The sequence below is a fragment of the Diabrotica virgifera genome, chromosome 5, assembly GCF_917563875.1.
Source record: "Diabrotica virgifera virgifera chromosome 5, PGI_DIABVI_V3a".
NCBI lineage: Eukaryota > Metazoa > Arthropoda > Insecta > Coleoptera > Chrysomelidae > Diabrotica > Diabrotica virgifera.
Window position 1 is genome coordinate 49,453,004 of NC_065447.1, and position 137,317 is coordinate 49,590,320.

The 137,317-nt window shown below is 33.5% G+C and overlaps 3 protein-coding genes across 3 annotated transcripts; 1 reads left to right on the forward strand and 2 right to left on the reverse strand.

Moving 5' to 3' along the window:
- Positions 1–31,773: 31,773 nt before the first annotated feature.
- On the reverse strand, positions 31,774–45,185 carry LOC114341488 (serine protease HTRA2, mitochondrial). The gene is made up of 4 exons (XM_028292294.2): positions 44,742–45,185; positions 42,715–43,023; positions 39,392–39,743; positions 31,774–32,002 (listed from the first exon to the last, which is right to left on the reverse strand). Exons 1-4 carry the CDS (start codon positions 45,133–45,135, stop codon positions 31,831–31,833), a joined length of 1,227 nt encoding a protein of 408 aa, XP_028148095.1. The 5' UTR covers positions 45,136–45,185; the 3' UTR covers positions 31,774–31,830.
- Positions 45,186–58,518: 13,333 nt separating this feature from the next.
- Positions 58,519–77,187, forward strand: LOC114341473 (uncharacterized). The gene is made up of 2 exons (XM_050652483.1): positions 58,519–59,716; positions 76,385–77,187. The coding sequence occupies exons 1-2, from the start codon at positions 58,648–58,650 to the stop codon at positions 77,089–77,091; spliced, it is 1,776 nt and encodes a 591-aa protein (XP_050508440.1). The 5' UTR covers positions 58,519–58,647; the 3' UTR covers positions 77,092–77,187.
- Positions 77,188–86,624: 9,437 nt separating this feature from the next.
- Positions 86,625–121,647, reverse strand: LOC114341463 (mitochondrial proton/calcium exchanger protein). Its single transcript, XM_028292268.2, has 7 exons — positions 121,406–121,647; positions 120,547–121,305; positions 117,965–118,214; positions 101,871–102,100; positions 92,543–92,896; positions 90,153–90,493; positions 86,625–87,189 (listed from the first exon to the last, which is right to left on the reverse strand). The coding sequence occupies exons 1-7, from the start codon at positions 121,461–121,463 to the stop codon at positions 86,890–86,892; spliced, it is 2,292 nt and encodes a 763-aa protein (XP_028148069.2). The 5' UTR covers positions 121,464–121,647; the 3' UTR covers positions 86,625–86,889.
- Positions 121,648–137,317: the final 15,670 nt, after the last annotated feature.

Consider the following 137,317-nt stretch of genomic DNA (forward strand, 5'->3'; position numbering starts at 1 on the left):
AGAAATCGGTAAATATAAAAAGTATCGAAAACTTCCACTTTTCACCCTCCGTAAGTCTGGAACCATTGATTTTATAACAATTATGTATAGAACCTTTTTTGTTTTAAATTTTATGTAGAACATTTTTCTACCGAACATCCCTTACGCTAAAGCAAGGTTTTAGAAATACTGACGAAAAACGTAAAAAAAACTACTAATTTACCGACTTCTCCCCCATGTCCCCCCCCCCAAACCGGACGCTCAAAATGGTGTAACTTTTTACTGAACAATATGTGGACCATATAGAACAATTTGGTGTTGAAGGAAAACTTTTACTTTGGATGTCTGGGTTAGGCCTTTTTTTGGACCAATTATACTATACTACCTCCGTAACTTTGGAACCGTTCATCTCCCCCCCAAACCCGACGCTCAAAATGGTGTGACTTTTTTCTGAACATTATGTGGACCATATAGAACAATTTGGTGTTGGAGGATAACTTTCACTTTGGATGTCTGGGTTTGGGTCTAACTATACCATACTATTAGTAAGCCTTGAAAATAGCCATTTTCGCATTTTTCAAATTTTTAATCGCATAGAACTCGAGAACAATCAATTTTATAAAAAAATGACAAGAGACCTGTTTTGCTCAGAATTACCCAATTTATCTAAAAAAATATTGTCCGAGATGGAAAAACTATTTTTGTGAATTTGTTTTAAAAAAAATTGTTTAAACAATTTTTCGACCAAGGCACCGCTCGGCACCCTGTGGATATGTTATAAGGACCTCTTTTTGAGTAAGTTTGTGCAAAAAAATAAAATCGAAATAATTTCGCTAGCGGGGGCGACGATACTGCCCAGTCTAATTATCTAACTATGATTTTTAGGAAAAACAACATTTGGGACCACTCAAGCCTCTCTACTCCAAATAGATCATTATTGAATTATAAACTTTAGACAGTACTGGCTGAATCTCGTTATGTCAAGTTAAATCATATTAAATCAAAATAAATGGTTTTAAATCATTTAAATATTTGGGAGTAATTATTGTGAATGGCAAAATAAGAGGAGTGAAGAAGTAACGGAGCAAATACTAGCAGGCACAAAACATACTGGAGATATCATGAGCTAACGAAGGACAAGAACTTATCCAGAAATACAAAACTGAAAATATACGAGTTGCAATCAGACTAGTAGTTACATACGCAGCTAGCTGAGACAACGTGCCTCTCAGATAAAGACAAACAAAATTAAAAATATTCGAAAAGAAAGTTTTCAGAAGAATTATGTGCTTGATCAGAATGCAAAAAGGAGAAATGAAAGAATAATGAACCATGAACTAAGAGACATAATCAAGGGAGAAGATATATTTAGATTTATTAAAGCGCAGATAGTGATAAATATGGCTGGGACACATAGAGATAATGAAAAACGAACTATTGATTAAGAATGTCGCCAGATGGAAGCCAGAAACCGAAAGACCAAGGGGAAGATCCAGAGAGAGATAGGATGATTAAAGGATGAATCAGGGATAATATATCAATATCCTGAAAGTGAGAAACTGGAGGTAACTTTGCACATATCTAAATGAGTGAAAAAACACACAAAAGGAATGTGGCGTGATTCACCTTAATCAGAATCAGTAGCTGAAATAGGCCAGGGTAATAAGCCAAAAATATACCCTGTTCGTGACACTCGAACAGCCAACTATTTCCTGCGTAGGATCTGGCGGCCATTTTTATTTATAAACAATTTAATGTCAAAAAACGGCATTTTTTTCCTTTTTTTTCAAATCAATGGAAAACAGTGGACCTTGTGGTTAACTTTAGTACAAACATCTTCGAGAGCATAGAAAAAGCTTTAAAATGACGTATTGCAAAGGTTGATATACTTATTTATTGTTAATATAATTGAGAAAAAAGGTCTAAATTCCAAAAAAAATTATTTCGCAATAACTATTGTAAAAATTAGTGCACAGCTTTGAAAGTTTTGTCAAATGAGGGTTCTTTGGTGCGTAATATGTGACAATAATTTCGAAGCGATTCATTCAATTGTTTAAATTTGATTTAAATTGTTTTTCCAAGAGAACTTTTTTTGCAATAACATAAGTCAGAAAAACAGAATGTTAGAACCATTCAGCAGGTATCAAATGAAAGATCATAAGCTAAACTTATGGTTATGGGCGGTACAAAATTTTTTTACACATTCTAAAAGATGGCCTTTTTACACGAAAAAAAATAAGTTAGCCTAGGTCAATTAGGGCCAAAGTTAGCAACATTTTTTTTTTAAATTCATAGCTAATCTGTTTATAATAAATAAGGATAGAAAATAGCGCTCTTTCGCTTTCAAAGACACGAAGTATTCATAAAAAATTTTGGTTTTATTTGCTCTTCAAGGGAGTTGTCACTAAACCTTCAAAAATGAAGTACAAACGCGACCCGCTTGCAACCGACGAAGTAGAAGCATAAAACCTAAAATTGGAATATCAACTTCAAAATCCTACAGTTTTTGTATCTTGAGTACCAACCAATGGATTTTAATGTTTTTTTTAATTTGTATGTGCTTGTAGCGTACTTTACAAATATGGAGTCAGTTGATTCGTAAATTATAATAAACAATTTAATTTGTTTAAACAAAAAAAAAACATTTTATTTAATTTTTACCGTGTTTTAGGTGCACAATTATAAACGTAAAACACTGTACTTATTTGAAAATAAAAAAAAAATAAATTGAAATGTATGTTTTTATAATAATTTCATAACGTTTCACATATATTTTTAATTTAAGGCATGTTTTTTTTTATTTAGCTAATGCCTCGACAACTAATGGACATTGGCATGGTAGGTACGGTGAATTTCTGCAGTTAGGTACATAGTGTCATGTGTAGTGTGTGTGTTGAGTAAGTGTCTTGTTACTTTGCAAAGTCGACGTCATTATCTTTGCAAAGAGACGCTAATTGTATCCGAACGTCTGCGGTCCCTCCGGTGAGTAGCGATTCCGCAAGAACAGAAACTATTTTCATTTATTAATTTATAATAAACAAAAAATTTCTGACCCTGCCTGGTGAGATTCGAGCTCACGACCATTCGGACCGTTTAATCCAAAGGTAGGCGCTCTTACCACTGAGCAACAGAGGAGGTTTTAAGGCATGTTAATGATTTGTTAAATAGTCAATCAAAAGATTCAAATTACTGCAAATCTAAACAAATTTATAGACTAAAAGCATTGATTATAAATATTCCTGTAGTTATTAATCAATGCTAAAAGTCGCACTTTTATTAAAATGTTTCTTTTTTATATAGTAATTTATACTGAGTGAGTCTGTAATTTGGAATAAATTTAATAGCTCTAATACTAATTCTTTTTTTAAATTCTCAGACCTATCGATTAGAATTTCAAAACGAAATTTTTTGCATACAATAATAATATACAGGGTGAGGCAAATAAAGGGCCTATTAGAAATATCTCGAGAACTAAAGGCAACAGAATCATGAAAATTGGAATAAAGGGGTTTTGAAGGATGATCTATTAAATGAAAATATTTTCATCTCTTTGCAACTTCCGGTTATACCGGAAGTTGCTTATAACTTCGTTTTTTTTAATGGGACACCCTGTATATTTTAACATTTTTGGATTCTCTTCGATGTGTTCTTTCTTAAAATATAAGGTTTTGTAATATTATACAGGGTATTTTAAAAAATAATTACGTTTTTTTATTAATTTCGTAGCAAAATTAACACCCTGTAGAATTGTAGTAGTTTGACATCTAAAACTCTACTTACGTTCAAATGATTTTTAATATACTCTAGTATTGTTAAGAATCATTAGTATAGATAAATTTTTTATTTTAGTATACAGGGTTGGTCGAAACTCGGAATGAGTATTTTCTGAGTTTTCTTAAATGGAACACCCTGTATTTTAGTATTGTAATGAAATGATATTTTATGGTACTTTTTATTTCTTAAGCATTCCCTATACCTAACTGCTTTAATTTGTGCTTAATCGTTAATCGCACCAACAATCTTAACTAAGTAGGTATTTCGATAGCTAAACCATTATTGGTAATTTTAAGGGCCAGTCTGGATTAATATGTATTTATTTCTGAAAAATTATTTGGGATTGAGTATTTTCACGGCCAACCTAATAGAATTTTACGTATTTTTTTGTTGCAATTAATGTTTAGCTTGAATCACAAATAACTCACAAATTAAAGCAGTTAGGTATAGGGAATGCTTAAGAAATAAAAAAGTACTATAAAATATCATTTCACTACAGTACAAAAATACAGGGTGTTCCATTTAGGAAAACTCAGAAAATACTCATTCCGAGTTTCGACCAACCCTGTATACTAAAATTAAAAATTTAGCTATACTAATGATTCTTAACAATAGTAGAGTATATTAAAAATCACTTGAACGTAAGTAGAGTTTTAGATGTCAAACGACTACAATTCTACAGGGTGTGAATGTTGCTACGGAATTAATAAAAAAACGTAATTATCTTTTAAAATACCCTGTATAATATTACAAAACCTTATATTTTAAAAAAGAAGACATCGAACAGAATCGAAAAATGTAAAAATATACAGGGTGTCCCATTTAAAAAAACGAAGTTATAAGCAACTTCCGGTATAACCGGAAGTTGCAAAGAGATGAAAATATTTTCGTTTAATAGATCATCCTTCAAAACCCCTTTATTCCAATTTTCATAATTCTGTTGCCTTTAGTTCTCGAGATATTTCTAATAGGCCAGTTATCTGCCTCACCCTATATAGAGGGTGTCCCAATTTAGAGATGTCCCATGTCGTCATGGTTGATTTTCTTAAATGGCAACACTGTCATTTTGATAGCTACTTTATTAGGGTGTGTAAAGTTATACATAACTGCAAAATATTAATTTTTTATTTCCTACCATTTGCAATATAATAAAAAATAACAAAATTATGTCTGTAATTTGGAATAAATTTCAATAATTCAAATAGTAATTGTTTTTTGAAAAATGTTCAGAACTCTCCATTAGTATTTCAAGTCGAAATTTTTTACATACAATAATAATGTATACAGGGTGTCCCAAATAAGAGATATCACGTCATCGTTAATTTTCTTCAATGGCAACACTGTTATTTTGATAGCTGTTTTGATAGAGTGTGTAAAGTTATACATAACTGCAATATATCAATTTTTATACCCTACCATTTACAAGATAATAAAACGTAATTTTAAATCTCTAGATTGGGACACCCTGTATACATTATTATTGTATGTAAAAAAATTCGATTTGAAATACTAACCGACAGGTCTGAGCATTTTTCAAAAAAAAAACAATTAGTATTTTAACTATTAAATTAATTCCGAATTACAGACATAACATACACGCCCTATCTAAATAGCTATCAAAATAACAGTGTTGCTATTTAAGAAAATCAACGATGAAGTCATATCTTTAAATTGGGACACCCTGTATACATTATTATTGTATGTAAAAAATTTAAATTTGAAATAATAATTTATTCCAAATTACAGACTCACTCTGTATATATATTTATAACAATTTTTTATCAATTATTACATACATAACATTATAGTTATGCACCTAAAACACGGTAAAATTTTTTTAAAACAGATTAAATTGTTTATTACATAATTTATGAACCAACTGACTCCATATTTGTAAAGTACGCTAAAAGTACGTACAAATTAAAAAAAAACATTAAAATCCGTGGGTTGGTTCCCAAGATACAAAAAACTGTAGGATTTTGAAGTTGATATTTCAATTTTAGGTCGCACGGATTTTATGCTTCTACTTCGTTGGTTGCAAGCGGATCACGTTTGTACTTCATTTTTGAAGCTTGATTGACGACTCCCTTGAAGAGAAAATGAAACCAAAGTTTTTTTTAATACTTCGTGTCTTTGAAAGCGAAAGAGCGCTATTTTCGATCCTTATTTATTATAAAGAAATTAGATATGAATTTTTAAAAAAATGTTGCTAACTTTGGCCCTAATTTATATAGCAGGGATGGCCAAACTGTGGCTCGCGAGCCACATGTGGCTCTTTGAAGGATTATTTGTGGCTCTCAATAAATATACCTGAATAAAAAATGTATACCATTTTTATTCAGTTGCAATGCGAAGCCAAAACTGTCTTAATTTTCACTTAGTTCAGAGAGCGCAAACCAGCCCTCTAATCGACGATTTCGCCTTTTATTAGAGGCTCATCAGAGAGACATATGCTGCTATCTCTGACCTAAGTTAAAATCTTCAGCCAGCTAGTCCCCGCATTGCAACTAATGTGATGCTAGTAGGTGCCTAGCGGCAACTGCTAAATAAAAGTCTTCAATAACAGTTTTCAACCTAATAAAATATTTAAAAATATAATATCAAATTGAAAACTTATTGGACCATTTTCCTGGTAACACCTCTATGGCTTCTAAAAATTGCAAGCCAGATGGATGCTGCAAAGTACCTGAATTATGTTTAATTTTTGTTTCAAAATGTCTTAAATTACTCACAAAAAATATAAAAGACTAAGTGTAACATCAGGATGTAAACAAGGCTATCACCGTTGCTATTCAATTTAGTCTTTGAATATGTAATAAGTAAAATATCATCTGAGCTGACAGGGAATTTACGAATTGAGGATCAAAGCTATTTGCTGGTGATCTAGATGCAGTTGATCATTCTACAAGAGACGTGAGAGAGATATTTTCAGAACAAACAGGCAGTCTGGGCCTTCGGATAAATGAAGAGAAGACGAAATACATGTTAATAACCAGAAATCCAAGACCAAGAGTTAGGCAGAATATGACTATTTTTTTATAGTAATGACCACAACTTCGAAGTAGTTAAAGAATTTAAATATCTAGAGGCGGTAATCACAGATGACAACCACATATAAAAAGAGGTCTGAGCATAAAGAGCTTCGTGGAATAAAGCATTATACTCCTTATCATCATTATTAAGATCTCATATAAAAGCTAAGATAAGATGGACAGGTCATGCGGTAAGATCAGAGGAAGACAGAGTGTTAAAGACAGTGTTTTTTGAAAGACAGTAGATCAGTAGGCCGTCCCAGAAAAAGATGAAAGGATGATGAAGAATCGAAGTATCCTGAATTAGTAAAGCTGCTTGTAGAATTATTTGCATATTTGAAACACCGATGTGAACCATTGTATTTCAAATAATAAAGGCAGTTTTTGTTTTTATTCGATTCAGAGTTAGACCACTATCTCCATATAGCTATTTCAGCATCCCATGCATCTTCAGTGAAGCTATGCAGTCACAACTCTGAAGCGAATATTAACAACCCTGCCTATTTAAGGGAAACCATCACGATACAATGATTCCACCTTTTGAGACGCAATCTAGCGACATCTCTCGCAAAACGAGGAAAACAACGAAAAGCCCTAGATACAAAGTTTACTACTTTTTAAAGTAGTACTCTTCATTTTATTTCACTTTAAAATTCGTGAAATCGAAACACGGAGAGAAAAATGTAATATCTTTTTTACACTTTTTAAATAAACTTGTTTAATTGCGGCTCGCAAAAAGTTTCAAATTTTGAAAAATGGCTCGGACTATCAAGGAGCTTGGCCACCCCTGTTATATAGTCTAACTTATTTTTTCGTGTAAAAACGCCATATTTTAGAATCTGCAAAAAAAAATTGTACCAGCCATAACAAGAAAGTTATTCAAATTGTTTATAAGGAAAAATTGACGAGACTTTTGCATAATTATTTATTACTAATAAGTACATTTTTTATTAACTTTTTTTAAACATGTTTGGAAGTTTAGCTTATGTTCTTTCATTTGACACCTGCAGAATGGTTCTAACATTCTGTTTTTCTGACTTATTTTACTGCAAAAACAGCTCTCTGGAATAAACAATTTGAATAAAATATAAACAATTGAATGGTTCGCTTCGAAATTTTTGTCCCCTATTACGCACCAAAGAACCCTCATTTGATAAAAATTTCAAAGCTGTACACTAATTTTTACAATAGTTATTGAAAAATTAATTTTTTTGCAATTAAGACCTTTTTTCTCAATTATATTAACAATAAATACGTATGTCAACCTTTGTGATACGTCAATTTAAAGCTTTTTTTATGCTCTCTAAGATGTTTGTTCTAAAATAACCTTAAGGTCCACTGTTTTCCCTTGATTTGAAAAAAATTGGAAAAAAAGGCCGTTTTTGACACTACATTGTTTATAAATAAAAATGGCCGCCAGATCCTACGGAGGAAATAGTTACTCATAGGTATTACCTGTTCTCATAGGTATTACCTGTCGAAAAAAGGTTTCACTACCCTGGCTGCTCGAGTGTCATGGAAAAAACCTTATTACCCTGGACCAGCGGTCGGCAAAGTGCGGCTCCGGAGCCGCATGTGGCTCTTTGCCTCCTTAGGTGCCGCTCTGGCACAAATATCTACGGAAAGCACAATAATATTTTCCTTAAAAAAAATTGATAGGAAAAACATTATATCTTATTCTGATAAATTAGCTTTTATCAACTTACAAACATTAGCATTTGTCTAAATCCTCTTAATGCTACAACAACCGAGATGAAATTTTCTCCTTTTGAAATTGGCATTAATAACTTTAAAATACAATTTCTGGATTTGAAGAACAAGAAGGTATGGAGCTCTAAATGCGAACATCTTTGTGTTACATTGGAAATATTGGAAAAGAAAAAATATTCACAACACAAGAAGTGGTCTGCTTTGAATGACCTGGAGAAAGAAGACATGATCATTTTCAACACTTGAAATAATATTCCTGATTCTTATGATCAGCTTAAAAAGCTCACGTTTGCTGTTCTTTCCCTTTTCGGTTCTACATATCAACATTTAAAAAAAATGGATTTTGCACCAAAAATTTTGTAAAAAACACAGTGTTGTATGAAATAAAACCAAAAAAAAACGAAAGAAAATAGAAGTTTATACGATGATTAGAAACGAAGATATATATCGCCAAAAAACGAAAAAAGACATTTAAATTTTTTGGGGGTTATGGATGGGACTAGGAGTTTAAACATATTTTGGTCAAATACTTTTTGATGTAGAACATGTGGTTCTTTTATTTTTGGAATATCGTTGGAAGCATTTTTCACTATCTTCACCGACTGACTAGACGCTTTAGTTTTATTTAGCGTAATAAAAGTTTGCTGAAGAAGCAGATTTGGCTCCCATTTTTTTTTAATTGTTGTAATGTTCGTATTTGGCTCTTTGGCTAAAAAGTTTGCCGACCACTGCCCTGGACTATAAGTAAGAGCAGCAATAATCTAGATTTAGATCTAGTCTTTTTATGTCTAAAGGTGGGAAACTATCAATATAATGTAAATTTATTCATTCCTATTGATAATTTCGCACCTCTAACAGTTTCGTCTCTTTTTATTTTACGGTTATTAGCACACTATTCACTGTATATATAAGGTGTCCCAAAAGTAGTGGAACGGTCGAATATTTCGCGAACTAAACATCGGATCGAAAAACTGAAAAATACGTATTCAATCATTTTCAAAAATCTATCCAATGACACCAAACACCAACCCCCACTACACCCCTTGGAGGTGGGGTGGGGGTAACTTTAAAATCTCAAATGGAAACCCCTAGTTTTTCTTGCAGATTTGGATTCGTTACGTAAAAGTAAGGAACTTTTATTCAAGACATTTTTTCGGACTGTGGATAGATGGCGCTATAATTGGAAAAAACCATTTATCCTGATACCATAGGTAAATTATAGAAACTGTCTAATATCTCGAGAAATACACTTCCAAATGAGAAACTGAAAAAGAGGTTTTTAATATTTTTCGAAAACCTATCGATAAACGTCAACATGACCCTCCAACCCACCCCCTGGAGGTGGGGTGGGGATAAATTTAAAATCTTAAATAGCAACCTCTACTTTTTATTGCAGATTCAATTTCGTCATGAAAAACTAAGCAACATTTATTCGAAACATTTTTTAAAATTGCTGATAGATGGCGCTAATAAATCGTATTTTTCCAATTAAAGCGCCATCTATCAACAATTCTAAAAAATGTTTCGAATAAATGTTGCTTAAGTTTTCATGACAAATCGGAATCTGTAATAAAAAGTGGGGGTTGCTATTTAAGATTTTAAAATTACCCCCCACTCCACCTCCAGTGGGGTCATTTTTGGTGTTTATCGATAGGTTTTCAAAAAATATTAAAAACCCCTTTTTAAGTTTCTCATTTGGAATTGTATTTCTCGAGATATTAGACCGTTTCTATAATTTACCTATGGTATCAGGATAAATCGTTTTTCCCAATTATAGCGCCATCTTTGCTTACTTTTACGTAACGAATCCCGATCTGCAAGAAAAACTAGGGGTTTCTATTTAAGATTTTAAAGTTACCCCCCACCCCACCTCCAGGGGGTGTAGTGGGGGTTGGTGTTTAATGTCATTGGATAGATTTTTGAAAATTATTGAACACATATTTTTCAGTTTTTCGATCCGATGTTTAGTTCGCGAAATATTTGACCGTTCCACTACTTTTGGGACACTCTGTATTATGTTCCCAACATTTATTTTTCTATCTGTCATTTTGGTAAAGAAAGTTAAAGGTTGTGGCGAAAAAGAAGAAATTCATTTATAAAACTTACCTTTGTCAAAAACGTATGATCTAAAATTATCACATTAAAAAAGGACAAATTATTCGGCTTTGTGCAAGTAAGTATTATCAATAGCATCTTTTTATTTCTTTGGTTCCAATACATCCAGGGGCATTGATAAAACATATCATTGATTGTAGAAGACTACAATATTAAAAACATATTGTAAAATGTTTAAACCATATATTCATTTTAAAATGGTATATAATATACGAGGTATAACAAAAAGATCATGACCATGGTATGAGGAATGAACGGAGATATGGCTTGTTGCAGCTGATTCTTCAGAGCAAGTTATTTGGAAATACCAGGGAGAAGAAGAATAACTCCGCCTGTGGTGACAAATGGGTGAATCGAGTAGCTCAGGAGTCACCACTGCCGGTTCTAAGCCCGGATAAAGGAGGAAGGTTGAACAGTGGGCTGACAACCCACTCCCGGAAAAAAACACACTGTTACGAAACCTGAACATTTGCCTCGGAATACAGGACGGAACTTTCGGAAACGACTCAAGCTACGAAACATGGACTATGCATTTGGAAACTGGAATGTGAGGACGCTAAATAGACCAGGAGCTCAAACCGCACTTCTGCAAGAACTAAAAAGATGTAAGCTCATGATTACTGCTCTTCAGGAGACAAGATGGCTGGGGAAAGGTGTCAGGGACACTAAGACGCACACAATTCTATATAGTGGGAAGGAACAAGGAAGCAAAGAATGTGGAGTCGCATTTGTGGTGGATAATGATTTTAAGTCAAAAATCATCGACTTCCAGGCAGTCAGTGAAAGGATATGTAAGTTGAGAATTCGCACCCACTTCTTCAACCTAACAATGATAAGCATTCACTGTCCAACAGAAGATCAAGAGCAACATACAAAGGAAAGCTTTTACCAACAGCTGGAGATAGTATATGATAATGCGCCAAAAAATGACATCAAGATTATAATGGGTGATATGAATGCTAAAATAGGCAAGGAACCGCAGTTCTATGGCACAATAGGAAAACACTCTCTGCACAATGAAACAAGCGAGAATGGGGAGTTTTTGATAAACTTTGCCACCAGTAAAAACATGGTTATAAGTTCCACATGCTTCCCATATAAAGGCATACACAAAATGACATGGATTTCACCAGGTGGAACCACAACCAATTAAATTGACCATGTGCTGATAGACAAAAGGGCAGCCAGTAGTATCTCCGATGTGAGAACACGACGAGGAGCATGCTGTGGATCAGACCTTCTTTTAGTACAAACCAAATTTAGATGCAGAGTTAACAGGAAAAGAAACGAAAGACAACAAAGAACAAACAAACTGGACCTGGAAAAACTGAAGATTCAGGAATGTAAAGAGAAGTTCGAACAAGAAGTCGCAAATGAGTTAAGGACGCTAGAACTGCACTCCATAGAAGGCAAATGGACTAATATCAAAACAGCAGTACTGACAGCAGCAGCGTCCACCCTGGGAAACAGGAAAAGGGAGAGAAGAGCAGCATGGTTTGATGACGAGTGCAGACAAGAAATAGAGGAAAGAAATGAAGCACACAAAATGTACATAACAAGAAGAACACGGGAAAGACGAACATTATTTGAAGTCGCAAGACGGAAAGCGGACAAGACATGTAGAAATAAAAAGAGAGCCTATGAAAATGGACAAATAGAAAAAATGGAAGAAAATTTCAAAAACAACGAAATTAGAGGGGCTTACGAATACCTAAAAAAGATAAAAAGTGGGTATAAACCTCAAACAAGTCTATGTAAAGATGAAAGTGGGCAAATAATCAGTGACCAACAGAAAGTCACAGAAACCTGGAAGCATTATTTCCAGACACTACTTGGAACTCAAGTAGATATGGAAGATGAAATGGGTATGATCTACGTAGAAGAGAATGGAGTAGAAGCTCCAACCATAGAGGAAGTTTTCGAAGCCATTAAGGCCCAGAAAAACAATAAAGCTCCGGGAGTTGATGAAATACCAGCAGAACTATATAAGGTAGGTGGCGATCACCTAGCAAGTCACATCCACGCGCTCATCAAAGACGTATGGCAAGAAGAGAAAATACCCGACGACTGGAAGAAAAGTATAGTATGCCCGATCTATAAAAAAGGAGACAAACTCCAGTGCAAAAACTACCGTGGAATCTCTCTACTATGTACAGCATATAAAGTCCTCACGTATATTATAAACCAGCGGCTCCAACCACTAGCAGAAAATATTATTGGAGAGTATCAGACGGGCTTCCGACGGGGAAGATCGACACTGGATCAAATATTCACAGTGAAACAGATCTTGAGCAAAGCATGGGAACACGATGTTGATGTTCACAACGTGTTTGTAGACTTCAAACAGGCATACGACTCAGTCAAAAGGAACAAACTATACTATATATTGGCTGAATTGGCAATACCACACAAGTTAATAAGACTCATTAAAGCCACAATGGATGAAACTCAGGTATGTGTACGAATACAAAACCACCGGACAGACTTTTTAACATTTCGCAGGGACTAAAACAGGGAGATGGGCTGGCCCCAACATTGTTTAACCTGGCACTGGAGTATGCGGTTAGGCAAATGCAAACTGGACGAGGAAATCTACTGAGCAACCGAACGGTTCAACTGGCCGCTTATGCTGATGATATTAATATTATGAGTAGAACATCAACAGGAGCACAGGAAACATATGCAGAGTTAAAAACACAAACAAAAATACTAGGTCTGGAAATTAGCACAGAAAAAACAAAAATAATGACTCAGACGAGAAGAAATATAGTCCCAGAAAACATTATACATGAAGATGACATTGAAACGGTTGAAAAGTTTACATACCTGGGAGTAGAAATATATGCCGACGGATCAGAAGATGGAGAAATACGGAAGAGAATAACGCAGGCAAACAGAGCTTATTTTGCCCTCTCCCATATATTTCGGTCTAAAAGTGTCCACCGAAATACAAAGATGAGAATCTATAAAACCTTAATTCGACCAATAACATGCTATGGCAGTGAAGCCTGGGTGCTGAAAGAAACATCCAAAAACAAACTCGACACATTCGAAAGGAAAGTACTTAGGAGAATACTAGGACCTGTGAGGGAAAACGGAATCTTCAGAAGTCGATACAACAACGAGCTTTATCAACTGTATAAGGAAACGCCCCTGTCAAACTTCATTAGATTACAAAGATTGCAATGGTCCGGACATGTGATAAGAATGGGAGAGGATAGGTTACCAAAACGAGCACTGAATGCTAGAATGCAAGGAAAGAGACCGGTTGGGAAGCCACGAAAGCGCTGGGAAGACACAGTAAACAGCGACGCACAAGCCCTTTTAGGAGTCCGTGTATGGAGAAAAGCAGCCACAGACAGGCAAGGGTGGAGGCAAAAAATAAAGGAGGCCAAGGCTCAATTTGGGCTGTAGTGCCGTAGAAGAAGAAGAAGAAGAAGGGAGAAGAAGAATATTTTTTATTTCAAAACCTGAGAAAGTGGTTTAATACATCGAAAGCCGGAGTATTCAGAATAGCAGCAAGCAAAGTTAGGATAGCCATGATAATCGCCAACATTCGGAACGGATAGACACCGTAAGGAGAAGAACAAAAAAGTAGGTCATTTTAAACACATATTCACTTCCACTGAACCTAGCTTAATATGTGTAATTGTTTTTATGATAAACAACTACTTAACATTATAATCTGGTCAGTACTCATCAATAACTAATTTTTTCTACTTCTTTTTAAGTTTCAAATAGCTACTTCCTCTCAATATCTGTGTTGTAAGAAGCTGAATGGTCTTAAAACTTTCCACAAATGTTTCTCAGAACAATGTTATCGTTTGAAGTTACTAAACTAATCCTGTATTTAATCATCATCATCATCACTGGCTCGACAACCCTTTCTGGGTCTTCGCTTGTTCCAGGATTCTTCTCCATTCTGATCTTCTTCGTGCTTTATTCTCCAGTTTTTTTATTTTTAAGGTTACTGTATCATTTTCTATTTGTTCTAAATATCTCAGCTTCGGTCTTCCTCTTGTTCTTTTTCCTACTGGCATCTGTTTGGATATTTTGTTTGGTATTTCGCCTTCTTCCATCCTTTCTACATGTCCCACTTTCTACATGTCCCATCCAACGCAGCCGTCCTATTTTAATGAATGTTATGATATCCGGATCCTGGTATATTTTGTATAGTTCAAAGTTGTACCTTCTTCGCCAAATTCGGTTATCTTTTGTGCCCTTATATATGTGTCGAAAGATTTTTCTTTCAAAGGTGGCTAGCAATGTTTCCTCTCTTTTAGTGAGTGTCCAGGTTTCTGAGCCGTATGTGAGTACCGGTCTTATTAAGGTTTTGTATATTTGGCATTTTGTTTTTCTTGCGACGTTATCTGATCTTAGTTGCCGAATTAAGCCATGGTAACTTTTATTGGCAATAAATATTCGCCTCTTCACTTCCTCGCTACGTTATTATCAGACGTGACTAGGAATCCCAAGTATCTAAAGTTTTTTACCCCCTCAATGTTGTATTCTCCTATTGTTATATTTTGTGGCTGCCTTATTTCTGCGTTATTACTTACCTGCATATATTTTGTTTTGTTCTGGTTGATTTTAAGGCCACTATTTTGTGCAGCTCGTTCTATTTGATTGAATGCCTCTATCATTTCTCTTCTTGATCTTGCGATTATGTCAACATCATCTGCAAATGCTAGTATTTGCACGCTTTTATTAATGATTGTTCCTCGAGTATTGACTGTTGTGTCCCTCATTATTTTCTCGAGTACGATGTTGAACAAGATGCATGATAGAGCGTCTCCCTGGCGTAGTCCATTTTTCACATCTATTGTTTCCGTTAGTTCGTTTTGTATCCGGATTTTACTTTCTACTTTTAGAGATTCTTTTATCGGTTCTATTAGTTGTGTTGGTACATTAAATTCTTTCAGTGCTTTTATTAAGAATTCTCGGTTTATATTGTCATATGCGCTTTCGAAGTCTATGAAGAGATGATGTGTGTCGATGTTATGTTCACTTGTTTTTTCGAGGATCTGTCGCGGAACAAATATCTGGTCTAATCCTGTATTTAATAGTCCAGACAAATAAGATTTTTCTCGTGACACATCCCTCTCCAGGCCGAAACCAAATTTTTTGAGTAGTATGGGCAACCTATAAAATGCAGTCACTGAAGGTTTTCACCTCCGATTTCGTTGAACCTTCATCGATTTTCATGAAAATTGGTGAGTAATTAGAAAATACATCAAGGAACAAAGGTGATATGATGCCAACTTGCGTTTTACCCTGGGGGTGGTAGCCACCCCTTCTAAGGAGTGAAAATTATTTTATTAAAAATAATACCATAAGTCCATAGAGGGACAAATTATAAGCAAAATTTGTTATGTAAAGTTATTATAATAATTCAACACTTTTTGAGTTATTAAAGACCAAAAGTAATTGACCAAGTATCGTATTCTTCTTCCGATTCTTTATTGGTCCTTCCTCTCCACTGATCTTCTATTTTCACACCTCCATATATTGCTCTTTGCATTTTCTCTCCCATCTTTCTAAAAGGTCTGTTTCTGACTTTTTCAGCACCCATGTTCCGCATGCGTAGGTATGTTACAGGTTTATTCTACATACTTTTCCTGATTATTCCTTCTAATGTCATATTGAATGCAGTTGTTGATAGTGAGTCTCCTTGTCGTAATCCTTCCTTGGTTTCAAACTTTTTTCCCTTTCCATACTATTTCGTTTGTTGTGTTTTCCATCGTCATCTTTACCATCCTGACAATTTTACTTGGTTCCTGTAAAATATAATATTTTTAGTCTTGCGACAGCGCTCATTTTTCTCCTAGTCCTTTGCGCATTCAAAATTTTGTCTCATGAGTGGATTGCAAAATTGAAACCGTCAAAATTTGAGAGTGGATTAACTGATTCTTTATCATTGAACTGTAGGTAACTCTACATTTTATGATGTTATATACAGGGTGTTTCATTAAGAATGTCCAATCTCTGAGTTGTAGATTCTATATACCTCAAAAAATGAAAATTTAACTCAAATCACTTAAAAAAATGTGGCTCGTTACTGAGTTACAGGATGTTTTATTTATAAATTTAAAAACTATTTTTGTTCAGTTTTTTAAAACTATTCGAGATATGCTTTTCATACTTAGCAGAAAGTGTAGGTACGATACAGCCTATAAAATTATGTTAAATAAACGTTTCTAGCTATTACCAGAGGCGTACGACATGGGACAGTGAATGGTTGACCCTTTCCAAATTCTACGCAACTGGCGGAATTGCCATTTTAGCGCAATTTTTCGATTCTACAATACTTTCTATGTAAATAACATACCTACTCTTCACTCGTAACGATAAAGTCATTAGTTTTTGATAGGGGTCGCCAACTTCTTGAAAATTTCAAGATCTTGTCTTGATATTGTCTTGATTTCAAGACAAGATCAAGACAAGAAGTAATTTTCGATTTCAAGATAAGACAAGAAATTGTATGTCAATACCAAGATTTCTTGTCAAGAAAACGAGAAATCTTGAAATATCTTGCCTAAATAATGAAAACTCTAAAACGTATTTATTTGTGAAAAAGATAACATTATTTTGATATAATATAAACATATTATTTTAATTCGTTGAACATTTTTTTTTGCTAAAACCATTTACAAAAATGTAAATTAAAAACAATAATTACTAATACTTAAATACCTCATCCTGTTGAAAATAAAATTGCAAACTTGATTTTATGTCAAATAACAAATTTAACACATTTTTAAATCGGAATTGATAAGCCGTGAATTAGGGCAAATAACACTTCTCATGGAGTCAACGCCTAGCCGATTTCTTGGCTTTGTTATTGAAGCTGCGCTTGAAAATAGGCTTTCCGCAGATACAGAGGTTGCTGGCGTTCTGAGAAAATCCTTGGCCGTTTTCGATAATAACGGGTAGATATTTTCGTGTCTTCTTCAACAATCAAGTATATTCTCAGAATCTTTAGACCTAGGCTCATTTATTTATTTTCAGTCTCATTCTTCCAACATTGTAAGTTATTATTTTATCATTATCAGCTTTTTTTAAAAAGGTAAGTAACATCTAAATCAAATTCGTTATCTCCTTTTTTCAGACTAAGTGGTATTGGACTTCTGTATTGGATTCTGTATTGGTCTGGTATTGGATTCTTTAGATCATTCTGGGATTTATTAAAGTAGTTATCTTTAAATATTTCTTCACATTTTTGTACTGCTTCTGATTGTATAAGCTTTCCCAAGATGAAGAGCAACATGCCACTACTTTATGCCGAGGATCAAAAATAAGAACTATACAGTATATCCAATTAGTTTTGTTATGTTTCATCGGTTGCGCCTCTATTAATTTTATTATCAAATTCATGAGCCCAATATTTCCAGTTTGTCTAAAAGTAAGCTTACTCCAATTACCACCAATGGGAGTGTGCAATATTTTCCCCTTGCGAAACATACAAAATGCTTATTTTAAGCATGCAACTACACATCAATTTTGCGTTCGTCAGGAAACAAATGCAGATCGGGTACTCCCCCAAGTGGCAGTGGAGGCCGTGTTACCACGCAACGCAATAAAAAGGTCGCCGGTGAATCACCGGACCGGGTTATCAAGAAATTTCAAGATCTTGAAATTTCTTGAGTCAAGACAAGATATAAGATGTCAAGAAAACGTCAAGACAAGATTTTTTAAGATTTCTTGATTTTTTCTCAAGACAAGACAAGAAGTTGTTGTCAAGACAAGAATTCTTGTCTTGTCGACCCCTAGTTTTTGAGGTATTTGGAGTTAAACATGTAATGACATAGATATTTTGATTAATGTATTGTGCCGCTTAAATTTAAAGAGTATATTATTCATTCTTGACAACAAAAAATTGAAAATCAAAAGAATTGATGTCCTTACCTCGCTTCTTTCTGATATTAGGATACTTCATGATCAATAAAACTGAAAAATAGAAAAATGATACTGAAAATGATCTTTAACAAAATACAATATTATAAAAAAGTGTTTTGTATACACTATTAAGAGTGAAGTTGCATCGTGATAAAAATTAAAGGCGAAGAGTAAACTCAGGCATCTAATTATATGCATAAGACACAACTTTTACAAAATTTGTGCTAACTATTTTATTATTACTATTATTAGTGTTAACGGTTTTTAATTTAATGTGGTCTTTTTTAAATATGTGCACTAACTAAGGCATTTGTTTCTTTGCTTGCAAAAGTAAGCATTTTTCTAAAAATTACCAATTACCAAAAAGTATTTATTTCGATGAGGTACGTCTAAAAAATTGATGTAGAAGCGAATTGGTTATTTATAAGTCACATCAATTTTTTATTTTTTAGACGTACCTCATCGAAATAAATACTTTTCCCCTCTTGGTAATTTTTCGAAAAATGCTTACTTTTTGACCTATGTGCATCTTTTTTTTCTTCAAACAAATTCCTTAGTTAGTGCACAAATTTTGTTAATAACAGTTGTCGGTACACTGGGAAAAATTAAGAGAAAAATACATTTGAACTTAGAAAAATATATCGAATTGAGTAAAAATGGTTTGGTGTATTAGAAATTAAAAAAAAAATCGATATTTTCCGTTTATAAGTGTCTTTTTATGGGCAAACCGCTCGCCTATTGAGAAAATCAAGAGAGTAATTAATAGACGGGGCTGTACCGTCGAGCGTCGCCCCCGTTAGCGAAATTATTCCGATTCGATTTTTTTGCACAAACTTACTCAAAAAGAGGTCCTTACAAATAACAAATAGTAATATCTAACAAATCCACAGGGTGTCGGGAGGTGCCGTGGTCGAAAATTTTACAATTTTTTTTAAACAAATTCACAAAAATCGTTTTTTTACTTCGAAGAAAATTTTTTTTTGAGGTTATATTTCTTTAGGCGCGATTGAGAGTAAAATTTCATAATACTGCGCGCATGCGCACACAGACAGTATGGCGTTTAGTTGCTGAATCTTTCAAGTTATGTCTAAATATATCAGTGCAAGAAAAGGTGTGAAAAGAATATATTAGTGTTTTTAGTAAATATATTTATTATAATTTTTGTGTCTTTGGATTTGTCTTCCTCAGGAGTAAGATGAGTATTATTAAAACATTTTATTGTATATTTATTATACTTCACCTTCCAGTCTGTTTGTTACCGTGAATTGTCATTAGGTACGTCCGAACTGATACAGACACAGTCCTCGTAGCGTATTTGGTATACGCTCTGAGCTTCGCTGGTATCGCTCCTAGCGGATTACTAATGCAACTTTCACCGGTAATTTTTAAATTTATTATTTAATTGTTATCGCTTAATATTTACGACGCAAAAAAGTAATTCAATTGTAATCGATTTTTTAAAGATTTTGCTAATCATTTTAACGTTCTATTAATGAAATATTAATTTCTTACTTCGGATACTTTCACAATTATCGTCTAGATGGCGCTTAGATTAATTTATAATTACATATTATTATTACGAAGTATTAAAAAACTTAAATTCAGTATTTAAAACGTAAGTATATTTAAGGTAAAAATATACACCACAGCTTTGACCAACTAATATTATTTCATTTCCTATTATTGTTTTTAATTTCAATGTTTTAAATTTATCACTTTGACATTTATGTCAAATTTCCAGTAAAAGCTTACAGACTTGTCACTACTGGCTCTCGCGAATTTTTAATTATCCCCTCTACCTACGAGCTCATAGCGTATAGCATTCGGCCAGAGATCGAGAGGTCTTGAGTTCGAGTCCGGAGCAATCCTATACTTTTTTTTATTTTTTTGAAAGTGGTAAGCACAAAATTAGTTTGGTGTTTAAAAAAATTAAAACAAACTGTTTAAAGCAGCGTTTCCCAAATGGTGGGTCGCGACCCGGTACCGGGCCACGAAAGCAAAATGCCGGGTCGTCTCGCCGTTTCACATGAAAATCTTCTTTTAGACTGCGAAGTGCGGTGACTATCAAAAGGGAATGTTTAAAAAACTTTAATTGAATTAATTGAATAATTGAAGGAAAAATTTCAATATTCTTAGAACAACATCCACCAACGGTTAGGGATGCAATATTTCGATTTAAAGACAGTTTTCATGATGTCAATCGGTTAACCTTCGGATAACCAAGCGTGGGAAATTGTGACCCCAGCGTATGTTTTTCTTTAATAAATTCAAAAGTATTTTTAATTTTTAACTCATTATTTTTTTATTTGACTTTAATATCATTCTAGATATCCTCATATTTTGAAATAAAAAAAATCAAAATCCCTATATTTTACGAATAAAAAATATATTCTGAAGTTGATGTTTAGTAAAATAGCGTCTATTATGTGTAATTCCAAGTAGTTTTACGCTAATGACGTCGACTTTGCAAAGTAATAAGACACTTACTCAACATACACACTACACATGACACTAATACTCATGTTGTGACTGGCTGACTGACATAAAGTCCATGCCAAAAAAAAATTAAAAAATTTAAAAAAAAAACTTTATTTTTTTGTTAATTATCATTTTTGACCTGGGGTCATTTTCCCCCCCCCTTGGTCATCCGTGTAACAAAAAAAGGTTGGTCATCGGAAGGTTGATTAAGGTAGCCTATATTTGTTATATTTTTGACTTCTTCAACAATTTAAATATGACATTACAAGGTAGCAACGTAGTACAAGAGAAGGTGGAAGCTGCAACAAAAAAATATTTGCTTAATTTGTGGACACGTCGCGCGAAAGCAGAAAATTACAAATCTAACAGAACTTCAAAAAGAGTATAATGTGTATTTATGTTATTTCAGCGGCTTTCAAAGAATACCTGCCAGGACTGCAGGCAAATCTGAAGGAATATTTTCCCCCATCCACAGCAACAAAGCATGGATAAGGAATCCATTTACAGTGGACGTAGAATCCAAGACAGGACTTGCGGATTTAGATATTGAGTCAGTAATTGAACTATCGTGTGATAGGGTTCTCGAAAGATATATTTGACAAAATTCCACTGATATATTTTTAGCTGTCCTGCTGCCAGAAGTACCCAGTTTTAGCAGAAAAAGCGATAAAATTTCTAATTTCTTTCGTTACAACCTGTAAGTGTGAGGCAGGGTTTTCACTGTTCAACACTGGTTTTCCCCAAAAATAAATATAGGAACCGTTTGGAAGTCGAATCGACCTGAGCATAAAATTAACATTTTTTTCTCCAAACGTGAAGTTTTTAGTTAACCAGAAACAACTACATACTTCTCATTAATAAAGTATTTGATTATTAATTTGTTTTGTTACATTTTTGTTGGAGCTAATGATTTTTTATTAATAGGTATATAAAACTATAATAGATATTTAAATATGTTTACATGTATACGTACGCCAGGATATGCCAAAAAATTAGTGGGTCACGAAGGATGACCACAAAAATAACCGGGCCACGGAAAAATAAGTTTGGGGAACGCTGGTTTAAAGTATATTTATTTTTAAGAAATCATATAATAGAAGTATAACTTCTTACGTGCGTACAAAGTACACACACATTCTTGTTTTAACACTTTCAGTCTGGTGGGATATAGAGTAGCATTATGTTGTTTTATACGCCATTAGACTGAAAACTTAGTTTTTTGTTAGCAGTTGCCGCTAGGGCATCTATGCCATTTCGTTCGTTGCAATCCGTGACTGCACGCCGGGGTTTGTTTTGGTTGGATCAGAGAGAGCAGCATATGTGCCTCCTGATGAGAGACCAACAAGTTTCGAAACCGGTAGAGGTGCTTGCTGCACTCTCTGATTGGACTAGAATATGATGCGGCTGTATTTTCGGTTTGCAACGAAATTTTTTTAAATAGTTTTGGATCATTCTGAGCAAAAAAGGTCTCTTGTGATTTTTGTCTAAAATTGATTGTTGTCGAGTTATACGCGATACGCTTATATATTAAGCCTTGAAAATGGCTATTTTCGCATTTTTCAAATTTTAAATCTCGTTTAACTCGACAACCATCAATTTTAGAGAAAAATCACACGAGACCTTTTTTGCTCAGAATGACCCAAATTATTTAAAAAAAATTGTTTGAAGTTAAAAAACTATTTTTGTGAATTTGTTTTAAAAAAATTGTTTAAACAATTTTTCGACCAAGGTGCCGCCTGACACCATGTGAATTTGTTATAAGGACCTCTTTTTGAGTAACTTTGTGCAAAAAAATCTAATCGTAATAATTTCGCTAACGGGGGCGACGATACATCCTGGACTATACCGCTACTATAGCGCTTGATAATTAAAAATAGCTTTGTAATGAAATACATAATGACAAAAATTTCTTCAGGATCTTGAATTTTTGATTTGGTCACTTTTTGACTTTCATAATAATAATTTTTAATCGAGTTATTTCAGTTATGTGAATTTGTTTAAAAAAATTGTTTAAACAATTTTTCGACTACGGCACCGCCTGGCACCCTGTGGATTTGTTATAAGGACCACTTGAGTAAGTTTGTGCAAAAAAAAATCGAATCGGAATAATTTCGCTAACGGGGGCGACGGTACAGCCCGCTCTATAATAAATTGTTCGATATTTTAATCTAATGTGATCGATACTAATGATATGATAAAGCAAGTCAAAGTAGGTACCTACTAATAAAAAATATGGTATGTAAGTATATATCTATTGCAGAAGAACGATTTTATTTATCATTTAAACATTTGTTTTTTGTCTTACCTGGCTCTGTTGGGATTCCAGTGTTCAACACAATAAAGCAATAAAGAATGAACAGTGATAATTATTCTCAATGTATATTTATTAGTTTTTAATAAAGGTAATAAATATTGAAATATTGGATTGTACCTACTTAAACCTGATCCATTAATATTTAATAATAATAGAATGAATTTCTCAGATAATGATGGCAATAAATATATTATAAGAATATTTTTTATAAACAATCTCCAAAATTTTATCTAATGATGTGTTTCTAAAGGAATAACAGTCTTAGATCGTCTCCCTGTTTATTATTAAAAGCAAAAAATGATAATACTTCTTACGGTAGGGGAGCCCAAGCGGGGATTTGAACAATTACTCGAGCGCGTCAGAAAATCACATGGGGAGAAACCTTGTACCCTATAAATGTACCCCTACCATATATGGACTGTTAATACAGGGAAGTTCGTTAAGGGGGTATGAAAAAAAATCTCCTTAAAAAACTCGAAATTGTCAGATTAATATAAGGTAAGTTATTAAGTTAAGACAAAAAGCAAAACAACTGGGTAAGAAATAAAACATAAGTCAAAGAAGAAGGACAACATATAGCCAGACTAAAATGAAGCTTCGCAGGTCATAACGCTAGACAAACGGACAATAGGTGGAATACTACGATACAATAATAGAGACCATGGACAGAAAAGAGAGCAAGAGGACGACCAAAGATGAGATGGGGAGACGACATTAAAAAGATATGAGGAACGCACTGGAAACAGAAAGCACTAAACAGAAGCGAATGGAGGAAACTGGGGGAAGCCTATGTTCAAAATTGGACGAATTAAAGGGCAAAAAAGAAGAATAAGTTGTTAAGTACATGCAGAACAGTGTATATTTCAAAAATCTGACGATTTGAGCGGGGCGTAAGGAAATGAGCGAGTCACAAAGTTTCACAAGAAAAAGCGAATATTTCGCAAAATGAACGTCAGATCGAAAAACTGAAAAATACGTGTTCAATATTTTTAAAAAATCTATCGAATGACATCAAACACTACCACCCACGGAGGTGGGGTGGGGGTTACTTTAAAATCTTAAATAGGAGCCCCCACTTTTTATTCCAGATTTGGATTCCTTACGTAAAAATATGTAGTAACTTTTATTCGAGGCATTTTTTGAATTATGGATAGATATGGCGCTATAATCGCAAAAAACGATTGTTGCGGAAATGAAAAATTGAATTCAAAAATGGAGAACTTAACTTAACTTTTTTTGGTTTTAGGACCTAATCTTCACAACTACATGCTTGAGAAACTACAAAAGCATACTTGCATCCTCTACTATTAGTACTGTTGGGAGCATTAGCTATTAATATCAGAGATGGTGAAATGCTATAGTAATTACTTGTACATTTTTTTTACTTTTTATTTTCATATCTGTAATAGAAATTTTATCAACAAAAAACAAATTAGAACTGAAAAAGTCTAATTAAAAAAAAACTAAAATGGATACAAAAATGTACCTATCCAGGCAACCAAACGACGTTATTATAACGTAGATAACACGTCATAAAAATGATCAATTGACGTGTTTCTATGACGTAATATCGACGTTGAAAATCACGTGTATTTGTCTCATCGATTTGACGTCATAATTGTGACGATTTTAAAACGTCTAAAAGGTGACGACTTTTATACGTCGGTAAAATCACGTCTTTAATACTTTCAAAAAGTGACCTCTTTCAGATGTTTCAAAATAGGTAGTATAAAAAATAGGTAACATGAAACCTATAGGTCTACGTCCCATGTGTCGAATATATACTACCATTTGTTTAAGATCGCTTGTGCATTAGGAGCAATCTAACATTGATTATGCATGATTGTACCAGCCCTCGCATTATAGAATTTTCACTATTTATATAAGTATACCTACTTACTGTGTGAAAACTGAAAAACATACAAACTAATAAATAATTTATTAACAAATTACTCGATAACACATAGTTAGTTCATTAACAGAAAATAAACATAACCTCAAACAGTTGTCAAGAAGAATACTTCATTAAACTAACTCACTGAGCAAAAACGAATACAAATCTCTTAATTAACACGTTTCTTCAACTAAATATCTAAATGAAAAGTCTTATTTTATCAGACAAGACACAAACCACGTAAACAATAAATGAGAAATTTCTTATGAAAATTATTTAACGAAATTGTTTGGAGTAATACAAACAAGCTCCTCCCAATTTTGTGACGTCAGACTTAAACTGTCTGAAACGAAAACGTTTTTTAAACGTAATTTTAACGTCATTAATCTTACGTATTTAAAATCACCTACAAAAGACGTCTATATGACGTAATTTTCAAACACGTGTATATATTCAACCAAAACTGACGTTTCCTCGACGTTATATGACGTCAGCTGGTTGCCTGGGACCTAGTCCGTTAATATAAATATATTTAAAATTTTATATCCCAGAGAGTGGCAGTTCTCGATCTAGTCCAGAAAGCCACTGCGCATCCGTTAGGAAAAATATTCTGATTCGGATTTTTTGCACAGTCTTCTCAAAAAGGACCCCTTTTAACAAATTTGCATGTTGCCAGGTCCAAAAGTGAGTCAAAAAATTTTTATAAGTTTTTGGTTTTTTTTTCCTAAAATTATTTTTTTTTGCATCGAGCAAATTTTTTTTAGGTTTTTTGGATTATTCTAAACAAAAAACGTCTTCAGTGACTTTTCTCTAAAGTTGATAGTTTTTTAAATATAAGCGATTAAAAATTTAACTTGCTATCTTGCGAAATCGGTCATTTTTAACCCCTTAAAAACTATGTGAAAAACTGAAAATTTCAATGTTGCCATGGTAGGTAGATATTATTTGAGTCGTATAATTCCAATATGCGCTAACTCCACTTTTTGCATATTTTGAACTATCTTTGTTTTAAGATAGTTTGTGCGATTTTTTACATGTTATTATGTTCGTTTTGTACCTAAAACCGCCAGATTCCGAATAAATTTGACAGTAAGGTTAAGAATTTTTTCCAAAACCCGCCAGCTCCTTTCATTCTGAAGATTTCAATATGGTGGTATAGTTCCAAACTGTGTGAATATTGTTGTCCGTAATTTTCTTTTATTAATTAAAATATTGGAAGAAATAACTAAACAAGTTGAAAAAGCATGTCCTAATAAAAAAAGAAAAAGGAAATTCCCTTGTAGTTATATCCAAAATTCGCTAATTCCACTCTATCTCCACTGGTTAGTTTCAAAACCTGGTAAATCCAATTTTTATACTTAAATAAATTTTTATCTTTTGTTTTATTAACCAAGTTACGTAAATCAGGTTTATCAACGAATTAGAATTATATTCCCTAATGGAATAATTTCAATTAATTTATACAGGTGCTCTGAAATAAAAAATACAGTTTTTTGCTTTTACTGAAAATTTGTTGCGTGTGGATTTAGCGGAGATTGGAATTATACGACTCATTTATACATCGATTGATGAAATCCCGAAGAGTTTATGGCAATACAATATCGAAAACCCATTTGTTTTTGAATTGCTAATCAAGCGGGCGCGACACTATTTTCAACCGTTGCATGTATATAATGTAATATGCGTAAATCTACAGTGCGCTGGAATAAGTGTTAGCCCCCCCCCTTATTAACTTATTTATTTTCAGCACATGAGCAAAACGCTCAGACAGGTATATTTTTAAAATAATAATAGTATATTATAGCATCAATGTTTCGAACTTTATGCGATCCCTCTTCAGGTGACAGGCACAACTTTGATTTTTTTAAATGGGAAAGTACATCGTGTGACCCCCCATTTAAAAGCTTTTGAAATACTGATTACAAACATATTAATCCTTTTTAAGAGCGTAGGCGCAAAATTTCGTTCGAATTATTTTAAACGGATTTATTTTTTTCGACTCCTGAGAAAATTAATAAGTATTTTTGAAAAATTTAAACGTAGAATGAAATAATACAGTATTATCGAGGGTCGACAGTCCCTGAGAACTTCTATCATTATTTGAATAAGTCACAGGGTTGAAAAAAAGAGATAATTTAGTCTGATTTTTAATTTCAAATATATCATTCAAAAGAAACTTTTTGTTTATTCTCAGGGGCTGTTTAACCCTCAAAAACTATGTGAAAAACTAAAAATTTCAATGTTGCCAAGGTAGGTAGATATTATTTAAACATCTATTGATGAAATACCGAAGAGTTACTTGCAATACAATATCCTTGCAATACAAGCGGGCGCGACACTATTTTCAACCGTTGCATGTATGTAGATGTAATCGGAAAATATTTGAAGTTTAAAAAAATTGTTTAAAAAATGTTTTACCTATTTTTGACTCAGGCAACATGCAAATTTGTTAATAGGGAACATTTTCAAGCAAGATGGTGAAAAAAATTGAATCAGAATATTTTTCCGCACATATATTTACGCATGTTACATAATATTTACAGCATATTACATATGAAAATAGTGTAGCGGCCGCTTCATTAGCAATTAAAAAACAAAGGGGTTTTCGATATTGTATTGCCAAAAACTCTTCGGGCTTCTACCTACCTTGGCAATATTAAATGGTCAGTTTTTCACATAGTTTTTGAGGATTAAAATTGACCGACTTGGCAATTTTTAAATTTTTAATCGCTTATATGTCAAAAACTATCAACTTTAGAGAAATGTCACTAAAGACATTTTCTGTTTGTAGTGATCCAAAAAATATAAAAAAACTTTGTTCGATGCATAAAAAAAATTTAGGATAAAACCTAAAAAAAAAACGTTTAAAAAGTTTTTGATCCACTTTTGGACCTTTCAACATGCAAATTTGTTAAAAGGGGTCGTTTTTGAGTAAGATTGTGCAAAAAATCCGAATCAGAATATTTTTTCTAACGGATGCGCAGTGGCTTTCTGGAGTTATGGGGGCGCACAGCCGTGGCGGCTCGTGGCTTTAGAGACAGGGTCGGCAAGGTTTTTTGTCTCCTCAGATTGGTATACCATCTAATTAAAATGCTTCAATCCTCATATGAGATTTTTGTTTTCAATATCAAAAACGACGTAAAACTACTAATTTTATAATTTCATCCCGCGCGCACTGGCAAGGTACCAGTCCTACATAGCTATTTTATGTGCCTTGCTGCCGTCTGCCGATCATCACCGATCGGCAGATTGAAATTTGCCGGACTTGCCATTCAAGTGAATACGGTGAAATGGTTAATTGGTTGCCTATCGACTAATATTCCGTAGATACATAACATGTAAATCGTCAATCTGGGGTCGGCTTGTCTTCCTTGTCGAAGCGAGTATAAGAATTCACGCCCTCGGATGCATGGCTGCTGGGATCATTTGAAAAGTGTCTTTTTACGCGCAGGGACCACTTCACGCTCGGATTGGTCGAATTCTTTTAAAAACCATGAATAAAATTTAGTCTGTATTATCTCACAGATATTTTTTTTTATTTCACAGAAACGAATATCATCAACTCTGATTAAATTAAATATTTAACAAAAATCTATAAATGTGTGGGTCGGCACTGCCGACCCTGATCGGCCGCCACTGGCACACAGGCCCCCTACATGCGACACTATGTATACGCGTAGTTTTCGATTCTTTCAACCTGAATAAATTGAAAAATGAGCCAAACACCATCTTTTAGGAAGTTTAGAAAAACATCCACCAATTCCATATGTCAAACATCCATTTTGGTCTAAGGGTGTAGGTTTCACGGCCCTCCCCAGTTAGGGTCTGTTTTTCGGGTCGTCCCCAAAACTGCCAAAAATTTCGAAAATTTTAGTCCGACTTGTAGTTCATGACATCCCGATCAAGTATCGAAGATCGATGAGAGTATCGAAGATCGTCAATTCCTTGTAGATTGAATCACTAGAGAATGCTATAATAACGGACTTAGCATCAATATAGCAAAGACTAAGTTACTTAGTTACTTGTGGTTAGTATGTTAGTAAACAAGATATCGGCCCTACGCAACTAATTGTCAGTAATGAACCGATAATAAAAGTTACCATTTTAAATACCTAGGATGTTGGATAAACGAGACACTAAATACGGATGAAGAAATTAAAACTTATAGAAATTGCAAGAGGGGTATTTATGAAACTTAGATCTATTCTGAGCAATTCGCAGCTGAATTTACAAATAAGAATCAAGTTCCTAAAATGTTATGTGTATCCTGTATTACTATATGGATGTGAAACCTGGATCATGAAGGTTTAACATGATGAACAAATTAGAAGCCTTCGAGATGTGGCCATATCGTAGAATGCTCAGAATATCTAGGGTTCAACGGATTTCAAACAGAGAAGTCTTAAACAGAGTAGGAAAAGGCGAAGGTGACTTAATGAACATGATAAAATAGAGAAAACTTGAATATCTGGGGCATATAATGATAGCTAGCATTTTGCTGGTATCAACCAGACATGCGTATACGTCGCAATTGACTTCTCTGCATCCCTGGAATAAGACTTGTATTGAAAACAAAGCCTCTCTCGTACCAACAGCGTTTATGAACCAGTGGCGGCTGGTTAGGATCGGCAGTGCCTACCCACACATTTATGGACACATTATAGATTTTTTTTAAATATGTAATTTAATCAGAGTTGATGATATTCGTTCCTGTGAAATAAGAAAAGAATCTGTGATATAATACAGACTACATTTTATTCATTGTTTTTAAAAGAATTCGATCGATCCCATACGTTAAGTGATCACTGTGCGCTGTGCGTAAGAGACTTTTCAAAAATAATAGCCTATGATTTCCTATAGCCATGCACCCGATTGCGATTGTGTGTTTTCGGCAAGCCGTCCCCAGATTGAAGATTTGCTTGTAATAAGAAGCTATGGAATATTAGCCTATAGGCAACCAATTATACATTTCCCGTATTTATATGAATGGCAGGTACGGCAGAAACCAATCTGCCGAGCGGCGATCTGCAAACGGTAGCAAGGCACGTACCTAAGCGCGCCCGGGATAAAATTATGAAATAGGTAAGTAGGTAGTTTTACGTCGTTTAATGATTGATATTGCAATTTTTTTAAGTTGTTAGGAATTAGGAATTTTAAGGACATATTAAAATTTTTTGATATCAAAAATAAATTGGTAAGGCAAATTTATGACGGCGCTGCCTTGATGTCCGGTGAATTGTATGGTCTCCAGGCAAAAGTTAAAACTATTGCACCAGGCAAAACTATTATTTACTGACTGTTATAAGTCATTGACCTCTTTGACGATTCAAAATTTAAAAGTTACGCCAAAAAATTTTCAAAATATCTATTTAATAGACAAGTTCATTAAAAAGTATCCATCATTCTTTAATCAAATAAAATAAGAAAATGGATTAACACGTTTATATACTGATCCAAATATTTTCGGAAGGTGGGATAAGTTACAAAATATGTATAATTTTATATACTGCAATTCATTAGGTACAACAAACTGTTCCCGAAATTAATAAATTATTGTGCTCAAATGTGGGCAAATTCTGCCTCAAATGAACGGGATTTCTCTTGTCTCAAAAGAGTCAAAACGTATTGTCGAAACACCATGTAACAAGAGAGAATGTCAAACTTGTCTCAAATTTCAAATGTCAATAGAAAAAAACTTTTAAAATCTCTCCAAAGCAATAATAAATTTTACAATGACGTTATAACTAATTTTGCTACTTCGAAACAACATAGACTAAATAGACTTAATTTATAAACAGGTTTAGGTTCTAAATTTATAGGAAAAAAACAAAAAAAAAACAAAAAAAAAATAAAAAAAAATAAAAAAAAACAAAAACCAAAAATCTCCTATGAAATTGAGGCCTTTTAATTAGATGGCATACCTATCTGAGGAGACAAAACCTTGCCGACCCTGTCTTTAAAGCCACGAGCCGCCACTGTTATGAACCAGAACTGGTTGGGCGAAATTTGACTATCACATAGCTTGTAAATTCTGGTATGGATTACCTTTAGGAAGAATTTTAGGAGATGACTCATCAGGCTTATCGTACGGTATTCTTCGCATTTTTTGGCTCCTGGTTTTTTTCGGAAGTGCAATAAACTCAAACTTCAGCAATTCTGTTGGTCTTTCTCCAGAGTTGTATATGTTGTTGAATATCTTTGTGATTATTGCTATTGATTCGTTGATGTGACTGAGGTATTCGATTTTGGCTGTTTTTATGTAACAGCTCTTTTTGTATTCTTAATAAAACGCCCTAATTGTTTTGCAGGTGGCGTCTGTGAAAGTCCACGACTAAACTCCGTACAACAGTACCTATAGGAAAGATGTTACATCGTAGTAACCCGATTTTTATGAGTATTGATAAACCACAAGATTTGAATACCTTAGCCATTTTTTTGAATTGCAGATCTTGCTTTCTCTATCCCACACTTTATTTCTAGGCAAAGTTGTTAATTTTCATTGACGTTCGTACCAAGGTAGGTGTATGTTTTTACTCTTTCTATTTGTTAAACAACAGGATGCATAGAAAAAAATACTAAAAAACTAATATAAAATATAATAAAACTAATACAAAGTATCGTTTAATAACAAATTCTATCTAGCTAAAATCTTCTGGAATAACCGTTAGGTTGATATTTTTTCCACTTCTGTTCACAGATATATTCAGTTCTCTTGATTTACTTTCAGCTAAAATTCCATATACATCATTTGAGTGCTGTATTCTTTTGCCGTCTATATGAGTTACAATATCCCCTGGTCGCAAACCTCCACTAAAAAAAATTATTTTTTAAAATGAATTGTACTAGAATTACCTCATTAAAAAAAACTAAATACTAGAGGTAACCGCCTAAGGATGCTTTGGTGTTATGTTTTCTCTACTCTTCTTTATAGGGTCTGAATAAGTTCGCTGCCTGTGAATTTTGATGTTACAGAATAAACTACAGAAATCTTGAGTACTTAGGACATGTGATGAGAGGGCAAAAATACTCATTATTACTACTTATTACGCAAGGCAAAATCCGAGGAAAGCGAAATGTGGGAAGACGAAGAATATCCTATTTAGAGAGGCAGCCAACAGCGTCCGCAGAGCCATGATGATTTCCAATCTTCGAAAGAAGGTGGAGCTTAAAGAAGAAGAGGTAACCGAAAAATATCATACCGCGTAATTTTTCCATTTCACTTAAACCAGGGGTCGGCAACCTGCGGCTCGCGAGCCTCATGCGGCTCTTTGGATGTGAAGCTGCGGCTCTTTAGATCCACACGCAAATATTATTTAGTTTACAAAAAAAACATTTAAAAGTTTTTTTAATCTATTAACGAGGATTAGACACCGATCCCCTCAGTCACTTGCTTCTTCGTTCTCCACCGAACGATTCATAAGTGCATCTGAAGAACTGTTTCATGATTTCAAAACAAACCAGAAATCTTGAAAAAATTCAAAGATTTGCTACTATCCGCTAAAACAGTACAAGATAGAATAGCTAAAATGTCTTCAAATGTATCACAGTAGCATCATACGCATTCATACGCAGTAGCTTAAACTGTCAATTCCTAATGTTGTATTTTATTTGTTGTATGTTCAATTTGCAATTTGTATAAATTTTGCAATTAATTGTTTTTGTCTTTGGTTTTATATCATATTTACTGTATATTGACGATTTATCCAATTTTAGTAAATTGTAGTTGTTATTTGTTGTTGACATTATTTTTCTTTTGACTGTATGTAAGCTTTGTCCATAAAATTGTAAAAGTTTTCAGTGACAATAAAACATATTTCTATTCTATTCTATTCTATCATATCTGCAGGTGGAAAATATAGAACTTTCTTTTGCCTTATCACTTGCTATAGATGAGTCTTGCGACGTAAAAGACACGGCACGCATAAGTTGCCCTTTTTGTCAGATAATGTCTTCCCAAGGTCCCAAAGAAGAACTTCTGGGATTGCTACCGCTCTCTGGACAAACTAGAGGGGAAGATATAGCGAATGCCGTGCAAAAATGACTTGAAGACAATGAGATCTGACAAACTGATGGAACCAGAAAAAAGACAGGAAAAAATAAAGGGGCAAAAGCGATTCTTCAAAGCAAAATAAATGACTAAAACGCTTTGTACACAAACATTTCCAGCCGAAATAGTTGAGGCCATGAATTTGGTTATCAAGATTATTAATAGCATCTTGTCAAAAGCATTCTACCATCGTCAGTTTAAAAAACTCTTTAACGAAATTGAGACAGTATTTCGACCTCCTTCACAATAAAGTGCGATGGCTTTCCAAAGGTAAGGTGTTAAAACGTTTTGCTTTGTGCTTGAATGAAATAAATACATTCGTAAATGAAAAATGCATTAATCAACCTGAATTAGGTAAAGACAAATGGTTGCAAAAATTTTACTTTATGGTGGATATCACAGTGAAATTAAATGAGCCGAGTCTAAAACTGCAAGGAAAGGGAAACCCAGCCTATGTTTTGGTGGAAGAATTGGTTTGTTTGGAAGAAAAATTAATTTTTTTTTTGCAGAAGTTATTCAGAGCGGTAAATTACTTCATTTTCAATTTCTAAAGCAATATTGCGATAAAACCGGTGCAACTGTTGACAAGAATTACTTCAGCACAGTTACAAAAAAAATTAAAGATGAATTTGCTGGCAGATTTGAACAATTCTAAACCAACAAAACCACTCTAGCATTCATAGTTATTTCTCTGAACACAAATAGTAACGAAATCTACTTTGAGCCATTTGGAATTGATACTGGATCTTCAGAAATGCAATTGACCGATTTCAAAAAGTAAAACTTTGTGGAGTGGAAAATTTACAGAATTGAAAAGCAATTTGGAAGAGTTGGAGGTCCAGAACAGTATGTACGTAACGCAACAAAAGTGGATAGCTTTGAAAGAAATGCCGCGAATTGAGGGACTTACATTCGACGCATGGAATAGTCTTCCAGATTGCTACAGTGAGGTGAAGAAGTTGGCATTTGGAGTGCTAACTATCTTCGGATAGACATATTCTTACGAGCTAGCGTTCTCTTGCATGAATATAATTAAATGTAAATTAAGAAGCCAACTATCAAATGAAAATTTAGAGTCGTGTTTGAAACTTAAAACAACTAAAACCATGCAAAGCCAATGCTCACATTGAGATTATTTGCTCAATTGTTTGTCATTGAAGTACAAGCTAGTGTTGTAAGTGAATATTTAGTTGTTTTAATTTTTTACTTGAATAGATGAAATGTATGAAAATATATATGTATATAAAAAACACTATATACATATGAATAAATAGATTAATTTTTTTTATGAAAGAACTTTATTTATGCGAGTACTAATTATTGTTGACAAAAAAAATTGTGGCTCTGTATGTAAAATTGTAATTTTTGACTCTTCCGACTCAAAAGTTTGCCGACCCCTGACTTAAACTATAATTTTTATAATGGTTTTTATGCATATGGCATAATATTAATAATTCAAGCTTTAATAAACCTGTATTATACTATTATACAGGGTGTTAGTAAGTAAGTGCGAGAAACTTCAGGGAGTAATTCTACATGAAAAAATAATTTTTGTTGCATGTCCGCAAATGCTTCGTTTCCGACATATACGCCAATTAAGTTTGGTGGGTTTTAAGAAGTATTTATTGCGCATTTTTTGACATACAGTACCGAATCGCCGCTCGTGCTGTGCGGATGTATTGCCTTAATCATCAAGCAACGTACGCCACGATAAAAATTTCGAACCGGAATTTTTGTTAAAAACCGATACCTACAATTTAAAAACAATTAATGAAATATTTATTTTCATTTACATTGAAATTTAATGAGTTTTTGAACCCAGTGCTAATTTAAGTGAAATAAAAACATGAATGTGTTACCAGCTAGTAATGGACCTGGAGATTCTTATAGCCAGCCAGTTTCGCAAACCAACATACAGGGTGTAGCAGATACAAATATGCAAGTACAACAATTTATTAATTCTCAACCAATAACTCAAGCAGCATTGAATAATAATAATTCTTGTTTATCTCAACAACATTTTGATGCTTCTCAAGCAAATTACACTCAGCAGGTACCAGTTAATCAACAAAATTACATACATCAGGTACCAATGATCCAAAAATCACAACATATACCATCAACCACTCAGAAATATTATCACAGATTGTCCTCTACAAGTGACGATGAGGAGCTAGAACAACACGCAGCCAACGAGAACGAATGGCAACAAGTAACGAATAAAAAAATAAGTAAGATCAGAAGAAGCAGCTCACAAAACTCCGACATAGATATAAGCAATAGATATAGTCAGCTTCCTGTAGAAGAAACTGTACAAGAGAGTCAAACAGACCAACAAATAGATATCACCGAAGCTAAAACTATAAAACCTCCTCCAATATTTGTGTACGGAGTAACAGATTACCAGAAAATGATACTAAGTTTAAGAGATGCCATTGACGATGAGCACTACGGTACAAAAACACTTGCAGATAATACAATTAAAATAATTAGTGATACTGTTGAGTCTTACAGGCATCTAGTAACGTATATGCGTGAGAAAAAAAATGTACACCACACATACCAACTCAAAGAAGAACGTGCATTCCGAGTAGTGATCAGACACCTTCACCACACTATGGATATAAAAGAAATAGTGAAAGAACTCAATGCAAAAGGCCATCAAGTCAGAAATATCCTCAATACCAAGGACAAAAGAACTAAGGAGCCTCTTAATCTGTTCTTTGTGGATTTAGAGCCTGCGGTAAATAACAAAGACGTATATAAAATACAAAAAATGCAAAATTTAATCATACAGGTAGAACCTCCAAAACCTAATTATGGACCAGCTCAATGCACGCGATGCCAACAATATGGACACACCAAGGGTTACTGTTATAAACCTTTTGTCTGCGTTAAGTGTGGAGGAGCCCATAGTACATCAACCTTTACAAAAACGCGAAATATCAATTTTGATGATTTTTCATGTTTACCTCGCTATATCTTTGGTCGCTATAAATATTTCCTTTTGAAAATTTTATTGTATCATCTTTCGAGTATTTTGATGACTATGAGATTTCTCCAAAATGTTTAAACAAATTAAGAGAGAGGTTGTTAATTTAACATTTTGTCGTCAGATTTCGTTAGTTTCATGTTTACTTAAAAAAGTGGAGTGACAAACTTTTTAGTTTATAATTTTAACCAACACAGCAATAAAATATAATTCATGAAGAAGTTTTCTAGAAAAAATCAAGTCAAAATATGCAATACGAAAAAAGTTATGTGACTTTATAGACGAGCTCTTTCAAAAAAACTCTTTTTTTCTCGAGATACTGACCACGGTATGGTGAATGGTTAATTTTGGTCTTACTTTATGTTTTTGATGGTTCTGAAAACGAAAATAGGGTTTATTTTTAATTTTGGATGGAGGAACATTGTCAAAATCGCAATTTTACCTTAAAAATAAAAAAAAATGAAATCACGTTTTTCTTAAAATTAAAAATTGCATTTTTTATGAAACATTTTATTCTTTGTACTGTGACATAATTCTGTAACCCGACTGTTTTCAGCTCCCGGCCTAACAGACGCCGAAGATATTTACCAAGTAACCATTTTTTATACAATGATTTATGAGGGACCCTAATTTAAAGAAAGATCTTGATCGAGTTGTTTACATACCTTTTTCTAATAATTGTTCTTTTGTTATTGTACTAGTAAATACGATTTTACGTGCTTTAAGTTATTATGTAAATACTCGTTTATTCTGGATAATTCTTTTGTATTCGAGATGATGAAGCATTGTATAAATAAGAGGGATTTTGAAATTAGCAGTTATTTGTGAATTTGAATACGTCGGTGTACTTTGATATGTATCGGGCGCGGTATATTTTTGAATTTGTAATTATGTGGATAAATTATTAGATTTAATGTAATAAATAAATTAGATATCGTAGTTTGTAAAATAAAGGATATAAATTCAGTGTTGTTCATTTGTTTAGAAGTAAGTTATTCAAAATAAAGTCAACTAAAACTAGACATTAGTGCCTAAAAGATCATAGAAAAGTCAGTTTTGTAACAGTACCCCTATATTTTAACATAAACTGGATTAAAAAGCTAAATTTCAAATTTTGTCCCCCAACTTTTGCGATTAAACGTTGAAATTCAGGAATCTGCACCTTTCACTTTAAACAACTTTTATTATAATGAGACAGAAACATTGAAACAGGTACCATTGTCTTCAGAAAGGTAAGAAATATATACTCTAAAAATTTCAGAAAAATATATTAAAATGGAACAGAGTTATTACACGCTAAAATTGTGATTTCATTTTTATTATTTTTAGGTTAAAATTGCGATTTTGCTCATGTTCCCCCGTGTGAAATTCAAAATAAACCTAATTTTCGTTTTCAGCACCGTCAAAAACATTAAGTATGACCAAAATTAGCCATTCTCCACACCGTGGTCATCACACCACACAGTATCTCGAGAAATAAGCATTTTTTGTGGTGTGCCGCTCGTCTATAAAGTCACAGAACTTTTTTTCTATTGCATATTTTTACCTAAAATTTTCCAGAAAACTTCTTCATTAATTATGTTTTATTGCTGTATTGGTTAAAATTATAAGCTAAAAAGTTTGTCACTTAACTTTTTTAAATAAACATGAAACTAACGAAATCTGACGACAAAATGTTTAAAAATTAACAACTCATCTTCTGATTTGTATAAACATTTTGTACAAAGCTCTTTGTTATCTAAACACTTCAAGGATGACACAGTAAAATTTTCATACGGAATTTTTTACAGCGACCAAAGATACAGCGAGGTAAAGTTGAAAAATCATCAAAATTGATTTTTCACATTTTTGCATAAAATTTGATTTTCGAACTTGTTTCACCAATTCTAGATAAAAATAAATTTCATATTCAGATTTAGCCACCTCTAAAACATAAAGAACCACCAAAATTTGTTCATTCGCCTTAAAGTTGATTTTCGTGGTTGTTATAACGTAATTTTAGGGGTTGCTGCCGGTCCCCTAATATAAGTATAAGGCCCGGCGCAAATTGAACCTAAGCGAGACACAATCTGCACTGGCTAACTGCGTAGACAGTTCTGCGCATCCTACTATCAGTGTATTCGCTCGCAGGTCTCGCTTGGGAACGTTTGTCATCGGCGTAAAGATTTCTTGTTTATTTTTACTTGTTTTTGTTTGCGAGATGGACTTATCTGAAATGAATACGGATGATACCTAAGTACAATTTATTATGATAGATAAAAATATTAGCATAGTCAACACCCCGAGTGAAAACTGCATTGTCTTTTGTCATTAAATTCTGATAACTTTTGGTAGACTAAATAAACGGCGATACGAAATTAATAATCAAAGTTATGCCTTTACAAAACACATTATTAGAAAAATAAGGTGAAAAATTATTCATGTTACTTAAATCCGTGATCGATAAAAATATCGTATTACCCTCAAATTCAACTTGTCGGCATATTACATTTTTGTTTATTACATATTACATTTTTATGCTTAAAAATTAAAAACGAAATATGCAGATAGTGTTATTTTTTACGACCGATCAGTAGCGGAGGGATTATGAATTATTATGACCTGCAGTAATTGTAAATGATTGCGATCCTGCAGTAATTGTAAATGATTGTGATCCGAGCAGTAAATTGAGGAATATGAGTTATGACCGAGCAGTAGGGGAGAGATTATTTTAAATATGTAGGTATTATGTGCAGCAATAAAATACTCAGTGTAAGATATCTTTTTATGCACCCGTTTATGATCAAATTCGATGTTTTCGAAAGTCATACCGCTACGACTACTATGGACGTGTAACATATTTTTAAAACGTTACTAGTTACAAGTACGGAAATACCGATTTTACGTTGCCTACTCAATTCAGTACAAGGATCAGATGCATCAGTATTTTGTAATCAGTATTTGTACTCAGTACCACTGAGAACCGTAAAAGTAACTGTTACATGTCCGCACTGATTTTGCCCGTATCTATTCGCCACGTCGATAGCCGTAACGGTTGGGTTAGGTTGTGTTCAATATGCGGCACGCTAGAAAAATAAATGCACGGGTCACCCGTCCCGCCGGCGCAGGTTGTGTCTGGCTTAGGTTCAATTTGCGCCGGGCCTAAATGAAAAAAACCTACTTGTGTGCTGGTGACCCATAAATAACTTTCCATATCAGCACTCCCCTTTCAATATCCCTTGGAATTTGATGGTCTCTTTGTTGCAATTCGTGTATGATCTGAGGAGTAAGCGTTAACATCGTTATTCCCATGTATATCCTCTTGGGCTTATCAATTGACTTTCTAGGACCTTTCGTAGTCTTAAGAAATTCCTTAACATAATCTATAGGTATTGCGAAAGAAATACCTGCCGTTACTTTCATACTGTTAACACCAATTGCTTCTCCATCTAAATTTACTAAGGGGCCTCCTGAATTACCGAATGTAATGGCAGCATCTGTTTGGATGTAATGCATATCTTTTCCAACTAAACCTGTAATAATTTCGTTAAAAGTGAATTATTTATAATCTATATTGGGTTTTGAAAAGATATTGATATCAGTATTTAAAAAAATCGCAAATGGCATGACAACAGGACTAAATATTATAGGCCAGCAAAGAAAAAAAAATACTTTGACACTATAATATCAAAAAAAAAAATTGGTTTATTATGATTGGTATAGTAGATTTAAAGAAAAACGTCTCCTAGTTTTGAAAAATGTCTCCAGTAAAAGTCCCTTAAAAGGTACTAATATAATATGTACATTCTTGTTTATATGTTATTACTTATATGCTTTTTATATTCTAAGTACAGTATGCAGCAAAATAAACAGTACTGAAATCAATATTGAAATATTTATGATTATTTATATATTTGGTGAGTGCATTTAGATTTTCACGTCGGAAAAAATCAAACAAGATAAAACTTTTTGTAATTTCATTAAGAAATGTTTAATAAACAACATATCAAAAGTTCTACTCGAGAAGTGGGTGCTTCATTTTTTATTAAACAAATGAACAGCGAAGTTAGATGTTTTTTTAAATAACTCCGAAAATATAATTTTTAGAAAAAAACTGACTTGACCATTGAAAAATTCAGAAAATTTTACAAAAAAAACCTTATATAAAGATTTTTCTAAAATTAAATCTCTAGCTTCTGTAATTTTTTATTTATAACGCTAAAGTCACCCTTCTCGCACACATTGGCGCACTGTAAACTAGCGTTGGAAGAATTGCACGGTTGAGTGTTTTTAATGTAATTCTTTAACTAATGGATCAAAAGAAATTTTACAAATTGGACATGAAAGAAGATGAAACAAGCTATCTTATGGTTGTAATAAAAAGAAACAAAATGTATGGACATAAGTACGGTGTGGGCGGAAAGTGTCCTGATGGTATTTACATGAATTTTGTTTAAAAATGATTTAAAAATGTGTAACTAATACAATTTTACTTATAAAACTCTCAAATTTGCACAACTTAACTCTCAATTATCTTACCAAACGATGTTTTATTAAAAAAAAATCTCAAAAATTTAATTCAAATGATACGATGTCTCAAAAAATGTAATTTTTGAAAACTTCGTAGTTTTACAGAATTCCCACCACTTTAAGGCGATATTACTCAAGTTTGAATAAATCTAATACAATTTTTTTGCTATTTTTTTAAAGCTTGGGATGTAATCTTTAAAAAACACTAAATTATTTTAGTTTAAAAATGAAATAAACAATTTATTTTTGAGAAAACTAAGAAAGATAACAAAAATGTAATACAAAAACCGAAAATTACCAGCTGAAAAAATGTATATACAGAGTGATCAAAACTTTTTTCTGTAAAACTTACCTAAAATACATTTAATAATAAGCTTCAGCAATAATAAATGCTCAACAAAAAAATTTTTTTAGCTCTTATACAGTATGTCTGCGTAACTTGGAACCTATTGATAACTTTTTTAATATCAGTTTTACGAAAAAAAGTTATTCTTTATAAAATACTCTGCATCGTATATAGCATAAGATGCAACCATCAAATATCAAATTTTGTTATTTTGTACGAGGTATGTCAAAAAATATGAATTTCACTCAATAGTAAAGTACCTTTATATTTCACATTATCGAAAATTTTTATAAAAAAAAGTTGTTTGGAATTAAAAACTATGTTCCAATATGTAATTATATTCTTCTAATCGAAAATTTGTTTTTTTTTTTAATATTCTTTCTAATACATTTTAATTTTTAATATTATTGTGAAAATTATTTGTTTATCTTTTTTTTAAGAATGAAATTCCATATTTGTTTGATTGGATTCTACTTGTTTTTCATTTAAATATCCGCCATTTTGGATCCGCCATTTTGAAATTTAAATTTTTAATCTTTAATTCAGATTCAACAACCTGTTAAAAATAAAGACAATAAATGTTTTAGAAAAATGTTCTTTTTAGAAAATCCGCATTTTGGATCCGCCATTTTATAGTTTATAATGTTAACATTTAAGTTAGGTTTATCAAAGCACTCAAAAATAAATATATGTAGAAATAAATACATTTTGTAAAGAAATTATGATTTTACAACTATTTTTTAAGTTATCCGCCATTTTGGATCTGCCATTTTATAATTTAAATTATCAAAATTTGATTCAGGTTCAGCAACCTCTCAAAAATATCCACATATATGCAAACAAACACGTTTTATAAAAAAAAATCGGATTTTACAACTACTTTTTAAGGATTTTTAGGAAAAAATCCGCCATTTTGAATTTGCAAATTGTAATGTCAGATTCGGGTTCAGCATAATCAAAACTATAATAAAAACATTTTTTATCAAAATAAAATGTTGAATTCACCCATATTCTTAACATTATTTATACAAAACAATTGTTATTGTTTAAACAATTAGCGGCGAAATTTGTGAGTAGAACTTTTTACTTTAACATATTTATAAACTAACAAAAAAAGTTTTAGAAAAATATAACCTTGTTTGATTTTTTCCGAAACATTGTATCTTTTCATTCTAATTGCACTCCCCTATATAGCTTTGCAAAGATTATTCACAATGACATTCCAGATAAAACAGATGTTAAAAATGCCCTCTAGAACGAAGAAATCTTTAATTCTGTCCACAATTCTGGAATATCATACAGTGGATTGGTCTGTCTCCTTCAGCATTCCCCATATGTATGCATCAGATAGTGTTAGTGTATCTGGTTAGTGGCAATCTCTGAAAATAATCTCGCAGCATTCGAAGAGGCTCTCTTTTCCGAATGACCAAAAATAGTACTCCAAGATAAAAAATTTTTCTGCAAAACTGAGAACCATCCTGAAGCAACTAACATTCACATACATTACAACAACGTTCGGCACATGACACATACAAATTTGAAGCATACGCATTTCAGTTCTGTTTATTTTGCTGCATACTGTACTTATTAGTCCTTAAACAGATTGTAAGCATTAATGAAAAACTGACCTAATTCAGCTGATCCCCTTTGAGTGGAACTGACTACACCACTGGTTACAGTATTGCTAAGGGCCAAAGGGCTACCGATAGCTACAACAAATTCTCCAGGTTTCAAATCTGATGAACTTCCCAGTTTCATGACAGGTAGTTTCTTTGCTGGAATCCTCACCGTTGCTAAATCACTTACCAGATCAATGTCTTCCACAACTCCATTGTAAATTGATCCATCTATGAGTTTTACCTCTACTTTAGCATTGGGTTTGTTTGTAACTACATGGGCATTTGTAAGGATTAGGCCATTTTCTTCTATTATAAAACCTAAAAAGTTCAATCAAAAATAAAAATCAACAACAGATTATCTGATAGCTTCATGATGAATAACGAACTACTACAGAGATGCAGCTTATCGTCAACCCAACACTGTTTAAAATCTATATAAATGAGGTCTTGAATAAATGGCGGAAATCGTGTTCTGGCATGGGAATACAGCTAAACAACGACACAACACTATACACACTACATTTTGCTGAAGATCAAGTGGTGATTGCACAGGATAAAAATGATCTAATATTTATGACAAACCGGCTGTTCCTAGAATACAAAAAATGGGGCCTATATGTCAATATAAGAAAACCAAATATCTGGACCTCGGAGTTAAACTACACTATGTCATTTCTAGCAACTGTGTTTAGTGTGTGTTTGAAACAAAATTTAGAGCACTTAGGATGTTAATAAAAATCTGATATATCCCATAATTAGTTGAAAACTTATTCAAAAAAACACCATGTCCCCATAGTGTACAGTCGGAAAAATGAAAGAATACCCATGAATGAACATATAAAACACGCTGTATTTTCCTGTCACCGTGTCACAAAGAAAATTGCCCAGTGCAAGTACATGTAATAATAATTGTTACATATACTTGCTCTGGCCAATTTTTTGTATGACACGGTGACAGGAAAATACAGCCTGTTTTATATGTTCGTTCATGGGTATTCTTTCATTTTTCCTACTGTAGTTTACCTCCGACGTAAAAATGAGTTACAACTATACAGTTATCGAACTAAGCTCTGATTGTGTATACCTACCTTGGAATGATAATCCAACAAAGTGGAAGGACAGAATTCTAAATAGACTCACTATACTAAATTTACAGTCAAGATTCAGTAGAAATAAACAAACCAAGACACATTAAATGCTACTAGGAGCACTCCCGAATCATAATTTACAATGTATATACATTGTAAATCCCAAATCATGATTTCCAAAGTTTATGCATTGTAAATTATGATTCGGGAGTGCTCCTAGTAGCATTTAACATGTCTTGTTTTGTTTATTTCTACTGCATCTTGAATGTAAAAAATTTAGTATACTTTGGTCAAAACACATATCAAAAGAAAAAAAAATACAGCTACATAATAGCATCTTAACAATAAGCGGACAGAAGAGAAGTTGCTTGTACTGGAAATGAACCTCTGGCGAAAATCATACTGCATTTACAATTAAGATGCAGTAGAAATAAACAAACCAAGATATGTTAAATGCTACTAGGAGCACAGCCGAATCATAATTTACAATGTACCTATATAAATTGTAAATCCCAAATCATGATTTCCAAAGTTTATACATTGTAAATTATGATTCGGGAGTGCTCCTAGTAGCATTTAACATGTCTTGGTTTGTTTATTTCTACTGCATCTTGATTGAAAATTTAGTATAGAGTCTCACACATAACGAATGAACAAGTATGAGATATTTATTATGAATAAGAAAACAAATGTAATAGAAGAAATCCAGGGAAAACAGCTGTGTTGTTATGGCCATGTACAAAGAATGGAGGAACATCACTCCCAAAGCTGATAATGGAATGGCAATCCCCGGAAAGAAGGAAAAGGGGCAGACCAAAAATTACCTGGATAAGTGGAATCCAAAAAGCAATGTCTGAGAGAGATCTAGATCTCTAGATGTAGAGATCTGTAGAAACTAGAAAGCACAGGACACTATAAACCGTTGTTACATATAGATCGGGTTCTTACCTGATCCATTTGATATCGTTTTTGGCCTTCCAGTGAAAAAATCAACTTTTCTTGAATCTTTGATTTCTATGTAAACTACTGCTGGAGCTGAGGTTTCAACTACATCTGCAATAAAGTTGTATTGTTTTCGCCTACCAGCTAAAGGAGTAGCACCACCAAAGAGAGTAGCTGCATTTACGACGGGAACACAGGAGAACGTTTTACTTGCCTTATAAGAGAGGTAACCTGTCATTAAGAATAGAAAAAGTTTAAAATGTGTTATTTTGCCACTTGAATCTTCCTGAAGTATATTCTTGATGACAACCTTGTTGACTTGCGTGTTTCCCGCATTTTTAAATTGATAAAAACTATTAGCTACAAATTTAGATCTTAACAATTTCTTTAAATAGAACATTTAAATATTTTTCATAACCTCTTTTATTTCAAAACAGAAGGGTGTCAGAACGACAGAACACAAAAAGGCAGTATAGCCAACATCTCAAAACAAATGTGTTATGGCCTTCTTTTACTGCAGGTCGGAACAGTCAGACATTTTTCGTCTATTTTATGAGGGTAGTCTTCACTGTCACTACTCTCATAAAAAAGGCGAAAAAAATTTTCACACCACACTGTAGGTTGTAAAAAGGTTCGAAACATGTCTCGGTTATGCAGGTTTTGGACTTCATTAAATTGGATGGTCCGAGAAGTTAGCCACATTAGATTTTCATAGAACGTTGAATTGAAGTTTGACAGTGTTGCCATGTGATTATAATGTATATAATGTATAATATGTTGCACGCTTCAAATATACAGAGAAAGCTTTGAAAACTATCTTTTTTACATTATTTTGTGGATTTTGCTATTTTTTAATGTATGTAAAATACGAACGAATAAATATTTGTTGTTTGTTTTGATATTAATTGCAGTTAATTATTAGAAATTGTTTTGTGGCAATTGTCCTGATACGTTACTGAGTAGTTTTGGCAATAGAGTGAGAACGTTTAAATTTGCGTTTGCCAGATTGCACAGATGTTCCGCAGATATACATTTTATGACTTTCTTTTTATTATATTATATTTCTTTTTATTATTTGAAATGAATGTACCTGAAATGCTTTTAGTTACTGAAAAGTGTTTACTTCGTCAGTACGTTATTTTTGTGTTCATTTTATATTTTTTAAAATATTAAAATGCCTACAACTATTGTAGCACGTGAAAGACTTTTTAACATAGCGCAAATGCGGGAAGAGCGATTCACTTTAGATTAACATATATTTCTTTTAATTAATTATTAATGTTCTGACAGTTTTATGTAAATTATTTATACTTATTACAAATAGCAATTTTTTTTAATTTCTGCGTTTGTCGGTTTGATAAATAAAACACATTATCATAGGCGTAACCAGGGGGGGGGTTTTGGGGGTTATAACCCCCCATTGGGATGTACTTTGAGCTCTATACACTTAACACCATAGCCCTCAGAGACCTTCCAGTAGTTGTAACCCCCCCCCCCCCTTTCAGGTAGTTGTAACCCCCCCCCCCTAGGATCATCCTGGTTACGCCTATGCACATTATTATCGCGATATTTGTCATTTCAAATAAGTACTTTAATTAATAATAATAAACATTACATTATAATACACAACACTAATTTACATTTGTTACCAGGTTGACGTTTTGTTATGGAATTATAATACATATTATATATTTATACAAAAAAATATATATACCTACCCTTTACCCATATAAATAGTTACCACTTCCATTTTAGACAAATTATATATTTTTCCTATACGCTATGAGCTTGTACGTAGAGTGGATATTTATAAAATCGCGAGCGCCATTAGTGACAAGTCTGTAAACGTTTACCGGAAATTTGACACAAATGTCAAAGTGATTAATTTAAAATTAAAACTAAAAACATTAATTATAAAAAATATTATTTCTCCAAAGCTGTGGTATATATTTTTACCTTAAATATACTTACGTTTTAAATACTGAATTTACGTTTTTTAATGTTCCGTAATATGTAATTATAAATTAATATTAGCGCCATCTACACGATATATGTGAAAGTAGCCGAAGTAAGAAATTAATATTTCATCAATAGAACGTCAAAATGATTAGCAAAGTCTTTAAAAAATCTATTACAATTTAATTACTTTTTAGCGTTGTAAATATTAAGCGATAACAATTAAATAATAAATTTAAAAATTACCGGTGAAAGTTGAATAGTAATCCACTAGGATCGACACCAGCGAAGCTCAGAGCGTATAATAGTACTGTGGACTTGTATGTTGTATATCTGTATTTTTAGTTGCATATAGTCTGGAGCCTGTATCACAGCTTTATTATTTCTGTGGACTTGTATATCTGTATTTTCAGTTGCATATATTCTGGAGTCTCTTATTATCACAGCTTTTTAATATTTTTGTCTTTAATCGATGTTAGAGTTTTTTCGATTGCTATAAGTTCAACTGAAAATATGCTATGTAATAATATTACTAGATAATCTGTAATTATTGTATTGGCGACTTTATTATTTACACAAATCTTATTTTTATATAGATAATAAATAAAGTATATAGTAAAATCTTAAAACAGCAGAATTTTACTTACTTTGCACTTTATTTTACAAATTTCATTTTCATATAGATTATAATAAACAAAAAATATATAGTAAAATAAGCAGCAGAATTTTACTTATTTTACACTTTTTAACTTTATTATTGATACTAAAATCTTGGTATTTCGAGATAATTAGAGAACATTAAAAATTTAAAAAATTTTGTCGTTATTTTATCTTTATAGTTAATGTTTTACATTTATTGTCAATAAATAAATTAATAAAAACATATCACATGCTCTTTCCCGATTTATTCTAAGAACACATGGCAACGCTGTTAGGCCTTCATTTCCTTGTATCTGTAGCTAACTTCTCGGACCCCGCAATTTAATGAAGTCCCAGGTTTTTTATATACCGCTAATGTCAGAGACCTACCTGCTAAAACATATCCTCCTCAACTATGAATTATTATCGACTGGCAGGGGCGTGCGGTGAAATTTGAAACAGGGGAAGCAATTTATAAAAAAATTGTAAAAACACCTATTTATAATGTAATTCAATACTTCTACCTGAACGAAAGTCTCAGTCATCAAAATTCTTAAACCTGTTTTCCATTCGTTGGCATATTTGATTTAAAATCTAATAATATAGTCGGCGGTAGCACGATTGGACATCTCCAACATTATCAGTGCGTATGCGTTTCCTTTTTAGGTTCAAAACTTCTTGTCATCATATTATTCCAGCATTTTTCAAAGTCATCTCTCTCCTTTTGTTAATAACATCTTGAAATTCGCAAATTACACAGAAACCAATCTCGTTTATCTGGCATTGCAATACATTAAATAAATTATCTGAGAATGGAAATATTTCTGGAAAAAGCAAAGTTAAAAAATTAAAATTAAAATAAGTTTTTAAACTATCCAAAAATCCTCTCGAGGTATTTATGGTTTCTGTATCCCACTTTCATATTTTTACCATTCTCCAAAACCCTAATACATATATATTTATAATATATTTATATAAATATATTTATAATATATATTTAGTATTTATAATGTAAATAATTCTATATATTTATTTATATAAATAATTAAATAAAATCAATCTTCATAATTCCACAAAATCAGTCGACGAAGCCCCTCATTGTCAAATGCTGGTAAATCCCATTTAAATTCACGAAAACAGCTCCTTGTATGCAATTGACAGAATTGCTTATAAGCGGTACATATGCTCGAAATTTGAACTGGTCACTCAGCGTGTAACCCCCGTGATTTTTACATGGGCCGAGAAGAAGCAAATTTGAAATCAGATTATCTGCCGACATGACTCCGAATACCGACGTAGAAATACGATCATGGCCTACGGGCCCGCGTACGGAAGGAAAGCTAGATATATGCAGCATTCAGCGCTGCTTATGAGAATTACTTTGCTTTGTTGTTTACTGTATGACAAAAATAGAGTAAAATACGTTTTTATTTTATTACTTACTGCTTGTATTACATAATTAAATATTCTGGTATGCAACTTAAAATCTTGCTTATGTGTTTGTTCATTTTTTTTTAAATAATCTCAGTTACTCAGTTGGTACGGTATTACCTGCGGAAACCAAGGGAAGCAATGCTTCCCTTGCTTCCATGGACCGCACGCCCCTGTCGACTGGACAGCCCTGACGATTCTCTCGCATGTCGCATGTTTACCAGTATTTTAGAAACTATTACAAAGTCATTTGTATTTGAGTAGTACGGTCAAATTTTCATATTGAACAGCAGGTATAATAATTATTAAAAGTACAATATAGATTAAAATTTATCAATTTCTACCTGGGCCGAAAACGTAACCACATCATTCAAATACAAAAATGACTTTGTAATAAGTTTAATATTAAGGTTTTCTAAACTTATTTGTTACGTACTACACACTTTTTGCTGGACACTAAATCCTTTTCTTCCTCTAGTTTTCCCTATTCATGTTCAATCTCGTCATCTCTTACCTCTCTCTTATTTTTCTACTTAAGAATTGTCTCCGTTCGAGTCGCCTTTCTGACTGTATTTTCCTCTCTAGTGTCCTTTTCATATAGGTATTCCTGTATTCCTGTCCTGAAGTGTTCACCGAACTTGAAATGTCAACATCTCCTTCACCAGTTACCCCATCTGAACGAATGTCTGCGTATCGGTGTTCAAACATTCGTAATTTTCTGCGTTTTTCTGCAATCTGTTGGCAAAAGGTATGCCCTAGATGTAAAGCTGCTCTAATGATATTATCTGATCTAACTAGAAGATGAATGGACTGCGGGCTGGAGCGTTCGGATTACCTACTGTCTGATTCAAAGGATAACAGGACATTGCTATTTTAGTCTGGGCTGATTATCGGAGAATAGGCCATTTTTGGGAAAAGTTATTTACCAGCAGCAATTTTATTGCTGGAATCGAATCTTATTATTGTATGTATTAATAATATAGGTATGCAAAGTCCGCAGATAGTTTGCTACTTTTTTTATAAACAAAATGGCGCCCGAAAATCATGTTTTTTCAATTTTTGCTCCATAACTCCAAACATTTTAACTTTACACCAAAAACACGCAAATAAAAATTCACCGCAATTAAATTCTGCATAGAGACGTGTTTTTTCCGATTCACTTCGACGAAAACTTTCCCCGTAAAAAGCGGGTTTTTCCAACAAAATCTTTAATTTTCAACTAAAATTTTAGATAAGTAATTGTTAATCAATAATTAAATAACTTGGTAATGTAGAAGCCCTTTTTGTAAAGATTATAATTCCAGAAGCCGATAGAAATTAAATGAACAGTTTGGCAACAATTGAATTGTTAATTAAAAATTTACGGTCGCTATAATAACGACAATAATTACGATGTATAAGAGTAACTATGATTTTTTCATAAAAAGACACTATACCTATCGAATGTACTTTACAGAATTGAAATTGGACTATTTAAGCGGCCTCGGGAATATTTTAGAATTATAAACAATTTTTTGGCCTATAAACAAATAGAATATCTCGGGAAATATTAAACTAAATTAAATTGTAAAAACGGCATTCGAAAAGCGACATGGAGCTTCTTTTAAAAGAAAAAATGTTTAATTATGATGAGTAGTTCCTGAGATACAACGGGTCAAAGTTGACCGAGATTTACGGCAAATATATAAACAATAGGATCATAATTTTTAAACCATCACCTTTTTATTTTTTTCCTCTTTCTCCACACCAATTTTCATATCCTTAAAATACTCATAACATATATTATTATAATAAAAACTATCGATAATACGTGTGAAAATTGCCAAAAATAGCAAAATTCCAATCAAAAATTAGGTTGGAGAAAATGTAACCCTCAAAGTTCAAAATCGATATACGTTAAAAAAATGCATTTTTTCGGCTTCCCGTGGAGCAATTTCCTTCATTCTTTTTTTGTTCCCTAATAACTCGAATAGAGCCATCGAACTAACGCATTATTAAATGTCAAACTTGCTTTTGTTTTGTTATAATTAATTAATTTATTTATTATAACTCGAAATTTTAATTTGTTTAAATAAAAATTGTTTAAATCATTATACAGCTTTCAAATGAGAATATTTATGTTTTTAGCTTTAAAAGGTACACTTGTAGTAAGTTTATGTAAGAAAAAGCCTACAACTGGAAAAAAGATGTAGTTTTCTGTCCTTATAAATAAATTAATCTATTATAACAAAACAAAAGCAAGTCTGACATTTAATAATGCGTTAGTTCGATGACTCTACTCGAGTTACTTGGGAACAAAAAAAGAATGAAGGAAATTTCTCCATGGGAAGCCGAGAAAATGCTTTTTTTAACGTATACCGATTTTGAACTTTGAGGGTTACAGTTTCTCCAACCTAATTTTTGATTGGAATTTTGCTATTTTGACAATTTTCACACGTACTATCGATAGTTTTTATTATAATAATATATGTTATGAGTATTTTAAGGACATGAATGGTGTGGAGAAAGAGGACAAAAATAAAAAGGTGACGGTTTGAAAATTATGATCCTATTGTTTATATCTTTGCCGTAAATTCTGGTCAACTTTGACCGGTTGTATCTCAGGAACTACTCATCATAATTAAACATTTTTTCTTTTAAAAGAAGCTACCTGCCGCTGTTTTTCGAATGCCGTTTTTACAATTTAATTTAGTTTAATATTTTTCGAGATATTCTATTTGTTTATAAGCCACAAAATTGTTTATAATTTTAAAATATTCCTGGGGCCGCTTAAATAGTCCAATTTTAATTCTGTAAAGTACATTAGATAGGTATAGTGTCTTTTTATGAAAAAATCATAGTTATTCTTATGCATCATGATTATTGTCGTTATTATAGCGACCGTAAATTTTTAATTAACAATTCAATTGTTGCGAAACTGTTCATTCAATTTCCATTGGCTTCTGGAATTATAATCTATATAAAAAGGGCTTTTACATTACCAAGTTATTTAATTATTGATTAACAATTACTTATCTAAAATTTTAGTTGAAAATTAAAGATTTTGTTGGAAAAACCCGCTTTTTACGGGGAAAGTTTTCGTCAAAGTGAATCAGGAAAATACATCTCTATGCAGAATTTAATTGCGGTGAATTTTTATTTGGGTGTTTTTGGTGTAAAGTTCAAATCTTTGGGTTAGAGCGAATACGCCCCGAGCGTTAACAAAGTGTCAAAGCAAAATCGACCGACCTGCTCATGGTGGCGGTTTTTTGAAATTTTATTAGGACGCTTTATGTATGTTTAAATGAGACATTTAAAAAAAATGCCGTGTCACGCTAGTGATATTATGTATTAATATAAACAGAAAATAAAAACGCACTTAATGTGATATAAATTCTTCACTTTCCAATATTGATTATCAGTTTGATTTTGTATACATAACCTCACTATCGCAGTTTATGTCAATAAATATTTATTAACGAAAAAGAAAATATTTTGTTGCACTATAAATTACATTATAAATTAATAACTAATGAATTCTAACAATTGTATTCGGTTATTATCACTACAAAATAAAATATTCAAGTTTAACAAAATAATCCCATAAGACTCAATGTTAAAACTTCCTGACAAATCTGACATCGTGTCACGTGACTGTAAGTAGAGGGGAGACGCACGGAGCCAATGGACTTCCTAAGTCTTGACGTCACAAAATTGGGAGGAGCTTATATTTGGCTCCAAACAATTTTGTTTGTAATGTTAAACACTCATAAGGAATTTTTAATTTATTGTTTACGTAGTTTGTGTGACAAAATAAGACTTTTCATTTAGGTATTTAGTTAAAGAAACGTGCCAATTAAGAGATTTTTATTCGTTTTGGCTCAGGTGAGTTAATTTATTGCAATGATTAGAACGTAAACAGTGTTGAGGTTATGTTTATTTTCAATCACTAAGGAATAAAAACCACCTGAGCAAAAACGAATAAAAATCTCTTAATTAACACGTTTCTTTAACAAAATACGTAAATGAAGTCTTATTTTGCCACACAAAGCACATAAATGAAAAATGTCTTATGACCATTTAACCTTACAATCAAAATTGTTTGGAGCCAATATAAGCTCCTCCCAATTTTGTGACATTTGTGACGTCAGACTTAGGCTGTCCATTTATGTACATATGGAAAAAGAAGAAGAAGAAGATGTATGGGAAAATGTGGTGAGCAACTTGGATAGTCCATAGCCAAGGTCCCTATACCATAGGTTGTATGGTAACTTTGACATTGACAAATGAAATATTGTCATCGTGACGTCACCCAGACGATCAATTTTACGAATTGTTTGTAAACATAATAGGATACGTGGTTTGGAGGCTATATTTTGTTATTAAATATCGTTAGTGTTTTAATTTGTGTTTATATCTTAAGATATAATGTATCTATAGATATTATTAAGTGTTTTTAGTATAATAACTTTAACCGAAAACTCTTTTACAAGTGTTAAGATACATTTTGATGTGGTTGTATTAAGTACCTACTTACTTTACTGGATTTTCTTTCTGCTGTATTGTATAGTAAAGGACATTCGTGTATAGAGACATTACAGTTCTGTAATGTCTCTTGCGGTTCTTCACATCAAGTTTACATCATCTGTGTAGGTTACAATCTGCTTAGACTTATTGAACAATATATCTAATTAAGTCTATAGATAATAGATCTATTATATGTAATTGTTTCATATAAAATTATAACCAATATTGCAGCCATCTGAAGATCGTTTGAATAAACAATTATAAACTAAATGAATATATAAAATGGGCAAAATTCCCTTTATTGCGCTGAAATTGTATTTTTTTTATAATTTACTGTTAATGTAAAATTTCACAGGTACCTATTGAATGGAATCATAATGTTTTAATAGTTTTAGATATTATAATCCAGTACCTAACGTAATCAGATGCTCTTATGTTAAACTTAAGGGAAAAACTACTAATTTTGATACATAAATCTTTAGTTGAATCTCTTTTTCACCATGGTTTACATGTTAGGAGGAATTTACAATAATGTACTACATGCAGTATCCCCAATTCAAAATTATTATATACCTACTCAAAATCATTTAAAAAAGTAAATTGTATTCAACCCATTATTAATATACCTAGGATATTTGAATGATTTAGTCCCATATATACACAAGAAAGAATCTCCTTCTGCTTTAATTAAGTAGTAATGCTATTCTACTGCATATATTTAATTGCAATTATATTCTATGATTTTTGTAACTCTACAGGTATCTACCACATTTTTTAACGAATATATGAAATAAATAGTTATTAAAAATCCAAACGTATTTTTTTTAAATATACACATTTTCAATACATTCCTACTTTCCGAGTTCATTTCAATGAGTGAAGTGAATGAATTTGAATGCAGCATTCTGGGTGACGTCACTCCCGCCATTAGATTCTCGACGCTGATTGGTGGAAAGTTACCATGCAACCTGTCTATTTATGAACCTTGGTCCATAGCGGTCACCTGCAGCTTTTGAACTGAGTAGAGAGCTGTGGAAGAGTTTGCTATGGAACTCTATAAGGACCTCGGCATTGCCTTCTTTATGTATTAATAGAAAACATAAAAAATGTGACTGGCTAATTGACACTCAAGTCTATGCCATAAAAAAATTATCAGAAAATTTTAAACCGCAAGAGAGCGCTATCGTCGAAACTCACAGCCAATAAAATACTTCCGAAAAATTTTTCGAACATTTTCGCACCCCTCCACCCAAGTTTCCTATTGGCTCCGTGCGTCTCCCCTCTACTTACAGTCACGTGACACGCTGTCAGATTTTGTCAGGACGTTTTCACGGTTCTTAGACATTACTACGGTTGCCTCAATCGACTAACCAATGAAAATTAAGGGTGAGATTACGTCACGAGAGTTTACTGTCATTTGAATCGTAATATGATTTTTTTCGAATCCTGAGAAAACCAAGTATTTTAGAAAAATTTAAAAGCAGGATGCAAGATTACATTATTACCGAGGGCGGAAAGCCCCTTAGAATAAACAAGCAGATTCTATTGAATGAAATATTTGAAATTAAATATCACACTTCTCTTTTATTTTCAGCCCTGTAACTTATTAAAATAAACATTATAGAAGTTTTCAGGGTCTTTCAGCGCTCGGTAATAATGTATTCTTTCATTCTGTGTTTAAATTTTTCAAAAATATTTATTAGTTTTCTCAGGATTCGAAAAAAATGAATACAATTAAAACACATTGAGAATTTTGACATGCATCCAAATTTTGCATTAACTCAATGTAAAATTCTGAACTGTTGAATTCCAGCTTCCCTAATAATTATTTTACATCAAAAGACATTAGAAACTATTTGTAGAGGATTGAAATCTGTATTGGAAATAACTGTTAAAATTGGTCTACGTAATTAAACATATTCCAAAATTTTGTAAAAATGTAATACATTTTAGTTTTCAGCCCAAACTTAGGCCACACACAATGCAATAATGTTCACATTTTTGAACTGTCAATATTTTTATTTTATCATCTATTGTTTAAAAACAATACAGTTAATAAGATACCCTCAGTTGCGGAGATAGGATTAATAATAAAGATTTTTTATTCAGTCAATGGTGTGAGCACTGTCAGTTAAATAGTAACGTGTGGCCTTACTTTTACACGCATACTTATTGTGGCAAATGTATCATATTTTTCAAAATTTTGAAATGCATTTAAATCGTAGAACAATTTTAACTTTTGATTTTAATACAGATTTTAATTCTCTACAAGTATTCTCTCATGACTTTTGATGTAAAGTAATTAGGGAAGCAGGAATTCAACAATTTAGAATTTTACATTGAGTTTCCTATGGCCCTTTTTACGATTCACCACCCGGTATAAGATAAAATGTGTACTACCCACATAACAATTTCATGTTCTTAGTATATTCATAGAACATACTTTTCAGAAAAAGTATATGCTGAGAATATGCGTAATTACCATTGGGAATGTGCAGAGCAGATGCTGAGTATATACTACATTACAGTACTTAAACGTTCTATGTATATACTTAGAATGTACTACCGCACTTCTTTTCAGTATATACCAAGAATATCCGTTTTAGAACATTCTAAGGAGGTGCTGTAAACCTTCTATTTATATACTTAGAATGTACTACCGCACATCTTTTTAGTATATAGGAAGAATGCACTTTTTAGTATATGGGAAGAATATTCCAAGGAAGTGCTATATATTGCTCAGAAGTATGTTTTCAGCATCACCGAATCTCATCCTAGGTTCTACTTTCTACTAAATTTACATATTATATATGAGAATGTAGTTTGTACATTCTACAATATTACTTAAAAAGTAAATATGAAATATATAAATTTTTGTTAGTTATATAAATATTATATAGGTAAGTAGGTATATATATTTACGTATATATTATATTTAGTTTATTTGCATATAAAAATAAAAATGCTGAATATACCTATATGTAGTACCCAAATATATATTATGTAAAATATGTATGTAAATAACTAAAATTTATATGTTGTTTATATGTACCTATATACATACTTACTATTTAAGTAATATTGAAGTACCAAAATGAATTTTTTATTTGTAAGTTGACCGCAAACAAAATAAATAGGTTAATTATGCATGTTCCTATTCCTTGTAGAAATACTCGGTCTTCCTCATAACACAGCACAGACCAAAATACACAACCCGCATACAGTGATAGTGTTGAGTGTAGATACAAATACAAATGCCAAATGTTTTTCATATTTTGTATTTTGCCTTTGTTCCCAACCCCTTATGCAGGTATGAAGCGGTCGTTTCCTCTTTGTTTGTGGGTTTTGGCTCAGCTTATCTGAATGTCAATTCCATGTAAAAATAAAATTCTAAGAATACTCATGATAAACTTATTAAACCAAAATAGTAAATGCATTTCAATGATGAAAGCGAAACCAGAATTTCTCCTTTTTCGTTAATACAATTAATTTTTAAACGTTTTTACCATACAATTAAAACAATTTTAAATAATGAATTCGGTAGTTCAATAGTACTGCCTACATACATATATTTTTAAATTTTATTAATTATTCATAACGAAGTTGATAATCTGTTAGCCTATATTATAGGCTAACATTATTCTTCCTATCCATACACATATTCCTTTTAAGATATTTTAAAAGTACTTATAAGTATGTGTCAAGTATATACTTTTATGTAATATTCGATAAAGGTATATTCTAAGAATAAACTTTTTTGAATATTCCGAGATACTACTTACACGAATGTACTCAGTATATTCGGTACGAGGATATTCCTTAAAGTATATGCAAAGAACATGAAATTTAGAATATTTTTTATGGTACATGCTACGCTTGTACTACGCATATACTAAAAAGAATATACTCCGACGAATGTTGGTAGTATATGCTTTGAACATGATGCGAACATCATTGTTATGTGGGTATTTGTCTTATTATTTCATAATAACACAAATAATACACATATATACACAATAACACACATTCAATGATCGAAAATCATTTAAAAATATGGGATTGTAAACTCTTGTGACGTAAAGTCAAAAATATAAGTCTCCCCACCACCGTCGGACAAGACAACCGTAATAAAGTCTAATAACCGTGGGACGTTTTAACATTTAGTCAAAAGGCCGCGTCTCACCATCAAATAATTTGATCAAACAGTTCTAGCAAACTCCGGAAGTACGTCAAAGTGACGTCACAATTGCAGTTTTTTGAAATTCTAAAAATCTGTGCTCTCACTATCAGTCTAGTTTGATCAAATTTTTTGTATTGAGTTGTCTAAAGGCCCCGTCTCACCATCAAATAATTGACAGTTAATTTGATCAAACTTGACAGTCAAACTTGACTAGTGACACAAACTATACATACTAACTGTCACTTTGTGTCACTAACTGTCAAGTTTGATCAAATTAACTGTCAATTATTTGATGGTGAGACGGGGCCTTAACTTGTTTGTACTTTATTTAAAATTAAATTTTTTCATTATCCACTTTATTATCCATTTTTATTATCATTATCCATTTTTATTATCCACAATAAACACTCAGGATGTGACGTCACTAACTGTCACTTTCAGTTTGCTCAAATTGATCAAATTATTTGATGGTGGGACGCGGCCTTTATGGGATTATTTTGTTAAACTTGAATATTTTATTTTGTAGTGATAATAACCGAATACAATTGTGAGAATGCATTAGTTATTAATTTGTGCTCTAATTTATAGTGCAACAAAAATATTTCCTTTTTCGTTAATAAATATTTATTGCCATAAACTGCGATAGTGAGGTTATGTATACAAAATCAAACTGATAATCAATATTGGAAATAGAAGAGTTTATATCAGATTAAGTGCGTTTTTATTTTCTGTTTATATTAATACATAATATCACTAGCGGGACACGGCATTTTTTTAAATGTCTTATTTAAACATACACAAAGCGTCCTGATAAAATTTCAAAAAACCGCCACCATGAGCAGGTTTGTTAACTGATGTAAAAAGGTCAAGCTAGGCAAGAGATATGCCATGCAAGACGGACTTGCATAGCCTTGATGTAAAGCTGCTTTCAGAGCGAATTCTGTGGCCCAAGCTTGTCACGCATGATTACAAAAAGACAAAAAGTACAATTTTATGAGTATTCTGGACTGGAGCCTGGAGCTGAAGAAGGCCATGGACCAACATGTCACATGTCATTGTCATTATTTTTTTAAGATGTTGATGGTGGCCAAGCTGCCTGTCTACAGGCTCAACAGGCTGTCTATTTTGAATCTTTTCTGTTTTCTGTTATAATTTGAATTTTAACACAACAAAAAACAGTTAGATAAAGTGGAATTTAAAATGATTTGTGATTATATTTTAAAAGATCTTCCATCATATCTAAAAGATCTGCTTTCAGATACTGATTTAGATAAGGTTCAGTTAGTTTGCAAAAAGAAATCATTGAATAATGAAAATGATTTTACAGAACCAGTATCATCCATTTGCAAGGAAGAAATTGATAGTGAAATTAAATTAGATGTAACAGGGAGTCCTTTAAAAGTAACTTTGTCTGGAAACGAGTCACTAAACGTAGATGTCCGAATAGTTCAGACTTGGACAGAGTTAGAGGCAAAACAAATCCCTATGACCATACAAGAAGCAAGAAATTATTTAAACAGTAGACAAACAAGAAATGGAGGAAACCTTCCGGTTTTTGTAATATGTGATGGTTGTAACCCTTTAAAGACTGTTATCTTGGGCATGCAGGAACGTAGGAATGAAATATTCACTTGCACGGTAAACATACTTGGATGTTTCTCTAAATCAGATGAAAAAGTGGCTCTCAGTGCAATGGAAAAAAGTCATCTACTGCTAACCAGAAGCCGAAAGTGTAAAATAGATTATATAGTTACATTTAAATATTTTATTTTTGGATCATTTTTACAAAACGTTAAGGACATTTATAGTTGTGAAGATTCTGGTAGTGTATGTATAGAGACAAGTGTTAACAAAAAATGTGCTTTCGATAATCCCTGCACTTTACCTGATGTGATGAAAATAAACGTACAAGTTATCACTGGGCACAGAAACTCTTCATTATTTTTTCTGTGGGATGATTTAATATTATTAAATAATTATATTAAACTTACAAGCTCTGTCAATAAAAAAAATCCTGAAGCAGAAATATGTAATAATCCTTTGTCAAGTGAAGATGTTTATAATAACTTAAATGATATTGTGAATACGAGCCTAGTAAAAAGGGAACTAAAATCAGAGTTCGGATTAAACAATATGAGATTACCCAATATCATAGATAAGCTGTGGAGTATTTTGAAGAATTGTCAAGATTTGAGATTTCTCAGGGAGGCTTTTCACTTCTTTTTTGAGGAACTTGCTGAATCAACGTCAAATGTCAGACTTCCACCAGGTATGTTTAAAACTAAAGTACCTTTGTGGTTGATTAATAATTAGATATTAACACCACATAAGCAATGGTCACTTGATATTATTACACAGATACTTCGCATTATGGCCTACATATTCCACAAAACTTGGCCGTAAGGTGATAAGTCATATAAGTAATCAAAGATTCTAATACAAATTCAATGTTCAATTCAAATTTGTTATATGTGTAACATAATTACTTATTCCTCATCATTCCAAGAGGAGCATAGGGTGTCAACTGTGTCTCCATTCTGTCCTAACCTTTGCACGAATCTTTATTTCTGCCCTGGTTTTCCTAATAGCATTAATTTCTTTCTCTACACTTCTTGTCCACGTTTCTATAGGTCTACCTGGTTTTCTCTTTCCATGTGGTGTGTATTCTAGGGCTTGCCTCGCTATGTCTTTATCAGGTCTCCTTAGTGTGTGCCCCATTCAACTCCATTTCCTTTTGCATATTGGCTTAGATATAGGTTCCTGCTTAGTTCTTGTCCATAACTCTTGGTTTGATATTCGGTTTGGCCAGTAAATGTTAAGAATCTTCCTTAGGTATTTATTTATGAACATTCGCATGTGTCCAATACATTTTCTTAACACTTTCCAAGTTTCTGATCTGTATAGTAGCACAGTCTTCACATTGCTGTTGAATAATCTTATCTTGGTTTTACTTGTCATCTGACATGAAGACCACATTTTCCTTAGCATATTGAATGAGTTTTGAGCTATTCCTATTCTCTGTTTTACATCCTCCTCCGTCCCTCCTTTGTTGTTCAAAATACTGCCCAAGTAGTTAAATTTCTCTACCGATTTTAATTCTATGCCTCCCTGTGATATTCCCATTTCTCTTGGTGTATTTATTTTCATTATCTTAGATATTATGACATTTATGTTAACTGTCTGACCTTCTTCCCTGCCTTTGCTACTTTTTCAGTTTTGCTTTTACATGTGTTGTCTTGTTTCTGTTAACCCTTAAACGCCCAACATTATGCAGGTTATATGTATGCCCAAGGGGGTGGGTAAAAAAATGTTCACCTTGAAAATAGCTAATATATTTATTGAGAATTGTTACAAATGTTAGAAATGGATTAAACTTAAGAATATTATGCTTAGTAAACACAGCATTTTCTAAAATATTAATATGAACGATATACTTACTTTAATTCAGTGAACAAAAATATTGATATACCAGATTTTATGTCTTTTGACAACGAAGAAGGTTTCGGTGGTAAATCTGTCACCACATTGTTTGCAAAGTACTTTGCAAACAACTACTCTAACGATAATGTTAATTTGAATAACTTCTCTTTTGCACCCAACTCTTTTGTTGACATTCCATTCATATCGTTTAACATTGAAGAGATTTTTACTGGAATTTGTTCTCTAAAAGATAAATTGAGCTCTGGTCCTGATGGCATTGCAAATATTATTTATTTGTTCTCTTGAAACTCAACAATGTCCTAACTTCTGGAAAGACAGTTATGGTATACCAATTCACAAAAAAGTGGTTCGAAACAAGATGTAAGAAATTACAGACCAGTTTCGATCCAGTCAGCAGTTCCGAAATTGCTTGATAAATTAATTGCTCAAAAATTATCTTGGCGTTGCAAAAATTTATTCATTGATCAGCAACATGGCTTCATAAGTGGAAAATTGACAATTTCAAATCTCATTATTTACCACAATCATCTAATTACTTCAGTCGACAATGGTCAACAAGTTGATGATATATATTCAGATTTTTCAAAAGCTTTTGACCGGGTTAATCATGAGCTATTATTATACAAGTTGGATGCCTATGGATTTCAGTCTTACCTAATATCTTGGTTGCGTAGCTTTCTTGTTGGTAGAACACAAAAAGTCAAAATAAAGAATTATTTTTCAAATAATATACAGGTTTCTTCTGGTGTTCCTCATGTACTCATCTAGCCCCGATTCTTTTTAATTTGTTCATTAATGATGTTAATTCCATTTTTAATTACTGCTCTTTTTTATTATTTGCTGATGATTTGAAAATATATGATATTATAACAGTTCAAGGCATAAACAGCTGTTTTAATCTTCAGAACGACTTTGATGCATTGAGCAATTGGTCATCTCTTCACCTTCTCCCATTGAATCCCAATAAATGTCATTGCATAAGTTTTTCAAGAAAGCAAACTTAATTAAATTACGACTACTATTATGTGAACAATGATCTGTCTTTAATTCGTGTTACTGAAATAAAGGAAATAAAGGGATTCTTTTCAATTCTGATTTAACTTTTAACACCATTGTGCCAGGAATGAGAATGTTGGGATTCATAATTCGTAATACTCAGTCCTTATCAGCTTATGCATCTAAAGTAGTTTTTACAGTCTATGTCAGATCCATTTTAGAATATGGGTCTGTTATATGGAACCCACACTATTACGATTCAGTTAAATGACTGGAATCAGTTCAGCATAAATTCTTTAGGTATATTGCATTTAAACTTTCTTTAAACAGAATTACAAAATCTTCTGAAACTTACATCTCTGGCAAACCGTAGATTGCCAGCAGACTTAATTTCTTTGTTTAAAGTTATATCCGGAATTGTTGGTTCAGAAGAACTGTTATCTTTGTTTAGATTTCGTGTGTCTTTAAAAGTTACAAGGAACAATGTTTTGTTTGCCACTAATAGTCATATAACCAACTATGGATACCATGTTCCATTGCCACGGCTCATGAGATTAGGTAATTGTTATAATCTAGATGTAACAGGGGTTTCTTTAGCGAAATTTCGTAAGGTGAACAATCTACTAATTTGACTGTTCTTAGTGTTTTTTTTTCTCTTATTGTTTATGAATCAATATATACTTGTTACATGGTTTTAAGTAGGTTACATTTATTTAAGTAGGTTAAATATTTTATTTTATTTTTACTTCTATTTGTGTAATTTTTATTACTTTTGACATTTGTAAATACGAAATATTTCTATATGATCTAATTTAACTATTTTTGTATGTTCTATTTCAATATTATATGTATTCGCGGTGTGCAAGTACTTGGAAAGGGAAACGAGAAACGACTGTGCGCGAGTCGCGGAGAAATATTGCAACTATCTTAAATAATTCATATTGTCAATTGAAATTGTCAAATTGACGTATATTTCATACCTTCTGTCATTGACTTAGAAAAATTATATATTGCTCCACAATATTGATATGATATGCAATTATTATATAAAGGTAAATTTAATTAATTGTATTTTGCTTGCAATACTGCATTTTAGTAACGGATTTTATTTACTACATACAATTGTTTACGTTTGCTAAACATAACCTGCATCTTATTTTTTTCTTCTTATTATTTTTTTGGACTATGGTCTTGACAATTATCCAGCAACCAGGACTAATATAATTGGCCAATATAATTAAAAGTGCGAATAAAAGTACAGAGCGTAGAAATAGAGGTCGCTTTGCCGAACTTGCACGGTCCCAATAGATTCAATATGTATAGATTCAATATTCAATATTATATGAAGAGGGCGAAACACATTATATGTATAATTGTAAAAAAAAGGTTTTACCATTTAATAAATAAATAAATAGATGTATAAACCTTAAACGAAATTATGATGTACATCAAAATTAAAATACCAGTAAAGACAGTAATTCAGATTTGTCGATTTTCTCCACATTCTTGCTTTCAGTCTCTTCATTAGTGTGGCTGATAATTATGTGGATTATGTTCCTGCCAACGAGAAATTATATAAAAACCTTTAGTAACAAGTTTTACCAAGGGTGGACTTTTGTACCTACCCATGTTTAACTCAAAATATTACTTTTATTTTCAAAAATATCGGTAGAGCCAAATTAACATTCGATAAAGGGACTACTATTTAACAATAAATAATTTTTGAAAAATTTTGGAACACCTAATAAATATGTTACAAGGGAATGTGCATTAGGAGGACATTTTTTACCTACCCTTGGACGTTATAATATATAATAAGCGAGTCTTCTACAGCTGTCGCCGCTTCTCGCATCCTAATTTCCAGCGTTTTCTGTCGAAGCAATCTTCAGTTTTTAGGTCTCTGGCGGTCATTGCTTCTTCGACATCTTCTCTCCAGGATCGTCTTGGTCTACCTCGTTTTCTTCTAGTGGGTAGAGTCTATTTTTTTATTTTTTTCGGCCATCTATTTTCAGGCATTCTCTGTAGGTGTCCATACCAGTTAAGTCTTTTGGCTTCGATTGTATCTATTATATCTAGATCAATTTCCATTTGTCTCCTAATATCTTCGTTTCTCACCCTATCAAGTCTAGTGAGTCGGTAACATCGTCTTCAATAGTTCATTTCCATCGCCTTAATTTTTGACTTGTTTCTTTGGTTGATTTCCCAGAGTTCAGCGCCGTACAACCCAATACTTTCTATTATTGTTTTATACATTCTTCTTTTATTTTCTTTTGTTATTTTATTACTCCACAATAGTCCGTGTAGCTGTCTGGTGGCTGATCTTGCTTGGCCGATCCTGGAATGTATTTCGTCGTTACTCCCTGCTTTTGAAGTTATTTGGACTTCTAAGTATTTGAAGACCTCTGTTGGGTTTATAGTTCCCATTTCAATCTGTAGGCGTTCTGGTGTTTCTCCTACAACTAAGTACTCGGTTTTTTGTATATTAATTGTAAGGCCCCACTTAGTGTACTCCTCTTCCAGTTTTCTGAGCATATAGTCTATATCACTCTCGTCTTCAGCTAGAATGGCTTGGTCGTCAGCAAAGTGTATTGTGTACAATCTATCGTCATTGATTGGGATGCCCATATTGCAGCACTTTCTTCTCCACAGTGAGAGTGCCTCATTTAAATATATTTTAAAGAGTGTAGGTGCTGTGCAGCAGCCTTGCTTTAGGCCCTTACTAATAGGAATTTCTCTTGTTAATTTGTTTCCAGTTTTAATGTTTACCATCATATTTTTCTAAAGCTGTTGTACTGCTTGTATATTTTTTTGCTTATTCCTTGTTTTTCCATTGCTATCCAGAGCATTGAAAGTGGTACACTATCGTATGCTTTTGTCAGATCAATAAAAACTATATGGGTGGAAAGGTTGTGGGCTAATCTTTTCTCAATAACCTGCTTTATAGAAAATATGCTGTCCATACAGGATCTGCCTGCACGAAAGCCATTTTGTTCTTCTACATCTGTCATCTCTTTTTCAATTTTATTTTTTATTATTTTTCCATAGAGTCTTGAGAGTGAGTTTATGACACTAAGCCCCCTGTAGTTTGAACAATTTTTTCTATCTCCTTTTATGTATATGTTGTTAATATGTGCTTTTGTCCACTCAGGTGGTAAATTATGACCTTTATAGAATAAGGTGAAAACATACGCAAGTATTTCTCGTAATACTTGTGGGCTGTGTTTTAGTAATTCGTTCGGTATTCCTTGTGGTCCGCATGACTTTCGATTTTTTAGAGTTCGTATTGCATTCTCGACGTCCTGTACTGTTATTCCATCGTCTTCATCGTATTCTACTTCATATGTTGTTGTACTGATGTTCGTGAATTGCGCTCTTGTTTCAGTCAAAAATTGCTAGTAATGTTCGATCCAAGATCTTTCTTCTATTAAATCTATTCTACTAGTTTCTTTTCTGTTTGTTCTCAGATCTTTTATCGTTTTCCATGCTTCTCTTGATCTTGTTGACCCTATATATTTTTTGAGTCCTTCGCATTTACTTTCCCATGAAATATGTTTTGCTTTCGTTGCTAGATTTTTTACTTCTTTGTTTGATCTTGCATACGTTCGTCTATCATCTGGGTCATTTGTTTGCAGCCATTTTTGATACGCTTGTTTCTTGTTATGTACTGCATTAGCAATGTCATGCGTCCACCACAATGGAGTATTCTTTTTGTTCATTTGGATTGTGCCGAGCGCCTCATAAGCTGCTTCATTGATTTTATTTAATATCTCGTTATAGGTATTCTGGGCTGAGGAGTAGATCAGGTTCGACAATTTTTGGCTAAGCCGCAGCTTATATAAAAATGATGTTGAGTCGTTTTGCAGTGCATCAATATTGTATTTAGGTAGATCCGTCTCGAGTGATTTTGATTCGAGCTGGTTGGTTGTCATTTTGATGTAGTAGTCGCTGTCGATACTGTAGAAAACATTTTGATCTTACCATATATTGGTCAGTTCCACACTCCGGTCCTCTTAATACTCTTACGTCTTCAACTTGTATGTGTGTTTCTTGTTTAGTGATAACATAATCTATAATTGACTTGGTTTTTCTCGTTGGTTGGACCCAGGTATACTTATGTATGTTTTTATGTTGGTAGAATCCGTTTAGAATTTTCAGAGAGTGCTGTTCGCAGAATTCGATTAAATGTTCCCCATTTTCATTTGTTTTAGCCTCACCGTATTTATGCATATATATTCGTATATATTCACCCTTGGACGTTTAAGCGTTAAAAAGGCATATATTTTATCTTCTGCAAATTCTAAGTCCTCAAATTGGTTAAGAACATTCCATCTGATTCCAGTCTTATTACTAGTAGCCTGAGATAAGATCCAGTCAATTACTATCAGGAATAAGGTCGGAGAGAGCACACAGCCTTGCCTTACTCCTGTACAAATATCTATTTGTTCTGTTATCACTTCCCTCTGTGGACTATGTGTGCTGTGGACCCTTCGTAGAACAGTTTTATAATTCTGATATACTTGGGAGGTATTCCGTATTTCTCTAGTAATTTCCATAAGGCATTGCGATCTACATAATTAATTTAGCCTCTTTGGATTGCTAATCTCGAGACATTTAACCGCTTAACGCACACATTTATTTGCAAAAATACGTCAAAAAATTACCTATTTATTTTATTACAGTAAAATAAACTACGAACAAGACTATTGTCACTAGATATAATCTAAAGTAAAAAACGCATATTTTTTTAGAAAAATATAAAATATCAAATACCCTCATGCGCTCACCCGAGTTAACTCTGTCGTAACTTTTTACATACAAAATACTACAGTAAGAGAAGAAAATTGCAATTATTCAAGTATACAGTCGGAAAAATGAAAGAATACCCATGAACGAACATATAAAACACTATGTATTTTCCTGTCACCGTGTCATAAAGAAAATTGTCCAGTGCAAGTACATGTAACAATAATTATTACATGTACTTGCGCTGGGCAATCTTTTGTGTGACAAGGTGACAGGAAAATACAGCGTGTTTTATATGTTCGTTCATGGGTATTCTTTCATTTTTCCTACTGTAATAATGTTAAATAGTGCTAACAGTGTGATACACTCTAAAACAAGGGGTTACACACAGAGGTACGTCAGTCAGGGCAGAACGTGACGTCAGCAAAATAGAATTCTACTCATCATGATCCCACCCCAGTCGGCAGTCGATCGTAGAAAGTTTAAAATTAGAAACGAAAAAACAAGTGGGCACGGGCGCCATATAAAAATTTTTAGGGGGGGGGGCAGACGTGAAGATGTTGCAGATTACATTTCGTATACTTTGGATAACCATATATAGCTTAAAGGCCGAGGCCCAGAACCATATATAGGTATGGCCGACCATGCAAGTGGGGATACCGTTATTTAGCGCTAGAGGAGTTAAAACACGTAGGCGCCTTATATATCGTACAAACATTTTAAACACGAGTTGTTAACTCGGTTAAGCGAAAATAGAAACGTAGTTTAAAACCGAGTTAACTCGGGTAAGCACGTTAAGCGGTTAAAGGTGCAGCAGATTGCAAATATATGTTTTAATGTCTTCTTTTTATGGCAACTAGTTTGAATGGTAGATTTCGCAGTCGCAAGTCCCGTTTCCTTGCAAATTTCAAAAATTTTCTCTCTAGCTAGCCATTAGAGCAGAATATTTTAGGCTGTACATTGAAAACGTGCCTTAATTGGAGAGGGCCGTTATAGCGAAATGCCGTATAAAGAGCGGCTGTATAGCGAGGTATGGGTGTATTCAGATTTTAACAAAATTTCGTTATTTCTTTGATAAAGCTTATTATGTTTTGTTGAAAATTATTTTTCCAAAATACACTCAGCGGCAGAGAAAACGGGCACCCCAAAAAATGGGTCATTTTTAATGTCTTGTATTTCCTAAACCTGATGTCCGATTTAAGTAATTTTTTTAATATGTTATAGCCTTATTCTTTATCAATATCGCTGTAATAATATTGTTGCTAGACAGGTACATTGTCATTGTATACAGGGTGTACGAATCAAACTGTGTTTTTTTCTCAAACTTTGGAACACCCTGTGGAATGTTCTAGCTTTTATAAAATACTAAAATTAAAACCCAACTGTATCCACAGATTTTCTTAACATTTTGTTTTTTTATTCATTCGCTTATGTTGGATAATAAAAAAGTTAGGCATTTTAATAACTACCCCTGTTTTTCGTCAATACAGGGTGTTTTTCAATAAGTACGGCAAGCTTTAAGGGGTAATTCTGCATGATAAAATAATGACAGTTTGCTTTATAAACTTGCCCGCAAATACTTCGTTTCTGAGATAGGGGGTGTTGAAATTGTTCTTACAAACTGACGATTTATTTATTGCTCTAAAACGGTTTGCGATATGCAAATGAAATTTGGTAGATTTTAAGAGCTAGTTATTGAGCATTTTTTGGCATACAATTGAGAATTTTATATTCACCATTGGCGTGCATACGGGATATATCTAAAATATTTATACCCGTATGCACGCCAATGGTGAATATAAAATTCTTAATTTTACGCCAAAAAATGCGCAATAACTACCTCTTAAAATCTACCATATTTCATTTGCATATCACAAACCGTTTTAGAGAAATAAATAAATCGTCAGTTTGTAAGAACAATTTTAACACCCCCTATCTCGGAAACGAAGCATTTGCGGGCATACGTTTATAAAGCAAACTGTCATTATTTTATCATGCAGAATTACCCCTTAAAGTTTGCCGTACTTATTTAAAAACACCCTGTATTGACGAAAAACAGGGGTAGTTGTTAAAGTGCTTAACTTTTTTATTATCCAACATAAGCGAATGAATCAAAAACAGAATGTTAAGAAAACCTGAGGCTATAGTTTGGTTATAATTTCAGTATTTTGTAAAAGCTAGAACATTCCACAGGGTGTTCCAAAGTTTGAGAAAAAAACACAGTTTGATTCGTACACCCTGTATACAATGACAATGTACCTGTCTAGCAACAATATTATTACAGCGATATTGATAAAGAATAAGGCTATAACATATTAAAAAAATTACTTAAATCGGACATCAGGTTTAGGAAATACAAGACATTAAAAATGACCCATTTTTTGGGGTGCCCGTTTTCTCTGCCGGTGAGTGTAGAACATCTTCTTCTTCGTATTGTAATATTCAAACGAGCGTTCATATTTATATACACTTTTATTAATTTATTTATACAAGTTTTCTTTACAAATCTGTAGCTTAAACTAACTCAAATAAAAGCGAGGTCCGCTTAAATAGCGAATAACTTTGTTCTCGATAATTCCAGACTTCGCAACCTCTAGCTATTGTGTGACCTTCCACATACCGCACGTCTTTCTCCACCCATTCCACGTATGTCGTGCTTCCGCCAGAATGTTCTGGAGATGGAACCGTTTGGAGCTGCTACTTGCGGCCGGTGATTCATTCTTTTGCTACAGTATTAACTCAGGAGATACTCATTAGTCTCTGGCAACTCTAATAAGTTCTGTGGCCTCAACGAAGGTCAACAGTTTTCTTATTGGTAGTTTTTCAGGATCTTTTCTGGTTCACCTCAGTTGACTAGTGAATTCCTGCCTTACATCACCTAGCACACTGCAATGGCATAGTATGTGTATGGCAGTCTCTTCTTCCATTTCGCACTTTCTGCACCATGGTTCATTCTCCTTACATAATTTGTATAGGTGATTTCTTAAACGGCAAAGTCCAGTCACCAGTTCAGTGACTGTTGATCTTATGTATTGAGGTTGATCAAACTGTTCGATAGTTATTTATCAATATTCTTAATTATTTTTTAGTCTGGATTTGCCCTTGTGGCTCTTCATTTCTATTGATGATTTTTTACCAGCCATTTCGATACTTCGTTATTTGTAGCATCTTTAGTGATGCAACAGAAAGGTTCTGGGCCTTTAAAAGATTCTCTCGAGCCTTGTTTCGCTAACATATCTGCTCGTTCGTTCTCATGCACCCCTTCAAGACCTTTTTTTTTCTGAGGTGAGAATCTTCTAAAGAGATCTGGGAAGGTGACCCAGATACTGTTGGATTCGTCCTAGCTGTAACGTTTGAATGTTGCTGAGGTTAACTCGAACGCCTACCAATTAAACTCACCCCCTCTTCCAGCAGCGCACCAGGGACATTTCTTGGCGAAAGTAACTTCGAAGCGCACACCTCGGCCCTCAAATTAAACGGTGACAAAGTATAGTTTTCAGTATACCCCTTCATGACCTGGCACCCATATTAAAGACATTTATATGCTCTAATTATAGAGGAATAACTGTTACCAGCTCAGTAGGGAGGTTGTACGGTCGAATAATAAAGAAAAGAATAGAATCAGAATACGAAGACATGGAAGAACAAAGTGGATTTCGTGCAGGAAGATCGTGCACTGATAATATATTCGTTCTACAGCAGGTAATAGAAAAACGGAAGGCAAGGAATCTATCTACCCACCTATTGTTTGTAGATTTGGAGAAGGCATACGATACGGTACCTTTGAAAAAACTGTTTCAAACATTGACGAAGGTAGGTCTCAGTAGAGAGTATGTGGATGCTATCGCAAATATATACAAAAATGCAAGAAGTGTCGTTAAAGAAGGAAACTTTATATCTGAATCATTCCCTATATCAAAGGGGCTTAAACAGGGATGTTGTCTGTCTCCGACTTTATTTAAAATATATATTCAATCATCGCTAGAGCAGTGGAGGAAACAAGTATCCGGAATGGGAATAGACATAGGCAGTGGTAAATGTCTAACAACTTTGTTTTTTGCAGATGATCAGGTAGTCGTAGCGAATGATGAGGAAGACATGGACTACATGTTTAGAAAACTAAAGAAAGAATATGAAAAATGGGGCCTCAATATGAATATGTCAAAGACAGAGTATCTTAAAATAGGGGATGATGAAGAAGATCCAGAGTTAGAAATTAGAACCACGAAAAGATGTAATGAATATAAATATCTCGGATCTATAATATCTAAAGAAGGCACTACCAAAAGAGACATCGAAAAGAGAACGCAGCAGGGCAAAAAAGCGGTAAACATTCTGAGCTCTCTACTGTGGTCTAAAGATATAAGGCAAGAAACGAAATTGACAATCTATCGTACCTTGGTAGAGCCTATTATGACTTATGGGGCAGAAGTTTGGCAGATGACAAAAAAAGATAGGAAAAGAATAGAAGTAGTAGAAATGGATTATCTAAGGAGAGCGTGTGGTATATCTAAAAAAGATCACATCAGGAATGAAGATATTAGAAGGAGAACACATACTGTATATTCCAGTGTAGATAAAATTGAAACTAGACAACTAGTGTGGTATGGTCACGTGAAACGAATGAATGAAGATAGATGGCCAAAGAAAGCTTTAAATTACATACCACACCAAAGAAGAAGAAGGGGAAGACCTTCAGTTGCCTGGGAAGAAAATGTACGGCACATCATGAAAGATAGAGCCATCAAAGAAGACGAATGGATGGACAGAAAACGATGGCGGTCGAAATGCGAGAAGCGGCAGAGGCTGTAGGAACCTCGCTGATAGATAGATATCTGCATGTAAGACATCTTTGCAGTTTCTCACCGGTTTTGATTTGGTGAGTGGGTTCTTTACACCCAGAATAGCCGATTGGTTATCTGTGTAAATGTCGATTCGCTTAGCTTTAGTAGTGCAGTCATTGAAGCGTAAAATAGGTTTTTACCTCCGAAATTTTTTACTATGAACCGATTTACATGAGATTTTGGAATTAGGCTTATCTTACCCTTAACTTCAAAAGTGATATTGACCCGAACTCCGTTTTTTTATTTTTAAGGGGTGAAAACAACCTCTTAATGGAAAAATTTACATTGAGCCATTTTATCACCAGAAAACGTGTTTAACAATAAAGAGTGACATTGTGAAGTGTTTTCTAACACAATGACCTCATGTTAAACTCATTTTCATCCCCTTGAAAACCGCACAACCCTTGCAAACAACCCCTAAATCAAAAAAATATACAAAAAAAGTAATTTAGTATGACATAAAAGATTTAAATATAGAGTAAATGATAGTTTACGTTCTCTATCTTAATTATCATATTGTTAACGCCCTGTCAATCCTTAAAAACAACCTATAAATAGAAAAAATTTAAAAAATTAATTTGGTTTGACAAGAAGACTTAAATATAGAGTAAATGATATTTTACGTTCTCTATCTTAATTATTTAATTGTTAACCCCTTTCAACCCTTAAAATCAACCCGTCGATTAAAAATTGTATAAAAAATTTCTTTTGATAAACTGAAAAGGATTTAAATATCGTTCCACGTTCTCGAAAAAGCTATGCTGGAAAATCATATGCTCAAGTTCTTTAACCCTTAAGACTACCCCTAAATTAAAACATTGAATATGTATGATTATACATTTAAAAATAATTCAATTATAGAGTAAGAAATCACCATTCATTGAATAAAATATAAACTTACAAGTTACGTGGAAGTGTACTAGACTAAATTAGTAATACATTATAAAAAAAATCTGCAACAGGAGCATTGCAATAGATAGAAAACCCATAAATGAACCATAAAATACATTAAAAAACCATAAAAAATCATTTACTTTTACAAAACATTAGAGTCATTATTTTACATAAAAAAACATTATCCTTCATGACTCAATGTCGGAGTCATGAAGGAGTCATATAATTAAATAAAATATTTAATTATATTATAAACACGTGCTTATTCCTTTGCAGACGGAAATGGTCACATTATTATAGTATACATACTTTAAAAAATTCGTAACGGAAAAATGGAGCACGCACAGTAGACCACCAACAATACACATACTTTGAAATGTTTAGTTTACTAAGGCCCGGTTTTTCAGTGAGCGGTTAAAATTTTCGTTAGCTAACCTAGTTTAAATTTTAACCAATATTTTAACCCTTATATCGTTTTTGAGTGCTTTAAACCAAGATGTGCAATTCTATAGATTTTTGACAGAAAAATAAACAAAATAGAATTTCATAACCTATTTTATAAATAACAAATAACATAACATTACAAAAATGATTAATGCATTCAAGTTCCGATTCTTCATCTGATGATGAAGATATAATCAAGAATATAATAATACATAATACAATATTTCCCGCGATAACACAAAATGTCATAATTTAACTAACCTCTTCTTTCAGCAAATATAAACGTCTGTCGGAAAATTCGGAGTTAAACCACCTATGATAGCGAGTATCGGTTAAAATCTTGGTCAACTTAAACGGGTTTAAGCGATAACCTAGTACTGAAAAACTGATTAACCATAAAAATTTCGGTGACCGAAAAATCTGGGTTAACCCAGCACTGAAAAACCGGCCCTAAGTAAAAAAAAAATACGATTAGTTTTTGGGCCATAACTACTTCAATTTTGAAGCAATCACAACTTATAAAAAACAATTTTGAAGGCAATTAAAAGAGCTACAACTATTTTCATAATAAGATGTAGTGAAAAACTTTTTATTTTGAAACGGTGAAGGGTCAAAGGGCTCGAGAGAGACTGGTTGCGCTACCGCGCGCTCTTTAATCAATCATATCTTCGTCAATTTTTGTGTGATAAGGAAAAAAAAACCAAAATGTTTGTCAAAAAAGCCTTTTTTTTTATTATTACACGTTTTTAAGTATCTTTCATTATTTTTGAGATATTATAAAAAGAAGGTGTGGGTTTTTAAAAATTCGAAAATTGTTTTTTCTTAAAATCGTGATACAAAATCGTGATGTGTTCCAAAGCAGCGAAACTGCTAGAATCTATCAAACTCTTTATATTAAAGTTGATTCTAGACGGAATACGATTAATTTTAAGTTTGGTGGAAATGGCACTTATGAAATCCATTGATTTAAAAAAGCATTAGATGTTCCTCTTTTTTTCATTACAGCTCACTCATTTTACGTACAAAAACTTTTAACAGTGCTCATTTTAAAGTTTATTTTAAGCACTATAAAATCCTTTCTCATTAGCATGCATAAAATTTATTCGCTCCCCGCTAGATGGCATTAAATACATCGATTAAATTGCACACAAAATAAAAAAGAATGTGTGTGTACTTTGTACGCACGTAAGAAGTTATACTTCTACTACATATTATGTGATTTTTAAGACGATACCAAAAATTTAAAAAAATAAAAGAATAAGGCCCGGTCTTTTCACCTCCGGATAAAAGTTATTCGGAGGTTTATTTGACATATTTACATGTAATCTGCCGGATAAAGTTCCTAATAAATATTTTATTCGGAGGTGAAAAGACCGGGCCTAAAACGCACACAAACACATTGAAAAATGCCACAAAGAAAAAATGATTTCTGAACGATAATAATTGTTGGCAAAAATTTTAAATACGCATTTTCTGAAAAAAAAAATTATATAACAAATATACTTACAATCATAAAATGCATAAAAAAATAAAAACTTGCATCGGGAATCGAACCCGTGAATTTCGGGGCGCTTTGATTCGTAATCGAAGCCTAGACTCACTCGTCCAATTCCACATTATTTGTCATGTGGAAAAATAGGGTAACTGAACGTTTTACTGTTTGACAGTTGTTTTGAATATAATTAAATTATGTAGCTTAAATTTTGTGGAAGAAAATATTAAAATATAATAAAACAGTAAGAAAACAATATATTAGATGAAGATTGGTAGAACTTTTGTTGGTAATCAAATTAAGTATGTAAATCAAAGCATTACATACCTACTAGATAAATAAATCCACGCCAAAAAATCATAATTTAAAAATAAAAATCGGACCTAATTTGGGATTTCTCTCTAAAATCCCCATTCTTGAGAAAATAAATGTACAGTAGAGCGTCGATTATCCGAACGTCGATCAACCGAACGACCGCTTTTTCGAACTATCGACTCCCGCGTCCCGCACTCGAATACCGAGCAAGCGTTAGTAATTGACGCTTAAAATATCTACTATTAAAAAGCGCAAACTGCAATACTTGGGACATATAATGAGGGGACAAAAGTACCAGCTACTACAATTAATTATTCAGGGAAAAATAATAGGTAAAAGATCCATTGGCAGAAGAAAACATTCATGGTTGAAGAATTTAAGAGATTGGTACAAGTGCAGCAGCTGCCAATTATTTAGATCTACGGTATCAAAAATACGCATAGCCTTGATGATAGCCAAACTTCGGAACGAGGACGGCACCTGAAGAAGAAGAAGAAAATATCTTCAATTTTCTTCAGTATTGTATCCAAAAATAATTATGTTGTTGCAAAGACTGCACTCTTTTGTTTAGTTGCTAGTTGTCATTATCAGGATATAAATAAATATGTAGGTATATAAATATGGCTTTTATTCACTTGTGGATAAATATGTATGACTATTAATATGTATCAATATATTGTAGTTCGATTATCCCAACAAATCGGTTTTCCGAACACCTATGTCCCCCAATTAGTTCGGATAATCGACGCTCTACTGTATTCCAACCTAATCCAAATGTATAATTACAATATGATTATAATAAAAACTACTTACCAAATTGAATGAGTTTTCCTTGTCCAAAATAGTCCAAAAATATAGGTATATGAAAACTAAGTATTTTCTATGGGAAATAAGCCACAATTTTACTAAAAAATGAATTTATTAACGTTTCGAAGCCCAAATCGGGTTTCGTTGTCAAAATACTATCGAAACGTTAATAAATTCATTTTTTAGTAAAATTGTGGCTTATTTCCCATAGAAAATACTTAATTATAAAAATGCCACAAGGAAATAACTTCAGAACAACATATATGAAAACTATTTAAAAAGGCAGTATAACTATTAACTAACTTTTGTTTGTTGTTTCTTTTCACACAAATTTTAAAACGCAACAACCATAAATAATCAAATTACAGCTGTGCCACAGCCGCCATATTTGAATAATTTTTCACATGTCATTTGAACATCCGATCAGAACAAAGTTATAATGCGCATGCGCCGGGATCATAGGTTTTAACATATAAAAATTCACCCTCATATCGCCGGTAAAGAAGTATAACTTCAAAAACGGCTTTGATCTTCAATATCTCGCTTAATATTGCACTTAGAACACTCTTTAAACAACCAATTTGTTCATTTTTTTACCTGCTACAATTTTCTTCAGTATAATATTATCAGTAGTAATTGCACAAGAGCTCTGAAATTATTGAATTTTTCCCGAGTGACACTTTAAACGGAGTTCGGGGTCAATATCACTTTTGAAGTTAAGGGTAGGATAAGCCTAATTTCATGTAAATCGGTTCATAGTAAAAAATTTCTGAGCTAAAAAGCTTCAATGACTGTACTATAGGGTCTTCATCAATGATTTCATCAATAGAGGCCACCAAAGCAAAAACTTCAGCCTGGAACACAGTTGTACGTTGACCTAGACCTAGGCTGTAAGATTTTTTGTAAAGTTTATGTATTGTATTGATTAAAATGTAACATAAAATATGTTTGGTTGTTTTAGATAATACATCGAACATGGCATTCATAATAAATGGTATTTTGGATGGAAAACTAGCAGTACCAACAATTGACTGTGGACAGGCCTTGGAATTCTTAATCGAGATAGTAGCGGAGAAACTTAAAAATGATTATCAATCAATACTAAAAAATTTCTGTGTATCACTCTCCAAAGTAATTTCGTCAAAATGGAAAGAACTTGAAGACAAGTTATCTGTAGAAGAAACTCACAGAAAGACCAGAATAACACATGTTTTAAAAGAAGATAAAATAACACTCAAAAATTCATTAGCAAAATTAGAATTTTTATCCAGGCTTCATATTATATCAGAATTTATTTATTTGGTAAAAGATGGAGCGTTCTTTCCAGAAAAAACATTTGGGTATTTTTGTGAGAAGGTCTGCAAAGCTTACTTAGTTGAAAATGTTGCATTACCTGAATTTAAAATTTTATTAGAAAAACCTGTTTGTAATTTCAGTATGGAAATTAATAGCTCAGATAACGATATTGTTGAAAAAAAGATGACACCTGATTTTTGTTCTGTTAAGATGACATCCATAAAAGATAACTCAGAGACTAAAACTATATATTTATTATCTAAAAATAAGATTTTTCCTCCAAATGTGTTTGATGATTACGATATTGTTGAAAAAGAAGAAAGTATGCTTTATTATGTTTATAAAATGGAGAGCAAATGTGTCAAAATTTAATTGTTTTTATTCAAAACTTAGTATTGTTTTTTTGTATCAGTTTTTATTTTTATATTTCTTAAAACTAAATTAAAACATATAGATACTTTTAAATTACCTATCTGTTTTTTATGTCCATTTTATACCTTTTTTCTTGTGACTAAAAAAACCTTTTTCTGCAATAAAAAGTTCAAACCTCAAAGTACTTGTTGCTGTGGGTTATTTTCCAATAGTCTAAGAGACGATATAAGGTCGAGCTTCACCGCTCTGTTTAATGGATAAAAATTATTGAAAATTTAATTTAGTATGTAAACAGTAATTATAAAAAACAAGGGGTGCCCGATTTGATTTTGTTTTGATTGTAATTAATAATTAAAAAATTATTTTTTTTATAAATGAAAAAAAAATATTTCGACCCGGGCAGATTATTATTTCAGATTTTTTGGATCATTCTAAACAAAAAAAGGTGTTTATAATCTTTAAGTTGATAGTTTTTGAGTTATAAACAATTTAAAACTGAAAAAATTACGGAAGATGACGATTTCCAAGACACAAAAACGTAAGTAAAAATATTATTTTTGAAATTACGAAGTACCTAAATTCAAGTTCAAACCTTATTATATCAGTTCTTGGTAAGTATTTTGGACTTATTCCATTTTAGAACATTGTTTTTTAGTTGTTAATACATATTCGTCTTCCCATAAGGAACCTTCCTCATTAACATTTAAAAAAATATATTTTAGAATAAAACCTGGCAAAAATTCTTATCTGGACCTATACTCTGGGCTAATTAGCAAAATACAAGAAAAAGTTATTTACCCGCAATTTTATTGCCGGAATCGAATCTTATGATTGTATACCTATATTAATAATATGGGTATGCAAAGTCCGCAGATAGTGTGCTACTTTTTTTATAAACAAAATGGCGCCCGACAATCGTTTTTTTTTCAATTTTTGCTCTATAACTCCAAAGATTTTAACTTTACACCAAAAACACCCAAATAAAAATTCAGCGTTATTAAATTCTGCATAGAGACGTGTTTTTTCCGATTTACTTCGACGAAAATTTTCCCTGGAAAATTCGGGTTTTTCCAACAAAATCTTTAATTTTCAACTCAAATTTTAGATAAGTAATTGTTCAATCAATTTTAGATAAGTGTTTGTTAATCAATAATTAAATAACTTGGTAATATAACAGCTCTTTTCGTATAGATTACAATTCCAGAAGCCGATGGAAATTGAATAAACAGTTTAGCAACAATTGAATTGTTAATTAAAAATTTACGGTCGCTATAATAACCACAATAATTATGATATATAAGAATTATCTATGATTTTTGTATAAAAAGATTCTGCATCTATCTAATATACTTTACAGAATTTAAATTGAACTATTTAGGCGGCCTCGGAATATTTTAAAATTATAAACAATTTTTTGGCTTATAAACTAATAAAATATCTCGGGAAATATTAAATTAAATCATGAAAACGCTATTGGAAAAAAATCGGCAGGACGCTTCTTTTAAAAGAAAAAACGTTTAATTGTGATGAGTGGTTCCTGAGATACAACCGGTCAAAGTTGACCGGCATTTACGGCAAATATATAAACAATAGGATCATAATTTTCGAAACCTCACCTTTTTATTTTTGTCCTCTTTCTTCACACCAAGTTTCGTATCTTTAAAATACTCATAACTAAAGACCGGATTATATGTTTTTTGCATATCGATAACCATCAAAGATACAATCAAACGCTTCAGGATGTGGACGAATTATGATAATTAAAGGCGTTTGACACTAATTTAATTTTACATATTTAGAATATTTTCGGTTTTTTAACATATTTTCGACCGTTTGACATATTTTGGCATATTTTTAACATATTTTGGCATATTTTTAACATATTTTGGCATATTTTGACATATTTTTGGCTGTAAACAGCTTGACACAGTTAACCATGTAACAATGGTTAGGTTTATAAATGATGCATTCATGAACTTTTTCCTTCCCGACATTGTTCCAGCTAACAAAATCTTGCTTATGGTTTCCGATGCTGCGTCATACATGGTCAAATCTGGCCAACAACTAAAAGTTTTATATCCCAATTTAATTCATGTGACGTGTTTGGTGCATGGTTTAGACAGAGTGGCGGGAGAAATTCGAAATTCATTTCCTACATTTAAAAGTTTAATTAGCAACGTGAAGAAAATATTTGTAAAATCGCCTTTAAGAATTCAGATATATAAAGAAAAATTACCAAATACTCCTTTGCCACCGGAGCCTATAATCACAAGTTAGGGAACATATTTAAAAGCTGCCTGTTTTTATGCGGAACATTTTCTCCCTATAAAAGAACTAATTCTATGTTTTGAAGAAACAAGTATTGGTGCGATTTCAAAATGCAAATCAAGTTTAGAAAACAGATCACTGCACAATGAGCTTTGTTTTATTAAATCGAATTATGAATTTGTTTATAAAACCATCCTCAATCTTGAAACTGAATCGTTTCCACTACAAGAGTCCCTTAATTTAATTCAGAAATTAAAGGAAAACGCTGAAGAAGTTTCTGGAAAAATTGAACAATCAATAAATAAAAAATGGATTGAAACTTTACAGAAAAATGGTGATTTAAAATTATTATTACAGGAAGCAAACCAAATTATTTGTGGCGATTTTGATGTCAATACCAATTTAAATGCGGAGATTGTTAATGTTTGCACCAATCACATCAGTTGATGTTGAACAAAAATTTTCAACATACAAATTAGTACTAACGGATAGGCGACATAATTTTACTATTGAAAATATTTAAAAACATTTGATTGTGAATTGTTTTTATAAGAAGGAATAAAATGTAGAAACGTAAGTAATACATTCGTATATTTAGGTTAATTTTGTCAATATATGTACTTACCGTTATTTAATAAAACTTTTATACATTTTTTAATGCATATTTTCTTGTTACTTTAAAATGTTTTTTACATATTCCACATATTTGGAACATATTTTAAACTTTCAGGGAATATTTTCAACATATTTTACTCATATTTCAGACATATATATATGCACATATTTCAGTCAAAACAGGAACATATAATCCGGTCTTTACTCATAACATATATTATTATAATAAAAACTATCGATATTACGAGTGAAAATGGCAAAAAATAGCAAAATTCCAATCAAAAATTAGGTTGGAGAAAATGTAATCTCAAAGTTCAAAATAGGTATACGTTAAAAAATGCATTTTTTCGGCTTCCCTTGGAGCAATTTTCTTCATTCTTTTTTTGTTCCCAAGTAACTCGTGTAGAGCAATCTAACTAACGCATTATTGAATGTCAAGCTTGCTATTGTTTTGTTATAATTTATTTATGAGAAACGGAAACTACGTATTTTTTTTTCAGTTGTAGACTGTTTCTAGATAAACTTACTACAAGTGTACCATTTAACGTTAAAAACACAAATATTCTCATTTGAAAGCTGTATAATTATTTAAACAATCTCTATTTAAACAAATTAAAAATGTTGTTATAATAAATAAATAAATTTATTATAACAAACCAAAAGCAAGTTTGACATTTAATAATGCGTTAGTTAGATGGCTCTACTCGAGTTACTTGCGAACAAAAAAATAATTAAGAAAATTGCTCTATGGGAAACCGAGAAAATGCATTTTTTTACCATGGAGATTACATTTTCTCCAACCTAATTTTTGATTGGAATTTTGCTATTTTTGGCAATTTTCACTCGTAATATCGATAGTTTTTATTATAATAATATATGTTGTGAATATTTTAAAGATATGAAAATTGGTGTGGAGAAAGAGGACCGAAATAAAAAGATGATGGTTTGAAAATTATCATCCTATTGTTTATATCTTTGCCGTAAATGCTGGTCAACTTTGACCGGTTGTATCTCATGAACCACTCATCACAATTAAACGTTTTTTCTTTTAAAAGAAGCGTGCTGTCGCTTTTTTCCAATACCCTTTTATGATTTAATTTAATTTAATATTTCCCGAGATTTTCTATTTGTTTATAAGCCAAAAAATTGTTTATAATTTTAAAATATTCCCGAGGCCGCTTAAATAGTCCACTTTCAATCCTGTAAAGTACATTAGTCAGGTACAGTGTCTTTTTATACAAAAATCATAGTTATTCTTATGTATTATAATTATTGTGGTTATTATAGCGACCGTAAATTTTTCTTTAGGCACGAGGGTGAATTTTTACATTCCCTGGCGCATGCGCACACCGACAGTATGTTTTTAGTTGCTAAATCATCCAAGTTATGTATGTATCAGCGCAACTAACGTTTGAAAATAATATATTAGTGTTTTTAGTAAATATATTTATTATAATTTTTGTGTGTTTGGATTTGTCTTCCTTGGGAGTAAGATAATAAGTATTTTAAACATTTTTATTTTCAATACTTCACTTGATCTATTTGTCACCGTCGTTTGTAATTACGTCCCAGAAGCCGTAAAAACAAAACCCTGATGGGTTATTGGTAGAGCATTCGACTACACATTAAAATCTTAACTTTACTATAGAAACACGCCTCATACTTTTCTTAAAACATTTGTCGTCTAAGTTGAAAGTTGAACCAAAGCACATCATTTATAGGATAGGGTTAGTGAATATTGGATACACATATATTTATTCACCACTACTTCACTGTGTATCAACTACATTTATTAATATGGATATTACTCAGTTAATGACGGTAACCATTGTATTCTACCCAAGGTGAACCACCCAGGCAAGCCCCAAATCTACCTAACTCCTTCCCAATCTATTCACGTCTCTTTTTGAAGTTATACTTCTTTACGGGCGTAATGACGGTGAAATTTTATATGGTAAAACCTAGCGACCGGGCGCATGCGCATTATAACTTTGTTCTGATTGGATGTTCAAATGACATGACAAAAATTATCCAATATGGCAGCTGTGGCACAGCTGTGGGACTGTGGTTTGGTTATAATGTATCCTTGTTGCGTTTTAAAATTTGTAGGAAGAGAAACAACAAACAAAAAGTTAGTTAATGGTTATACTGCCTTTTTAAATAGTTTTCATATTATATTTTTGGACTTATTTACATAGAAGAGATGATTGTTGCATGCCAATGTGAAAGCCCATCAAACTGTGACTAGTATGAGTGCCGCAGATCTCGCTTATTCAAAGCTAAAGAATCTTTCACTGGTAAGTGTTTTATAAATAGTTGATCAAATTTTGTTGATATTTGAACATAGCCACTTTGCACGACGCAAGTGATTGCGAAATTTATTAGTCATTATACGGGCTCCGATACCTACCTTGAACCTACCAAAATACATAAGTAGTATGTAATACTTTTATTTACATAATTTGATTACCATCAAAATTTCTATCAATATTCACCTAATATATTGTTTTCTTACTCTATCATCATCATTCTCTTTGCCTTATCCCTATGCGGGGTCGGCTTCCCTAATTGCATTTCTCCACACAATTCTGTCTTGGGTCATATCAATGTTAATCCCCTTTACCAACATGTCCTGCCTTATCGCCTCCCCCCAGGTCTTCTTTGGTCTTCCTCTCCTACTCCTTCCAGGAATCTGCACTTCAGCTATTCTTCGTATTGGGTGATTAACGTCTCGACGTTGAACATGACCAAACCATCTTAACCTATGCTCTCTCATTTTGGCATCAATTGGTGCCACACCTAGACTTCCCCTAATATACTCATTTCTAATTTTATCCTTCTTTGTCACTCCACTCATCCATCTAAGCATTCTCATTTCCGCCACATGCATTCGTTGTTCCTCTTTCTTTTTCACTGCCCAACATTCAGTTCCGTACATCATAGCCGGTCTTATGGCTGTTTTATAGAATTTTCCCTTCAGCTTCATTGGAATTTTTCTGTCACACAACACACCACTCGCTTCTTTCCACTTCATCCATCCAGCCCTAATTCTACTGCATGCATCTCCATCTATTTCTCCATTACTCTGTAATACCGATCCTAGGTACTTAAAACTATTGCTTTTCACAATCATTTCACCATCCAAAGATACCATTTTATTTGTAGTAGCTCCATCTTTAAATGAACATTCCAAATACTCTGTTTTTGTCCTACTAAGTTTTAAACCTTTTTCCTCCAGAGCTTGTCTCCACTGTTCCAGTTTTTGTTCTAGGTCTCTTTCACTATTTCCTACTAACACGACATCATCAGCATACATTAAGCACCATGGAATGTTACCCTGTAGTTTCGTTGTTATCTGGTCCACAACTAATGAGAATAAATACGGACTAAGCACAGAACCTTGGTGCAATCCTACTTTCACATGAAATTTATCAGTCTCTCCCACACCTGTCCTAACACTAGTCGTTACTCCCTCATACATATCCCTCACAATCTTTACATATTCACCAGGGACTCCTTTCTTATTGAGTGCCCACCACAGAATCTCTCGAGGAACTCTATCATATGCTTTCTCAAGATCAATGAATACCATATGAGCGTTTGTTTCTTTACTCCTGTGTTTTTCCATCAATTGCCTTATAATGAAAATTGCATCTGTTGTTGATCTACCCTGCATAAAGCCAAATTGATTCTCGGATATTTCGGTCTCTTCACGTATCCGTCTGTCAATTACTCTTTCCCATATTTTCATGGTGTGGCTAAGCAGTTTTATAGCCCTGTAGTTTGTACATTGTTGTATATCTCCCTTGTTTTTGTAAACAGGTACCAGTATACTGCTTCTCCATTCGTCTGGCATTTGTCCGACTTCCATAATTCTATTAAATAGACCTGCTAGCCACCTTGTTCCTGTCTCTCCCAATGCTCTCCATACTTCCCCAGGAATATCATCTGGTCCTACCGCTTTTCCTTTCTTTATTTTTTGAAGCGCTTGAGCCACTTCCTCGTTGGTTATTTTGGTGACCATTGCTGCTACTGTCTCCGTTGACTCTACAGGCTGTCTGTCAAATTCTTCATTTAATAAGCTGTCAAAGTACTTTCTCCATCTCTTTTTGACTTCCCTTTCGTGAACTAGTATTTTATTATTTTCATCTCGGATACATCTAATCTGATTAAAATCTTTTGCTTTCTTTGCTCTCTGTTTGGCTATTTTATATATCTTCGTTTCGCCTTCCCTGGTATCAAGTTGATCGTATAGGTTTGAATACGCTTCTGCTTTGGCTATTGCTACTGCTACTTTCGCTTCCTTTTTCGCCACCATATAGTTTTGAAGATCTATGTCGGATCTGGTTTCTTGCCACTTTTTATATAATATTCTCTTCTCTTTTATTTTTCCTTGTACTTCGTTTGACCACCACCAAGTCTCTTTATCCTCAAACTTTTTTCCTGACGTTTTCCCAAGTATTTCAATAGCAGTCTCTCTAATACTACTGGCCATTTTTCTCCAAATTGTATTAGGGCTTCCTTTCATGTTCCAACATATTTTTTCTACTATTCTTCTCCTGAATAGACCTTCTTTCTCATCTTTCAGCAGCCACCACTTGATTTTTTGTGGTCCTCTCCGATATTTTTGTTTAGTTTCGCTTTTTACTTTGATGTCCAGAAGAAGCAGCTTATGTTGTTGGCTTACTGTCTCACTCACTATTACCTTGCAGTCCTTACATTCACGTATGTCTTCTTTCCTTATCATGAAGTAGTCTATTTGGGATTGATGTTGTCCACTTTTGTAGGTAATAAGTTGAGTTTCTCTCTTTGTAAAAAATGTGTTAACAATCGCCATATCCAATGCTGTTGCTAATTCAAGCATGTCATCTCCAGCTTAATTTCTAGTTCCAAAGCCTAATCCCCCATGTATTGTTTCATATCCTGTCTTGGTTTGGCCCACATGTGCATTGAAATCACCTCCTATTATAACTTTCTCCTCTGCTGGAATATCACTCAGTACGTCTCCTAATTGATCATAGAAAGCTCTTCTTTCATTCTCACCCAGACCTGTTTGGGGAGCATACACACACACAACATTCAATACCTCTTTATCAATTACAAATTTCACTGACATCATTCTATCACTCGTTCTTACAACTTCTACTACGTTATCTTTCATTTCACTATCAGCAATTATACCAACTCCATTTCTAGTGTTACTACTCCCTACATACCACAATTTGTATCCTTCACCTAGTTCTTTCGCCCTTTGTCCTTTCCACCTAGTTTCTTGAATACAAACAATTTGAACTCTTCTTCGTTTGAGCGCATCCACTAACTCCAGACTCTTACCTGTAAGACTACCAAGATTCCAAGACCCTATCCTAATTTTTCTAACCTGTAATGGTGTTCCCCCTGAGATAGTCCTCACCCGGAGATCCGAACGGAGGCTCATTTTACTTCCGGAACATTTTACCTCAGGAGATGCCATCATTTCAGTATAAGTTTTTATTGCGTTTGGAGAAGGTCTTTTCATTATTATGGCCTGAAAAGATTTTTGGATATTTGATGCCTGAATGCCTTTTCTATCAGCACCATACCCTGCCCTGCACGTTTAGCCAATACACCACCAATGCAACCAAAGTGCAGTATTACCCCACACCCGCCTGCATTTTTCTGTATAGGCCAGGATCCCTACTATAAGGACTGCCCTATAAGCCAATGTATTGTTGCCCGTATCCCGCCGCTAGGAGGCACGTACTTTGGTTATTTCGGGATACTGTTTTCTTACTCTATGTTTTGTTGTATTTTTTCAATTCTAAATCATTTCAATTCAAAATCAAAATAATTTGATTTACATAAGTTAAAAATGTCAAAAGGTTAATCTGTTTAGTTAGACGATCTTCGCACATAATGACAAGCTGTCTCTGTGGCGAAGTTTTAATGCGAGTGAATCCCAATACAACGCAAATACCAGCCGCGTGGTAAGTTGGTTCGAATCCCAATAGAAACTTTTATTTTTTTTTATACATTTTATGATTGTAAGTATATTTATTATATAATTTTATTTTCAGAAAATACGTATTTAGTTAAAAAATTTTCCGACAATTAATGTTCAGAAATCATTTGTGGCATTTTTAATGTGTTTATGTGTGTTTTATTTTTTTATTATTTTAATTTTTGGCACTGTTTTAATAAAAATGTTTGAGAAGTAGTAAGTATAAATTAATTTAATTTTTAAATAAAATATAAATAAAAAGTATATTAATTTCGTTTATAATCATATAATAGAAGTATAACTTCTTACGTGCGTACAAAGTACACACACATTCTTTTTTATTTTATCAACACGTCGTTACATCAATATGTTTGTATATACTTTTTTCATTACTGTGTCAAGTTTAATTTTTAAATATAATTATGTTATTGCTTACCATAGCAGAAAACCACTATGTCATCAAATGCACACTGTTGTGCTCTACTTTCGCTAGTAAACAAGTGATCATATATTTTGTTATTTGCCAATCTATAAATAAATATCGTAGTTGGTTATTTTGTATTTTAAAGAAGAATTTGTAAAACTAATATTTTGTAAAAGCCATTCGTGGCATATTTATCTCTCTACACAATGGGTTAAAATATTGACGCTGCAATGTATTAATAGTCAATTTTAGAAAATAATTTTATTTTAAAAAACAACAGTTAAAAATATACATTTAATATCACACCTTTTTACACCCAGAAAAATAAATTATAGAATTAACACCTGTATAAAGATCACAAATAAAATCCATCTAAAACAGGTAACAAAACAATTTATATTGGCTTTTATGTAGTTAAAAAAATTTACAACTTGTGCCTAAGATATTCTCTGCGGTTTCAGTACATCAGTTAGGTACGTATAAAATTAACTATATGAAAATTAAACCTGTTTTAAACCATTTTGGAATTGTTTTTTGACTTTTCAATACTGGGTGGAGGTGGAAAAACTGGAGTGCAGTCCATTTTCCCTTTCGTTGCGTCGGGAGGATCAGATTTCGGTGGATTTTCTTGGTCTTTTTTACATGTCGGCGGTTCTTTATTATTTTTGGCCTTCGTTTCTTTATCTTTCTGTAATGCCTTTTCAATTTTATCTTCTACTTCGAGGATTTCCTCCTTGTCAATGAGATCTACCAACTCGTCTATTTGTTTGGGACTGAGGTTGACATTTTCTTTTCCTATTATTTCGATTACCTAGGGAAAAAGTTATTTATTATTACAAAGTGATTATAATTATGAATGCAATAAAAACATTAAAAGTTTGCATTATAAAATAAAGAGTGGCCATTTTAATACACGAGAAATGGAGAAATGTTTACTGACTTGTGTGACCAAAACAACTTAACGATAGGTGGAAGTATCTTTCCACACAAGCGCATACACAAGATAACGTGGATTTCTCCAGAAGGTGAAGTACAAAACCAAATAGACCACATCACAATAAATAGACGATGGAGGAAATCAGTACTGGATGTAAGATCTATGAGAGGGGCGGATGTAGGGCCCGACCATGTGTTAGTGAGAGCGAAATTTACAATTAAATTGCGGGCAGCGATGTGAATGACATACAGAATGAATTCAAAGAGCAAATACAGAATAATTGGAGAATTGCCGGAGACATGGAGGAAGCCTCTGTTCAGGAACTGCGGAATATAAGTATACAGAGACGTTAGTCAAAACGGCAGTGGAAACAGTTGTAGTCCTTGGGCCCACATATAAAATTATTATTTATGACCACACCGTCGAAACTTTTTGTACTTGTGATTTGGGTGGAGTTGGACAAATTTGGAGCTTGGCGCATTATGGTAGTGGGGCGTTTGTCTGTCAAGCTATCACGAAGTTGTCAATTTTATGCAAGAAAAGAATTTATAACCACATTGGTCATTTTATTTTAATCAATGGTTTTTATCATATAAACAGCGAAAACAATATTGTCGGACAAAAATATTGGTCCAAATGTCGCGTCGGACACGCTAAATATGTCAAATTTATGAAAATAATAAATTTATTGCCACATGGCTAATTTTAACAGAATCTACTATAAAACCTTTTTGCAATAATGTGGTAAACTTGTCGAACAATTTTCACGGGGCTTATGCGTAGTCAAATGCGCCGAAGATGTAAATTTCCTGAAATTTTTTTATTTACAACCATTTTTCCGACAATATATTCTAAATCAAAAAATAAAAGTGTCCGACAAAAATATTGGGGCATATCGACAGTCAGACAAAAAATTAAATTTTTATTAGTAAGCTATACTTTTAAACTATGCTGGGTTCGTGTATCCCTTATCTTCACAACGATTTTTCCGACAAAAGTAGTATGTTACAAGTAATTATATTCTTAAACACAAAATGTAATTGTCTGACAAGAATGTTGGGACAAACGAACAGAAAACTTAATTCTTTTAGGTTATCGACGTCCTTAAGAGGAGGCATTGTCAAAAAAAAATTTAAAACAGTTTTTCTCGGTTACTTTTGAATCGATTTAGCTGAAAATTGGTACACATACTAAGTACAACATTTCAAAGGGTGTGACATAGAGTTGTAACCAAAATTTTGGAAAAATTTTGATACGAAAATATGTGTACATACTCTTTGAACAATGACAAACATCGTTATGTAGTTTTTTTTCTCGAATTTTCAAAAAAAATTTCCGAAAAGAGGAAAAATTTTAGAAAATTTTTTGAAATTTTTGACCCATTATTTTTGTCCGACAAGTGATGCAATATGGATTATACATACATGTAAAAAAACAGTACAAAATAAAAACATCTGTGGTATTAAATAAAAAAATTCCAGGAAATTGACATCTTTGGCGCATCCGACTGCGCATATGCCCCGTGAAAATTGTCCGACAAGGTTTCCACGTTATTGTAAAAAGGTTTTATGGTAGATTCTGTTAAAATTAGCCATGTGGTAATGAATTTATTAATGTTGTTCTGAAGCTATTTCCTTGTGGCATTTTTATAATAAATTTATTATGTATTTTCATAAATTTGACATATTTAGCATGTCCGACGTATGGCCCAATATTTTTATCCGACAAAATTGTTTTCGCTGTTTATATGATAAAAACCATTGATTAAAATAAAATGACCAATGTGGTTAAACATTTTTTTCTTGCATAAAATTGACAAATTCGTGACAGCTTGACAGACAAGTGCCCCACTACCATAATGCGCCAAGCTCCAAATTTGTCCGACTCCACAAAAATAACAAGTACAAAAAGTTTCGACGGTGTAGTCATAAATAATAATTTTATGTGGGCCAAAAGACTATTGGATATAAGAAAAACAATAACAAACTCTGGATGACAAAAACAACATGGAACAAGATACAAGAACGTAAAAAATTTAAGTCAAGTTACTAGGAATGAAAGATAACGATGAGAAGCAACGATTAGAACAGAAATACTAGGAAGAAAACAAAGAAGTGCAAGAAATGACAAAATATCACACCACCACAGACTCATTAATGAAGCTTAAAGTGCGGCAGGAGAAAACGACCTAAAAAAAATTGTACATCACAAGAACCTTGACAAGAACAAGCCGAAATGGTACCACTAAAATAAAAGATAAATATGGTGCCGTACTGAAAACAGAACAACAAATTTTTACTAGATGGATTTAGTATTTCAAAGAAATGTATGAAGAATAGAATGTAACAAACGAAATAGAAGAGGAACGTAACAGACACCCAATGAACATGGACACCGAAGAATTCACCTATGAAGAGATAAAAGATGCACTTAAACAATTAAAAAGAGGAAAAGCTGCCGGAATAGACAATATCCCTGCTGAGTTAATCAAAGCAGACATCGAAACGTCCACCTCTATACTCTACACTCTACACACTTTTAAATAAAATTTGGAGAACCGAAAAGCTACCCAGAGAATTGACGCAAGGCTTAATTGTAAAAATTCCTAAGGACACATCCAAATGTGAAAATTGGAGATCGATCACCTTGCTGTGCACAATAGTTTTGAAAATATGAATTTCTTTAGCCTCTGACCTGTACCAGTATCTTAACTTAATGCCATTTTAGCATGCTTTTCGAAATTTGCTAGACACCTGAAAAATGTCTTCTGGGTACTAATGGGTTAAACTAAAGCAGAAGAAGAATTTATACCCCGAATAAATTAACTTTTTACCTACCTTCAAAACATCCTCTATTTTCAAAGATCCATCCTGATCGTCGTCCATTCGTTTTAGCACGTTTTTAATTTGTTCGATTTTACTTTGATCCGGTACATCCCTTATTTTATGAATAACAGCTATAATGTCATCGATCTTAAGTAGTTCTTCCTTCTTCTTGTCAGTTGCTTCTAGTTCTAAGTCTTTCTTCAACTGTTTCTCTCGTTTTTCTAAACCGACAAGAACATTGTCCAATTTATTAATCATTTTATTAACGCTCTTGAAAAGACGTTTGGCAGCTTTTGTTTCTTTAACCTCTGGTTTTGGTTGACTTGCTACAGCTTTAGCCAGGTCTTCAACATCTGAAATAACATGATAAAAATTATAAATATTTAACAACACTTTTAAATAACAAAGGAAACTTTTTACAACAAACATAACATCAATTATCATTTTCTCCCGAATTTGCTAAACAATTCAATATACATGTCGATAACAATTAAAGTAAACTGTGAACCTGAGGCACATTCAGGCCATCCGGCGATGCTGAGAATTTATTCCGCTAAAACATCAGCAGTTTTACTTAATCGCCATCATTTTGTACTCTGCACTGAGTATAGCGTGAAACCAAATAAAAATAGACGGTTTCGTTTTGATTAAATTCGAGTCTCTTGCTATCCCTTAACACGCGTTTCTAGGTTTACCCGTTATCATAGAGACTTTGCAACAAGAATGAATTGAACCAAAACGCACCGACTCGTTGGTAAATGTATTTAAATATTCTACCAACATATGGCTTTAGCTACCTCTGTACAGGATTTATATTAGCATCCAAAAAATAAGAGTAATCCATATCGATTTAATTTTTAAAAGTCTCAAACAAATATTATTTACATATTCTACTGTTTACATTACGTAAATGGGTGACATTGCTTCTGCAATGTAGGCCACTCGTTTTGAAAACAACGGAGTCAGCAATTATGTACTATTAGTAATTCACGGTCACATTCAAGTATGAAATCATAACAAACAATTGGGAATTATTTATAGATACGTAGAAAGTAAAGAAAGAGATTATTCATTATTCAGAAACCGACATGGTTAGAGTAGAGACATTATCCATCCCGACACCAACTAGTTACTGTCGTACATATTGTTCTAAATAAATATATTTCGGTAATTATTGTTTCAACTAAATCAACCCCCAATCATCGGGGGTAACAACCCCCAGTACCAAGATACCTCTAACAAGGCAATCATCTCATCTGAGATGATTATCATGAAGGAGTAACGATTAGTGTTAGGACAAGTGTGGGAGAGACTGATAAATTTCATGTAAAAGTAGGATTTCACTAAGGTTCGGTGCTTAGTCCTTATTTTATTCTCATTAGTTTTGGACCCGATAACAGCGAAACTACAGGGTAACATTCCATGGTGCTTAATGTATGCAGATAGTAGTAGTGTTAGTAGGGGATAGTGAAAGAGACAGACCAAAAACTGGAACAGTGGAGACAAGCTCTCGAGGAAAAAGGTTTAAAATTTAGTAAAGAAATGTTCATTAAAGACGTAGTTACTGAAAATAAAATGATATCTTTGGATGGTGAAATGATTGTGAAAAACAATACTTTTAAGTACCTAGGATCGGTATTACAGAGTAATTGAGAAATAGATGGAGATGCATGCAGTAGAATTAGGGCTGGATGGATGAAGTGGAAGGAAGCGAGTTGTGTGTTGTGTGACAGAAAAATTCCAATGAAGCTGAAGGGAAAATTCTATAAAACAGCCAGAAGACCGGCTATGATGTACGGAACTGAATGCTGGGCAGTGAAAAAGAAAGAGGAACAACGAATGCATGTGGCGGAAATGAGAATGCTTAGATGGATGAGTGGAATGACAAAAAATTATAAAATTCAAAATGAGTATATTAGGGGAAGTCTAGGTGTGGCACCAGTTGATGCCAAAATGAGAGAGCATAGGTTAAGATGGTTTGGTCATGTTCAACGTCGAGACGTTAATCACCCAATACGAAGAATTGCTGAAGTGCAGTTTCCTGGAAGGAATAGGAGAGGAAGACCAAAGAAGACCTGAGAGAAGACGCTTAGCGTCTTCAAAAAGCAAAAGAAGAAAACTTAAATACTATAATTGGATACAGGAACTTCCAATCAGTAAAATTACACAGTTTACTATATGCAAATGAAATTGTATTGGTAGCGAACAACAAAAATAAAATGCAAAAATACATTTAAAGATATTTTGGAAGAAAGTTAATGTCTGTATACCAGTTATTTTTTTAAATCCTGTCTGACTTTGTAGTACGATTTTTTTAATTAGATCATTAATTAAATATCAAAAGAAGTAAAATTAGTCAAAGAATGTCCAAAAAAGGAAAAATATTTAAAATAAAAAAATACCTTGTTTGTAATCTTCCATCTCTGATTTGAGTTCTTGTATTTCCTCCTTTTCTACAATAAACTTCTTTTCCTTGGAAACAGTGTCAATGGCAGTTTCAATAATAGCAAAATCTTTGGACTGAAGACGTTGCTCCTTTTCATCTACTTTTTCGGGTTTCTTAGTTATCCTCAAAGCTGTATCATCTAGACACGGTGTTGCTTCAGTCGATATTACTGGTGCCTTATCCACAAGAAGTTCTTTGTCTTTCTCCAATTTCTGCTTTTTCTTTTCTTCTCTGACTTCTTCTCTTTCCTCTTTAATTTTCTTTTCTTCTTCCTTGATTATTTCTACCCTGACTCTATTGTCAATTTTGCCTGAAATGTAAAAATATGATATTAAAAATACTAACGATTTATTAGTTCCTAGAGTTTAACTGATAATCAATAACAGATAAAAGAGTTGCAACAGCAGAAGACATATATTTTTGGCTGTATAAAGAAATTAATGTTCGTAAACCTACATTCCTGACATCTCCATCTATACCAGATCCTCATCTCAACCTTGGTTTAGCTCTTTATGTAGTTCTTTTGGATTTCGCTAATAGAAAATATCGTACAAGGTCAGGGCCTATTTTACCACTAGGCCCATGAGGCCCCTGCCTCGGACCCGCATTTTAATGGGACCCGAAAAGATCACCAAAAGAATATTTTTATTGAAAAAAAACAAATTAAATTTTCAAAAATTTTTAATTTTACGAACAGGAAATGATAACAAATTTGGTTAGAGTTTTATTCATAAACCATAAACCATTCTTATCATAAAACTGCAATAAGAGTAGGAAGATTGCCTTGTCGGCATTTTAAAAATAAGCAAAATTTAAACACCCCTCCGAAGGATTAACAAGAGGTACGATTTACAAGAAGTATAGTCACGTATTTGTCATAATATTTATTCAAAATGCACTTTTAAATTTAATATATAGTTTGATGTTTGATGCCGTTTTTTGCAAAGATAAAGTATTGATTGCTTGTATTAGTTTTCAGTCCTGTTCTTTTTAAGTTAGCTCAACTAATCTATTCATCAATCAGTACCTAGTCGTTTTATTAAATTTCTTTGAACACTTATTTTTCTTAACTAAGTAATCGTTTCGTTATTATCATGAGTTACAAACATTTACGTGGCAGTGAAAAACGAAAAAAAAACAAAAATCAAGAAAACAGGAACTGCTGGCACAAAAAGATGCAATATTATCATATTTTACAACCCACAACAGTGTGCAAAAAGGAAGTTCATCCTCCCATCCTGTTCTTCTTCTACAGCACTACAGCCCAAATTGAGCCTTGGTCGCCTTTATTTTTCGCCTCCAGCCTTGTGTATCTGTCGCTGCTCCCCTTCATACACGGACTCCTAAAAATGCTTGTGCATCGCTGCTTACTGTGTCTTCCCAGCGCTTTCTTTGCTTTCCAACCGGTCTCTTTCCCTGCATCCAAGCGTTCAGTGCTCTTTTTGGTAGCCTAACCTCTCCCATTCTTATCACATGTCCGGCCCATTGCAATCTTTGTATTCTGATGAAGTTTGACAGGTGTGTTTCCTTATAAAGTTGATAAAGCTGGTTGTTGTATCAAATTCACAGGTTCTAGTTTTCTCCTCAGTACTTTACCTTCGAATGTGTCGAGTTTGTTTTTGGATGTTTCTTTCAAGACCCATGCTTCACTGCCATAGCATGCTATTGGTCGAATTAAGGTTTTATAGATTCTTATCCTTGTTTTTCGGTGGAAACTTTTAAACCGAAATATATGGGAGAGGGCAAAATAATCTCTGTTTGCCTGTGTTATTCTCCTCCGTATTTCTCTATCTTCTAATCCATCGGCATATATTTCTACTCCCAGGTATGTAAACTTTCCAACCGTTTCAATGTCATCTTCATGTATAATGTTTTGTGGGACTATATTTCTTCTCGTCTGTATCATTATTTTTGTTTTTTTTTTTCTGTGTTAATTTCCAAACCTAGCCTTTTCGTTTGCGTTTTTAACTCGCGTATGTTTCTAATGCTCCTGTTGATGTTCTACTCATAATATTAATATCATCGGCATAAGTGGCCAGTTGAACGGTTCTGTTGGTCAGTAGGTTTCCTCGTCCAGTCTGCATTTACCTAACCGCATACTCTAGTACCAGGTTAAACAATGTTGGGGGCCAGCCCATCTCCTTGCTTCAATCGCTGCGAGATTTTGAAAAAGTCTGTCAGGTGGTTTTGTGCTCCTACACATGCCTGAGTTTCATCCATTGTGTCTTTAATGATCCTAATTAGCGTGTGCGGTATTGCGAATTCAGCCAAAGTAGGTATAGCCTCTTCATTTCGACTAAGTCGTATGCCTGTTTGAACTCTACAAACACGTTGTGAACATCAATGTCGTGTTCCCATGATTTGTTAAAGACCTGCTAGACTGTAAATATTTGGTCCATTGTCGATCTTCCCCGTCTGAAACTCTCCAATAATATTTTCTGCTAGTGGTTGGAGCCGTTTATAATATACTTACGTGAGGACTTTATATGCTGTACATAGTATAGAGAAACTCCACGGTAGTTTTTGCACTTCAAACAATTTTTAATTATTGAAATATAAATTTTATTTATTGCAATATATATTAAATATTAAAAATGTTATTAATTAAAAATTGCAATTTTAAAAATTTTTAATTCTGGTGCAACTATAGTTCTATTAAATAATACATTTAAAAAAGTTATTATTATTATAACTATTTATATAAATTTTTGTTAGGAGCCCGAAAATTAAGTAGTGCCTCGGGCCTGATTTAAAGTAAAATAGTACAAGGTACTCTGGGATGCTCCGACCACCACAGGTGGCTTAATTTTCGTGCATAGAAATATCCATGTACATATTTCGGAAATCCAGAACTGTCCGAAGCCGAGATACGAATCTTCTTCCTAGTCGACCTTGCGATTGAAATATCATGCCACCTTGAATTTTCAATGATTTTTCTTAAACTATCTCCATCTTTCTCTATCCTCTGAAGGAAAGGTTTAGTGGAGCTCCGACGTCTTTTGTCACGTGGTCCGCATACCTTGTTGGTGATCTTCTCCGGGGTCACACTTCTTGAACGATCCCCTGAAATATCAGCTTCTCCAGAACATCTCTACAACACACCACACGACCAAAGTAAGCGGTGATGTTTTTCTGTCACAATGTTTGGAAGCCTACTAGTGATGTTGATTATAGTTACTTTCGAGTAATCGTTACAAATCGGTACTTTTGTATAAAGTAATCATTTACAGTATTCGTTACTTTGATTACTTTTGTTACTTTTGTATTTGAGTACCCGTAATCATATGGAGAATCGCATTTCTCAGTACATATTTTGTATTAGTAGGATATTTTGATTACTATGATTACTTTTGTATTTGAGTACCGGTAATCATATCAAGAATTGCGTTTCTCAGTATCTCGTATAAGATCCGATATAACAACGACCTTGACCGATCTACTTCTTCTTCTCTTCTTCTTCAGCCTGTGTTCGTCCACTGCTGGACATAGGCCTCTTCCATTTGCTTCCATCGATTTCTACTCTTGGCAATTCTCATCCACTGTTTGCCCGCGACTTGTTTGATATAATCTGCCCACCTCTTCTGCGGTCTGCCTACTCCTCACCTGTTCTCTCTTGGTCTCCAGTTTGTTAGTCTCTGTGTCCATTTTTCGGGATTATCTCGGGCAACATGTCCGACCCATTGCCACTTGAGCCTTGCTATACGTTCTACGACATCAGTAATCTTTGTTCTTTCACAAATGTCGATATTTCGAATTTTGTCTCTCAAACTAATCCCTAGCATGGCCCTCTCCATCGCTCTTTGAGTTGTACTGAGCTGCTCTAAGGTTTTCTTTGTAAAGGCCATGGTCTCCAGTCCATACGTAGTTACAGGCAAGATACATTTGTCATAAACTCTACGTTTTAGGCACATTGGTATATCTCTATTCTTCAAGATAAAGCTTAACTTGCTGAAAGCTACCCAAGACAGTTGTATGCGTCTTTTTATTTCGGCTATTTGGTTTTCTTTGCCGATTTTAATGGACTGATCTACTTAATGGATAGAAATTAAATGATATGTAATAATCTATTAGGTTAAAAAATATTAAAAACAAGGGGTGCCCGACATAATTTTGTCCAGACTAATTAATAATTAAAAATGAATTTTTTTATAAATTCTACTAATTTTTTGGCCCGGGCAGATATTATTTTAGATTTTTGGATCATAACAATAAAATACACATAGACCAAGGCATTTAGGAAAAAATAAATGATTTTTAGGGAAATAGTGAAACACGAAAATAAGTTTTCAATAGAAAAATGGATGAAAATGCATAATTGCAGTATAAAATGAATCCAAAAGTACATAAACATTCATCCATCATTAAATTGAAGAGCATAGGACACAATGAGTCTCCCTGTCTTATTCCGCTGCCTATATCTATAGGTTCTGTAAGTTGTCCATCTATTCTGACTTCCATTTTGTTGTTATGGTAAATTTTTTCAATAGGTTTTATGATATGTAAGGAAAATTCTCTAGTATACAGAAGATGGATTACATCTGTGAGTCTTAACTCTACTCTGTCAAATGCTTTCTTCAAGTCAATCGGACATATAAATGCTGGTCTATTATACTCTAGTGATTTCTAAGTAATTTGCTTTATGACGAATATTGCATCGTTACACGATATTCCAGTACGAAAACCCTGTTGTTCATCTGCTAAACTTATCCTCTGATTCATTAGGTCTTGTAAAAATTTAGTTGTAAGTTTTAAGGTAGTATTTAACAAGTTGATACCCCTGTAGTTTTCTGGCTGCTTTTATCTCCTTTTTGAATAATAGAATTAGTTCGCTTGTTCTCCATTCTTCCGGTATTTTATTGTGTTTTATGATTTTGTTAATTAATGTTGTTAACTGTTCTGTCATTGCTGCTCCACAATATCAGTAATCTCGAGTAATCTGTTTGCATCAATTAAGTGCCAAAAACAAACCCTCGAAACTCTAGATGACGTACCTTAGCAGTAACCCTGGACACCCAGGTGCTTCGGAGGTCGGTTCTAATTACATATTCGTGTTCAGTGACCCCCAAATACCACGAAATAAGAAAATCTGGCCCTTAATATACTGATTTTAACATGTTTATGAATTTATCGATGCGTTTTATACACTTTAAAATGTAATAATGCATTTCCACCCATTTGTCTATTGTAGACTTTTTTCCAGACGTCATCCTAATCCTAAATACAATGCAAAAAGTTGCAAGTCTCTAGGTACCTACTACATATATTTAAAAATAGATTTATTCCTGTGTTTTTAGTGTTAAATGCCCTGGTCTAATAAAAGCAATGCCATACCTACACGTAAAATTAAACTTGATGATCACAGTCTAGAAATATTATCATTTCTACATTTTTTCCGGTCAATCTAAGCTAGGTATTTTTTTCTAGGCCTGATAAGAATAGTGTGTATTTATTATTAAAATCTAATGTGTTGCATTTTTATTTTCAAAGGAACAAACATCTGTGAATTATCTACCTCGACAAATCGTATTTTATCGTATAGACATCTGTTTCTGGGTGCATGCTTTGTTAAATGATTTACCTCCCTCTGTTTCGGCTACTTCTCAGACCCCTGTAATCCTGTAAAACTCTTCATAGGTTTCGCCCTTCATAGATAAAATTTTAGTTAGCTGTACTGATACCGAACACTCGTGGAATACCGGTCCGATTCCAATATCAACCGATTGTAGATACAATACTCAAATAGGTACTCTGAGGCACATATGATAGACAAAAGCTACTTCAATATACCCAAATTCTCAACATATATAACTCAACACCCTCTAGGAAGAGCCCATGGAGGCACTGCTATAATTATAAAAAACAGCATTAGACACCATGAAATAATCAAGCATAGTGAAGTAAACTTACAAGCCACGTCTATCTCAATAACTGACTGGAATAGCCAGCTTATACTATCTGCTGTTTACTGTCCACCAAATAAAATTATTAAAGAAGAACACTTCACGACATGCTTTAACAAGCTTGTAAATCGCTTCATAGCTGCTGGTGACTATAATGCTAAACACCTTCATTGGGGATCAAGACTCATAACCTCTCGAGGTAGAGAATTATTAAAAAGTGTCCAAAACAATAATTTACTAACGGCATCCACGGGTCAACCGACGTACTGGCCAACCGACACACGAAAAGTGCCTGATCTCATCGGCTTCTGTATTGTCAAAGGTATCTCTCTAAACTACTTGAAAGTTCAACCTTTGTTCGATCTCTCATCTGATCACTCTCTCTTCATTATTACTCTAAGTACACAGGTGCACCACATCACAAAACCACTAGTTTTATCCAATAGCCGGACAAACTGGAATACATTCAGAGATATAATAAAAAATAGTATAAATTTAAACCTACCACTAAAATCTGAGCAAGATATAGAAGAAGCAGTCAAACATCTAACTGTAAAAATTCAACAAGCCGCATGGGAAGCTTCACCTGATATATCATATGCTAAGAGACCGGGCTCATACCCGCTCTATATAAAAACCATGATATACGAGAAAAGACAATTAAGAAAAAGATGGCAGACCACCCGTGCTCCAGATGATAAAACCAAATACAACAGAACAACCTGTCAATTAAAAAAGGTCCTACAGGAACACAAAGAACAAGAAATAAACTATTTTCTAGAGAATCTGTCTAGCTCTGAAGAAAAGAACTACTCGTTATGGAAATTGTCTAAAAAACTCAAAACACAATCACAAACTAAAGCACCGATAAGAAAAAATGATGGCACCTGGTCTCGAAGTGACGAAGAGAGGGCTAACACCTTCGCTGAACATCTTCAGTCAGTTTTCCAATCGCACCAGAGAGAGGTTCCAGAGAACGAAGAGAAATTTATTACAGATATAGCAGATGAACCCTACCAAATGTGTCTTCCTACCAGAAAAGTTAAAATTACCGAAATTGAAGAAGTAATCAAAAACCTAAATACAAAAAAAGCATCTGGATATGACCTGATAACAGGACTAATTCTCAAAGAACTACCTGAAGAAGCAATAAAGCTACTAATGTACATATACAATGCTGTCCTAAGCTTGTGCTACTTCCCCTCCCAATGGAAGGTAGCACAAATCATTCTAATTCATAAACCCAACAAAGACACAACCCAACCTTCATCCTATCGTCCTATTAGCCTTCTGCCTTTACCCTCCAAAGTGTTTGAGAGGCTTCTCCTGAAAAGAATAGACACTGTCATTACAGAAAAAAACCTAATACCTCATTACCAATTCGGATTTCGACAACAACATGGCACAATCGAACAGGTCCATAGGGTAGTCAGAACCGCAAGACATGCACTCGAGAACAAGAAATATTGTACAGCAGCCTTCCTGGATGTCTCCCAAGCCTTCGACAAGGTATGGCATAAAGGTCTAATATCAAAACTTAAAAGACAATTGCCTCATCCAATCTGCATGCTCCTACAATCATACCTCACCAGCAGATCGTATCAGATAAAACTAGGGGAGGCCCTCACTACTCTACATCCCATCCACTCTGGCGTACCCCAAGGAAGTGTCCTTGGACCCACACTGTACCTCCTGTTCACAGCAGATATACCAACTTCAGATCGTACAACAATTGCAACATATGCTGATGATACTGTCCTAATGGCTTGCCACGAAAATCCGACCCTAGCTTCACAGATACTACAAAATCACTTAAATAGACTTAAATATGGTTTAAACTGTGGAGAGTCAAAGTTAATAGCTCCAAGTCAACACACATTACGTTTACACTAAGGAAGGGGATCAATCCAGCTGTAACCTTTAACAACACACCACTGCCAATAAGAAGTGACGTCAAATACTTGGGGATTTACCTAGACAGCCGCCTAACATGGCAAAAGCATATTTGGAACAAACGACTGCAACTGGGACTCGTTCATAGAAATATGTACTGGTTCATGAATCAAAAATCACGCCTAAGTCTAGACAATAAACTTCTGATCTACAAAAGTGTACTGAAACCCATCTGGACGTATGGCATCCAAATCTGGGGAACTGCCAGTGAAACAAATTTACTCAAGATACAGCGCTTTCAATCAAAAGTTCTAAGGCAACTGTGCCAAGCTCCTTGGTACATTTCCAACGATAATATACATAGGGATCTCCAAGTCCAAACCGTCAGAGAAGAAATTGTTTCTCTGTGCGCCAAGTACCACAATAGACTACAGGTTCACCCAAACATATTGGTCACCAATCTCCTGACACCCCTACAGAACAGAAGACTAAAAAGAACAGACACTCTTGACCTCAACACTAACTAATCATTCCCACTTATTAATTACTATTGTATTACTATTAACATTAATTCAATTAATTTATTAATAACTGTACTAATTCAATCATTATTGTACTCTTTTAGGTATTCACCACTGGGTGAATACTGACTGTGTCACATTCTTAAAACTTATATGTATTGTTTATTATTTTTTTATAAAATAGATTGCAATAAAATGGATGTCAAAAAAAAAATAGGTACTCGCTCTGATACCATTGGTACGAAGTAATCAGAGTAATCAAAGTAATCAAAGTAACGATTTGCCTCTCTGTAGAGTAATCGTTACTTTCGGTATTCGTAAGTAACGAGTACTTTGTAACGAATAGTTACTTTTTAAACATCACTAAAGCCTACTTGTAACGTGTACTAAGAATAGACTCGTTGGTTCTTCTTGCAGTCCAGGATGTGGATTCTTCTAAGGGTTCTTCTAACACTCTTCACCAGCAGAACATTTCGAACGCATCTATAGTGCATTTATCAACTTCTCTCAAAGAGATCTTTTTCTTCTTCAACCTGTTTGTATCCACTTCTGGACAAAGGCCTCCCCATGAGTTCTCCATTCTCCTCTATTTTGTGCTATTTGGTGCCAGTTTCTCCCCATTTTTGCTTTGTTGTTGTCTAGCCATCGTTTTTGTGGTCTTCCTCTACTACGACTGTGCTTGCGTGGTCTCCAATGTACAATGTTTCTCGTCCACCTTTTGATGTTTTGTGGTGCCACGTGTCCTACCCAGTTCCATTTTATTTGCTCAATTCTTCCAATTACATCTTCCACCTTCGTCCTGCTTCGCACATCCTCATTTTGTATATGTTCCCTCAGGATATTCCTAACATAGCTTGTTCGATCGCCCTCTGTGTCGTTCTCAATCTATGTCTGTCTGTGTCGTTCTCAATCTTCAACGAGATACGAATGCATAACTATAAAACATTTAGGTACTCATACTTCGACTTACCTTCTTTTTCTCCAATGGCAGCTTGAGTCTGTTTGACAATAGAGTCTGGTAATGCGGAGATAGTGGCTTTAAGTTTGTCACTGGTAGGTATGGTTTCTGGCAGCATTAATGCTCTCGACAAGAGTAGAAGCGATGGAGGGACTTTCTTATTTAGACTTAAATCCAACCATTGTTCCAACTGTGCTCTTAACCTCTCTTCACTTAAACCGTAGGCCCTCATGCCTCTTGCTCTGTAATATAAAATTTTATTAAAATCATATTAGCAGAGCAAAATTAAAATATTAAAAATTTGAATGGTGTTCATATCAGTGTTAGCAACCATACTATAACCGTTGACTGATAAATATACTGGAACACACGAAAATGAACGAGCGTTTATGTACGACACCAGTGGTTTTAGAAATAGATGGTGTTAGCAGGTTTCTAGGTACGAGATTGAATTTACCTGAGACAACGATGAGACGTATTCAGGTAGTCAAGTATATTCAAATGGGAAATAAGCCACAATTTTACCTAAAAATGATTTTATTAACGTTTCGACGCCCAAGTCGGGTGTCGTTGTCAAAATATAAAATAATACTAAATAAACAAAAATGTTGTTGCTTAGTAAAAAATTCTTCTAATAATTTATTTAATCTGACTCATTTATATCGGCAATTCAGACACGTATTATACATTTCAAAGTAGACAACTTTAAAATTATATTGTCAATATTGATGAGTTGCGTTCCTGGGACGACTTTACTAAAAGATAGTTCATTCGATTACATGAAATCAATCCCAACTCAAGAATATCCGCCACAAAAAATCATAGCATGTGATCTGTCTTTAAAAAGACAACCAAATGCAACGGTGGCACTGAAATTCTCGCGTTAGAGATTCCATAGTAAATTACGAGGGAAAACCAGGAAAAACCTCGTGATACTATCCCGACATCGTAAGTATTTGGGTTTACATTTAGTTTACTCTCAAAACTAATACCAAATTCTGACTTGATATTTTAAATTTTAAATAATACTAAAATAATAAATATGTACTAACTCATGTACTGGTAGAATGCAGTAGGATGTGGTTACCCATATTAAAGGAGGAAATCAATAGAAAGAAAATACCACAATTAGTAAATCAGTAACATATCGAGTTAGTACATATTTATTATTTTAGTATTATTTAAAATTTAAAATATCAAGTCAGAATTTGGTATTAGTTTTGAGAGTAAACTAAATGTAAACCCAAATACTTACGATGTCGGGATAGTATCACGAGGTTTTTCCTGGTTTTCCCTCGTGATTTACTATGGAATCTCTAACGCGAGAATTTCAGTGCCACCGTTGCATTTGGTTGTCTTTTTAAAGACAGATCACATGCTATGATTTTTTGTGGCGGATATTCTTGAGTTGGGATTGATTTCATGTAATCGAATGAACTATCTTTTAGTAAAGTCGTCCCAGGAACGCAACTCATCAATATTGACAATATAATTTTAAAGTTGTCTACTTTGAAATGTATAATACGTGTCTGAATTGCCGATATAAATGAGTCAGATTAAATAAATTATTAGAAGAATTTTTTACTAAGCAACAACATTTTTGTTTATTTAGTATTATTTTATATTTTGACAACGACACCCGACTTGGGCGTCGAAACGTTAATAAAATCATTTTTAGGTAAAATTGTGGCTTATTTCCCATTTGAATATACTTGATTATAAAAATGCCACAAGAAAATAGCTTCAGAACAGTATTCAGGTAGCTATGGTTACCGGAATTTGGGGTCGGTCGGGTTGACTGGATTATAATAAAAATTATTTATTTCTTTTGATGCATTTAAATTTGAGTTATCATTCAACGATAACAGTGGCAATCTTTAAAATAATTATTGGAGTGTAAGTACCTATGTATGACTTTCGAAACTCGTTTTTAAATTAGCAAGAATTGTAGTTGTAATTTGTCTTTTAATTTGAATTCTTGAAACAAATCATTGAATATTCTAAAATTTATTTAATAATTTTATATGTATGTATATAATAATATAATTTATTTAATAAAAAAATTATTTAACGAGAAAAATACGCACTGGGTGATTTTAGATATTGTACATTTCTTATTTGTCTCATAATCTCGATAAAAAATTAGGTAGTTATTTTCGTTAATTACAGTCTCTTCTGATGATTGTATATTTTGTTTGGAGATATTGCAACCGTATTTACTTAAATGAAATTGACTAAGTAACCCGCTCGGCCACTTTAAACTCTTCGAGAGAAAAATGGTAAGGACTTATATTGTTGCAATCGCGATTTCCTACAATCACAAGATTTTTCGTGCGGTCGGTATGTTCCGAGTTAGGGGGAAAATAGTGACTAAGTATAAATATTGAATTATTTATTATTAACTTTACTTCTTAAAGGTGCCGTGTATTTCTGCATAGGCGTCCACCGTGCATTGTATTGTCATGTGAGATATTAGATAGTCAGAATTACATTATTCTATTAAGAGTAATTTCATTAATATCATTTGGCGAATATTACGCAGTCATGACATCTTTTCCTAAACCTCTCTTACCCTCTATGTTTCCTTCGGGTACCAGTTGCCGACAGGTATATCGTTCTCCTCGCAATATGTCCCCTAAGTATGTCCATGATATTTTAAGCATTCGGTGCAGGCACCTCATTTCAAAGACTTCAAGTCTGTTAATGGAGCTGGCCTTTATTATCCATGCTTTCATTCCATACAAGAGAACAAGCCAAACGTAACACTTTAGCGTATTTTATCTCAGGTTGAAACCCAACTTTCAGTGAACAGTCATAAGAGTTTGGAAGTCGACATCACATTGTTTATGAGAGATATTTTTCATTAAGTTGAGGCCGTTTGAGCTGACAGTCGGAGTGAGTGTATATTGTCTTACCAAGATAGACGACTATCCAGTTTTATTCCCAAGAAGTTAATCAATTCTGAATAATTTATTGAAAATTCTTTAGGAACTACTTATTAACTTTTGCTCTCAGAACAAATTTCGAATAAACAATACGTTCTTCAGACACAAAGATCGACAAAAATATACATTCAAAAATACAGGAGGACACAGATCCGATATTGATTATATATTGACAAACAGAAACATCAATCATTCTCAAGTACTAGACATAAGATGTTTAAGTGCAGCTAATATCGGAAGTGATCACAACCTAGTACTTGGAAAAATCAGAATATATCTACAAAGAAACAGGAAAGAAGACCCTATTGAATGTGAGACAAGAATAAAGGTAGAACAGCTACGAGACTTGTCAACACGAGATCTATACCAGAGAAGACTGCAAAAAGTACTGAACGAAAACTACATAACACCAGATGAAGACATAGAAGAAAGTCGGAGGAAGATTAGAGATAATATCAAAATTGCAGCAACGGATGCACTTGGAGAACGTAAGATAAGTACACATATACGAAAGAAAAGAAGAACACCATGGATCTGTGAAGAAATAAAAATAAAATGCCAAGAAAAAAAGATAATCTAGCTAGAATACAAATACAAAAGAACGAGACAAACATATGAAGAATATAGAAGAGTTCGAAATGAGTTTAACTCAATAGTAAGAAGGAAGAAAACAGAACATTGGTGAGCATTGTCAAAAGAGACGGAGCACGACTTATACGGGATGCAAAAGGAAATGTGGAAAATGATAAGAGGTCAAACAGCAGAGATGAAGGAATTGATAGAACTAATATTGATACAAATACATGGACAACTTACCTAAAAAACCTGTAACAAACAGCTAATCGTGAAGAACTGGAATACCAGGATTAGAATCGGATGAGCAAACAGAAATTAAAGAGGAAGATATAACGAACGTCTTAAAACAGATGAAAAATCGAAAAGCACCAGGGAAAGATGGAATAGCTAATGAACTTTTAAAATACGGAGGAGAGAGACTTCACCAAGAACTGAATATCCTGATAAGTAAAATAATAAATACAGGAAGAATTCCAGAAGAATGGAGTACCACTCAGATGATAGCGTTATTTAAGAAAGGTGATAGGGCAGACCCCAGTAATTATAGAGGGATAAATTTACGGAGCACTATACTGAAACTCATAACAAAAATACTGATGAAGAAAATAATGGCGTGCATAAATATATCGGTTGAACAACAAGGATTTAGAAGTGTAAGATCATAACGATGTAGTTTTTGTGATAAGACAAATAGCGGAGAAATCATTAGAATATAACAAGCGAGGGTTTTTCTGTTTTATATACCTAGAGAAAGCGTTTGATAGAATACAATTAAAAGATGTGATACACCTACTATATGACAAAAATTTACCACTGGATATTATAAAACTGATAGAAAACATTTCTGTACGAAATAAAATAGAAATGAAAGTCAATGGAATAATAACAGAACCCATAGAAGCAAACACAGGAATCACGCAAGGAGATTCACTAAGCCCTCTACTGTTTAACATAACGCTGGATGCAATAATAAAATAAGTGAAGAAAAAAAGAGGGTACAAAATGGGCGATAAAGAGAAAAAAATACTCTGTTATTCTGATGACACCGTGTTAGTAGCAGAGTGCGAAGACGACCTACAAAGATTACTGCACGAATTAAACATTAACACAAAAGAAATGAATATGAAAATATCAGCCCAAAAAACAAAAAGCTTAGTAATATACGGTAATATCCAAAGAACCAATAAGATGCAAATTGGACTTAGGCAATAAAAGTAAATACCTGGGAATTAATCTATCAGCCGACAATAATATCGACGAAGAGGTAAAAGACTAATAATTAAAGCCAGTAGAACGGCCGGATGCCTAAACGACACAATTTGGAAAAACAAACACCTAAGAGTGGAAACAAACGACTGAATATATAAGTCATTTGACTGAAGTTATTAGACCAGTTACGACTTATACTGCCGAAACAAGACCAGATACAAGCAAAATACAAAGACGTCTGGAGACCAACGAAATGAAGATCTTAAGAAGGATTGCTGGAAAAGGACTACGGGACAGGGTAAGAAGTGAGGAAATCAGATGCATATGTGGGGTAGACAATATAAATGCCTGTGTAGAGAATAGAAGAGTGGAATCAACACATAAGCAGGATGTCTGAATCAAGCATAGTAAGAATAGCCAGGGACAAGTCACCGTTAGGCAGAAGAAGTATAGGACGCCCAAGGAAAAGATGGAATGACAATTTAGGGACAGAATGAAAGGCACCGTTGAAGAAAAACAGGCAGTACTGCCTATACAAAAAAAAGTAGAAAAAAAATTCTTTAGGTAGATTGTTGGTAGTATAATGTGCTTCTTTGGAGTTTTACTGAAGATTATTGTTTTCGTTTTAGTGGGAGAAAATTCTAGGCCAGTAGTGTTCGGCCAATTCTCTAATTTCTAAATGACTAGTGGGTTAAGTGATTTAGCGATATCATTGATGGCAATAAGAAAAAGTGCAACGAGTAGACCATTGAGGAATGTCGTTTAATTGGATTTTTGAGTCTAAAAGAACGTTATCTATTCGAATAAGTTTCGTCTATATAGGAAATTACTAATACATTTTATATTTCCTGGAATTGACCAACTTCATAGAATTCTTATATCTAATCCCCAAATGGCACGCGTTATATAATAAAAGATAGCCATAAGCCAAACATACTTGATCACATCCAAATGACCCATGAATAACAGATTCAATATCCACTAGGTTGTCTAATGTAGATGTGGACTTTCTAAATCCACTTTGTATAAGGCTAGGTAGCTATAATATCAATAAGCCTAATACTATCTAGTATCTATCAAGTGAGTTTTTTCACTAAGTTAATACTTTTCGAGTTATTTGCGAGTGAATATGTTCGTTTTTTAACAAAAAAAAACACGTTTTAGGCTGTTTTACGCAAATAGCACAGCAAAAAATTATTCAATAAAAATATAGTTTATTAAAAAATAAAAAAAAATAAAGCACTCATGGGAGTGCCGACAGAAGTGAAAACTTTTCCCTGAAGTTTTCCCCGAAAAGTTCTTAATTTTTTTGTTATTTCACGTAGAAATATTCAATTTTGAATTTGACAAATAATAAGAACCTACTTTTCGTTAGCTACAACTCTGCTTTTACTGGGTCTACGACTTCATATGTCATATATAAAACATTTTTTTTTTACTTTTTGATAAGCTGTATTTTTGCTATGAATATTTTTTTGGTGAAATACTTCATTTTTGAGTTATTTGCGAAAATCCGTCTAAAAACGTACTTTTTTTGAGAAATGAATATATTCACTCGCAAATAACTCGAAAAGTATTTACTTCTGAGGTCAAGACTAGTGAAAAAAACTCTATAGTCAATTTATATTTTCAACATTTTTGCAGAAACAAAAACAAAAAAAAATTAATACAGATTAATATGATAGTGACTGCTGCGTTAAAATTTTGAATACGGGCCACGTAAAATAACCACGTGTTCTTGGCTAGTTCCTTGAGTAGGGAGAATTTTACACTTCCCTCTAAGGCTAGTTACAACAAATTTAAGCTAGGCGCGCCACTATACGGGCAGGTTTTAAAGACAACAAAATAATGCATAGGCTTTCGCATCTTTCCGTATTTATCAATCAACGCTATAACTATAGTAGACATACTATAATTACACTACTTTTTACTATTTATTATAAATATACTAAACATTATTACTTTTTTACTTCAATATGATGCAAGATATAATAAAAGTTGTGACTTCTATCAAGCTTTGCCTTCGTAAGTCCTAGGTTTTCACCCAGAGTGACCGAAAGTATAACCGGAAGTCGATGTTTGAACTGTTAGTGTAACTTTGAGTCGATTCGTATACGATTTCACTAATTTTGAGTCATTTTTACTAAACTTTTGACCATAATCGTTTATTTCAAGCTTGACTTTTCAATACGCTTCGTTTATTGTGTCACATGTACTATTTCTGCGACTATAATATGGCACTTGCAGTTAAAACTTTTTAACTGGAAATAATATAAAAACCAAACATATACATTTGTTCTCATCTTGCTAAGGCACGTCGAATAATATATCACTTATACTATTTCGGTAACTTTAAAATGGTACTTCCGGTTGCATTTCTAAAACCGGAAGTCCTAGGTCAAATTTCTCAACAATAGGTAACAAATGGTTGCCGTAAAGATAAACGGGCCCCTAAACATAAGAAAATCTGTAGCAAACACTTCCTCGGTCTGATTATGAAGATGAATTGCAAGCCCGTTTACTGAATTATCATTCAAAACATTTTAAAAAAAGATGGTATACTGAATTCGCTCTATCGAGATTCACTTTGACACTGACGTTAGTAATTTCTTTTTTGGAAAGTTCAGTTGTCAGAAGTGACTGGAAATTACTACACAACCAACGCACCTGCTCAGAGCCAATATTATTAATAGTAAACAGACATAAAAATAACATAAACCTTACGCCAATCAATAATTATTTATTTACACCATTATAATGTATTGATAACAAATGAGAAAATTATTTATTGTACAAAATAAAAATATTTTGTAGAAATAAACTCCACAGCCATAGAGGTATATATTGACATAGAGAGAGTGTCATTCAAAGCGAAGTGACGACACCATCTTTTTTCTTTGGATTAGTGCTGTTTCACTCTTACGCATATTAAGCTGCAACAGTTGTCCTCCTCTTCCGTGCCTACACTCACACCTTAATGTCATCTTAGTTTCTCGGTACAATGTGCTAGAAAGAGATAGCGCAAACCAGTCGAAGAGATCTTGTCGTCAGGACGCGCGGAGTGAAGGCTCACTCTATGTTAATATATACCTCAATGTCCACAGCATTTTATGAGATTAGTAGACACTCCCACTATTTCTAATAATTCTTCTTTTTTTAATGAAAGATTAAGTTGATTTTAGCAGTTAATAGTGTGAGGTAGGAATTTTTGTGTTGTGTGTTTCCTATTCCGAATGTGTCAAAGTGAATCTCGGTAGAGCGAATTCAGTATCAATACCTACACCTAAATAAAATACCTACCTATGTATATGTACCAACTAGTTTTGTTCTGAAGCTATTTCCTTGTGGCATTTTTATAATTAACTAAATAGTTAATTACCAAGTAGTTATTGCAAGTTAACTGTTTATTTACTTTATTATACATAAATAAATTACATATTTTTTTTATCTTAATCTAATAATAAATTGTTGAAAGACTGATAAATTTGTACATCCTTGATTTTCACTTCCTTGAATAATAATAAATTATTTATATTATCAGTCTTTTTGGTTGTTGCATACCACTATAAATAATAAAAATGCTGCACATTCTAGGAAAAACATTAAGTACCGTGAAGACAAGTATCCATATTTCTCAAATGTAGTCTCGAGGTAACAAAGTACGAAATTTGAAGAGGTACCACAAAGTTTTTTATTTATTAAAAAGTCATATAAGGACGCGTTTCGGCTCTGCACGAGCCATTATCAGCTTAAGTACAGGAACATAGAAAACAAAGGACTGACCAGAAACAGGAAGGAGAAAGAATCAACTAATAGTTAACATTGTATATAAAAAGATATACACACTTTATCATTATTGGATGAGCTATTTATAGCATTTTGTTCTTAATAAATTATAAAATATTGTAGAACTTCTGCATGTAGAGAAACCATCATGTGAACAGATCTGTTCACAGGATGGTGGATCTGATCACATGATGGTTCCTCTACATGCAGAAGTTCTACAATATTTTATAGTTTATTAAGAACAAAATGCTATAAATACGTGGGCAGTCCGATAAGTACTTAGCTTACAAAAGAAAAAGGAAAATTTTGGAAAAGTGGCAATTTATTTCTCTACATAGTCTCCTTTAAGCTCGATACACTTGACCCAGCGATGCTACAACTTCTTTAACCCGTCTGAAAAATACCTTTTCTCGAGGTCTGCAAAATAGGCTTCCGTGGCGGCAATGACCTCCTCATTCGACTTCAATTTCTGCCCAGCGGGTGTCTTTTTAAAGTTTGGAAACAAATATTAGTCGCACGGAGTCAAATCTGGAGAATACGGTGGACGGGGCAACAGTTCGTAGCCCAATTCGACCAATTTGGCCATGGCGACGGCGGAGGTGTGAGCCGGTGCGTTGTCATGGTGGAAGAGCACTTTTTTCTTTGCCAAATGGGGTCGTTTTTCTTCAATTCAGCGTCGAATCGGCCCAATAATTCGGCATATAAGGGCCCTGTAATCGTTTTGTCTTTCTCCAAGTAATCGATGTAGACCACTCCTTGTGAATCCCAGAAAATGCTGGCCATCACCTTTCCGGCCGATTGGACAGTCTTCGCCTTCTTCGGAACACGTTCGCCTGGTGCTGTCCATTCTTTCGACTGTTCCTTGGTTTCTGGTGTATACCAGTGAATCCATGTTTCGTCGACGGTTATGAAACGATGTAAAAACTCCTTTGGATCGCACTTAAATAGCGTCAAACACTGCTCTGAAGTGGTCTCACGGTTGCGCTTATTGTCTGAAGTGAGCAAAACGCGGCACCCATCGCGCCGACAGCTTTCTCATGCCCAAAATTTCATGCAGGATATGACCTACGTGGTCTTTTGAGATGCCTACTATGTCAGCTATCTCACGCACCTTCAGTCGGCGGTCTGCCAATACAAGATCGTGGATTTTTGTCACGGTATTCTCCGTGGTAGCCATTTTCGGGGCACCTACGCGTGGCTCATCAAAAACCGACGTTCGTCCACGTTGAAACTCATTAAACCAATTTTTGACAGTTGCCATCGAAGGAGAAGAGTCACCTTACACAGCATCCAAGCGCTCTTTGATTTCGCAGCGTGATTTCCCTTCCAAAAACAAGAATCTAATCACCGACCGATATTGCCCTTTTCCATTTTATTAAAATCCGCGGACACGCTGACTTTCACACGCAATCACAACAATACTATATTTTCGATTTGGCTGAAATTTTGACATTAGCCATCTACGAGAACGCATTAAATGACAGCACACTTCATTTCCGATAGTGGCGCCATCAGGCGGAGAGGCTAAGTACTTATCGGACTGCTCTAGTAGCTCATCCAATAATGATGAAGTGTGTACATCTTTTTACATACAATGTTAACTAGTTGATTCTTTCTCCTTCCTGTTTCTGGTCAGTCCGTTGTTTTCTATGTTCCTGTACTTAAGCTGATGATGGCTCGTGCAGAGCCGAAACACGTCCTTATATGACTTTTTAATAAATAAAAAACTTTGTGGTACCTCTTCGAGTTTTCATACTTTGTTATAATAAATTAAATTAAATTAATATTTATTGACGGAAAACACCATTTTACAATTAAAATTAAAAGTCAAAATTAAACATTGAACACAAGTTAACTTACATTACTTACAATTAAACTAACGACATCAAAAAATTAAAATCAAATTAAAATAATTCACGTGAAATAGTCCTTTTAAAAGCATTTAGTGTGACTCCCATAAAGTCTATATTTGGAAACTCATTTACACTAGAAACAATTCTATTTAAAGGCGTATTTTCTGCATGACGTGTATTGCACGATCTAGCGGATAGCAAGGGACATCTTCTCAAATTCCTAGCTGGAACATAAAAATTTATTCGACCCAGAATGCTAGGTGCAACAATAATACCATTTAACACCTTAAATACGAAATTAAGGTCAAAGTATCGCCTGCGATCCTCTAGACGGTGCAAATGAAACATCTGCATAACCTGACTGGAATTCAATTGCATTCCTCTAGTACCTAATCTATACCGTAGATATCTAACGAATTTATTTTGAATCGATTCAATTCGATATTTGTGATTCTCATAACTTGGACTCCAAATCACTGAACAATACTCTAGTAATGAACGAACATAACTCAAAAACAATCTCACAATTACAAACAAATTATTAAAATCATATGACATTCTGATGACTAACCCTAATGTCCGATTAGCACGCGCAATAATGGCATCATAATGGTCCAAGAAACTTAGCTTTCTATCCAGTAACACACCTAAATCCTTAATTACCTGAACCCTAGATAAATCCACATCTCCTATCTTGTATTTAAAATCACTGGTGGTCTTATTACGTGAAAAAATAATATATGATCATTTCGAAGCATTCAATCTAAGATTATTTTCCTGGCACCAATGTACAAAAGAATCCAAGTCTCTCTGCAAACCCTCACAATCAGATTCTGACCTAATGCATTTAAATATCTTTAAGTCGTCTGCAAATATCAGATATTCAGATTTAAAGTTCCTACCAATATCATTTACCAACAACAGAAAAAGCTTAGGACCCAAATGGGAACCCTGCGGAACCCCTGACACGGCTTCAAATCCATTAGAAACACATCCTGCTGATCTTACTTGCAATGTTCTTCCTTGCAAATACGAAGTAAACCAAGCTAATAAAGAACCAGTGATACCAAAGTTTCTCAGCTTTGTAATTAAGACATTATGATCTAGTAGGTCAAAGGCCTTACTGAAATCGGTGTATATAGAGTGCACCTCGTAACCCTCATCCATTGCTGTACCTATACTATCGATATACAAAAAGAGGTTAGTGAGAGTAGAACGTCCACCTACAAATCCATGTTGGTTGTCCGTAATAATGTTCCTAAAACAATTATCCACACTTGGCAAAACCATTTTTTCAAATACTTTAGATAAGGCTGACTGAATACAAACTGGCCGATAATTTTTGACATCACTATGATCTCCTGCCTTGAAAATAGGACACACAAAGGAATGTTTCCATCTGTTCGGGAAAATTCCCGTCTGGAGAGATTTATTAAGAACATATGCTAATGGTTCACACAAGGACACTGCACTTTCTCTTAGGAACAAATTCGGTATCAAATCAGGGCCAGCCCCTTTATTGACATTTAATGACAACAACACATTCAGTAAATTGTCAAAAGTGACTTCGAGGTTACTAATTTCCACCTCCAGCTGATGTGAGAAAATTTCATTACTCTCCAGGTTATCCAGAGATTTACCATTAAAAGTGCTGTATACAGTACCAAAATGTTTCGCAAACTCTGTTATTTTTTGTTTGTCATTCTCACTTTCCTCACCTAGAAACATAGAGCCAGGGAGAGCACCATGTCCGTTGGTTTTATTTTTGATGAACTTCCAAAATTCACCAGCGTTCTCATTTATTCTCACTTCCATCTTTGAAACGTAAGCATTATAAGACTGCACAGTGAGTGATGAGCATTCATCTCTCAAATTTTTAAATTCAATATAGTGGTGATACTTATTTGTAGTTTTATATTTTTTATGCGCAATCTTTTTGGCAATGACTTTACTCTTAAGTTCAGATGAGAACCAAACAGGAAAATTCGATCTTTTTACAGATATCTTTGGTACAAAAAGTTCAATTGCGTTCCAAATAATGGAATAAAAAGCATCTAAAATGTCATTTACATTCTCTAAACATAAGTACCTACATATTAGTATTTTTGCTTTTAAACTTTTCCTATTGTTTTTTTTTTGGAATATTTGTGCGAATTGAAATGTTTTCTACATTTAAAACACACAATAAGTGTTAAATTTTGTTCAAATCAATTCTATTTTTTTGTCAGCAGACTATTGATTTTTAAGGGGGTAGGCGCAAAATCTTGGTCTAATGCTGTTTAAATGAATCGAATCCTGAGAAAACTAATAAATATTTTTGAAAAATTTAAACGCAGAATGAAAGATTACATTATTATCGATGGCCGAAAGTTACTAAATTACTTATTTTTGAATATTTCGTTCATATTGTTTTCAACCATTTTGAAAAATGTGACAACATTGAATTATCTATATCTGTCTGTCCCAGGGACTTTGTAAACACAACTCCACCGTCATTATACCAGATGAAATGACAAATGAGGTGTCAAATGAGAGCTTATAATCCAAGGATGGTTTTAAAGGTAAGAAATTTGACCTCAAACTTCCTGTTTTATCGTTACAACCGGAAGTACTGTTTTAAAGTAACCGAAATAGTATAAGCGATATATTATTCGACACGCCTTAGCAAGAAGATAATAAATATACACTTCCGGTTTCATGCCTGTCTGTCCGTCCGTGAATATAACTCATCCTTTCTTAAAACATATAGAATGACAAATGAGGTGTAGAACGAGAGCTTATAACCCAAAGGTGGTATTAGAGGTGACAAATTTGACCTCGGACTTCCGGTTTTAGAGTTGAAATTGGAAGTACTGTTCTAAAGTTGCCAAAATAAAACAAGTGATATATTTTTCGACGTGCCTTAGCAAGAAAAGAACAAATATACTTCCGGTTTCATGTCTGTTTCTCCTTCTGCCTGTCTGTCCGTGAACACAACTCCTTCGTCATTAGGAAAGATAGAATGACAAATGAGGTGTCGAATGAGGGTTTATAGCCAAAAGATGGTTTTAAATGTGAGAAATTTGACCTCGAACTTCCGGTTCCAGGGTTGTAATAGAAAGTAATGTTTTAAAGTCAATGAAATAGTGTAAGCCAGGGGTTTTAAATCTGTGGTACATGTACCACTGGTGGTACATATCATTATTTGGGGTGGTACACAAAACACAGCCAAAATTCAGCATATTTATAGTTAGTTAGATTACCTAGCTCGACAGATATTTCAGTTAGGTGGTACCAAGAATAATTTTAAAAGGATTTGGTGGTACATGACTCAAAAACATTGAAAACCACTGGTGTAAGCGATACATTATTCAACGCGCCTTAGCAAGACAGAAAAATATATACTTGCGGTTAAGGGGAGGGGGTATGGTTTGAAATCAACAAATCAAGCACATTTTTGTGATTTTTTTGGAAGCTATGGTACAATTATTTTATTTTTAAATTAAATAAACATATTAAGTACAATTCAAAGAATATTTAGAAAAAAATTCAATCCAAAATATTGAAAAGTAAGCCAAAAAATTTTTGCAAACCAGGTTCTTGGGAATTAAATAAGCTACAATTTCATATTTAAACATTTGTTCGTATCTCTGATGCTTATCTTGCTATTCTGAAGAAAAGGCCATTTTTTTCCAAACTACAAAAATTTGTTATTCGCTTTTAACTCCATTTATTTTTAAACTAATCATTCTAAGCCGGTCAAACTTCTAGAACCTATTAATACATTAATACATAAATGAAAAAGACCCAATAAGGTCAATGACTAATTTTAATTAGGGGGTTGCCTGTGATCACTTTTTCGCTGAAAAAAATAGGGACTGACATTCTTTTCATTATGTCACTTAATTTTTGAGCTATAAACTTTTTTCTTATTTCTGGAGATAGATATTTTTAAGCACTTTAAATTAGTTTGAACAAGTTGTGCTCGAAAAATGCATAGTTTTCCCGTCTTTTGACTTTGAAACTACAATATTTAGCATTTGACGAAGAAGAGCCAACATATAATAAAGTATAGGTCGATTACTATTGGTCTTAAAGAAAATAAAAAAAAAAGTTTTTGTTTTTTTTTTCAAAAGGTACATTTTTGTTAACTAAAGTCGTTTTGATAAAACGAAAACTTTTGGAGTTATTAGCAGAAAACTTATTAAAAACATTGATTTTGTCGATATAAAACTAACACTTTCGATAGCGAATAAATCGGAAACTATCAATTTTATCAAAAAAATGTATAAAACCTTTTTTGCTTAGAATAAAGGTTTTTACCAACTTTTGCGATTAAAATATAATAAAAAATTTCCACCGCGATGGTGTGGCAACCACCCCCATGGTAAAAGCGCCTTTCGACATGATATAGATTTTGATCCTTGGACTATCCACTACTTATTCTCAAATTTTCAAACAAATCGATCCATTCTGTAAAAATTGCGAGGTTTTGTTGTCCTATTTTAAGCTTATTTACTTGGACTATAGATCATACGAAACAAAAAATTCAAAAAGATTTAATTAGCTTATGAGTTTCACAAGGTCACAACGTCGAGTTTTTTTATTTTTAATGATTATTGAATTTTTGGTATCACTCAGAAATCAAAAAAATGAAATTTTTGGTAAAAATTTTGTTAAAATCAACAGATTTATTATTGTTGAACAAAAAATAAGCAAAAAAAGAAAAATATCCCGACGTTGTTACCTCATGAAATGTCTCAAGAATATATGTGCATAATATCAGGTAGATCGGCCGAGTAGTTTTTCAGTTACAATGTCCACCGCATTTGAAAAAGCAGTTTTGAGAAAAATGCGTTTAAAGTTTTGACAACTGCATCTTCATCTTCTTATTTGTCTGCCAAATCGTAAAGTGATGCATATTGGAATATGTTTTTTGAATCGAGAAGTAATCTACAAAAGAGAAGGCGAACAGTTGTTTAACGTTTCTCACTACGCTCAAGCGTGCTGGCGCGAAGGCGAGAAGGTAGAGATATTCAACACGCTGGTAATTTTACTCCGATTATTTTGAAATTTTCATAGAGTATTCTTGAAAGTATGCACTTTTATTTGAAATAAAAAAAAATTAAATATTTCAAACCATAGCCCCCCCCCCCCTAAAAAGGTGCAATGGGAAGTGCCACATTGTAGTCGCAGAAATAGTACACGTGTATATATAAATCTTCGTGTATTGAAAGGTTGAGCATGAATATTGATGTCATTTCCGGTTAAAAAGTTATGGCAAAAAAGTAAGTTTGGCAAAATGGCTCAAAATTAATGAAATTCTATATTAATTGACACAAAGTTACATGAAAAGTTCAAATATTGACCTCAGTTCTACTTCCAGTCACATTGGGTGAAAACCTAGGACTTTCAAAGTCCAATTGCTTGTTTAAAAAGAAAATATTGCAGCTTTTATTATTTACCAAAAGCATTATGCTTAGAAATCCGGGAATAGAGTTATAAAGGTTAACCCATTCGTGAGCATGACTGCATATGGAGACAGTGATTCCCCTTTGTAAGTGTCTGTATATGCAGTCGTGCCCCCGAACGGGTTAAAGAAATGCAAGGGTACAGTAGCTTATAAAATTCTAATAATAATACACTTAACAAAGAGAGTATCAAATGCAATTTTGATAAATTACTACAGCAGTAATCTAATCTACTGTTTATCAGTCTTAAGCCTTGAAAACTATTGAATATATTTGATAAAGTTTACCTGCACGCTTGTTGTACTTCTGACAATGTCAAGCTATTAACACCTTCTTTCTGTATCATCTTATCATCAGCAGCCAATGACCTCAATTTCATCCTCAATTGAAAACGAAGAAAGTTATTGGTGCCTAAAGTTTGGACTTCCAATACCCTACAGAGAGCAATAAGTTGACTTCTACTTAATGAGTCTAGTGTGATTTCATCTTGAAACAATTTTGAAAACTTCATTATATCTTCAGATTTTACATATTCGCCTACAAAACATAATTATAATTAAATATAATATTCATACTGTTTAAACAATTACAGTGGAACCCCGATAAGTCGGCCCCCGATAACCCGGAAGTCCGGCTAACCCGGACCGATTTTCATCAGATAAACATTTTGATTTTCAATATTTTGTATTTTTCAATTTAATTGTGGCTTATTTCCAATCAAAATAGTTAATTATCAGACAATCCTTTCAACAATAAAAGTGTATGTAATATAATATTTGAGAGATAATGTGTCTAGACTCTCTGTGTCGTGTACTTATGTGTGTAATTTGAACACGAGATTAAAAATTACTCATAGTACACGCCGCAGAAACAACAGCCAGCTGTCTGTAGTATCTATTCCTTTCTATTTCAAACTGTCAGCATTGTTTAGGAAAGACTATTTAAAAAATTCTTTTATAAACAATGGTCTTTAGTATTGTGTGTCTTGTATTGTTTGGGTTTGGTGTTTTTTTTAGAATTGTAATGAGTAGGTAATATGTACTGTGCATATTTATAAAAATATTTCATGTTATTTCAATTCTAACAGAGTTTATCTGTAAGTATACCGTATTTTATTAATTTTTACCATATTCTCCGGCTATCTCGGATTTTCGATAACCCGGATCGGTCGTGGTCCCGATTAATCCGAGTTATCGAGGTTCCACTGTAATTAGTAATTCCTAAGTGACTAAATCTTACTTAGGAAGTTGTTTATCATTTAGTTGAAGGGTTAAGTTATAGTAAAAAAGGAAAACTTCCTATGGTCTAATATTTTTATCAAAACTCGTTACGATTCTTGTGAACAGTTTGTACATATGGTCGGTTTATATCTTCTTTTTTATGTATGAGAAACGTTATAGCCTTATTCCATTTAGACGGTATCAACTTTTCTCATAAGCATAAATTAAAAAGTTCTTGTTTTTTTATGATTGGAGTCTCGCCTCTGTTTTTGAGGGGATTCGATAACTAGTTCATCATCTGGTTATTTATTGTCTATAATCTTCTCATTGCTTCTCTGATTTCACTAAGCGTTATTTCTGGCATTAGTTCAGAAACTTGATTTAATATGGTTTTTTCAATTGCTTTTTTTATCTTTTTTCGGTGTCCCATCTATTGTTATCATTACTTCCAGGTATTCGAATGTTGTTACTTTTGTTAATTCGCATTTTTTTCAGTAGATTTTATTATTCTAATTTTTGTTATTTTCTTAATGTTTATATGAAGGGTACAGGTAAAGAAGGTGCTATGCCAATTTTTGCAGAAAATGAGTTTCTGGTCCCTCTGTTAGCAAGCGATCTTGACTACCATTCTATAAATCAATCACCGCTATGAATGTGTTCAGTCAGGAATAACAACATGTTTTAATTTCTCTAGTCAGGCTAAGAAGGTGGCAAGTCTCCATGGTCCCTGCGAAAAAAGTGCTATGTCATGTTGTACACGTAGGCTGATGCCATCGCTGTAATTCCCGCAAATTTAGTAAATAAACGAATCTTCGTCAGTGCATAAATAATAAACAAACACCAGAGAGTCCTAACCTTTAAAACCATTTTTCTCGAAACTTATTTATTTATTTTTATTTATTAAATAGATGCGATCACCCCATTACAGCATTATAATAACATTATATTTTTAATCTAATTTATCTTATAAATACACTTTAAAATTCAATATTTAGAAACAATTCTTGAGTTTACTATAAATCATGGTTTTAAATTGATTTAAACTTAAATTAAAAGGATCTATATCACAGTGACTATTTAAAAGCCTTAAGGCCCTATCAAATGGATTATTGCAGGCATAATTGGTAGCATGAAAGTTTATATGAAAAAGTTCAAAAGATCTTAGTCTATGCTGTGGAACATTGAAGCTTATTTTACTTAAAAGTTCCGGACATTGAATTAAATTGTTTAATAATTTATAAATAAATACAGAATCAGACTGAATTCGTCTGTTATAAAGTGTTGTTAGATTTAATTCTATCTAAAATTACTTTTTTGTCTATATTTGATGATTTGGAATATTAATTCCTTCATGCCCTGTCATTTTAGTTCAGAATATCTAGAGCGTAGTAATTATAATTTGTTCATGGTCCAAATCATTCAAAACTTTTAATTTTTGCTTAATGCGTTTAGCCCTATGTGCACCGCACTGGTGCACACCATGTTTTTACTAACAGATTGTGTATACCGGTTTGGCCCACATTTGATCCCAGACTAAAGGAGCGCATTTATGCTTTCGGGCTTAATGTGTTAATATTGTTACATATTGTGAAATATTTCAAAAACAGACCTGTTTGTGTGTATCTACTAGGATGTTCATAAAATCTTACCTGAAGTTCTAACTTTATGAAACCAGTCAACAAATTGTTTAGCCTCAGTAGAGTACCTTTCTTTATGCTGTACAGCCATATTGTCTAGAGTCCCTTGTAAAAACTTCGCCATTTCTAATTGCACCTTTAATCGCTGTTTAGTTTTATCTTCCTTTTCTGTCGCTGTTTGGAATGTAGACGGCAGCATTCCAGGGAAAAATTTTATGAAAAATGGTAAAAGGATCTCCATAAATGGTACTATGATGAAAACTGAAAATGGTACTAAACGGAAGAGATCTCCTACTGTTCTCGTTAACAGCCTGTACTCTCTTCTTGAGAGGGATTTTCCATTTAATACACGCCATACTAACCCAGAGGAAATTTTCACATCGATAAACAGAAGTCTAAAACCATGATAGTAATGGACCAATTCCTCCCAAACTCTTGTTGTCAATGGTTTCTTAACTACAACTGGTGTAACTTCCTTGGTCTTTACTTTTTGCTCTTCCTCTTGTTTCTTTTTTAGTTCTTGAACAGTTTCTTCCACCTTGGAGGAGGGTTTTAAAGGTTCCTTGTCAAATCTAGCACTGGATATTGAGAATTGTCTATAAAAATCGTGATTCCATTTTGGATTATGACTGACTAATAGATTTTGGTTAAAATTACTAATAATCACATGGGAGCTTATAGAATATTGTCTTTTCCTTTCTACTATACTATTTGATGACAAAACATCCATGTAACAAATACAACGTGTTTGATACTGTTGTCTCCGACATCCTAAAATAAAAAAGTGTATTTTTAGTATGATGACATCTCATTTAAATATTATAAAAATTATGTAAGTTGGGCTAATATAACCTATAAGTTAATAACTTACTTTCCGCAAACCTGGAACGGGCACTTTTAATGTGAGGAGCTCTTAAAATTGCTAACATTGTCGGAGATTTGAATGTATTTGGAATTTTTCTTACGTTATGTTACGTTTGAAAAATTTTCCATTAATGCTGTTGATGTTTCTATATGTATTTTTCTGTAAGAAGTATATTTTTATTGGATTTTTGTGACATTAAAATTTTCCAACACAAATGAAAATGAAACTGACGTTTGTGACAAATGAAAAATGAGATGGACACCAACATAATGGGCATAAAATCCCCAAGTTCTAGTGTAGAATTGGTTGCCGATGCTAAAGGCGTTTTGTGTTAAAATATATTTTTTTCTGATTTTTGCATTATATCTCATTAGCTTCAAAATCAAGATAGAACAAATGTTCAAATAATATTATACTTTAAACATTCATCTAAAATTTGTCCAGTTGTGGAAGTTGTCCTTGTTTGTTCTTGTTTGCGTTTATGTTACCATAGTGACGAATGTATTACAACAGAAAATATGAGTGAAGTACTTGCAAAATCAGGAATCTTTTTTGACGAAGTTGATAGGATTTGTATTTTAGAACCAGAAGTATCGAAATCAACACACGATTTGAAAGATGAATGCCAGATTTATACAGAAAGTATGTACTTAATTATTTTCATGATATAAAAAATGGAAGATCAATAGCAATGTGTCAACTTGTTCATTCGTCGTTTTTTTTTTCACACATTAGTCCAGAAAGCCACTGCGCATCCGCTAGGAAAAATATTCTAATTCGGATTTTTTGCACAATCTTACTCAAAAAGGACTCCTTTTAACAAATTTGCATGTTGCCAGGACCAAAAGGTGGTCAAAAATTTTTTAAACGTTTTTTTTTGTTTTTTTCCTAAAATTATTTTTTTTGCATGGAAAAAAGTTTTTTTACGTTTTTTGGATCATTCCAAACAGAAAAGGTCTTTAGTGACTTTTCTCTAAAAATGATAGTTTTTGACATATAAGAGATTAAAAATTGAAAAATTTCGAAATCGGCCATTTTTAACCCTCAAAAACTATGTGAAAAACTGAAAATTTGAATGTTGCTAAGGTAGGTAGATATTCTTTAAACATCGATTGATGAAATCCCGAAGAGTTTTTTGCAATACATTATTCAAAACTCCTTTGTTTTTTAATTGCTAATCAAGCGTGCGCGACACTATTTTCCACCGACAGTATGGTGCAAGTGAAAGGAATAAATTCGTTATATCGTAAACCGGCGAGTTTAAGGAAAAATCCCGAAACCGGTCGATTTTTATTTTTAAGTTATGATATTGTGGTATATATGGTATACTAGTGACGTCATCCTTCTGGGCGTGATGACGTAATCGATGATTTTTTTAAATGAGAATAGGGGTCGTGTGGTAGCTCATTTGAAAGGTTCTTCAATTCTCTATTCAGTAATGTAAACATTTACATAATTATGTATACAGGGTGTATGTGGACCATATAGAACAATTTCGTGTTGGAGGATAACTTTCACTTTGGATGTCTGGGTTTTTGGTATAGTTATATCATAAATGTTGCCCAAAAAATATAAAAAGTATCGAAAACCTCGATATTTCACCCTCCGTTCACGCTCAAAATGGTGTGACTTTTTTCTGGACATTGTGTGGACCATATAGAACAATTTGGTGTTGAAGGATAACTTTCACTTTGGATGTCTGGGTTATGCCATCTTTTGGATCAACTATACTATACTATATCTCACAACCATAGATACATAGGATAGACGGCTCATAACATGTCAGGACCTTCTTGGGTTCTTGCGAATATGCATCAACAGGTTTCTATTACATACAGCTGGTTTTCAGGTCATAAACTTACGTGATATTGCTGGCGTTGTATTATTTTTCTCCATAGTAGAATGAGGCGATCGTCACGAAACTAGCGTTACGAAATAATTGGAATAGTCCATTTACGCGACAAGGGGAGTCCGTTATACGTGTAAACTTTTTCAATTTTATTCAATTCTATAACAAGGATATTAGCGAACAGCTGTTTTATGTACCTATTTTAGAATGTACAAAAAATAATTAAAATAAATAATAAATATTTGTAAAATTGTAAAAAAAATCGTAAAATAATTTTTTGTATATACTTGTCTCAATTTACAATCTGCTTCATCGAAACTATAAATAATTAAATAGTTTGAGTGTTAAATACACGAGGGAGAAGCTGCCCTATGGCAGCCCTCCTATTACATTTTTTTACATCAGATCATTAGGTCTGTTGACCATAGTCTTGCAAATCCGGGAGGAGCGTTTAGAAGTCTTGCTTCATTATTTTTTATAACTTCTTAGTCCATCAAAGTATTTAGTTCTTTGTGATTCTCCGAATTTCTTCCTCTACCTACTAAAATATATTGCTTAGGTACATAATAGGGCGCGTTAAATATCATTCTCAAAATTTTTGATTGAGCGCTTTGTATTATCTTGATATTTAATGGCTTTGAGCAACCCCAGAGTAATTATTTTTATCATAGATTTATACAAGAGCAGTTAACTTTCAATAGTGAGTCTTTATTTTCAACCCATAAGCTAGCTCATTTGTCGTATTTTGAATAATTTTGATGTTGATCTGGGTTTTCTTGTCTTGAATGTGCGGCTTCCATGTTAATCTTTTGTCAAGGATTAGTCCCAAGTTAAATACTTAATTTAGTGCTGACTGGTAATTGTGTATCATTTTTTAATGTTATTATTGGACATATATCTCTTCGCTTTGTAAACATAACTTGAGTTGACTTAATTTCATTTACTTACACCTTCCTTTTTTGAACCATGTTCCCAACTGGTCAAGGTGGTTTTGCAGTTGTGCAGACGCGATAATGGGGTTCTCATTGACAGCGATTATGGTGTTGTCATCGGCGAATGTTAAGACTTGGGTTGTTTCAGTGGTTGGGATATCTGCAGTAAATAATAGGTAAAGGGGAGGACCCAGGTCCCTGTAGTACTCCTAATTTAATGGAAAAATATTTGGAAATTTCCGTGTTATTTTTTCTTGAAAGTAACGATCTTAACTGTAGGATTTCATAATGAGGTGGTAGGGGATTGGAAGAATGCTTTTGAGTTTGTGTAGAGTCTTACTTAATTTTAGAAATATTTAAAAATACAGAAAACATAATTTGAGGCTTCGGGTCAGTCTGCAGTACCGTCTATCGTACCATTTTTTTTATTTGTTTTAGAGATAGACGAGTTTCAAAGAATTTCCACAAAATACATTAATCTTGTTCAACAGTTGGGGGACACCATAGAAAAGGAAAAGATGAAAGCAATAGGAGCTAGAAACATTTTACAAAGTATGGAGAAGCAGAAGGAAAATAACCAGGAACAATTACAGGTAATGAATTAATTTTGCGAGCCTATGAGTATGTATCTTTCTAGTTTTATATCTTATTAACATAATATTAAAATACACATCTTGTCAGATGTTAATTGAGTAACCTCTGCTAAGATTTACAGTTACTACTCGATCAATTATTATATACTCACGGACAAAAATATTGCATATGCATGTGGAATGAAATTTTTTGTGCTGCTATCCTTAGCCCCCCTGTATAATAGGAATAGGATTTCTTTTCAGAATGCGATGTATTAAAGTATCACATAAATGCTATAATCGGATTTAAATCTGATCTAGGGCTATAGGGCTTTTCATTCACAAGTCATTTGTTTCGAGCTTCTGTCATATGTATAGTATAATCCGTGGTATATTAATATTATACACATATGATATAACATGTATATAACAACCACAACCGCAGATTTATTCAACATCGTGAAGGGCCGTAAGCTGCAGTACTTGGGGCATATAATGAGAAATCAAGGCAGATACGAGCTACTCCAGTGCATTTTACAAAGTACAATTGAAGGAAAAAGGGCCTCAGGATGAAGAAGAATATCCTGGCTTGCTAACATGAGAGCATGGTATAGAAAGACCTCAATAACACAACTATTCCGTGTAGCAACTAACAAAGTCGTCATAGCCAGATGATCGCCAACGTTCGAAACGAACAGGCACCCTAAGAAGAAGAATATAACATGTGATAGAAGCTCGAAACAAATGACAATCGATGAAAAGCCCTATATACTGGACAGTATAATTTTTAAATTTAATCTCATCAAGGTAAGTCTTCACTATGCTAGCGACATGAAGACGTGCATTAGCACCAATATGTCATATTCAATATGACTTTCAAACAGCAAAACATGACCTTCTAAAATGTTTTCAATGCACATATATCAGTTAGCATTCGCCTAATCACCTTCAGGTGTTCAGTATGTCCTTTCAAAATAATAGGTACCGGTCCGTAGCACTATGCCGCCACCTTAGACAAGGAAAGAGAGGCCGCCACCACCAAAACTAACGCAGTTTTTGAGGTTACAACTGACATACTAGTCTAAGAGCTGGGAACGGATTTTGTGCGTGATAAGTAATATGGAAAAACTATACGGGGATATGTTGAATTAGTTGTGTACATGTCTTTCACCAACGGCCGGAAACCAGAGTTGGGGCCGAGGGTAGTTATAAGGGGTCAAAGTCGCGGATTTTATTATTTTTTTTATGACGCCCATGATCGAGATAGTGCACCAAAATTTGGGAATAAGTAGGTCATGGCGTAACTAAGTAAAATCTCTAGGGGCGGAACGCTGCGTGGTCGACAAAGGGGCGGGGGTAAGGGTGAATATAAAAATATAAAGGGTTTTTTGCGACGTTCGTGATTGAGATAGTGGACCAAAATTTGGTAATAAGTAGATCATGACATTACTAAGTAAAATCCCCAGAGCCAGAAACCAGAGTTGGGGATGAGGGTAATTATAAGGGGTCAAAGTCAACGTTTTTATTATTTTTTTTTGTGACGCTCATGATCGAGAGAGTGAACCAAAATTTGGGAATAAGTAGGTCATGACGTAACTAAGTAAAATCTCCAGGGGTGGCACGCTGCGTGGCCGACAAAGGGGTGGGGCAGGGGTGAATACAAAAAATATAAGGGGTTTTTTGCGACGTTCGTGATTGAGAGAGTGCACCAAAATTTGGGAATAAGTAGACCATGACATAACTAAGTAATATCCCCAGAGGTGGAAACCAGAGTGGCGGAAGAGGGTAGTTATATGGGGTAAAAGTCGCGGTTTTTATTATTTTTTTTGTGGCGCTCATGATGGAGATAGTGCACCAAAATTTGGGAGTAAGTAGGTTATGACGTAACAAAGTAAAATCTTCAGGGGCGGAACGCTACTTGGGGTACAAAGGGATGGTAGGCAGGGGTGAGTCTAAAAATATATGGGGTTTCTTTTGCCGTCCGTGATCGGGATAGTGCACCACAATTTGGGAATAACTAGATCATGACATTACTAAGTAAAATCTCCAGGGGCGGAACGCTGCGTTGGGGACAAATATTGTGCCGGGTCACAAAAAAAATAATACACACTGCGAATTTGGCCCCTTAAAACTAGCCTCATTCCCAACTCTGGTTTCCGGCTCTGGGGAATTTACTTAGCTAAGTCATGATCTACTTATTCCCAAATTTTGGTGCACTATCTCAATCTAGCACGTCGCAGAAAACCCCTTATATTTTTTATATTCACACCTAACCCCCAACCCTTTATCGGCCACGCAGCGTTCCACCCCTGGAGATTGTACTTATTTACCTCATGATCTACTTATTCCAAAATTTTGGTGCACTATCTCGATCATGAGCGTCACAAAAAAAATAATAAAAACGGCGATTTTGACCCCTTATAACTACCCTCATGCCCAACTTTGGTTTCCGGCTATGAGGATTTTACTTAGTTATGTCATGGTCTACTTATTCCCAAATTTTGGTGCACTCTCTCAATCACGAACGTTGCAAAAAAACCCCTTATATTTTTTGTACTCACCCCTGCCCCACCCCTTTGTCGGCCACGCAGCGTGCCACCCCTGGAGATTTTACTTATTTACTTCATGACCTACTTATTCCCAAATTTTGGTTCACTCTCTCGATCATGAGCGTCACAAAAAAAAATAATAAAAACGTCGACTTTGACCCCTTATAATTACCCTCATCCCCAACTCTGGTTTCCGGCTCTGGGGATTTTACTTAGTAATGTCATGATCTACTTATTACCAAATTTTGGTCCACTATCTCAATCACGAACGTCGCAAAAAACCCTTTATATTTTTTATATTCACCCCTACCCCCACCCCTTTGTCGGCCACGCAGCGTTCCGCTCCTAGAGATTTTACTTAGTAACGTCATGACCTACTTATTCCCAAATTTTGGTGCACTATCTCGATCATGGGCGTCATAAAAAAAATAATAAAATCCGCGACTTTGACCCCTTATAACTACCCTCGGCCCCAACTCTGGTTTCCGGCCGTTGGTGAAAGTCATGTACACAACTAATTCAACATATCCCCGTATAGTTTTTCCATATTACTTATCACGCACAAAATCCGCTTCTATCTCTCCGACTATACTGTTCGCTAACCCTTCTGTAGACGAAGTTTTATAAATCTTGCTTCCATATGGTGAACGGTATGCCAGATGTAACCTCATACAGTTAATTTCGGTAGTGGCGGCTTAGTGCTATGGAGTGATATTTCTTGGAGAGGAGATACCACTGGCGAAGCGTCCATGTAACCACTGTTACCATTGGTAACAGTTAAAAATCTTGCAAATAAATATTTTATGACTACTATGAAATAATTCCATTTATATTTTTTACCAACAGAAATATTTGTTAATACGTAGTACCTACCAAATTCAGTAAATAGCCAATTAGACGCACGAAAATATTGGCGAGATTACATGTGAATACATTTGAATCCGTTGCACGGTTGCACGTTATTATATTCCGTTACCACTTTTAGTTCTGGTAACGAAAGATGATTCTCGCTATCGGTCGAGACTGAAAATTTTGAAGGAATGACGGCTCCAGAGACGGCGCGGGCACGCTGTGTATATCAGTATTGTCACCATTTTACAATATGGGAACGTTAGTTTAGTAGCTATTCGTGCATTTGAATTTGAACATGGAAGAATGTTGCTGCGTAATCAATCAACTACTTGAAAAGTCATTATCCTTGTATATTTTTTTTATATATAATTTTGAAGAAAAAAATGAAATTATTGAAAATAGAAGATTTAAAATATATAAACACTAGTTTTCAAAATATGTTCTGTTCCCTACTTGTTTATTTTTTATGTTAATTTTATTGTAGAATAATCTGTTTAGTTTGTTTATTATTTATTGTTATACCTATTACATGCATATTGTAGCGTGATTAGTGTAATTACTTCTACAGTCAGAAAAATGAAAGAATACCCATTAACGAACATATAAAACACGCTGTATTTTCCTGTCACCGTGTCACAAAGAAAATTGTCCAGTGCAAGTACATGTAACAATAATTATTACATGTACTTGCGCTGGCCAATTTTTTGTGTGACACGGTGACAGGAAAATACAGCGTGTTTTATATGTTCGTTCATGGGTATTCTTTCATTTTTCCGACTGTAATTACAATAAAACTAGCGGTTCGTAATTTATATACGACTTTATTTATATAAGTTACAGACGAATTTATCTTATACACTAAACTTATTCACAAAATATGCCCGTATTTATACCCAGTTGTTATTCTGGAACAATCGACTCCCATCTCGAGCTATCGGCTTGTTCCGCCTACGTGACGTACCTTCCAGAATTCTCCGGCGAGGCCTAGCACATCCGATTACGTCATTCTCGAGGTGTTTACTGTTATACGGGGATCGGCCAAGATTTCTCTTCCGCTACACTGCTCCCCTCTTAAGATCTGAGCGTCTCGATCAGCAACTCTAAATGAAGGCCCAGGATGGCGGAATCTACACGACTCTCCAGCTCTGCATACACCCTTCAAGAAGAAATAACAGTCTACTGTCTTTGAAGGGTACGACATCTTCGGGTTCATGCAACACACAGTGATTTGTACACCAGTTCCTCTGAAGACCACTTCAAGCATGCTTCTCACAATCTTCCAATCCAGATTTTCTACTGCATGGCCTATTTTTGGTAAAGCCAAATTTTTGATGTCATAATTACACACGATTTTCTTCAAATTAGTTAGAGCACGCCATATGTTCTCGTAGCTTGGCGTGTCCGTATAAGACTTTCTGGTCACCATATACAGCAAAGATCGAGGACCATCTTCCAATCGCAGTACTCTTCCAATTTTAGGCTGCTGATTTCTTAACTCGTCCAGGCGGCCGAACTTTCTATTGAATACGGACGATATTCCTTTAGTCATCTCGAGGTCTTGGGCAACACAGTGGGCCAGAGAGACGTTTTCTGGAACACCAAACAGATCTTGCTGAACTTCTGTGGTCACGCCGAATCTAGCACTCTTTCTCGCTGCGTAATTTGACATAAATTGATTAAAACTTGGCTGTGCGACATCTTTCATCTCCTGTTGGAGGACTCGTGCTTCTTCTGTTTCATTTGAGCCAGCATATGGTGCAAGACGATTTATGTGAATAACTTTTGGTTTACCGTTTGGCAACTTCTTAATTCTATATATTACGTCATTTATTTTCTTCTTAACTTCATATGGACCTTCCCATTGTCTTTGCAGTTTAGGACATAAGCCTCGACGACGTTGCGGATTATAAAGCCAGACAAGATCACCTACTTCGAAGCTTTCATTCTTGCATCGAGAATCATATTGATCTTTCATTCTGTCACTGGCTATCTGGATGTGTTGTCGGGCAAGTTCATGAATGTTGTTCATTCGTAATTTCAGGCGGTCAACGTAGTCTTCGCCTGCAACATGTTCCTCGGAAGGTCCGCAGCCAAACTCTAGGTCGCAGGGCAACCGAACTTCACGACCCAACATCAGGCAGGTTGGTGTTTGACCTGTAGTTTCATTTACGGCCGAGCGGTAGGCCATCAGGAATAAATGAATGTGTTGGTCCCAATCTCGCTGATGTTCAGATACAACTTTGGACAAGTGTTTACCCATCGTTCGGTTCATCCTCTCGACCATCCCATCTGATTGAGGATGCAGGGGTGTTGTTCTGGTCTTATTGGCACCAATCAATTTACAAACGTTTTGGAAAAGAGCTGACTCAAAGTTTCGCCCTTGGTCGGAGTGGATCTCCAAGGGAACACCAAATCGGCTAAAGAATTCTTTAACAAGTACCTCTGCAACGGTAGCAGCTTCTTGATTTGGTAATGCATAGGCCTCAGTCCATTTTGTAAAATAATCCATGGCTACCAGGATGTATTTATTTCCAGCATCGGTTTCTGGAAATGGACCTGCAATGTCGATAGCTACTCTTTCCATAGGACTTCCAACATTGTACTGTCTCATGGGTGCTCTCTTTTTACCAACCGGACCATTACCGGATGCACACAGTTCACATTTTCGGCACCATCTTCTTACATCATCTTTACAGTTCACCCAATAGAACCGTTCTCGAACCTTTTGCAGAGTCTTCGTAATACCAAAGTGTCCACCTGATGTACCGTCATGCAACTGACGCAATACTTCTGACACTTTACTTTTAGGTACAATTAACTGAAGCTTAGATTCTGTACCATCATCGTTCTCAAAGGTTCTGTACAGAAGATCATCTTTTAGTACCAGGCAATTCCATTGGCTCCAGTAGGCCTTGACTTCCGGACTACATGCACTAATGTTTTGCTAACTAGGTCTCTCACCTCGACGCATCCAATCCAATACTCTTTTTATACACGGATTGTCTTCTTGGGCTTCTTGTAACTGTTGTGGCTGCCATTGCTCATTAACGACGGTAGTTCGTCTCACAGGGCAAAGCTGTTCATCTACTTTAAGCCGGTGATTACAACTTTCACTGCATGGCCGTATCGAGGAAGCATCTGTATTTGAACCAACTCTTCCAGCCCTCTTCATGCGTCTCTTCGGCATCGTGTCACGAATCACCCTCCGTACCATTTCCACCAAACGTTCATCTTTTCTCTTATCGCCTTTTTCCACGGTTATTACTCGATTGTTTCGTGAAGCTTGGCTAGCTGCTTCGTGTTCCAAGGCAATAGCAAGTGCTTCATCTAAAACTTTCGGTCTTGCTAGTCGTAAAGCTTTCTGTAGTTCACTATCTTTCAGACCATTGACAAAGGTATCTACCGCAATTTCTTCTAAAACGCTGTCTGGCACCTCCGGATAAGCCAACCGCACCACACGAGCCACATCTGCTTCAAATTCTTGCAGATTCTCACTTGCTCGTTGACTTCTATTTCTCAGTTTTGCTTTGTATACTTGTTGTAGATGGGCATCTCCATAGCGTTTTTCTAGACGAGTGAACAAGGTCTGGTAACATTTTTCTTGACCCTTAGGAATTGATCTTAATATATCTGCAGCATCACCTCGCAAAGCAGCAGTCAAGGAAACAGCCTTTTCTTGTTCGGTCCAATGGTTGGCGGTCGCAATAGCTTCAAACTGTCTAAGATATATGGACCAAGAGGACTTTCCATCAAATGGTGGTAATTTGAATCTTATATTATGCGACGTTTCGTCTCTCGGTAGTTCATCTTTCACTAAAGGATCTAACGTTGCTGCATTAACTGATGGTTGTACTTTTGTATCGGTTATCATGCTCTCTAGTTGTTTGATCTTTTCTTCTACGGTCTCTACACTTTTCTGCATCTTATCGAATGTTCTAGAAACTTCTTCAAATTTCTCGTCATTCTGTCTACAAACGTCTTTAATTACTTGAGAAACACTTTCAAATTTCTCGTCGCTTTTTCTACTAACTTCTTCAAGTTTCTCGTTGTTCTTTATAGAAGTTTCATCGATCTTTTGAGAAATGGTTTCGAATTTCGATAAGATCGCTTGTTCTGCTGATTGGAAGTAGAACGTCTTTGGGTCATCTCCATTCTTCTTGAGGACTTCCTCGAGTCGTGATTGTAGGACTATCTTGAGCCCACTGCTGTCCACGTCCCGTTCCTCTAGCTGTTCACGGAGCTGTTTTACTGTAAGTTCTTGTAGCAACATCTTTGGTCGGCACACACGTACTTTCCAAAAGTCTTTTAAAAGTCTTTCCGAATACCGAACAATCAACGCACTTTAACTATTCCCGACGAATAGAGTCCAAAAGTCTTTTTTTTAAAGTCTTTCCGAATACCGAACAATTAACGCACTCCGGTTATTCCCGACGAATAAAGTTCAAAAGTCTTTTAAAGTCTTTCCGAATACCGAACAATTAACGCACTCCGGTTATTCCCGACGAATAAAGTTCAAAAGTCTTTTAAAGTCTCTCTGTAATTCACTTATTTATATCGCACTAAGTTAACCGAACACCGACACCAACTGTAGCGTGATTAGTGTAATTACTTCTAATTACAATAAAACTAGCGGTTCGTAATTTATATACGACTTTATTTATATAAGTTACAGACGAATTTATCTTATACACTAAACTTATTCACAAAATATGCCCGTATTTATACCCAGTTGTTATTCTGGAACAATCGACTCCCATCTCGAGCTATCGGCTTGTTCCGCCTACGTGACGTACCTTCCAGAATTCTCCGGCGAGGCCTAGCACATCCGATTACGTCATTCTCGAGGTGTTTACTGTTATACGGGGATCGGCCAAGATTTCTCTTCCGCTACAATATAATACATGTATACATAATTACAAAAACTTATATTTGGGAGGTTCAAAATAATTGTTATCTACTTTTTATGTCATATTATGTATAAGTTTTTAGTTTGTGAAAACTGTCATTATAGACAGCAGTGCGTGAAGGGTTTAAAGTGTGCGTGAAGTAACAATGTATTTTAAATGGGATTTACTTTTTCGCACACTTTCAATGGGTTTTTTGGCACACTTTCATATAATCAAGTATGCTTAACTTTCGCGTTGTCATATTTATGACAATATGAGCAATGACTTACAATAGGGTAGCCGAACGTCCCGAAAAAACGATATTTTCCCGTTTTTTAACTATTTGTCCCGGTGTCCCGAAAAAGTCTCTCGGGACGCCTAAATGTCTCGTATTTTTTCTTCAATTTTAATTGTTTCTTCAATTTCGGCATTTGTTTTCATTATTATTTCTCCCTCTCTTATTACATTGTGGTCCAGTATTGTTCTCATTATTGTTCGTTCAAATTTCGGAATGCTATGTTCCTCTTTCTTATTAATCGTCGTTGTTTCCATCCCATATGTATCAACAGGTCTTATTAAGGTATTATATTATTTCATATTATACTTGTCTTGTTTCTCAACAGATTTCTAATCATTCCATATGTTTTTCTGCCTTTCAGAGTTCTTTCCTCTGTTCTCTCTTTTCCGGTTTTCCATATTGTTACTCCCAAGTAGCTAAAGGTGGATACAAGTTTGTCCTCCTTATGATTACTTTCAATATCAGATTAAATAATAATGTCGGGGAGACAGAGTCACCTTATTTCACTCATTTATTTACATTTATCTCCTTAGAAAATGTTCGTTGAAACTGATCCTTGCTTTGGTGTTCTTTAGGCTCACTGTTAGCATAATGTGTCTTAATATTTCTGGGATTCCAACATTCTCTATCTCCTCCATCATTTTCGTCCGATTGATTATATCAAAAGCGCTTTTACAATCTATGAATATTCGGGGAATTTCTCTGTTGTATTCTCTAGATTTTTGAATTATTTGTTTCACTGTATGTATGAAATTGTGAAATTAATCATCGACCTCCTTGGTCTGAATCCATTCTGGTATTCTCCTAATATTCGTTCAGCGCATTATTTAAGTCTCATGTTTAGTATGTTTGCTAGAATGTTATATGTGGTGTTTAATAAAGTTATTGCTCTTTAATTCTGGCACTCCTCCCGATCTCCTTTTTTTTTCATATATTATAGGTACTATAATACCTGTGTTCCAATCGTCTGGTAGTCAGTTTTGTCCATAATGTGTTGTATTCGTTGGTTTATTTCTTTATGTAATTCTTTTCCTCCGTATTTTTTTAATTCCACTACTTTTCATCTTCTCCTGCTGCTTTTCCGTTTCCTAGGTTTTTAATATTTGTTTTTGTACTTCTTTTACGAAACCTCGCGCTTTCTTCCTCTCTTTCACACGGTTTTACAAACAGTACCATCCAACGAATAAAAAACTCGCGCAGTTAGTACTGACAAGCAAATAGCTCAGTAAATGAACGTGAAATACGGCAATATCGTGTAATTTTCAGTGTCACCACCGAATTGCATGAAAATTTGGATTTAGGTTCTACTTACCTCCACTTCAAAATCGGTGCTAAATAAGGGGAGATTTTTTACGAAAAAAAGGAGCCAACTTTATATTTTGAGCGTAAATTGCTTAGTTTTGATGCTAGAAACTTTTATAAAAAAATAAAAACAAAGCTTTTTTAAACACTTTAAAAAAGTTTTAATGAGATTTTCCAGAAAAGTGCTTTATTTGTTAGTTATTTCATGTTGAAATATTCGATTTGGAATTTGATGAATAAAAACGTATTTTTCACTTTTACTGGGTCTACCTATGACTTCACTAATACACCATTTTTATTCGTTTTTTTATAAGCTAGATTTTTGCTAAAAAAGTGGTTTTTGATCAAATATTTACTTTTTAAGTTATTTGCGAAAAACCTCCTGAAAACCTATTTTTTTTGTTGAAAAATAACATTTTCACTTGCAAATAACTCAAAAAGTATTGACTTAGTTAAAAAAAAACTACAAGTACAACAAAAATTGCTTAGGATTACCTAGTCAATTTATCCATTTCCGGACTTAATTTAAACATACATTTTTTCACCCCTATTAAGGAGCGACTCTCATTCCCAATAAGTAAAAGCAACCAACGGCACAAGTACAACTTTGATGGGGAGGATAAGTAGAACCTGAATCCAAATTTTCAAGCAAATCCGTCGTTACTCTCAAAACGATCAATTACTGGGCTATAACTAAATAATATAAAAATGGTTATTACCTTGTATACTTAGTAGATAGGTACATAATTAGATCTCTTAATAATAATGATTTTAAGAATAACTTTTATCACTACATGTTTTAGGCTCTTATTTCTGAAAAAAACATGGAATTGGAACGTCTCAAGATTCAATTTAACTCCTTACAAAAAGCTGAAATGGAACAACACGAAATAATAAATCAGTTAACACATTGTTGATTTCGTAAATGACAATGTTATTATTAAAAAATACTTCGTTTGTAGAATATAATTATTAATGTATTAAATATACTGGATCGCAAAGTTAAAGCATTTCTTCAATAATTTAAAATATCATGTAGTAAAAAAAGGTTTTGAGTATTCTTTTAGTTTTTCTAAATGAATTTTTCATTACTACTTTTGTTTTTGCTGTTATTAAAATCACAATTATAATACTCTGGGCTAATTAGCAAAATTCATGGAAAAGTTATTTACCAGCAATTTTATTGCTGGAATGGAATTATAAGATCCTCCACATTAATAATATAGGTATGCAAAGTCCGCAGATAGTGCGCTACTTTTTTATAAACAAAATGGCGCCGACAAATTGTATTTTTTTCAATTATTGCTCTATAACTCCGAAGATTTTAACTTTACAACAAAAACACCCAAATAAAAATTCACCGCAATCAAATTCTGCATAGAGATATGTTTTTCACGATTTGCTCCGACGAAAATTTTCCTCGGAAAATGCGGGTTTTCCTAACAAAAACTCTAATTTTCAAATAAAGTTTTAGGTAAGTAATTATTAATCAATAATTAAATAACTTAGTGACATCAAAGCTTTCTTGGTATATATTGTAATTCCAGAAGCCGGTGAAAATTAAACGAATAATTTAGCAACAATTCAATTGTTAATTAACAATTTATGATCGCAATAAAAACCAAAATAATCATGATGATACATTGATCAAACTTATAAAGATTATAAAGATGAGATGGTTGTTTAATATTTTATCGACAAAATATAAATTTTTCTCTTTTTTGCATAATCTTTAAATTTTGAAAAAAAAAATAGTTATAATACACTGGTCTAATTAGTAAAGTACAAAGAAAGGTTATTTACCAGCAATTTTATTGCTGGAATCGAATTATAAGATCCTATATATTATTAATATCGGTATGCAAAGTCCGCAGATAGTGTGCTACTTTTTTATAAACAAAACGGCGCCGACAAATCGTATTTTTTTAAATGATTGCTCTATAACTCAGAAGATTTTAAGTTTAAACCAAAAACACTCAAATAAAAATTCACCCCAATTTAATTCTACATAGAGGCATGTTTTTCCCGATTTGCTCCGACGAAAATTTTCCTCGAAAAATGTGGGTTTTCCCAACAAAATCTCGAATTTTCAAATAATTTTTTTGGGCCAGTAATTATTTATTAATAATTATATAGCTTAGTGAAATAAAAGCTTTCTTGGTATAGATTATAAATTCAGAAGCCGGTGAAATGAAACGAATATTTTAGCAACAATTCAATTGTTAATTAACAATTTACAGTCGCAATAACAACCAAAATAATCATGAGACATTGATCAAACTTAGAAAGATTATAAAGGTGTGATGCCTATTTAATATTTTGTCGACAAAATATAAATTTTTCATTTTTTGCATAATCTTTAAATGTTAAAAAAAAATTGTTATAAACAAATTAACATTTCTCAGAAATTGTTTATTATATTCTAATTTAAAAAAAATACTTAAAATGCGTATTTCATAGGTCTTGAAAATGAATGCTTTAAAAATTTCCAACCATTTGCAAAAAAGTTATGAAACAGCAAAGTAAATATACGATTGCTCCGTTATTTATAATTTGTTTTAATTGCTTTAAAGCTTAAAAGTGAGTCTATGGTACAACCTAATTACTCACAAAGAATGTCAAAAATTAGTGCAATGGTTATATTTTAATCGAAGATTAAAAATACTTTTTTTGTAATT

Excerpts from the sequence above, each read along its gene's own strand:
- LOC114341488 (XM_028292294.2), bottom strand. The coding sequence starts at position 45,135 with ATGTTCTATTTAAAGAAATTGTTAAGATCTAAATTTGTAGCTAATAGT. Across the intron at positions 43,024-44,741 it reads AACGATATCAAATGGATCAG|GTTTTATAATAGAAGAAAAT; the intron begins GTAAGAACCCGA and ends TGAACTTTTTAG. Across the intron at positions 32,003-39,391 it reads TATGGGTCACCAGCACACAA|TGGAGGTTTGCGACCAGGGG; the intron begins GTAGGTTTTTTT and ends AATTTTTTTTAG.
- LOC114341473 (XM_050652483.1), top strand. The coding sequence starts at position 58,648 with ATGATTTGTGATTATATTTTAAAAGATCTTCCATCATATCTAAAAGAT. Across the intron at positions 59,717-76,384 it reads AAATGTCAGACTTCCACCAG|ATAATACATCGAACATGGCA; the intron begins GTATGTTTAAAA and ends TGGTTGTTTTAG.
- LOC114341463 (XM_028292268.2), bottom strand. The coding sequence starts at position 121,463 with ATGTTAGCAATTTTAAGAGCTCCTCACATTAAAAGTGCCCGTTCCAGG. Across the intron at positions 118,215-120,546 it reads TCATAAAGTTAGAACTTCAG|GCGAATATGTAAAATCTGAA; the intron begins GTAAGATTTTAT and ends TATGTTTTGTAG. Across the intron at positions 92,897-101,870 it reads TGCCATTGGAGAAAAAGAAG|GCAAAATTGACAATAGAGTC; the intron begins GTAAGTCGAAGT and ends TTTACATTTCAG.